The 132203-nt window shown below is 43.2% G+C and overlaps 5 protein-coding genes across 14 annotated transcripts; 2 read left to right on the top strand and 3 right to left on the bottom strand.

Moving 5' to 3' along the window:
- Window positions 1–6231: 6231 nt before the first annotated feature.
- Window positions 6232–15898, bottom strand: NDUFAB1 (NADH:ubiquinone oxidoreductase subunit AB1). The gene is made up of 5 exons (XM_053555828.1): window positions 15680–15898; window positions 10289–10411; window positions 9123–9210; window positions 7637–7736; window positions 6232–6389 (listed from the first exon to the last, which is right to left on the bottom strand). The coding sequence occupies exons 1-4, from the start codon at window positions 15845–15847 to the stop codon at window positions 7645–7647; spliced, it is 471 nt and encodes a 156-aa protein (XP_053411803.1). The 5' UTR covers window positions 15848–15898; the 3' UTR covers window positions 6232–6389; window positions 7637–7644.
- Window positions 15899–33426: 17528 nt separating this feature from the next.
- PALB2 (partner and localizer of BRCA2) lies at window positions 33427–67998 on the bottom strand. Of its 4 annotated transcripts, none has more exons than XM_053556920.1 (14): window positions 67856–67998; window positions 64811–64870; window positions 64592–64691; window positions 60963–62417; window positions 57227–58056; window positions 56796–56867; window positions 54373–54534; window positions 52644–52729; window positions 52212–52373; window positions 49882–49998; window positions 44358–44445; window positions 40815–40963; window positions 40656–40724; window positions 34203–34318 (listed from the first exon to the last, which is right to left on the bottom strand). In XM_053556920.1, exons 1-13 carry the CDS (start codon window positions 67901–67903, stop codon window positions 40721–40723), a joined length of 3333 nt encoding a protein of 1110 aa, XP_053412895.1. In that variant the 5' UTR covers window positions 67904–67998; the 3' UTR covers window positions 34203–34318; window positions 40656–40720. The 4 variants fall into 4 exon arrangements, with proteins under 4 accessions (XP_053412892.1, XP_053412894.1, XP_053412895.1 ...); XM_053556918.1 differs by lacking the exon at window positions 40656–40724 and adding an exon at window positions 34890–34998 and having other exon boundaries at window positions 34213–34318; window positions 40811–40963; XM_053556917.1 differs by lacking the exon at window positions 40656–40724 and having other exon boundaries at window positions 33427–34318.
- A 71-nt stretch (window positions 67999–68069) lies between these two features.
- DCTN5 (dynactin subunit 5) lies at window positions 68070–104681 on the top strand. 3 transcript variants are annotated; one of them, XM_053554489.1, is made up of 7 exons: window positions 68070–68261; window positions 71004–71072; window positions 80123–80241; window positions 85428–85539; window positions 92272–92374; window positions 101678–101828; window positions 103363–104681. In XM_053554489.1, exons 1-7 carry the CDS (start codon window positions 68214–68216, stop codon window positions 103400–103402), a joined length of 642 nt encoding a protein of 213 aa, XP_053410464.1. In that variant the 5' UTR covers window positions 68070–68213; the 3' UTR covers window positions 103403–104681. The 3 variants fall into 3 exon arrangements, with proteins under 3 accessions (XP_053410464.1, XP_053410465.1, XP_053410466.1); XM_053554490.1 differs by lacking the exons at window positions 101678–101828; window positions 103363–104681 and adding an exon at window positions 93968–94701; XM_053554491.1 differs by lacking the exon at window positions 101678–101828 and having other exon boundaries at window positions 68129–68261.
- Window positions 104682–104807: 126 nt separating this feature from the next.
- On the top strand, window positions 104808–116578 carry PLK1 (polo like kinase 1). The gene is made up of 10 exons (XM_053554487.1): window positions 104808–106596; window positions 107308–107476; window positions 108151–108295; window positions 109323–109416; window positions 110487–110706; window positions 113796–113951; window positions 115263–115340; window positions 115519–115673; window positions 115774–115956; window positions 116084–116578. Exons 1-10 carry the CDS (start codon window positions 106189–106191, stop codon window positions 116288–116290), a joined length of 1815 nt encoding a protein of 604 aa, XP_053410462.1. The 5' UTR covers window positions 104808–106188; the 3' UTR covers window positions 116291–116578.
- A 139-nt stretch (window positions 116579–116717) lies between these two features.
- Window positions 116718–131943, bottom strand: ERN2 (endoplasmic reticulum to nucleus signaling 2). 5 transcript variants are annotated; one of them, XM_053554482.1, is made up of 22 exons: window positions 131655–131943; window positions 129808–129913; window positions 129459–129492; window positions 129121–129193; window positions 127238–127310; window positions 126995–127102; window positions 126580–126681; window positions 126221–126485; window positions 124088–124166; window positions 123854–124001; window positions 123616–123737; window positions 122764–122919; window positions 122383–122557; window positions 120298–120382; window positions 119930–120119; window positions 119754–119853; window positions 119473–119672; window positions 118078–118225; window positions 117862–117989; window positions 117186–117309; window positions 117037–117104; window positions 116718–116953 (listed from the first exon to the last, which is right to left on the bottom strand). In XM_053554482.1, the coding sequence occupies exons 1-22, from the start codon at window positions 131724–131726 to the stop codon at window positions 116741–116743; spliced, it is 2769 nt and encodes a 922-aa protein (XP_053410457.1). In that variant the 5' UTR covers window positions 131727–131943; the 3' UTR covers window positions 116718–116740. The 5 variants fall into 5 exon arrangements, 4 of the variants coding, with proteins under 4 accessions (XP_053410457.1, XP_053410458.1, XP_053410460.1 ...); XM_053554483.1 differs by having other exon boundaries at window positions 120298–120379; XM_053554485.1 differs by having other exon boundaries at window positions 122383–122542.
- Between the last annotated feature and the right edge of the window lie 260 nt (window positions 131944–132203).

Raw genomic sequence — 132203 nt, 5'->3', positions numbered from 1 at the left:
CAGGCACCTGCCACAATGCCCGGTTATTTTTAGAGGTGGAGTCTTGCTCTGGCTCAAGCAATTCACCTGCCTCGGCCTCCGAGAGTGCTGGGATTATAGGAATGAGCCACTGTGCCAGCCTCTCTCTATATTTTTTCATTTCATTTCCCTTCCCTGCCCATTGTGAGTCTTGTAGCTCAACGTCATGGGTTTCCCATGGCAGAGGCATATGTGGTTCTAGAGGAGCTGTCAGGAAACTGCCTTCAGAGAGCAGAGTTATCTCATCCACTGAGAGAACCAGATTGATCACTCTTGGTTCCCCTCCCAAGCTAAATCCAAGACTTACAGACCCCACAGGGTCATGACTCAGGACTGTCTTGGTTTTTGGTGGCCATTAACATGGCTCACATAAAGGAATTTGGCTTACATAACTGGAAACTTCAGTGTCAGATCTGGCCCAGTGCAGGTGCTCAAGTCAGGCTGATGAGTGCTTGACTGTCAAGACTCCTGGCTCTTCTTTGTTCCCTGTTGACTTAGTCTCCCAAAATAGTAACACCATGGAAAAGAGAATTTTCCCCTGAAGAGTTCCATTAAAAGTACCAGATAAGCCTTCTGTAAGCATGTCACCCTACCTTCCACAAACATGAGCCTCTGATTTTAGAACCCAGATTTACCATTCACTATCTTAGATTCTGGCCTGATGTTTGAGAATTTAGGAAAGAACTCAGATACTTTGCTTTCAAGAATTTTTTCCTTGCTTTTGCTGTATGTTTTAAAAAATTTTTTAACATATTTCACACAAATATAATGTCCATATTATCGTTTCTATATATAATCCCTTAAGTTGCAAATGAGATTCTTTACTGCCTTCAGAATCCAGTTTTGTAGTTTACACTTAAAAAAGTCAGTTTAGACTTTAATTTCAAAATATTAAGGGGGTACAAATATTTTTGTTTCATGGATAACGTGATAATGCTCAAGATAGGGCTATGAGGCTTGGCGCTTGTAGCACAGTGATTACAGCATCAGCCACATACACTGACGCTGGAGGGTTCGAACCCAGCCTGGGCCAGCTAATCAGTAATGACAACTGCAACAGAAAAATAGCCAGGCATTGTGGCGGGCACCTGTAGTCCCAGCTACTTGGGAGGCTGAGGCAAGAGAATCACTTAAGCCCAAGAGTTAGAGGTTGCTATAGGCTGTGATACTACTCTACTGAGGGCAACATAGTGAGACTCTGTCTCAAAAGAAAAAAAAAAAGATAGGGCTATGAGTGCCAATCACCTGAATAGTGTTCAATGTACTGGTCAGCTGGCTTTTTGCCTCTCCCCCCTTTCTTAGACTGTATGTCTTAAGGGCACTAACTTGTGTTTGTAAGTTTCTTTTTTAAACTTTTAACTTTGGCATTTGTTTATTGGCTTAATTAACTTCATTAATAAAGTTGTTTTAATTAAATTTAATTAGCTTTATTCATTGGTTATCATTTAAAAAATTAAAACGGTAATAACACTCACTTGGTAAAGAAATTTTAAGTGATATGGGGCAGTCTCTCACTCAGTTCTCCTGGCTTCTCAACCTTAGCTCTGTCCCACCCTGTTAGGCTTAAGCGTATAAGGTCCATCCTGGAGCAGAGGATCACTCTGGTAAGTGTGAGGGAGCAGGGAGTCTTCAGGAGGAAGGAACCTGCCCTGGGAAACACCTCACACTGTCCCCACCGCCAGCTTGACTTTTTTCCTGAGTTGTGCCTTATCTGTCACCTGTTTGTTTTTCCCACAAATTCCTTGAGCTCAGCATGTCCCACAATGAAATTATATCCCCATTCAAATCTGACTCTCCTTTAGTCCCTGTTTTACATAGACAGCAACTCATTCAGTACCAGTAGCCCAAGCAATAAATTCAGGAGGTATCTTAGACTCATTTCCTTTTCCACCTGATCATTTTCTGCCAGTTTTATTCCCAGAATCTCTATTCTATCTCAACCTTCAAATGTGCATTTTTTTTTTTGAGACAGAGTCTCACTGTATTGCCCTTGGTAGAGTGCTGTGGCATCATAGCTTACAGCAACTTCAAACTCTTGAGCTCAAGTGATTCTCTTGTAGTTGGAACTACAGGCGCCCACCACAATGCCTGACTAGTTTTTGGTTGTAGTTGTTGTTTGGCAGACCTGGGCTGTATTTGAACCCGCCAGTTCCGTTGTAAGTGGCTGGCGCCCCAGCCACTGACCTATAGGTGCAAAGCCACAAATCTGCATTTGTTTTTTTTTTTTTTTGAGACAGTCTCACTATGTTGCCCCAGGTAGAGTGCCTTGGCATCACAGCTCACAGCAACCTCAAACGCTTGGGCTTAAGCAATTCTCTTGCCTCAGAGTCCCAAGTAGCTGGGACTACAGGCGCCTGCAACGATGCCTGACTATTTTTTGTTGTTGTTGCAGTTGTCATTATTGTTTTAGCTGGCCCCGGGCCAGGTTCGAACCTACCAGCCTCAATGTAAGTGGCCAGCACCCTACCCACTACAGGCACTGCCCCAAATCTACATTTTTCTCGTGGGCTTTTCCAGTAACTACAAGTTCATCCCTGTCAGGCCATCCTTTGTGTAGCTGCAGTGATTGATCTCAAGATATATCCGTCCCTTCCCTGCAGAGTCCTACTGGCAAGTTCCTTAGCCAGCCTGCAAGGTCCTACCTTATGGCCTGAGCCCAGTCACATCTTCAACTACAGGCAACCTTCCCTGACCTAGTTCACGATCTAGTAATGTCCTAAACTAAACTTTCCTACCTAACTCCTACACAGCTTTAGAGACCGCTAAGGCTTCACTGCCCATTATTGCCTTTCCCAGTGTCCTCAGCTTCTGCTGAACTAATGCCACAGTTTTCACATCTTTAAACATTACTTTTATTTTTCACTTATTACAAGATATTTTATAATTAGAAAATATTAGAATAAGTTGTGTATGTATATAACTACCATATCTTGGTAAAATTATTGTTTTGGGTTAATTTAAGGGTACAAAGAATTAAGTTACAATGTTTGCATTTGGGAGGTAGAGTCCCTCTTACAATTTTGTCCTGCTCCCAAGAAGTATGCTGTACATTCTAAAATGGGAATGCCCATCTTATGCCCATTAAGTGGGAACACCACCCATGCCCCTTTCTCCTCTGTCCCTTGAATTGAGTTTTTCTCTTATGTGGGCATTTATTAGATCGTCTACTGGCTTCATATTAGTATTGAGTACCATATAACATTGTTTCTATTCAACCAATCTCACATTCTTAGATATTCAATATTATGTCATCAATATAACTTCTTACACATATCACAGTGAATTCTATCCCAACATCAGGACAAATTTCAGATGGTTGAAATAGGGCAGTGAACACACATATACATTATCACCAGTTAATTTTTTGCTATGCTATTGTGTTTTTTCCTAAACCATTTGTAAGTCAACTGCAGACATATTTTATTCCTAAATATTATGTCTCCTGAGAATAAGTTTACTCCAAATACTGTATACAATACTATTATTGCACCTAAGAAATTTAACATTGTCTTATCACTTGGATGCATATAGTCCAATTCTCCCCAAAATTTCTTTCCCTCTCATCTTTTCTAGCTTCACATTTCCCATGAAGTTGTCACATCTCTTTGGTCTACCCTCTACATCTTATAAACTGGCCTACCTTCTGGATTTATATCCTCAATCAGATTCAGGTTAAACAATTTTATTTATTTTTTTGAGACAGAGGCTCACCCTGTTGCCCTGAGTAGAGTGCCGTGGTGTCCTAGCTTGCAGCAACCTCAAACTCTTGAGCTTAAGAGATCCCCTTGCTTCAGCCTCCCAAGGAGCTGGGACTACGGGTGCCTGCCACATCACCTGGCTGGTTTTTCTATTTTTAGTAGAGACAGTGTCCCACTCTTGTTCAGGCTGGTCTCGAACTCCTGAGCTTGGGCAGTCCACCTGCCTCTGTCTCCTAGAGTGCTAGGATTACAGGAATGAGTCCGTATATTAAACAGTTTTTGTAAGAATATCTCAGAGGTGACATGTCCTTCTTGGAGGCTGAATTGTTGCATTATTGGTAGTGCCAAGTTTCATACTGTCACCTGGATTGTAATCATCTCCCATATAAGACGGTGAGCAAGCTCCTTGAAATCGGAGACATGCTATTTTCTTCCTCACTCAGGCCTTGGAGGAGTGCTCAATGCACAGTAGGTAGTGGTAGTTCATTGTTTTGAGTGAATGAGTGTACTTGCTGTTGGGGAGACACAGTAAGAAGACTGAGAGGCTAAACTGGAAACAGGAGGGAGAATGGCAGAGACTGGGCTGGAACCAGGTAATGACGGCCTCACAAGCCACCATCTCCCTATAGAATAGCCTACAACAGAGGCACAGATCCTGAAAAGTGTTTTGGGGAGGGCATCAACCAGAGCTTAATGGCATTACCAAGGAATGATTTCTATATGCGTGATCCATGAAACTTTTTCCCTCATTTTGGCTCCTTTGGGTTTTACAGCAGCTATAGAATGATATGAACTGGCCATTTCACTGCAGGTACATGGTTAAGATATTAGTAAAACAGTTACTTTAGGGCGGCGCCTGTGGCTCAGTGAGCAGGGCACCGGCCCCATGTACCGAGGGTGGCGGGTTCAAACCCAGCCCCGGCCAAACTGCAACAAAAAAATAGCCAGGTATTGTGGCAGGTGCCTGTAGTCCCAGCTATTCGGGAGGCTGAGGCAGGAGAATCACCCAAGCCCAGGAGTTGGAGGTTGCTGTGAGCCGTGTGACGCCACGGCACTCTACCAAGGGCAATAAAGTGAAACTCTGTCTCTACAAAAAAAAAAAAAAAAAAAAACAATTACTTTAGAAGTAGCATGGCTAGACTTTGTAATCTTAGGCAGAAATAACCACAGATGGATTTTGTTTGTAAAATGTGTGCTGCCATAGGATTTAAATAGAACAACTTCAGAAGTGTTACCACTATTCCAATTAAAGAAACCACATGCAGCCTGTAAGTTCCCTGTTGGATCCCCAGTGCCTGAGAAGTACTCAAGCTACTTGGTAAGTAAATGCTGTTGTAGGCTGGGCACAGTGGCTTGCACCTGTAATCCTAGCAGTTTGGGGGGCGAAGGTGGGAGGATCACTCAGGCCAGGAATTCAGAGATCAGCCTGAGCAAGGGTAAGACCCATCTCTACAAAAAAACAGAAAAATCAGCTGGGCTGGATGGAGGGTGCCTGTAGTCCCTCCTGCCAGCTACCTATGAGGCTTATTAGAGCCCAGGAGTTTGCTGTGAGCCAAGGTGATGCAAATGCTCTCTATCTAGCTCAGGCAACAGACTAAAACCCTCTATTCAAAAAAAGAAAAAAAGGAAAGGAAAATGCACTTTTAAAAAAAGAATTAGGAATCTCCAATTTGGCAGCTTTCAAAGATGCCCTGTTAAATCAGAGAGGGTCCAGTGTAACAGTGTATGCTCTCAATTACTGAAAAGGAGGGAATATGTTTGCCTGCCATGCCTGGAATGACCCAGAGCGACACGAAAGGAACCAGCAACACTAGGTACCCAAAAGTGGGGAGGCAGATGGGAGTGTGGACCCAATCTCAGATCTCACTCCCACTCTTCTACCACCTCATCCCTCAGCTATGAGTGTCTCTGCAGTGGGGGGGCTCTTACCTCAGTCCCTCAGCCTAGATGATGTTGCTTACTTAGGACAGGGTTCTTGGTTCCCCCCTCTCCACAAACCGGAAATTTCAGTAAAAGGAGAGTAATAATTTTACATGACTCAAACTGAATATCATCAAGAGCTAGGCAAGATACACGTTACTACATCAACTCCAAAGAAAAAACACAGTGCTAAGAATAAAAGTGACAGAATCGATACTCAAGTGTGACAAAGGGACACAATGTCAAACTGACCTTGGAGGACGGACTCTTCCATCCTCCAAAACTATTAATTTAGAAAGGAATCCTTAGGGATGAAAAATTAGTCCCACATCTATTATCAGCTGATACATCTGATAATAAACTAATGGAAGCAAAATAAATTTTTATTGAAACACAAGTCTTTATGATGAATATATTCATTCCTTATACTGAAGGCAGAAGAGCAAAACTTTAGGTACACTGTGAAATCACTGTTTTTGATAGGCATGAATACCAATGACAAGTCAGATGAATCTTTAGAAATATTAAGCAATGGCAATATAAAAAGGCACTTCATAGGCATCACTGGAAAAATGAAGATTGAGAAAAATATTGATTTTACAGATTTATTTCTAAAGGACAAAACACTTACACAATTTAAATACAAGTCCAACAGAATTACTCTGTTAAAGTCAGCAATAATGGCAAAATGTGTTCTCACTTCCAGACACTTGCCAATATCATCTGAGTCTTCTCTCAGCGAAGCAGAAGGGTCTGGGAAAGACAAAACAAGTTCAGTGTTTCTGTTTGGTGTATTGTTACTGACTCTAAGTAGCATCTTTAAGGTGCTAAATTCAAGGTAACAGTTAAAGATGCCAATACAATTCCAAAAGGCTTACTTGATTTCTCCTACAGCCTAAATAATAAGACCTGATATTTACTGAGAGGCATCTTACATCTTTAAGGTGCTAAATTCAGGGTAACAGTTAAAGATGCCAATACAATTCCAAAAGGCTTACTGGATTTCTCCTACAGCCTAAATAACAAGACCTGATGTTTACTGAGAGGCTTCTTACATCAGGCCTTGTATTACGGATATACATACACTATACAGTTTTACCTTCACAAAAGCCCCAGGTAGATCATTATCCCCATTTTACATATCAGGAAATGGAGGCTTAAAGCTTAGCAGCCTGTGTAAGGCTTACAGAGTGACAGCTGAGAATAAACTTCAGTGTCTCTGACTCCATAGTCCATCCTCTTCAACATGAGGCCTCCATTACCTAGGCTGGATAACTGAAGACAACAGGTCTGTGTTTATGAGAAGGGCTAACAATCGTGGGAGTCCTGTCCAGGATTGACTGCTCTCAATCTCTCATGAGGATGATCATTGCTACAGGAGGGTCCCTTTGAGTAGCAAATTATTGAAAGGGGCTTGCATTTCATAACTAGTACAATCATTCCACAGACCCACTCACTTTTGTAAAAAAAAAAAAAAAATGATGAAACAGTGAAAATTTGTCAAGCATTTCCTGTTTTTCTTGAGTTTCCTTTCTTGAAGAACCACAAACACCTGTAATCCCAACCCTCTGGGACGCTGAGGTGGGCAGATTGCCTGAACTCACGAGTTCGAGGCCAGTCTGAGTAAGAGTGAGACCCCATCTCTAAAAATAACCAGGCATTGTGGTGGGCCCCTGTAATACCAGCTACTTGGGAGGCTGAGGCAAGAGAATCACTTGAGCCCAAAAGTCTGAGGTTGCTGTGAGTTACGATGCTACGGCACGGTACTAGGGGCAACAAAGTAGGACTCTGTGTCAAAAAAAAAAAAGAACCACAAACAGATTAATTCTATGGGAGACCAGTACAATACACACTATCTGGGGAAGAGGCATGCTTATAACCCTGACTCAAACTATACAAAAGAAATTCATGTAAGCAAAACATTTGTACCCTCGTAATATGTAATATTATGAAAAAGAAACCCTATGGGAGAATGCCATTTTATGAGTCAGATTATTTACCTGATTTTTTATTCATATACATCCTTCTTATCTGCAATGTAATCTACAATTTCTTGTGGACACATTAACTTTTCTGCATCTATATCAGGAATTTCAAACCCTAAAAGAAAAATTTACAACAATATGAGTGTAAAAGAAAATCCTTTACAACTGAAAGCACCCGATCCTACTGTAATGCCTACATTTGTATAAAAAACTTCCAGCAACCCTAAATTCCATTTACGTTATGAGCCAGGTATGGCATGTGTGTATCATGTTGGGTATACTAGTTTGGGGTTTTTAAAGACAGAATTCACATAATAAAAAATTCCTTCTTGTAAAGTATATAATTCAGTGGTTTTTCATATATTCAAAAGGTTGTACAACCATCACTATTATCTAACTCTAGAACATTTTCATCACCCCTAAAAGAAACCCAGTGCCCATTAGCAGTCCCTCTCCCTCATCCCCATTCCTGCGACCACAAACCTGTTTGTATGGATTTGTCTCCTTTTGGCATTTCATGTAAAAGGAATCATACAGTACAGTATGTGGTCTTTCATGTCTCGCTCCTTCCACTTAGCATGTTCTCAAGGTCCAATCATGTTGTAACATGTATCATATTTCATTCCTTTTTATGGAACTATTGGGTTTTGATAGTTACTGAGTTACGTTTACTGAGTGATTACTTTGGGTCACTGTGCTTACCATTTTATAAATAATCTCTACCTTTAATTCACACAACAATTCAAATCCTGAGATTCCTACTATTATCACCTTCATTTTCCAGCTGAAAAACAGGCTTTGAGAGCTACAATTAACTTATCCAGGCTTACGCATGGCTAAGTCCAATTCCAGACCTGGTATTCTTAACCACTATACAAACAATATGATCCCTCCAATCAGCATAACCTGTGAGGAATTTTAACTAAGTCCTGCCCATAGGATGACACAAGTCCCATGGCTTCCTATTCAAACAACTAACCCAGACATAAGACATGAAGCCTCATAAAAGTCCTATTTGTAAAACAAACTACCAAACAAAGACGATTTGGAGTGTACTTGTGAGGCATTATAGGCCACAGGGCTGTGGGTTTGTCTTGTCCCCTGCACACCTTGCTACTTCCACTTGGCTCTTGTTACTCTAATCATGAAGGGACTAAAGTGTCATGAGCATCTCCACAGGTGATACTTTCACCATTCATTTTGGAGCCCCTTCTTTCTGCTCCATACTCCTCTAGGCCTTTTCCAGTCATTCGCCTATCAGTACCACACTCACAGGTCACTATTAGGCGTGCATTAAGTGCTTACTGAATAAATGCATTGTCCCTAACATTTATTTCACCTAAGAGTGAGCAGGTAGGAGAGCAAAGGTGGGGGTAAGTGGATGCTACTGCTTCTACTAAGATTCTATTCCAATTCCATTCCCAGCATTTCAGTTTAATCACTTAAAACAAGAATCACAATGTACAGATAGAAGAAATACAAGACTAAGCCTGTGTTTTACCAAATTCATCTTCCATGGCCATGATAATCTCCACTTGGTCCAAACTGTCTAAGCCCAGGTCTTTCATAAAATGAGAATTTACTGAGAGCTGCAAGAAAGGAATACCAAACACAAAATTTAGTCTCTGAAAGCATTTGTTTATGATTGCACTTAATCATTATATGGAAGATACTTTTTTAAATGTAAAAAGGCCATAACCAGCATTACATATTTAACCTATACTAGCATACACATGATGTGCTTTACTTGATTCAACTTTGTTTTGAAGTGGTTAACATATGTGCAAACTTAATGAAGGACTTCACTACACATTTACTAAGATCTTTGATTATTGGTCTGAATAACATCTGAGAGACTTTGGTTTTTCTTGACTAAGACTCTGCACTTTAAAGTGGCATTTCTCTTACGAATAGCAGACTATTATAAACTGCAGGCCGCTTTCAATTACAAACTATTTATTATCACCCTGCCTTTAATTTACAACTCAAGATCACCAGAAAGAAGTCTTCAAAAACCCTTATCAAAAACATGTTACCCACACAACATATTCTATTATTAAAGAATGAATTTTTTTGTGTATCACTGTGAGAAAAAATTCAAGAGTTAAAAAAGCAAAAGGCAGAACAGTGTTTTAAAGTGTACTACCACTGGCTCGGTGGCCCTAGTTCAGTGGTTAGGGTGCACACCACACACACTGGGGCTGGCAGGTTCACACTCGACCTGGGCTTGCTAAACAACTACAACAAAAATAGCCGGGCTTTGTGGCGGGCACCTTTAATCCAAGCTACTTGGGAGGCTGAGGTAAGAGAATCACTTAAGCCCAAGAGTTAGAAGTTACTGTGAACTGTGATGCCATGGCACTCTACTGAGGGCAACACACTGAGACTGTCTTAAAAAAAAAAAAAAAAACTGTACTACCACTTGTGTTTTTTTAAAAAGGTGGGAGATATATATACATATAATATGCATAGATGTGTGTATACTTCCTTACATATGCACTGAATATGTCTGAAAAGGCACTCAAAAGGGTAGAAACATTGCATGTCTCCTAGAAAGGACTAGGTGGCTGGGAGCCAGGGAGACATTTTACTAAATATCCTTTTGGACCTAGTGCATTTTGTACTTTGTGATTAAATAGAAAAAAAATTTAAATCACCATCAGTTACCTTCTCTGGGTCAATCTTGTCGTAGAGTTTCAAGACATAAAGAACACGGTCCTTGATTCCCTCTAATGTCAAAGGGGGAGCGTCACTGTACTGGCAGCACAACTGAGTAACTTGACCTGGAACCTAGAACAAGGGCAGGAAGGAAACACTATCATTGAACCTAAAATGCCTCTACATCAATGCACAAGCTTACAGATAGCTTTTCACAAAGCTTCTTCGGGTTTAGTGAACATACATCATCTGATTCTAATTGTGGCCACGGGATACAGCAACTTGGGTGTGGTGGCACATGTCTATAATCCCAGCTACTAGGGAGCCTGAGGTGGAAGGATCACTTGAGCCCGAGAGTTCAAGTCCAGAGTTCTTAAGGCATTTCCCTATAGAAAGTAGATTTGCTTGTTGGGGCTTAGGTCAGTCTCACCACAAAGGTCTATGAAAAATTATAATTAAAACACTGCCCAGGGCAGGACATGGTGCCTCATGTCAGTAATCCTAGCATTCTGGGAGGCCAAGCGCAAGTGGATTGCCTGACCTCAGGAGTTCAAGACCAGCCTGAGCAAGAGAGAGACCCCATCTCTACTAAAAACAGAAAAACTAGCCAGGAGTGGTGTGTGCCCATAGTCTCAACTACTAGGGAGGCTGAGACAAGAGGATCATTTTAGCCCAACAGTTTGAGGTTTCTGTGAGTTGTGATACCATGGTACTTTACGCAGGGCATGAGAGTGAAGCTATGTCTCAATAAAACAGAAAAAGGTGGGGGGGAATGGTATATGGCTGGGTGTGGTGGCTCATGCCTGTGATCCCAGCACTTTTGGAGGCCAAGGCAGGAGGACAGCTTGAGGCAAGGAATTTAAGACCAGCGTGGGTAACATAGTGAGACCTTGTCCCTACAAAAAATAAAACACTAGCCAGGGGAGGTGAAGCATGCCTGTGGTCCCGGCTATTCAGGAGGTAAGGTGGGAGGATTGCTTGAGCCCAGAAGTTTGAGACTGTAGCCAGCTGTAACTGTGCAATTTCACTCCCACCTGGGCAGTAGCAAAGTGAGACCCTATCTGTAAAAGAAATGGTACAGATAGAATTCATGCTAAAGAGACAGAGAAAGAAAAGCTGGGGGCCTGAGGGAGTTTGTGTACCGCTATCCATGTGTCCTACCAGGCATAAGCATTGTCCCAGCAGCACTGTCAAGTACCTGTAGGGGCCAGGTGGGCACCATGTGATTAAGTCAAATGAAAGGGGTCTCTACGTGGATGCCACATGCCAATCTAAAGTGGGGTGCTGCAGGGAGGTCAGCACAAGGCAGTAAGATGTGATAGGCAAGAGTTCAGATTCTGGAACTAGAGTGCCTACATTTGCACCTCAGTACTGGCTCTCACTGTTCCACCTTGGCAAGTGTCCAAACCTGGGCCTGTTAGGAACCAGGCCACACAGCAGGGGAGCTGCTGGCCAAGAAGCTGCTGGCCACATGCTTCTTGTGTATTTCCCACTGCTCTTATCACCACCTGAGTTCCACCTCCTGTCAGATCAGTAGCAGCATTAAATTCTCACAGGAGGGCAAACCCTACTGTAATCTGCGCGTGAGGAATCTAGGTTGTGATTTTTTTTTTTTTTAAGACGGTCTCAAGCTGTCGCCCTGGGTAGAGTGCCATGATGTCACGGCTCATAGCAACCTCAAACTCTTGGGCTTAAGTGATACTCTTGACTCAGCCTCCCAAGTAGCTGGGACTATAGGCGCCCCACAAAGCCCAGCTACTTTTTGGTTATAGTCATTGTTTTTTGGCAGGCCCAGGCTGGGTTCGAATCTGCCAGCTCCAGTGTATGTGGCTGACGCCCTAGCCGCTTGAGCTACCAGCGCTGAGCTAGTTGTGTGCTCTTTATGAGAGTCTAATGCCTGATCATCTGAGATGGAGATGTAATGTGCTTGAATCATCCCCAAAACCACACCTGTCTCATCCATGGAAACATTGTCTTCCATGAAACTAGTCCCTGGTGATAAAAAAGGTTGGGGACTGCTCACTTAACCCTTCTGTGCCTCAGTTACCTTATTTGTAAAATGGGGATAAACAGCAGCACCACAATCACAGGATTGTTGTGAGGCATCAGTAAGATAAGAGATTAGCACACTGGTCCACACACATACATAGGGCAAATGCTACTTAGGGTTATCTAGAAGGATCCTGAGAACAATGACCTGCCAGTTTGACACCTTGGCTATAGTGTAGCCCCAAACACTTTATCCTATTCCTTCCCTCCCATATCCTCCCTTCTGGTCTTTTTATTGATTCCTTATCAGTAAATCAGGCTATGGTACTGCCCTAAGCACTTTAGCTCCTTTAGCTCTGGCAGCAATCCCAAGGGATGTATGGTACTATCACTCTCCCCTTTTGTACATTAGGAAACTGAGGCAGAGTAAGATTAGGTTACCCACCCCCAGGCTTCCCTGCATGGCCTCCTACAGGGTCTTACTGCTCCTTCTGGGTCTCAGCTGTTTAAAGAAAAAAAGGGGATTAAAAAAAAAAAAGAAAAAAAGGGGGGATATAGAATGGGCAAGCACTTCCCAAAAGCCACCATGGGTTGTTCCTGTATCTATACTTAATCATGTGCAACATAAACTGCCTACTCCAGACGTCAGAGAAGGTAACTTAAGCTGATTAGTTTCCATTGGACTCCTTGTACTCCACTCAGGACCACCTGTATCTGAGGGAAACTTAGAGGAAACTAAGGAAATGGCTTTAAAGGCCACTCTATGAGCTGCCTGCCAGACAGCTCTATTCAGGTAGCCCAGACATCTCAAACTCAGCTGTCTCCAAAACATCTGCTCACAAACCTCTATTCCCTCCCTGCCACCTGGGGCTCTAGCCAGAAATCTCAGTGCCAACTTCTACTTTTCCCATTTTCTCACAATCTCATTTGCTTGGTCACCTACTTTGGTTGATTGGGAGGAAAGGTCTGGGCACCATACCACACAGAACTGTTAGAAATTCTTTTTGTGCTCTGGCTGCTAGACAGTTTAGGTTTGGGGCCGCTGGATCAAGGCACTACCTTTGTTCTTTATTCTTCCTTTCTGTTTTATATCATCTGGCGGTTTTCTTTTTTTTCCTTTTTTTTTAAAAAATTAAATCATAAACACATAGATCATGTATACCTTAATGCATTTATGGGGTACAATGTGCTGATTTCATATACAATTTGGAATGCTTACATCACACTGGTTAATATATCCTTCACCTCACTTACTTGATTATTGTGTTAAGACATTTATACTTGGGCGGCGCCTGTGGCTCAGTGAGTAGGGCGTCAGCCCCATATACTGAGTGTGGCGGGTTCGAGCCCAGCCCCAACCAAACTGCAACAAAAAAATAGCCAGGCGTTGTGGCAGCCACCTGTAGTCCCAGTTACTTGGGAGGCTAAGGCAAGAGAATCCCCTAACCCCAAGAGCTGGATGTTGCTGTGAGCTGTGACACCACAGCACTCTACCAAGGGTGACAAAGTGAGACTCTGTCTCTAAAAAAAAAAAAAATTGGTGCTATAAAGTGAAAAATCTGTAGTCATGTACAATGGAATAAGACTCCAAAGAACAAATGACATTCTCTAATTTTCTATCTGTAAAAGTTTATGAAAATATAAAAAAATTATCAGAATGTATTTGTATAGTCAAATAAATTAGCCAGCATTTTTCTATGTCATGCTGTACTAGTACTTGAAAAATACATGACAGGAAGCAATATATTGTATTTCACAGTGAAAAGCTTTCTATTTTGTTTGTAGTTCTTGAACTAAAATCAACCTTTTCCATCTCAGACGTCACATAAATATTGTTCCATTTGCAATGAGAAATTTAAAAACCTATCACCTGACAAGTCCAGCAGTTTGGGGACGAGTGCAGCTCCCTGGGATCCAGGGAGGACTGCTCAGGTGGGAAAATTCCACAAACAAAACCTTCCTGATTGTTCAGATCAAAGAAATCCCGCCCCACCACCCTTTCAAAGTACACCTAATGGGTTCATTTTGTTCATTCTCATTAGGCTAGTAAAATTTAAACATTTTCCAATATATTGTTATTTAAATGCAACAATTTCTATTATGACAGATGTTGCTTTTAATGTTTCTGAAAAAAATTTATAAGGTGATACATAAACACACCTGGTGACTTTTAAAAATAGTCACCCAGGCCCCATTTCTAGATTCTGATTAATTCAGCCTGGGGATCCTTATTATTTTTTTTTTTTTAGAGACAGAGTCCCACTTTGTCTCCCTTGGTAGAGAGCCATGACGTCATAGCTCACAGCAACCTCCAGCTCTTGGGCTTAGGCGATTCTCTTGCCTCACCCTTCCGAGTAGCCGGGACTACAGGCGCCCGCCACAACGCCCGGCTATTTTTTTTGTTGCAGTTTGGCAGGGGCTGGGTTTGAACCCTCCACTCTCGGTTGGTATATGGGGCCGGCGCCCTACCCACTGAGCCACAGGCACTGCCCCCATCCTTTCTTTTTATTTTAACATACAGTCAAGGTTAAAATCACTATTACATGAAGTCCTTGAGTTTGAAAAGTGGTTTCATAACTTGACCTTAGGAGTCTATCCTAACTTAAGGCAGTAGTTCCTAATCTTGACTGCATTTCAGAGTCAACCTGGGAACTTAAAAAAAAAAAAAAAAGTCATGCCAGGATCTCATCATAGACAGTAAATCAGGGGAAAGGAAAGGGGAGCGAGGAATTTTTTCTAAGTTACCAGATGATTTGAATGTGCAGCTAAGATTGAAAATTACTGCCAACCCACCTCAGTGAGTTGCTGTCTTCACATATTTTTCATCAGATAAGAAAGCTACGTACAACTTGTTTCCTAGCTTTACTTACAATAGGCCCGGAAACAGGCAAAAGTGCCAGAGGAAAATTAAAACAGAATTGAGAACTACTCTGGAGAAGAGTACAGGCCAGTGTAGCTTCCTCCTTGCACCGTTACCACTAAAACTAACGGCAGTCAATATTTTGAAAGTCTAACCACTGAACTAAGTGCTCTATCCTTATTATGCCATCTAAAACCTCACTGCTGCACTACAAGGTACAGACTAGTATCCCAATTTTGCGGTTTGGTCTGAGGCTAGGTGAAGTTACAAGACTTGTCCAAAGTTTCGGAAAGGGGCAACCAGCATTTGAACTCAAGCATAGAAACGTCTGACTCAAGCATCCGTGCTCTTGCTCGTAATAGGTCACCTGGCTTCCTGGCAGGTGTAAACCAAACACCGTTAAACAGCAGGGCTGGGGAGCTAGCCAGCCGTCCTCCGGGTTGCCCCTACTTGCAGTAGGCGCGGCCCGGCTCCTCAATTTCCCACCCCCACTTCCGAGCGGGCCAGATCCCTGACCCCTGCCAAGCCCCAGCAAAGTCACCGCGAGTCACCTGCGCGAGCACCGAGGACGGCTGCGAAGCCCCGGGCCTTGTCCGGCTCCCCGCGAGGCACAGAACAGTGCTGAGCGGTCGGGCCGCGGCTAGCGTGGGGATCCGGGGCAGCGGCGCGAAGGCCGCGGGCAGGCGGCGAACACAGGAGTAAAGGACACGAGCCGCCATGGCTACGCTGACCCAGGATGCACTGCGCCGCAGCCTCCAGCCCAGGGTTCCTCTCTGGCCACGCGCAGGCGACGCACAGAGCGGCGCTTCCAGGAGCCGCTGGACGTGGCGGCTCCTGGCGGCTCCTGGTGGAATCGCATCATTCTGCCCGCTCTGTGCAGCTTTCCAGGATCGCAGGGTATAGGCTGCTTCTTGCCAGAACTAAAACTAACAGACGCCTCTTTCCCTAAACACATTAATCATTGATACAAGGAACGTATTTTTATTTCTTCTGTGAAAGTTCTGAAATATAAAGTTGTTTTTTTTTTTTTTTTGCAGTTTTTGGCCAGGGCTGGATTTGAACCTACCACCTCTGGCATATGGGGCCAGCACCCTATCCCTTTGAGCCACAGGCGCTGCCCTGAAATATAAAGTTTTTGATGCCACTAATCTTCTGTAGGTATTAATATTTAATAAGTCAAAAACTCAGTATAAAATAAGAATGTGGGGTGGCACCTGTGGCTCAGTGGGCGCCGGCCCCATATACCGAGGGAGTTTGAACCCTGCCCTGGCCAAACTGCAACGAAAAAATAGCCGGCGTTGTGGTGGGCGCCTGTAGTCCCAGCGCTACTAAGGAGGCTGAGGCAAGACAATCGCCTAAGCCCAAGAGCTGGAGGTTGCTGTGAGCTATGATGCAACAGCACTCTACCAAGGGCGACATAGTGAGACTCTGTCTCAAAAAAAAAAACAACAACAACAACAACGTATGTGAGAAAATAAAAATACATTTAAATATATAACTGGCTCCGCACCTGTAGCTCAGCGGCTAGGGCACCAGCCACATATACGGAGCTGGCTGGTTCATACCCAGCCTGCGCCTGCCAAACAGTTACAACTACACCAAAAAATATATATATACTACTACTAATAAATATATAACTAAGATTAACAAATGTGGGATTACAATAAAACAGTATGTTTTAAGACTTGACAATGTGTAAATAATATAGCCAACAAAAATCGGTAGGTGGGGGGAGGAATTTAAGTATGCTAATTTGCTCAGCTTTCTTTTTTTTTTATGTAGAGACAGAGTCTCACTTTACCGCCTTCGGTAGAGTGCCATGATGTCACAGGACTCACAGCAACCTCTAGCTCTTGGGCTTCCGTGATTCTCCTGCCTCAGCCTCCCAAGCAGCTGGGACTACAGGCGCCCGCTACAACGCCCGGCTATTTTTTGGTTGCAGTTCAGCCAGGGCTGGGTTTGAACCCTCCACCCTCGGTATATGGGGCCGGCGCCCTACTCACTGAGCCACAGGCGCCACCCCAATTTGCTCAGCTTTCTTAGCCTGGACACTAAGGATGTTGATTGACTGAAATAGAAAAACAAACCAGAGACTCCAAATTCTGAGTGCTGCCTGGCATGAACGATCCAATAACGGAGTCAGTTTTATTTCAACTTCTTTTACTTTCATCAAATCTAAGTAAAATGTAATGCCTTTATTTTTATTATTATATATATTTTTTTAGACAAAGTCTCACCCTGGGTTGAGTGCTGTGGCGTCATAGCTTACAAACTCCTGGGCTCAAGAGAGCCTCTTGCCTCAGCCTCCCAAGCAACTGGGACTACAACTGTAGTCCCGAAACATCTATTTTTTTTTTTTTTGTAGAGACAGAGTCTCACTTTATCGCCCTTGGTAGATTGCTGTGGCGTCACACAGCTCACAGCAACCTCCAACTCCTGGGCTTAGGCGATTCTCTTGCCTCAGCCTGCCGAGTAGTTGGGACTACAGGTACCCGCCACAACGCCCGGCTATTTTTTTTTGTTGTTGCAGTTTGGCCGGGGCGGGGTTTGAACCCGCCACCCTCGGCATATGGGGCCGGCGCCCTACCCGCTGAGCCACAGGCGCCGCCCACGTCTGACTATTTTTTAGAGACCGGGTCTCCCTCTTTCTTAGGCTGGTCTTGAACTCCTGAGTGATCCACCAGCCTTGGCCTCCCAGGGTGCTAGGATTATAGGCATGAGCCACCATGCCCAGCTGTAAAATTATTTATGCATTCATTTACAAAATTGAGTATCTGTTATGTAGTAGTTGTTAAGATAACAACAGTGTGCAAGCCAGATAGGCAGTCTATTCTGTAATGGATTTTACATTATAATGGGAAGAGACAACGAACACAGAAAAAATATGTAAACAAAACCAACAAACTCTAGGAAGTAATGATGAGTAGGATGAAGAACAATAAAACAAGAAAAGATAGGAAAGAAGTGCAGGAGGTATGTTATTTTAGATAGGGTGGTCCCTGAAGGCCACTCATAGTTGGTCATATTTGGCCAGAGAACTTAATGAATCAGTGGAGGGATTGGGAATCACCCAAGCGACCAAAGTCTCCACGGCAGTGCCAACAATCTGTGCCCAAATTCTCCTTCGTTGTGATTTCACCACACCTCCCTGTTTATTAAGCACGTGGAAGAGCAATAATAGTATCACTGTTTTGTAACAATCAGTGAGTAAATGGCAAAGCTCCATTTTAAGCAGTTGTCTTCCATTCCTACAGAAAACTGGCAACAAAAATCTGATTGGAATCTACACTCTGCTTAAGTTACTAATGACACACCAGGTTACTCAATCCTGGCTACACCCTGGGGCAGATCCATGATGGCATCCATGTAGCGTTAACACAAGAAATGTTAGGAAGAACCTAATAACCCACTAAATTCACACCTGGGACTAACTCTTCCCATGACCTATCTAGTATTTTTCAGTGTTACATTTAATCTTTTTGGTCAAACAAATCATCTCTTATTTAAATGCTATAACTTGAGAGAGCTACTCTTTCCTCTAGCAAACACATAAAGAGAAAATGTCAGACCAGGTGCAGTGGCTCACACCTATAATCCTAAGTAGTACTCTGGAAAGCTGAGGGGGGAGGGTCACCTGAGCAAGAGCAAGACTTGTCTCTACTAAAAACAGAAAGCATAGCCAGGTGTTGTGGCAGGCAGGCCTGTAGTACCAGCTATCTTGGGAGGCTGAGGCAAGAGGATCACTTGAGCTCAAGATTTTGAGATTGCTGTGAGCTATGATGACACTGACACAGCACTCTACCCAGGGTGACAGAGTGAGACTGTTAAAAGAGAGAGAGAGAGAGAGAGAGAGAGAGAGAAAAAATGTCAGCTTATATGATCTGAAGGGCAAAAGGTCTCATAAGATTGAGATCAAGTCCTTAACAGCTCACCAAGAGTAAAGAAGGAACATGGGTGATTTTCAGTAGCATTCCCACAAAAGATGGATAAACATAAACAAGGTCAGCTTCCTATACACCCCACCCCACCAACCCACCACTTACTGCTCCACTCTTCCAAACCACTTGCACCAAATAGGATCACCCCTTCTTCCCCCTGGGACCTTGTACCAACAGTTATCTCTTGTCCTCCTCTTTAACCTCTCTTTTTTCTGACCCTTTCCCCTGAGCCAATTAACACACTAAAGTTTATCTTAACTTAAAAACAAAGCCAGAGGTCCCCTCATTAACCCTTTATACATACAGTATATAACCCTCTATCCTTTCATAGCCAGGCTTTTTGAAAGGATAATCTATACTTTTTCTGTAACTCCTCACTTCCTATTCACTCTTTAATCCACTCAAAACTAGATTCTACTTGCACGCCATTGCCCCATTGAAACTTTTTTTTTTTTGTAGAGACAGAGTCTCACTTTATGGCCCTCAGTAGAGTGCCGTGGCCTCACACAGCTCAGAGCAACCTCCAACTCCTGGGCTTCAGCGATTCTCTTGCCTCAGCCTTCCAAGTAGCTGGGACTACAGGTGCCCGCCACAACGCCCGGCTATTTTTTGGTTGCAGTTTGGCCGGGGCCAGGTTCGAACCCGTCACCCTCGGTATATGGGGCCGGCGCCCTACCGACTGAGCCACAGGTGCCGCCCATCCCCATTGAAACTTTTCATGAAGTTCACCACTACCTCATAAATCACCAAAGCCAGTGCCACCTGTGTCTCAAAGAAGTAGGCTGCCAGCCCCATATACCGGAGGTGGCGGGTTCAAACCCAGCCCCGGCCAAAAACTGCAAATAAATAAATAAATAAATAAATAAAGCACAGGTGCCTATAAAAAATAAATAAGTAAATCACCAAAGCCAATAGATACAATCTCTTTGGCCATTTCTTTTCTGCTTTTTTCTTTCTTTTCCAAATGGGCGGCGCCTGTGGCTCAGTCGGTAAGGCGCTAGCCCCATATACTGAGGGTGGCGGGTTCAAACCCGGCCCCGGCCAAACTGCAACCAAAAAAATAGCCGGGCCTTGTGGCAGGTGCCTGTAGTCCCAGCTACTCGGGAGGCTGAGGCAAGAGAATCGCCTAAGCCCAGGAGCTGGAGGTTGCTGTGAGCTGTGTGAGGCCACAGCACTTTACCCGAGGGCCATAAAGTGAAACTCTGTCTCTACAAAAAAAAAAAAAAAAAAAAAAAAGAGTATGTCTATTATAGACATACCTCTTTGACTCTGAGGTTCAGTATGAAGTCATCAGTTAACTTCTTAATTTTTTTCCAACGTCTCAAAAAATAGACAACTAATATTTATAAATAAAAATACAACGTAATTTCAAAAAACAGATCAGAAAATAGTGACAAATTCTCACATAAATTGGATTTAATTTTGAGCAAACTACATTACTTAAATACAAATTTTTAATTCAACTTGTTAATATGTTGTTTAGGATATTGCATCCTCATTTATAAGTGAAATATGTTTATTTTTGCAATGTCCCCTTTATAATAACATATTTTTTCCAATATTAATATCTATATCCAGATAAATTAGAATGATTTTGAAGTATTTTTTCTTTTTCTATTGTCTATAGGATTTGGCATGATCTGGGTTTTTTTTTTTTCTTCTCTGCTTTTTTCATGGCTGTATCTCCTCCACTCAGCATTTAAATATAAGCCCCCAACATTCTGTCCTGATCCACTCTTGACTATAGACATACCACTTTTCCGAACTCATTCACTCCAGAGGCTTTAATTACCATCTGCATCCGATCCTGGCATTTCCCCTGAGCTTGACAGTGCTATATCCAATTGCCATTTCAACATGCCTACCCAATGATCTGTAAGCACTCACATTAGTTATCTTCCTCTCTGTGTGTTCTCTATCTCAGTTGCCAACAGAATCACCCACTAAGCCAAAAATTTGAGACTCCTTCATCTCCTAGCTAACCAGGCATCTATTTAGTCCTGCTCATTTCTTTTTCCTCATAAACTTCTCCCCAGTTCTGCTATTTTATTCCCACTGCCTCTGCCACAGGTCAGGTCCACATGGTCATTGCCCTGCCTCTGCTTTTGGCCTCTATAAATCTATCATTACTGTGCACCTAAAGTACTACCTTTTTGACCGCTAGTCAGACCTTTCATGTCTCTCACAAGGCCCCTGGCTACCATTCTGGCCTCCTAACTCCATTCCCCACAATGTAATTCATTCTCTTGTAATACTGAGTTATCTATAGTTCCTACCATACTGTCCTTTCTGCCTGGACTTCCCTTTGCTTCTGCTTTGACTTACTTATCCTTGGCAAGATTCAGCTAACTTATCCTCCATGAATCTTTGTTTGGAGCCCTGGGGTTGACCTAATCACCTAGCCTTTGAACTTCCATAGCTGCACACAAAATATACCCCTGTTTAATATATTAAACACAGTATTAATTGCTTTATGTCTCAGCATCTCTTGCTAGCTTGGGTACTTCTTTTTTTTTTAATTTATTATTATATCATAGCTGTGTACATTAATGCAATCATGGGGCACCATATGCTGGTTTTATAGACTGTTTGACGTATTTTCATCACACTGGTTAACATAGCCTTCCTGGCATTTTCTTAGCTATTGTGTTAAGACATTTATATTCTACATTTAGTAAGTTTCACATGTACTCTTGTAAGATGCACCACAGGTGTAATCCCACCAATCACCCTCCCTCCGCCCATCCTCTCCCTCCCCTCCCTTTCCCCCTTCCCCCATATTCTTAGGTTATAACTGGGTTATAGCTTTCATATGAAAGCCATAAACTAGTTTCATAGTAGGGCTGAGTACATTGGATACTTTTTCTTCCATTCTTGAGATACTTTACTAAGAAGAATATGTTCCAGCTCCATCCATGTAAACATGAAAAAGGTAAAGTCTCCATCTTTCTTTAAGGCTGCATAATATTCCATGGTATACATTTACCACAATTTATTAATCCGTTCGTGGATCGATGGGCACTTGGGCTTTTTCCATGAATTAGCAATTATGAGTTGGGTTGCAATAAACATTCGGGTACAAATATCTTTGTTATAATGTGATTTTTGGTCTTCTGGGTATATACCTAGTACAGGAATTGTAGGATTGAATGGCAGGTATTTTTAGATCTCTAAGTGTTCTCCAAACATCTTTCCAAAAGGAACGTATTAATTTGTATTCCCACCAGCAGTGTAGAAGTGTTCCCTTTTCTCCACATCTGCGCCAACATCTCTGGTCTTGGAATTTTGTGATATGGGCTAATCTTCTGGAGTTAGATGATATCTCAAAGTAGTTTTGATTTGCATTTTTCTGATGATTAAGGATGATGAGCAGTTTTTCGTATGTCTATAGGCCGTGTGCCTGTCTTCTTCAGAGAAGTTTCTCTTCAAGTCCCTTGCCCAGCCTGTGATGGGATCACTTGTTCTTTTCTTGCTTATACATTTGAGTTCTCTGTGGATTCTGGTTATTAAACCTTTGTCAGAGACATAACCTGCAATTATCTTCTCCCATTCTGTTTGCTTGCATTACTTACTGTGTTCTTGGCTGTGCAGAAGTTTTTAGTTTGATCAGGTCCCAGTAGTGTATTTTTGAAGCTGCTTCAATTGCCCAGGGGGTCCTCCTTATAAAATACTCACCCAGACCAATTTCTTTAAGAGTTTTCCCTGCGCTCTCTTCTAGTATTTTTATAGTTTCATGTCTTAAGTTTAAATCTTTAATCCAGTGAGAGTCTATCTTAGTTAATGGTGAAAGGTGTGGGTCCAGTTTCAGTCTTCTGCAGGTTGTCCGCCAGTTCACCCAGCGCCATTTGTTAAACAGGGAATCTTTTCCCCACTGAATGTTTTTAATTGGCTTGTCAAAGATCAAATAATGGTAAGTAGCTGGGTTCATCTCTTGGTTCTCTATTCTGCTCCATACATCTACCTCTCTGTTTTTGTGCCAGTACCATGCTGTTTTGATCACTATTGATTTATAGTATAGTCTGAGGTCTGGTAGCGTGATTCCTCCTGCTTTGTTTTTATTTCGGCGCAATGTCTTGGCTATTCGAGGTTTTTTTCTGATTCCATATAAAACGAAGCATGATGTTTTTCAAGATCTTTAAAGTATGACAGTGGAGCTTTAATAGGGATTGCATTAAAATTGTATATTGCTTTGGGTAGTATGGACTTTTTAACAATGTTGATTCTTCACAGCCATGAGCATGCTATGTTTTTCCATTTGTTAACATTTTCAGCTTTATCTTTTCTTAGAGTTTCATGGTTCTCTTTATAGAGATCTTTCACATCCTTTGTTACATAAACTCCCAAATATTTCATCTTCTTTGGCACTACTATGAACGGAATAGAGTCCTTGACTGTTTTTTCAGCTTGACTATTGTTGGTGTATATAAAGGCTACCAATTTATGGATGTTGATTTTGTAACCTGAGATGCTGCTGTATTCCTTGATCACTTCTGAGAGTTTTATAGTAGAATGCTGGGTGTTTTTCAGATATACAATCATATCATCTGCGAAGAGTGAAAATTTGATCTCTTTTGACCCTCTATGGATACCCTTGATTACCTTTTCTTCCCTAATTGCGATGGCTAAAACTTCCATTACAAAGTTAAAGAGCAGTGGAGACAGTGGGCAACCTTGCCCGGTGCCTGATCTGAGTGGAAATTATTTTAATTTAACTCCATTCAATACAATATTGGCTGTGGGTTTGCTGTAGATGGCCTCTATCAGTTTAAGAAATGTCCCTTCTATACTAATTTTCTCAAGTGTTATGATCATGAAGTGATGCTGGATATTATCAAGAGCTTTTTCTGCATCAATTGAGAGAATCATATGGTCTTTGTTTTTTAATTTGTTTATGTGCTGAATTATATTTATAGATTTACGTATATTGAACCAGCCTTGAGACCCTGAGATAAAACCCACTTGGTTATGGTGTATAATTTGTTTGATGTGTTGCTGGATTCTGTTTGTTAGGATCTTGTTGAATATTTTTGCATCCATATTCATTAGTGATATTGGTCTATAATTTTCTTTTGTTGAGTCTTTTCCTGGTTTGGGGATCAGGGTGATGTTTGCTTCACAGAACGTGTTGGGTAGTATTCCTTCCTTTTCTATATTTTGGAGCAGGTTGAGTAATATAGGTATTAGTTCCTCTTTAAAGGTTTGGTAGAATTATGACATGAAGCCATCTGGTACTGGGTTTTTCTTTTCAGGGAAATTTTGTATGGTTGATACTATTTCAGAACTTGATATAGGCCTGTTCAACATTTCCACTTGATTCTGGCTAAGTCTTGGAAGGTGATGTGCTTCCAAGTATTGGTCTATTTCCTTCAGATTTTCATATTTCTGAGAATAAAGTCTCTTGTAATATTCATTAAGGATTTTTTGAATTTCTGAGGAGTCTGTTGTTATTTCGTTTTTGTCATTTATGATTGATGAAATGAGACATTTTACTCTTTTTTTCCTGGTTAGGTTAGCCAAAGGTTTATCTATTTTATTGACCTTTTCAAAAAACCAACATTTTGATTTATTGATGTGTTGTATAATCCTTTTGTTCTCAATTTCATTTAATTCTGCTCTAATTTTGGTTATTTCTTTTCTTCTACTGGGTTTGGGTTGGAATGTTCTTCCTTTTCTAGTTGGTGGAGATGTCCCATTAAGTTTAACTTCCTCTCTTTCCATTCTTTTGAGGAAGGCTTGCAGTGCTATAAATTTCCCTCTTAGGACTGCCTTTGCGGTATCCCAGAGGTTCTGATAATTCTTGTCTTCATTGTCATTTTGTTCCAAATATTTGGCAATTTCCTTCTTAATCTTGTCTATGACCCAGCTATCATTCAGCACAAGGTGATTTAACTTCCATGTTTTTGCATGAGTATGCAGATTCCTGTTGTTACTGAGTTCAACTTTCATTCCATGGTGGTCTGAGAAGATGCAAGAAGTAATTTCTATTCCTTTAAATTTACTGAGGTTAGACTTGTGATCTAAGATGTGATCGATTTTGGAGTATGTGCCGTGGGCTGATGAGAAGTATGTGTATTCACTTTTGTTGGGATGAAATGTTCTGTAGATGTCTGTTAAATCCAAATGTTGGATGGTTAGGTTTAAATCTAAAATTTATTTGCTCAGCTTCTTATTCGAGGATCTATCCAATACTGCCAAAGGAGTCTTAAAATCTCTGACTATTATGGAGCTGGAGGAAATCAAGTTGCTCATGTCTGTTAGATTTTCTTTTATAAATTGAGGCATGTCCTGGTTGGGTGCATAAATATTAATAATTGAAATCTCATCATATTGAGTATTACCCTTAACAAATATGAAGTGACCCTTCTTATCCTTTCTTACTTTTGTTGGTTTAAAGCCTATTGTATCTGCAAATAAAATTGCAACACCTGCTTTTTTCTGATTTTCATTTGCCTGAATATGAACGACCATCCATTCACCCTGTGCCTGTATTTATCTTTTAAGGTCAGATGAGATTCTTCTATGCAGCAAATATCTGGCCTGAGTTTTTGTATCCAGTCAGCCAACGTATGCCTCTTTAGAGGAACATTTAAGCCATTGACATTAATGGAGAATATAGATAAGTCTGGTACAATTTTGGGTATCGAATTTTTCGAAAGTCCAGTGGACATTTTTATTCCTTTCACCACTGTGGAAGTTGGAGTTTGATCACAAGTTTCTGAGTGTGTTTTCTTTTGTGGTAGAGGATTGGAGTGGTCATTATGGAGGATAGGTCTGAGAATATCCTGAAGAGCTGGTTTGGTTATGGCAAATTTCTTCAACATATGAATGTCATTAAAGTATTTAATTTCTCCACCATAAATGAAACTCAGTTTAGCTGGATACAGGATCCTGGGTTGAAAGTTATTTTGTTTTAGGAGATTGAAAGTTGATGACCACCCTCTTCTTGCTTGAAAGGTTTCAGCACAGAGATCTGCAGTCATTCTAATATTCTTCTCCGTTGTTGGTTATGTATTTCTTACATCTGGCTGCTTTCAGAATTTCCTCCTTCATATTAACTTTAGTGAAGTTAATTTTGATGTTCCTGGGAGATGTCTTATTTGGGTTGAGTCGTACTGGGGTTCTGAAACTGCTATCTGAATTTCAGAATGTCTTGGCATGTCTGGAAAATTCTCTTTCATAATTTCATGGAGAAGAGCCTCTGTGTCTTGTGAAGCCACTTCATCCCTTCCGGGATTCCTATGAGGCGAATTTTAGATATGTTCTGATTATCCCAGAGTTCTCTGAGAGAATGATCCATTTTTGTTCTCCATTTCCCTTCCTGTTTGAGAGTTTGGGAGCATTCAAAAGCTATTTCTTCAATGTCAGAAATCCTTTCTTCTGCTTGCTCCACTCTGTTACTGAGGGATTCTATTGTATTTTTCAGATCTTTGAGGGCTACAAATTCTTGCATCGATGTGTCAGAATCTTTGGTTATTTTGTCTTAAATTCGTTGAATTTTTGAGACAACTTTTGAATTGCTCCTCAAATTTCTAATTCCAACTTTTATTCCATTCTATTAATCTTGTTTGCGATCCAAATTCTGAATTCTATTTCTGACATCTCGGCCAGCTGTTTATGAATGGGATCTTCAGTTGTGTTTGCCATATCTTTCCTTGGGGGCATTGATCTACTCTGGTTATTCATGTTACCGGAGTTGTTGTGCTGATTCCACCCCATGATTGTTTTACACCATTTGACTAGATGAGCAGATAAAGAGAAGTTGGGTTGGGAGCTCCAGAACTAGTGATTATCCAGCCCTTTGCCCAAAAGCTGGGACCTGGTGTCTGAGGTTTGCTAAGGACCCGTACAGTGGTAAGGCTTGAGAAACTGGGGACCTGCTTGGTGTGGTGGGGCCAAGTGGCTCTGTCTTTTTTTCAGCTGGTCTCTGTCCTACCCTAATGAATCAGTTACTGTGGGTTGATGTCTCAACTTTGGAGAAATAGCAGCAATTAATTCACCCCATGCACGATGGGCAACAATTGGGAAAGAAATATCAAACCTTCCCACAACTACATACCCAGGGTACCACTTGGATAGTCCTCGGGTGATTGGTCCAGTTCAAGAGGTCCAAATCAATTGTCTCAGTTCACACCTGTCTCAGGGGGGAGAGTTTAAAAGGTCTCTGGCAACTAGATCGCAGGGGTCTGCTGACAACTCAAATATGACTCGCTCCAGTGCTCCATGAGGTCAGGAAGACCCACCCAGGAAACAGATTAGTCTTGGAAGGCTGATGCCTCCTTCCTCACCTTGTACCTCTGTCGCACCCAGTCACTGATAACCCTGCAGGGTTGTGACCTAGTTGCCTCCAGTGAGCAGATACTCCAGGGGTTATCACCTGCCTGAATCACAGGGAGGTCTATGTCTCCTCAGCCAGGCCGCTGCTTCTGCCACTACCCTGCAGGGGGAGGTGAGGCCTGACAACCTTAGGTGCTTAATGGAGGCTGGGGCTGTCCACTCAGTTCCAGCCCCACCCCTGATTGATGTTACTGACAGAATAGAACAACTTCACAGAATTTGTTTCTGTCCCAGCTACCTTCCCCCTGCAGAAGAGAGGCTGTTAGAGTTCACAAATCCTGCGCCTCAGGCCCTGTTTGTGCCACTGCCTGGTCTTGGCTGCTGTTTGTATTCCAATGGCACATGGTTAGCTGTCAGTTCCAGCCTCTGCCTGCCCTCCTTTGTCTTGGCTAATGATCCCCTGAGGCCTGGGTGTGTCCCAGGCTCAGTATAGCAGTCCTCTGGGTCAGCCCCACCCTGGGAATCTGCTGGCTCTGTGTGTGGGTTTTCTAGTCCCCCCCTCTGCTCAGGCCGGTATTACCTCAGGCAAACCCTTTACTCCCGGGACCTGCGTTTCCGTCCTAGATCTGTTCCACCAGTGGCTGCCTCCAGAGAAGATGCATGGCCTCCTATGGTTGCCCAGAGAGACAGGGCGTGTGACTCCGGAATATCCAGGGGTGAGCCCTATTGTTGCCAAAAATGGCTGCTGCTCTGTGCCTCAGGGCACCACCGCTCCTATGTGGTTCCCTCCCAGCCGATCATATTCTCCTCACTCCTGTGCCACAGAATCAGCACTGAACAGCAGCAGTCCATGCCCTGTCCACACCTCTCGAGAAAATACCCAAGAATCTGGACTCCTAGGGGACAGGCTACCAGACCTCAGAGTGAGAGTAGAGGGGAGTGCTGGGAGCTCAGAATTGCAGATAGAATATATACAGTTTTATGCCTGGCAGAAGAGCACCATGGCACCCTAATAGGGGAAGTAGGTCGTTTTTAGAGGGTCACTCCCCTGGGATATAATGGGAGGACTTTGGAACTCTGCTCATTTGTTTATGGGGTAGTCCAAGCCATTCTCTTTGGGGAGGGGACTCCCCTCGGCTTGGCGATGGATTTTATACCTTTTCTTTGTATGCTTGGGGTTGTAGCTCCCCTCAGTAGGTTGATGTGCGTTCTTCAACCTTCTCTCTTGGCGCAGCTCTAATTCGCCAGGTTACTTCCTCAATTTCTGTCCTTTAACTCTCCTCTGGATGGGAGCCACTGTGGAAAGCTGGCTTCAGTCAGCCATCGCTTGTGTACTTCTTAAGGGCAACTGTTTTCATACCTACTATTTCAAGTGTGTGCTCAGCATTGTTCCACTGTTACTGAACTAGATTTATTGCTTATATTGCTTAGCTCAATTCAGTGTTCATAACTCTTAAATCAAGATAATGTTTCTTTTTCTTTTCTTTTTTTTTGTTTTGAGACAGAGTGTCACTATGTCGCCCTCGATAGAGTGCTGTGGCTTTACAGCTCACAGCAACCTCAAATTGTTGGCCTTAAGTGATTCTCTTGCCTCAGCTTCCCAAGTAGCGGAGACTACATGCGCCTGTCACAACATCTGACTATATTTTTGTTGCAGTTGTCATTGTTGTTTAGCTGGTCTGCACTGGGTTCGAACATGCCAGCTATGGTGTGTGGGGCGGGCGCCATAACCACTGTGCTACCGACAGTGAGCCAAGACAATGTTTCTAAAAAACCAAAAAAAAAAAAAGTTTTTTTCTTAGTGTTCTTGAATAAATTAAATCATTTTAAAGCTGCTACTAGTCCATTTGTGTTGGTATAAGGAAATACCTGGGGCTAGGTAATTTTTTTTTTTTTTTTTTTGTAGAGACAGAGTCTCACTTTATGGCCTTCAGTAGAGTGCCATGGCATCACACAGCTCACAGCAACCTTCAACTCCTGGGCTTAAGCGACTCTCCTGCCTCAGCCTCCCGAGTAGCTGGGACCACAGGCGCCCGCCACAATGCCCAGCCATTTCTTGGTTGCAGTTTGGCCGGGGCTGGGCCCGAACCCGCCACCCTCGGTATATGGGGCCGGTGCCCCACCAACTGAGCCAAAGGTGCCGCCCGGGGCTAGGTAATTTATGAGTAAAAGAGGTTTAATTTACTCATGGTTCTGCAATTATATGAAAAGCATGGCACCAGCATTAGTATCTGATAAGGGCTTAAGGAAGGTTCTAGTCAAGGTAGAAGGCAAAGGGGGAGCAGGACTGTTACATGATGAGAAGGGGAACAAGAGAGGATGGGAGCAAGAGAGAAAAGCAGGAGGGGTGCCATGCCTTAACCAACACCCTCCACATGAACTAATATGGAACTCACTGGCTTCCAGGACATTCATGAGGGATCCACCCTGATGACACAAGCCCCTCTCACCCGGGTCCACCACCAACATTGGGGATTAAATTTCAACATGAGATTTAGAGGTTGACAAATATCCAAATCCTTACTATATCATTTTTTATTACCTATGATGTGCTACCAAATAAAGTACCTCTATCCCTGTGGATATAGGATTAGTATAATAGAGTAAGTTTTTTATACAAATGGATCAAATGGTAATAATGAAGTTAGCAAAACCCATTAGTCTTTAAAAAGTAAACTCTCAGAATGTTAGGCTATGTAGCGAGAGGTAAAATTTCCAAAGATAACACTATATTAGTCCTTTAACAATTTCTGTATCTCAGATCACTTAGGCCAGTGGTTCTCAACCTTCCTAATGCCACAAGCTTTTAATACAGTTTCTGTGGGTCTCAACTCACTGGTTGAGTACTGCTGACTTAGGCAAAGGTGAAGGTGATGTATCTGGTAAAGCTGTGTCATTGATTCAAAAGTGACTCTAGTGACAGTGCAGGCACTAGTCTTAAGGATGTATGTGAGACTGAAAAATGAAACTATTTCTCAATTAGGATGTTTAATAAGCTTGTAGTATGTACGTGAAAATAAATTACTAATAGCATAAAAAGAATACTGTCTAGAGGCCTGTCCCCCAGGAGTCCAACAGATTCTTGGGTGATTTCTTGAGGGGTGTGGACAGGGCCTGGACTGCAGCTGGTCAGTGCTGATTCTGCAGCACAGGAGTGAGGAAAGGATGGTCGGCTGAGAAGGAACCACACTGGAGCTGCGGTGCCCCGAGGCGCAGAGCAGCAGCTGTTTTTGGCAACAATAGGGTTCACCCCATTTCTCTGGGCAACCAGAGAAGGCCAGGCATCTTCTCAGGTGGCAAGCACCGGCAGAGCAGATCTGGGACGGAAACGCAGGCCTCATGAGTAAAGCGTTTGCCTGAGGCGGTACCGGCATGCGTGGGGTGCGGGGACTAGAAAATGCTTGCACAGTGCTGGCTGATTCCCAGGGAGGGGCTGACCCAGAGAGCCACTTTACTGAGCCTAAGATGCACCTTGCCCCAAGGGGATCATCAGCCTAAACAAAGGAGGGCAGGCAGAGGCTCGAACTGACAGCTGAGACTTCAATCCAGACTAACTGTTTCACTAAGGTTGGACAGAGACCAGCCAAAACAAGACAGAGCCACTTAGCCCCACCACACCAAACAGGTCCCCAGTTCCTCACGCTATAGCACTATACGGGTCCTTGGCAAAGCCCCAGGGGAAAATTGAAACAGTGTAAAATAATCATAGGGTGGAATCAGCGGAAAAACTCTGGTAACATGAATAACCAGAGTAGATCAACCCCCCAACAAAAGATATGGCAGACGTAACGGAAGATCCCATTCATAAACAGCTGGCCGAGATGTCAGAAATAGAATTCAGAATTTGGATTGCAAACAAGATTAATAGAATGGAGGAAAATTTAGAATTAGAAATTCGAGGAGCAATTCAAAAGTTATCTCAAGAATTCAACGAATTTAAAGACAAAACCACCAAAGAATTTGACACACTGAAGCAAGAATTTGCAGTCCTCAAAGATCTGAAAAATATAGTAGAATCCCTCAGTAACAGAGTGGAGCAAGCAGAAGAAAGGATTTCTGACATTGAAGACAAAGCTTTTGAATGCTCCCAAACTCTCAAAGAGGAAGAGAAATGGAGAGCAAAAACAGATCATTTTCTCAGAGAGCTCTGGGATAATTTGAGAAGGCTAATATCCGCCTCATTGGAATCCCTGAAAGCGATGAAGTGGCTTTGCAAGGTACAGAGGCCCTTCTCCATGAAATTATGAAAGAGAATTTTCCAGACATGCCAAGAGATTCTGAAATTCAGATAGCAGACAGTTTCAGAACCCCAGTACGACTCAACCCGAATAAGACATTCCCCTAGGCACATCATAATTAACTTCACTAAAGTTAGTATGAAGGAGAAAATTCTGAAAGTAGCCAGACGTAAGAAAACCATTACCTACAAAGGGAGGAATATTAGAATGACTGCAGATCTCTGTGCTGAAACTTTTCAAGCCAGAAGAGGGTGGTCATCGACTTTTAATCTCCTAAAACAATAATTTTCAACCCAGGATCCTGTATCCAGCTAAACTGAGTTTCATTTATGAAGGGAGAAATTAAATACTTTAATGACATTCACGTGTTGAAGAAATTTGCCATAACTAAACCAGCTCTTCAGGATATTCTCAAACCTATCCTCCATAAATACCAGACCAATCCTCTACCACAAAAATACACTCACTGAGAAACTTTTGATCAAACTCCCTCCAACTTCCACAGTGGCGAAAGGATTAAAAATGTCCACTAGACTTTTGAAAAACTCGATACCGAAAATTTTACCAGAGTTATCTATATTCTCCATTAATGTGAACGGCTTAAACTGTCCTCTGAAGAGGCACAGGTTGGCTGAGTGGATACAAAAACTCTGGCCAGATATTTGCTACATACTTACCTTAAAAGACAAATATAGACTGAGGGCGAAAGGATGGTCGTCCATATTTCAGGCAAATGGTAATCAGAAAAAAGCAGGTGTTGCAATTCTATTGGCAAACAGAATAGGATTCAAACCAACAAAAGTAAGAAAGGATAAGAAGGGTCACTTCATATTTGTTAAGGGTAATACTCAATATGAGATTTCAATTATTAATATCTATGCACCCAACCAGAATGCACCTCAATTTAGAAGAGAAACTCTAACAGATATGAGCAACTTGATTTCCTCCAGCTCCATACTAGTCGGAGATTTCAACACTCCTTTGGCAGTGTTGGATAGATTCTAGAATAAGATGCTGAGCAAATAAATTTTAGATTTAAACCTAACCATCCAACATTTGGATTTAGCAGAAATCTACAGAACATTTCATCCCAACCAAAGTGAATACACATACTTCTCATCAGCCCACGGAACATACTCCAAAATCGATCACATCTTAGGTCACAAGTCTAACCTCAGTAAATTTAAAGGAATAGAATTATTCCTTGCATCTTCTTGGACCCCCATAGAATAAAAGTTGAACTCAGTAACAACAGGAATCTGCATATTCATACAAAAACATGGGAGTTAAATAACCTCATACTGAATGATAGCTGGGTCAGAGATGAGATTAAGAAGGAAATTGCCAAATATTTGGAACAAAATGACAATGAAGACAAGAATTATCAGAACCTCTGGGATACTGCAAAGGCAGTCCTAAGAGGGAAATTTATAGCACTGCAAGCCTTCCTCAAGAGAACAGAAAGAGAGGAAGTTAACAACTTAATGGGACATTTCAAGCAACTGGAAATTGCAGAACATTCCAACCCCAAACCCAGTAGAAGAAAAGAAATAACCAAAATTAGAGCAGAATTAAATGAAATTGAAAACAAAAGAATTATTCAGCCAGATCAATAAATCAAAATGTTGGTTTTTTGAAAAGGTCAATAAAATAGATAAACCTTTGGCTAACCTAACCAGGAAAAAAAAGAGTAAAATCTCTAATCTCATCAATCAGAAACGACAAAGACAAAATAACAACAGACTCCGCAGAAATTCAAAAAATCCTTAATAAATATTACAAGAAACTTTATTCTCAGAAATCTGAAAACCTACGGTGCATCTTGCAAGGGAAACTTAGTAAGTACATGGGAAACTTAGTAAATGTAGAATATAAATGTCTTAACACAGTAATTAAGAAAATGCCAGGAAGGCTATGTTAACCAGTGTGATGAAAATATCAAATGGTATATAAAACCAGTGTATGGTGTCCCATGATCACATTAGTGTACACAGCTATGATTTAAGAATAAAAAAAAAAAAGAATATTGTCTAGCTAAAGGTAAAAGACAAAAAAAGAAAAAACTAGGTTGTGAGATTCTAGTTAGAGATAAAAAGTATACCGCACATTAGTATACTAAGTTAGTTAAAATTTACTCTTTCTATGTAAACATTATCGATTAAATATCCTAGTGGGATAATGATTAATTCTTATTTCTGAAAGTGATCTTAATGGTAAAAAAAGAATATGCCAAGCAGAATGTATCAAAATAAATATTTATTGACATTTGAAGCTTTATGTACACCTTAAAAAGCAAATGTGGAAATGTGGGATGTATAGAAATCAACTTAAAATCCTTTTTGCCAAGTAAGTATAAATGAACATTCAAGATCAGTAGTGCCACCACCATCAGAATAAAAAAATAAGTCCATCTGGATGTATACAGTAATCATTATAAAGATCACTCTGATATTCTCCTTTATGCTTACAACTCCAAAAAGATAATAAGGCAAATATATCCAGAGAATTGTGTTTCTATCTTGCCCTAATTTATGAGTAGTGGTATATAAATATATTCCCATCTTTTTGTCCAGCCAGCAAATGAGAATCTGTAACTGACAATTTCACAAAAGACCAATTTTCGTCAGGAATTGGTGGAAGGAGGGCAGTGCAATGACCAAGAAGTAAGTCCCAAACAGCAATTGTTCCAGAAGTCAAGACTGCTGCTGCACAATGATCTTTCACATCACCTTCCAGGAACCTGTTAGCAAACAGAGAAGAAACAATTCAGACCACATATCCAAAGAATAATTTTTTTCTCTAGGAGACAATGTTCAAAGCTAATTTTGTTGTAAATTGGCCAAAACCATGTTCCCCTGAGGATTTTTTTTTCTTTTTTGAGACAGAGCCTCAAGCTGTGGTCCTGGGTAGAATGACATGGCATCATAGTTCACAGCAATCTCCAACTTCTGGGCTTAACTTAAGCGAGTCTCTTGCCTCAGCCTCCCAAGTAGCTAGGACTAGAGGCGCCCACCACAACACCTGGCTAATTTTTAGTTGCGATTGCCATTGTTGTTTGGCAGGCCTAGGCTGGATTCAAACCGCCAGGTGTATGTGGCTGGTGCTTTAGCCACTTGAGCCACAAGTGCTGAGTCATGTTCCCCTGAGGATTAACTATTAATGGCTACATTTGCAATCCTAGAAGACTACTGGGTAGTGTTGCAGTTCTGTACAGAATCCCTTGTCTAATCCCTGCCTTTCTGATATATTTTAAGGAGGGCTAGCTCATAGTGGCCTTCCTTCCATTCTTCATACTCCAAGATCACTCTCACCTCAGTGTCTTTGCTTTTCCTGACAGCCACTAGCCACAGATTTTAGCACAGGTGGGTTCTTTTCATTATTCAGGTCCATCATCTCCACAGAAAGGTCACATCTAATCTGCTGTCTGAAATAGCACACACATATAGTATATTCTGTTCCCTTCTCTAAGACATTATCTGTTTTATCTTCATAGCACTTTTTTTTTTTTTTTTTTGAGGTGTCTCACTATGTCATTCTTGGTAGAGTGTTAGAGTGCTGTGGCGTCACAGCTCACAGCAACCTGAAACTCTCGGGCTTAAGCGATTCTCTTACCTCAGCCTCCCAAGTAGCTGGGACTACAGGTGCCCACCACAAAAAAACATCCGCTATTTTTTTGTTGTAGTTGTCATTGTTCAGCAGGCCCAGGCCAGGTTTGAACCTGCCAGCCCTGGTATATGTGGCTGGCACCCTAACCACTGAGCTATGGGTGCCGAGCCTTCATAGGACTTTTCACTATGTGAAATTATCCTATTTCTGTATTTGTGGGTCTCTATGCCATAAAAATATAAGCATCACAAGGCAGAAACCTAGTTTTTAATTTTTATTTATTTTTACTTTATTTATTTAAGACAGATCTTCACTCTGTCACACTGGACAGAGTGCTGTGGTGTCATCGTTGCTCACAACAACTTCAAATTAATTGGCTCAAGCAATCCTCCTTTCTTAGCCTCCTGAGTATCTGAGATTCTTGTCCCCTACCACAACACATGGCTAGTTTTCTTCTATTTTTTTTTTTTAGTAGAGACAGTGTCTTGCTCTTGCTCAGGCTGGTCTCAAACTCCTAAACTCAAGCAATCCACCTACCTTGGCTTCTCAGAGTGCTAGGATTTTACAGGCATAAACCACCTCGCCTGGCCCTAGTTGTCTTTTTAAGACAGTGGCTCTGCAGTCAGGTACCTGGGTTTAAATTTTAACTCTACAACTTAAGAGCAGATTTGCCCTGGGCCAGTTATTTAACTTCATCACTAAACAGGGAGGATGATGAGAGCACCTATATCATAGGACTGTAGTGAGGCTAAATGAAATAGCTCATTCAAAAAAAGCTTGGCAGGGCAACACCTGTGGCTCAGTGGGTAGGGCGTCGGCCCCATATACTGAGGGTGTCAGGTTCAAACCTGTCCTGGGCCAAACTGCAATAAAAAAAATAGCTGGTTGTTGTGGCGGGTGCCTGTAGTCCCAGCTCCTCAGGAGGCTGAGGCAAGAGAATCACCTAAGCCCAGGAGGTGGAGGTTGCTGTGAGCTGTGATGCGATAGCACTCTACCGAGGGTGATAAACTGAGACTCTGTCTCTTAAAAAAAAAAAAGCTTGGCCCCTGTAGCTCAGTGGTTAAGGCTGACCACATACACCAGGCTGGCAAGTTCAAACCTGGCCTGGGCCTGCTAAAAAATGACAACTGCAACAAAAAAATAGCTAGGTGTTATGGTGGGCAACTATAGTCCTAGCTACTTGGGAGGCTGAGGCAACAGAATCGCTTAAGCCCAAGAGTTGGAGGTTGCTGTGAGCTGTGACACCACAGTACTTTACTTACTGAGGGCAACATAGTGAAACTGTCTCAAAAAAAAAAAAAAGAAAAAAGAAAAGAAAAAAGCTTGCTTGGTATGGTATCTGGCTCACAGAAAGTGCTCAAAATAAATTAACTATTATTATTACTCTCTGCTGTGTCACTGGCACTTTGCAGAGTGCCTGGTATACATGTACCTTTCAAAGAATGTTATCTGAATTGAAATGAACAGTATTTTTATCCCTGGCTCCCTAATGTTGTGCACCTAAGCCCTAACTCATCTTTGGAAGCTCCATGAAGTTTTGAGTTTCTCCTCAACCTTTCACTGTTAATTAAAGAGCCCCTCCATTCTTGTGTTCTTTTTCTGAGACAGAGTCTACCTTTATCACCCAGGCTAGAGTGCTGTGGCATCATAAGTCACAGCAACCTCATACTCATGGGCTCAAGATATCCTCCTGCCTGAGCCTCCAAACTAGCTAGGCTACAGTCATCTGCCATGACACCCTGTTAATTTTTCTATTTTTAGTAGAAATAAGAGAAATTTTAGTAGAAATATACCCGCCAACCCCGGTGTACGTGGTCGGTACCCTAACCACTGAGCAACAGGTGCCAAGCATTGCCAAGCTTTTTTTGAATGAGCTATTTCATTAGCCTCACTACAGTCTTGCTCAGGTTGGTCTTGAAGCCTGAGCTCAAGCAATCTGCCTGCCTCGGCCTCCTAGAGTGCTAGGATTACAGATGTGAGCTACCATGCCTGGCCCATTCTTATGTTCTTAAACAGTATAAGCCTCATGCATGGCAGCTTGTGTACTGCCAAATAGTCATTAGTTTTCTTTTATAACTTCCATGTAATTAGAAATGGTAGTGCTGAATGTTAATATCCCCCTCAAAATTCGTCTGCTAAAACCTTATCACCAATGTAATGTGATGGTACTACCCTATTTCCCTGAAAATAAGACAGTGTCTTATTTTAAGGTATGCTCCCAAAGACGCGCTAGGTCTTATTTTCAGGGGACGTCTTATCTTTCCTGTACGTAGGTCTTATTTTCGGAGGATGTCTTATTTTCGGGGAAACAGGGTAGGAGTTGGGGTCTTTGGGAGATAATGAGATCACAAGGACTGAATCCTCATGAATGAGATTAATGCTTTTATAAACAAGAGGCCCCAGAGAGCTGCCTTGCTCCTTGTTTTTTTTTTTTTTTTTTGAGACAGAGTCTCACTATGTTGCCCTTGGTAGAGTTTCGTGGTGTCACAGCTCACAGCAACCTCCAACTCTTGGGCTTAAGCGATTCTCTTGCCTCAGCCTCTCAAGTAGGTGGAAATACAGGCACCTGCCACAATGCCAACGCCTGGATATTTTGTTGTTGTCGTCTTTGGTTAGCACGCCCGGGCCGGGTTTGAACCCACCAGCTCCAGTGCATGTGGCTGGCACCCTAACTGTGAAGCTACAGGCACCAAGCCAAGAGAGCTGCCTTGCTCTTTCTACCCTGTGAGGGCACAGCTAGAAGTTTCATTTATGAACCAGAAAATGAGCCCCTCACCAGACACCAAATCTGCCAGTGCCTTAACATTAAGACTTTCTGGCTCAGTGCCTGTGGCTCAAGTGGCTAAGGCGCCAGGCACATACACCTGAGCTGGCGGGTTCGAAATCAGCCCGGGCCCACCAAACAACAATGACAGCTGCAACCAAAAAAACAGCTGAGTGTTGTGGCAGGCACCTGTAGTCCCAGCTACTTGGGAGGCAGAGGCAGGAGAATTGCTTGAGCCCAGGAGTTGGAGGTTCTGTGAGCTGTGATGTCCTAGCACTCTACCCAGGGTGACAGCTTGAGGCTCTGTCTCAAAAAAAAAAAAAAAAAAAATTAAGCCTTCCTGGTGTGGAAAACTGTAAGAAATAAATTTCTGTTGTTTATAAACTATTCAGGCTACAGTATTTCACATCAGCCTGAATGGACTGAGGTATCTTCCCCCAAGAATGTCACCAAAGAGCCTTGCAAGGTTTACTGAATAAATGCATTTGAAAAGTGAGAAAAGAAATGCTTGGCCAAGTATTTATCTTTATCTTCAATTTCTAGGCCAATGGCTACAGTTCTCTCTCCATACCTAAGAAAGCAAGTTCTATGTGCAAGAATATTTTGCAGATAATAGTTGTGAGGTTGTTAAGAACATCTGCAGAAGCTGGCTAAGTACACAGAGATAGAGAATGTCTTTCTGAACATGTATTAATAAAGTAAGCTTTGCATAAGGCCCAAGAAACATGCATGGTAGCTATGAAGATTCCTTACCCTTGTGAGTTATTACAGCTAGACTTTGTGATCTTGATTTCTAAGTATCTTTCCAATCTTTGCTTCTCATTTGTTTTTTTTTTTTTTTTTTGAGACAGAGTCTCACGCTGTCACCCTGAGTAGAGTGCCATGGTGTCATATCTCAAAGCAACCTCAAACTCTTGGGTTTGAGCAATCTTCTTGCCTTAGCCTCCCAAGTAGCTGCGACTACAGGCGCCTACCATGTTTTTCTGTTTTTAATAGAGACAAAGTCTTGCTCTTGCTCAGGCTGATCTCAAACTCCTAAACTTGGGCAAATCCACCCTCCTTGGCCTCCCAGAGTGCTAGGATTACAGGGATGAGCCACCATGCCCAGCCCTAATTTCAAACACTAATAAAGGCAGTCTTGACTGGGTGCAGAGGCTCAAACTTGTAATCCTAGCACTCTGGGCTGTAGTCCTAGCTACTCAGGAGACTGAGGTAAGAGGACCTCTTGAGGCTCGGCACCTGTGGCTCAAGCAGCTAAGGTGCCAACCACATACACCTGACCTGGCAGGTTTGAATCTAGCCTGGGCCCGCCAAAACAACGACAGCTGCAACCAAAAACTAGCTGGGTGTTGTGCAGGTATCTGTAGTCCCAGCTACTTGGGAGATGGAGGCAGGAGAATCGCTTGAGCCCAGGAGTTGGAGGTTGCTGTGATGCCATGGCACTATACCTAGGGTGATAGCTTAAAAAAAGAGGATCACTTGAGCCCAAGAGTTTGAGGTTGCTGTGAGCTAGGACAACACCAGGGTACTCTACCCAGGGCGACTGAGTGAGACTCTGAAAAAAAAAAAAGCAAAGTAGAAAAAATAAGTTGGGCATTGTATATGGCTATAGTCTCAGCTACTCAGGAGGCTGACATAGCACGATGGTTTGAACCTAGGAGTTTGAGGTTATTGCAAGCTATGATGATACCACTGCACTCTAACCAGGTGACAGGGTAAGGCTGTGTCTCAAAGAAGAAAAAAAGAAGGTAATCTTTAGGAATTATATTTTCAGATACTGTTGGTTGACCTAACAGTAGTAGCACTATTTCAAAGCTCTACACAGGGCGGTGCCTGTGGCTCAAAGGGGTAGGGCACCAGTCCCATATGCCGGAGGTGGCGGGTTCAAACCCAGCCCAGGCCAGAAACTGCAAAAAAAAAAAAAAACAACACCAAAACAAAACAAAACAAAAAAAAAATCAAAGCTCGACACAACTCAGAAAACTCTTGTGATGCCAAAAACTGTCAGTGGCATCAATCAATAGATAAATATTTATGAATAAATACATAACAACTGCTTGCATGATGGAGGCACAGTCAGATTTAAAATGAAGAATTGTTTGTAAAGTACATTCAAAACTTCTGGAGTTTAGCTTTTATGGAAAGAATGTAACTTAGGAGATTTTTGAGGAGAACATTCATTACTGTTTTCATTTAAAATGTTTTCCTAATGGGAAAATACAGGGCTTGAATACATATTAAAAAACCTATTCCTGTACATGTGCACCATGGAATACTATTCAGCCATAAAAAAAGATGGTGACTTCACATTTTGTGTAATATCCTGGATGGAGTTGAAAAACATTCTTCTTAGTGAAGTATCACTAGAAAGGAAGCAATTAGCCAATGTACTCAGTACTAATATGAAGCCAGCAGATATCAGATGCCATGTGCACACAGGAGAAAACCTCATTTCAATTCAAGTTGGAGGAGTGGTAATAATGGAGGCAGAGGGGATGGGGGTGCTCTTACTGAATGGGCATGGGGTGGAATGTCTGCCACACTTTTTGTGTGGGAGAAAGAACCACCAGAGGAACTCTACCTAACAAAAATCAAACATTTTGACCTGGTTCTTTGTACACTCACATTAACCTGAAATAAAATTACTTAAAAAAAAAAATAAAATCCTATCCCCATCAGGATGTAGGGAATCTGGGGTTTGACTCACGTCCATTAAACTTCATTCTACTTCTTAACATTTTCTTTTGCTCTGTAGTATTTCCTCTTTTCCATTCATCTAAGTGACACAAAAATATCTAGTTTTTGTATTTGCACAGTGCCTTTTAAAATGTTGCACCCACTGAATAGTATTTACCCACACACTTGCCTTCCAGCCTGCCCTTGAGGAAGACAGTACACCATCACACTCATATTCAGGGTTGTCTTTGGGTTAATCACAATCAGCTGAAACACAGGACTTCCCAATGACTCACTCTCTTTGGCACAAGGATGACTCAGAATAACAAACAGGAGCCCCTAATTAGGAGAAAAATTAATAATCAAATAGTCAAGAGTACATTGGAGAAAAGAGTTGGCAGAAATGAAACTAAAGAATCACATTGGCTGCAATGTTTAGTTTTCTTTCAGGCAGGAACTAACTGTTGAGAATATAAGCAGCTGGATTTCTGGATTCTCTAACATAAAGGTCCCAATGCTTTTCTCAGCCAATCTTGCCAGGTATGAATCTAGTTGACTAATCACTTGTCTTCACTACATTTCATTACATTCATTTGAGGAAAATTTGGTATAGAGAAAGAGGATATATAAACCCGTACAGGGAGTCTTCTAATTAGAAATATTCATTTGTGGCTCGGCACCCGTAGCACAGTGGTTACAAGATACATGCACCGAGGGTGGTGGGTTCGAACCTGGCCCAGGTCAGCTAAACAACAATGGCAACTGCAACAAAAAAATAGCTGGGCGTTGTGGTGGGCACCTGTCATCCCAGCTACTTGGGAGGCTGAGGCAAGAGAATCACTTAAGCCCAGGAGTTTCAGGTTGCTGTGAGCTGTGACCACACAGCACTCTACCAAGGGTGACATAGTAAGACTCTGTCTCAAAAAAAAAAAAAAGGAAATATTCATTTCTAAGCTGGTTTTGGAAAATTCAGAACAGTTTTTCCCATAAAAACAATCTTTTAAGTGGTGACCAGATTCTCAGGCTACTCACAAATGGCCTATTTAAAACCTAGACACTGCTACTCTCTGCTAAGAGTAAAGGTGACAAAAACAGAGACCATCATCTATGGCTGTCTCTGGGGGAAAATATGTTAAAGATTTTGCTCAGCTTTGGGCGGCACCTGTGGCTCAAAGGTGTGGGGCGCCAGCCCCATATACTGGAGATGGTGGGTTCAAACCTGGCCCTGGATCTGCAAAAAAAAAGATATTGCTCAGCTTTAAAATTACAGGTTCTCGCTCAGCACCTGTAGCTCAGCAGCTAGGGCACTGGCCACATACACTGGGGCTGGGGGATGGAACTTATGGAAAGAATTTTGTTTGGGCCGCCAAACAACAATAACAACTACAACAAAAAAATAGCTGGACATTGTGGTGGGCGCTGTAGTCCCAGCTACTTGGGAGGCTGAGGCAAGAGAATTGCTTAAGCCTAAGAGTTTGAGGTTGCTGTGAGGTGTGATGCCATAGCACTCTACTGAGGGCGACATTATGATTCTCTGCTTCAAAACCCAAAACAAAAAATTACGGGTTCTGTTAATAACATGTGTGCATGCATATATATGTAGATGTATGTTAGTTCTCTTTGGATATAAGATGTGGAAAATAAAACTATATGAACATCTTATAATTAGTAGCATTCATTTTCTACTTCATACATTTCTTTTCTTTTTTTTTTTTTTTTGAGACAGAGCCTCAAGCTGTTGCCCTGGGTAGAGTGCCATGGCATCACAGATCACAGCAACCTCCAACTCCTGGGCTCAAGTGATTCTCCTGCCTTTGCCTCCCAAGTAGCTGGGACTACAGGCTCCTGCCACAGTGCCCGGCTATTTTTTGGTTGCAGCCGTCATTGTTGTTTGGCGGCCTGGGTTGGATTCGAACCTGCCAGCTCAGGTGTGTGGCTGGTGCCTTAGCTGCTTGAGCCATAGGCGCCGAGTCTACTTCATACATTTCTAAAATGACTGAATGAATTACTTTTATTGTTTAGAAAACAACTATTCAAAAATGTTACATTTTATACACTTAACAAGGGGTTGAAAAACTGTGGCCAGTAAGGCAAATTGAGTCCAATGCTTATTTTGTATGGTCCATGAGCTGAGAATTCTGTTTTGTTGTTTTCTTTTTTAGATAGAGTCTCTGTCACCCTAGATAGATAGAGTGCCATGACATCATAGCTCACAGCAACCTCAAACTCTTGGGCTCAAGTGATCCTCTTGCCTCTGCCTTCTCAGTACTTGGGACTAAAGGCATCAACCACAATGCCTGGCTAGTTCTACCTTTTTTTTTTTAGTAGAGACTCCTGAGCTCAGACAATCAGCTCACTTTGGCCTCCCAGTATGCTAGCATTTCAGGCGTGAGCCACAGCCAAGAATGTTTTTTCTCATTTTGAAATGGTTGAAAAGAAATGAGAATAACATTTTGTGACATGTGAAGATTATACAAAATTCAAGTTTCAGTATCCATAAAGTTCTATTAAAACACAGCTCTATGCATCATTTACATATTGTCTACGACTTATTTTGCAAAAAAAAAAAAAAAAAAAAATGGCTGAGTAATAAGAGTATTTGCAATAGAAACCATATGGACAGCAGAGCTCAAATATTTGCTGTCTGGTCCTTTATGGAAAAAGTTTACGGAAACATAGTGCAAGTAAATAACAAACTATTATTTTTGAAGGTTGACTTTATGAGGACTTTTACTTACTATTTTATACACTTCTGGGTTAAACATTTTTTTTCCTTTTGTTGTTTGTTTCTTTTTTTCTTTGGGTTAAATATTTTAATATCAATACTATTAATGTAGTATAAAAGATATAAAATTATTTAAATGCATTAATAAATTCTAGAAAGAAATTGAATCCTCTTATTTATTTATTTATTTTTTTGCAGTTTTTGGCCGGGGCGGGGATTGAACCCACCACCTCTGGTATATGGGGCCGGTGCCCTACTCCTTTGAGCCACAGGCGCTGCCCCCAAATCCTCTTATTTAAAGGATGAAAAAAGTTAGGCTCAAGATATATGACCAATTGTCTGAGGCCACACAGTTTTTGAATTCAATTCCATAATTGCTGCTAGGCTAGGGAAAGATACACTTTTTGCAGAGTGTCTGGGTGCTGATACTCTAAGATTACCACTGATAGTAGGCAAGTCATTCTCTACACGAGGGCTGAGCCTGGTGCCACTGCCTCTGCTTGTGGCTTCAATGGTGGATACGCGAGTAGTTATTCCTCAGTCCTAGACAACTTCTATCAATCTGTTCAGATGTCAAAACCAGACTGTAAGCCAAGACTATTATCACAATGGTTAAACATCTGTTTTGTTTCTACATGGGACCACTAAAGCTTAAAAGGAAAACATGTTTAGGACCATTTAATCATCCTGTCTAGGGTACTCATTCACATCACAAATCACATATGGCAATATGGCTAGGAGTCAAGTCTGATAATAGGCATAATATTTCCCAGTACAAATTCACAGGTAGAAATAAATATTTGCTTTTGAGTCATACAGCCAGGAAATTTGTCAAGCAATTACATTGTACCAACACTTGTTTTCATCCATAAATCTCAAGAAAGAACACTGCTATCCAATTTTGAAAAAACAGGCAATAGGAAAGGTCTTTTAATTACTGTTTACACTTAATAAGAGCAATTAACACCCAAAGTAAATACCAAGTGGTCTCAGCCAATCATTACTTACCATTTCTGAATAGGCTTTGTGACATACTGAAACTTGGTAAGAATCATCAATGTGCATCTTTTTCAGAAGTTGACCAGTTTTTAAATTCCTTAGATACCAAAAATAAATAAACCAATCACATTCTTTAAGCAAATTGATTTTCACATAATATTCTCTTATCCATCACTGCATCCTTCAGGTGACCAAGGGAACACTAAGGGACACAGTACCTTAGCTTTGTTTAGTTACAGGTTTAGCTAAAAGTAGCTCTGATAGATCAACTTTGCTGATAGTTTAATTCGACAGATTAGCCTTAAGTTGAATCTGCTATACCATTAGTGATAAATCTCTCTGAATTCCATGAGTTGTCCATTATTTCATTTAACTTGGTCTTGAAAGTTAGGCATATAATATAGCACTACCATGATTTTGTGACACTTGTCATGTCTAATTTTTCCATGGAAGATAATGACAAGGAAATCAAATCTGGTTGGGTAAGAGACTACACCTAAAAAAGTTATATGTCTCTATTACATGCATTTGTACTAGAGCTAGACCAAGATAATGGATAATGAAGAGATGACTGAGATAAAAAAAGGAAAAAGAAAGAACAAGGTGAATATGAAGAAGAAAAAAGACAAAGTTTGTTGGAATCACTCTCTAGCTTATTGATTTGTGTTATTAATAATTATCATGTTACTCTACTGATGAAAAACGTTCAGTTGGCTACCATTATTTCTAAGATAAGTCTGTGTTCCTTTTCAGGGTATTTATAACCCTCATGAATCCAGCACTGCATTATTACATCATTACTCACTGCTCCTATCGCTGAAAGCTTTCTGTCTGTGGAATGTACTATGTACATCTAGATCTTTGCTCAAGCTAGCTGCTCCAACACCCTCCCCATTATTGACCAATTCCCACCCATTCCTTAAGGCCTGGATTATGGCCCACTCCCCTCCCAGCTGCACGAACTCAATTTAGACTCTCACTTCTCCTTGTCTACACCAGTGCAAAGTCATCTCTCCTTTTGTTCGTATGCCTCATTTTATGTTTAATATATACTGAAATAGAAATAATGCCTTCATTCAACAAATACTGAATTTTCTGTAGGCCAGGTACTGAAGAGGCTGGGCATGGTGGGTTATATCACAGCACTTTAGCAGACCAAGATGGGAGGACTGCTTGAGGATAAGAGTTTAAGACTAGCCAGAGCAAGAGACCCTGTCTCCATGAAAAAAAGAAAAATTAGCTGGACATGGTGTCATGTGCCTGTAGTCCCAGCTACTTAGGAGGTTGAAGAAGGAAGACTTGGGCTTGAGCCTAGGAGTTTGAGGCTGCAGTGAGCTATGATGACACAACTGTACTCTAACCCAGACAACATAAGACCTTGTCTTAAAACAAAACAAAACCAGAACAACAACAACAAAAAAACACTTGTAGAAGGAAAATTAAATTTGCATGTGCATATACAGGGTTTTCCTCCCATCAGGACCGCCAAAAAAGGTGTATCCCTTACTGAGTTTAGTACATACTCTGTATTTAGTAATTGCTCATTCCAAATCCCAAGTCACTTTGTCCAAATCTCTAATCACTCTGATATTGTGTAAACTACAAAGGCATTGTAAATGACTTTTATATTCCCAGTAGGTTTTAGGGGGCTTGGGACCAAGATTCACATCTGATTCATCTCTATCTCAGAGAATAGTGCACAGAGATCCAAATATCTGTTGAATGTTTAAAAAAATGTTGAATATGGCTCAGCGCCTGAAGCACAGTGGTTATGGTGCCAGCCACATACACCAAGTATGGTGGGTTAGAACCTGGCCCAGGCCAGCTAAACAACTGCAACAAAAAAATAGCTAGGCATCATGGCAGGCGCCTATGGGTCCCAGCTACTCAGGAGGCTGAGGCAAGAGAATCACTTAAGTTCCCCAGGAGTTTGGGGTTGCTGTGAGCCTCAGCCTCCCAAGTAGCTGAGACTACAGGCATCTGGCTATTTTTTTTTGTTGTTGTTGTTGCAGTTTGTCTGGGGCTGGGTTCGAACCCACCACCCTTGGTATATAGGGTCAGCACCCTACTCACTGAGCTACAGGTGCTGCCCTATTCCTTTTTTTAATTTTATTATTTTTATTTTATTATTAAATCATAGCTGTGTACATTAATGCGATCATGGGGCACCATAAACTGGTTTTACAGACCATTTAACATATTTTCATCACACTGGTTAACATAGCCTTCCTGGCATTTTCTTAGTTATTGTGTTAAGACATTTATATTCTACATTTACTAAGTTTCACATGTACCCTTGTAAGATGCACCGTAGGTGTAATCCCACCAATCACCCTCCCTCTGCCCATCCTCCCCCCTCCCTCCCCTCCCTCTCCCCCTTCCCCATATTCTTAGGTTATAACTACACTGCCCTATTCCTAAATTTCTTATTAAACTTTCCAACAGTGGAAGTCAAATCAGGGACATGTTAGTCCAAATTTATGGACATAATGCCATGAAGAAAATGCCAATGTACAAATGAATTAAACATTTTTTTTTTTTTTTGAGGGAAAGGAAAGTATCACTGATGAAGAGAGGTCAGGGCGGCCAGTAGGCCAGTAACAAGCAGAACTGACAAAAACATTGCAAAACGTAGTGGAATTATGCATCAAAATCATCGGCTGACAGTAAGAAGCACAGCAGACCAAGTTAACATCAATAGAAAAACAGGAAAATCTTAACTGAAAATCTTGATTTTATTGGGAGCAGGGACAGGGTTGACATGAGAAAGGTGTGGCTCTTGCATCACAACAATGCACCAGCTCACTCAATGCTGTCTGTGAGGGAATTTTTAGCCAGTAAACAAATAACTGTATTAGAACACCTTCCCATCTTACCTGATCTGGCCCCCATGACTTTTTTCTTTATCCAAAGATAAAGAAAATATTGAAAGAAGACATTTTGATGATGTTTAGGACATTAAGGATAATATGATGACAGCTTTCATGGCCACTCCAGAAAAACAGTTCCAAAACTGCTATGAAGGGTGGACTAGATGCTGGCAATGGTGCATAGTGTCCCAAGGGGAGTACTTTGAAACTGACCACAGTGACATTCAGCAATGAGGTATGCAGCACTTTTTCTACGATAAGTTCCTGAACTTAATTGTCAGACCTCACTTGTACTGTTAGAGAAAGGACAGAATGGGCTCAGCGCCAGTAGCACAGTGGTTATAGCACTGGCCACATACACCAAGGCTGGCAGGTTTAAACCTAGCTGGGCCAGCTAAACAACAATGACAACTGCAACAAAAAAAATAGCTTGGCGGTGTAGCAGGTGCCTGTAGTCCCAACTATGTGGGAGGCTGAGGCAAGAGAATTGCTTAAGCCCAAGAGTTTGAGGTTGCTGTGAGCTGTGGTGCCATGGCACTCTACCGAGGGTGACATAAAAAGACTCTTTCTCAAAAAGAAAAGAAAAGAAAAAAGGAAAAAATTGTAGAACCAAGGGATTGGGGGAAGGGAGGTCAAGAGTATGGCAAAGCTGGAGAGAATTTTGTAATAGAGCATTAGGTAAATGCAGGCTGAAGAAAAGCAAATGTAGGGAGTGAAGGTTTTATTGGGGGTTGGGGGAAGGGTTGGCACACCAAGTGTTTACAAAGTAATAGAATAAAAAAATGATCTGGAGGTTGAACACTGATAAATGGCAAAGAGATTGATTACTAGATTATATCAATAGTCTGGGAGCCAAATAATGAAGTTTGGAATAACAGAATTAATAGAAAAGATAATTTTTTGAAGGATTAGTGTGCTCAAATAAAACCTCTATGCAAAAATACTGGGGAAAGTTCCCAAAGTGGACAACTGTTGGCCTAGACATCAGGATATCCAAAACAGGGTATCTTGGCAGATTAGAACACAGACAAATTTCAGAGGCTCCCCAGTAGGAAGAAAACAAAGTTTCTCTCAGAGGTCATGATTTTCCAGTTTATTCCTAGAGTTAGGGATGGATGATACAGAACAGCCAGGGTAGTAACAGTGACAACTATTATCATAAAGTTCTTCTTACCAAGACCCATTCTGGCCCCAAGGAAGCAGCCAGTGGACAAAGTTTCTGAGAAAAAAATCCAATATATTCTTCTTATACAAATTAAACTTGTAAGTGCCAATGGCTGTGTGTAGTTTTCTCTGCAGTCAGAAAAGTGACTGGGGACTCCTCAACTTGGTTTCCCTCTTATGAATTTGTTAATTTGGTTCCTATTATCATACCTTTCTTTCTTTCCTTTTTTTTTTTTGAGACAGACTCTCACTCTGTCATCCTAGGTAGAGTGCCGTGGCATTATAGTTCACAGTAATCTCAAATTCCTGGGATCAAGTGATCCTCTTGCCTTCTGAGTAGCTGGGACTATAAGGTGCCCACTACGCCTGGCTAGTTTTTCTAATTTTAGTAGAGATGGGATGGAGCTCAGGCTGGTTTCAAACTCCTGAGCTCAAGTGATCCACCCTTTTCAGCCTCCCAGTGTGCTAGGATTACAGGTGTGAGCCACCATGCCCAGTCCACTTTTTTTTCTTGTATATATAGTAACTTTGGACTGTATCTTAGATACAGTGATATACTGCAAAAACAGTATATCTGTTAGGTTCCTCTGAAGAATATTCATTTTGTTCGTTTTTCTAGTGAACAGTTAAACTTGGCTAAATAAACTCAAACTCCAAATCCTAAAAATTCAGTTTAGTTCTTTCAGTCTTACCTGAGTTGCTTGGAGTCTGCCCTTGCATATATAGTTTAAAGAGTCAGCCGGATCCATGTATTTAGACAAAGAATACCCAGAATTTAGGTTTCTGTCTTTGGCTTTCTCCTTTTTAGGACTTTTCTCTCTCCTTTCTAGTTGCTGTGGTTACCATGAATTCTGTCCTTTGGTTCCCTAAGCCAATAGGACAGTTTGTCTATTAGGCTTTTAGTCACCCAAGTGGGCAGACTGGTGCCTGCCTTCTGACTTAAAGTCAGAAGAATGGAAACTTGCCTAGGAAAGGAAGCTTATTTCTTTTAAATGTAGAAACCCCTTCAGCACCTTTCTTCTTTTTTTTGCTGTCTTGTGCCTCCAGATAGCTGTTTTTTGTGTTTTGCCCAAAGTTGATAGTTATTTGAGGGAATAGAGTTGGTACAACAGAAGCTACCCAGCCACTAACCAGAAGCAGAAACAACTGGACCATTTTGACAATATTCCATTTATTTTAAAATACTCTACTGTGACTGATCTTTTTTTTTTTTTGCAGTTTTGGCCGAGGCCGGGCTTGAACCTGCCATTCTGGTATGTGGGGCCAGTGCCCTACTCCTTGAGCCACAGGAGCCGCCCTGTGACTGATCTTTTTCACAATGACTAAATTAATACAATGCTCTTGGCAAGATAAGCAAGCATATAGCATCTGATAATAAAAAGCAAGACGACCATATTTATATATACTCTCTTATCTAATCTTCACAACAACATTGTAAAATCAGAGGCATAACCTCATACATGCTACAGAGGAGGAAACTAAGGACAGGGAAAGCTTACCAAATAATGATGTTGTTCATGATAGTGGTACCAAGCAGAGCTTCCTGCATCCCTTGGACTTCAGCAAAAGTTAGTACAGTCTCCTCAGGGGGCATCAAAAACTGTTTTTCTTTGCTTCTACATTTAAAACAGTATTAAAAACCAGTATTTTGCACCAAAGCAGTTTCTAAGTAGCCCTTCTACACATTATTGAATTATGCGTAACAAAAACTAGCCTAATACCAGCAAAAAAATTAAACCAGAAAATGTGTGTATTGTAAACCTTCATAATGAACATATGTTACTTTCTGAGGGAGTTAGAAAAAGACAAAAGCCATGGAGGAGTCCAGGAGACAGATGGAGTAGAATATGAAAGGAATAAAGAGCTGGAGACCACTGGGCGCAGTGGCTCATGCCTGTAATCCCAGCACTCTTGAGCTCAGGAATTGGAGATGAGCCTAAGCAAGAGCAAGACCCTAACTCTACTAAAAAAAGGTAGAAAAATTAGCTGGGAATTGTGGCAGGCATCTATAGTCCTGGCCACTCAGGAGGCTGAGGTAAAGAGGATCACTTACACCCAAGAGTTTGAGGTTCCTGACATCACTGCACTGTAACCTAGGTAACAGAGTGACAGACTCAGTCTCAAAAAAAAAAAAAAGTTAACTTTCTTTTCTTTTCGAGACAAAGTCTCACTTTGATGCCCTTGGTAGAGTGCCATGGTATCATAGCTCATAGCAACCTCAAACTCTCTGGCTCAAGCGATCCTTTTCCCTCAGCCTCTCAAGTAGCTGGGACTACAGGTGCTGCCACAATGCCTGGCTATTTTTTTAGAGACGAGGTCTCGGTCTTGCTCAGGCTGGTCTTGAACCCATGAGCTCAAGCAATCTGCCTGCCTCAGCCTCCCAGAGTGCTAGGATTATAGGTGTGAATCACCATGCCTAGCTCTAAAAAGTTACTTTATTTTTTTCCTTTTTTTGGCAGTTTTTGGCTGGGGCTGGGTTTGAACCCGCCACCTCCAGCATATGGGGCCAGCGCCCTACTCCTTTGAGCCATAGGCGTTGCCCAAGTTACTTTCTTATTATCTACTCGGATATATTATCCTTGTCTCCTTCCTCTCAATCTTCTCAACCAAGTCCTAGTGATTTTGTCATCTCTTCTCTCACAACTGTCTTCTTGTCATCTACCCTAACATATTTCTTTTTTTTTTGTTAGATCGTAACTGTGTACATTACTGCATTTATGGGGTACAGTGTGCTGATTTTATATACAATTTGGAATGCTTACATCGAACTGGTTAACATAAACTTCATCTCACTTACATATTTTTAATTTAAACAATTATCTGTCTCTTGCCTAGATTACAATAGGTCATGAATAAATAAGACAAACAATGTCCCTGTCCTCTGCATTAGAAAAGATAAATAATAATGAAGTATAATGAATATATGATAAAACGCTATCAGTTCAGTTTTCAACAGGTTGAATTTGAGGTGACTGCAAGATGTCTAATAAATAGGCATTCAAGGCTAGAGTTCAAGAAAGAGCTCACAGGCTCGGCGCCCATAGTACAGTGGTTACGGTGCCAGCTACATACACCAAGGCTGGCAGGTTTGCGCCTGGCCTGGGCCAGCTAAACAATGACAACTGCAGGCTCTGCATCTGCAGCTCAGTAAGTAGGGCGCCAGCCATATGCACCAAAGGTGGCAGGTTCAAGCCTGGCCCTGGCCAGCTTAACAACAATGACAACTGCAGCCAAAAAATAGTCAGGTGTTGTGGTGGGTGCCTGTAGTCCCAGCTACTTAGGAAGCTGAGGCAAGAGAATCACTTAAGCCAGTGGTTCTCAACCTTCCTAATGCCACAGCCCTTTAATACAGTTTCTGTGGGTCGGCACCCACAGGTTGAGAACCACTGGCTTAAGCCCAAGAGTTGGAGGTTGCTGTGAGCTGTGACGCCATAGCACTCTACCAAGGGCGACATAGTGAGACTCTGTCTCAAACAAAAAAGAAAGAGCTCACAACTAGAAATGTATGCCATAGCCAGCATCTAGATGGCCACTGAAGCAATGGACTCCAAATATGTGGAATGAAGACAGATCTATGAACTTGAGGTACTTCTAATGTTTAAGGGGCACCCAGAGATTTCAAAGAAGACCAAAGAAAGAACAAATTACATCTGCTGAGGCTTCCACTCCATTGACTTCTTCCCTGCTAAATCTGGCTTACATCCCTCTATGGAGGTCATGTCTGTTCTATTACATTTATAGCACAACAAAACAACATTCTACTTTCTCTGAAAACTGTGATAAAATCCTACTTTATCTAACAGTTAATATCAACCAATGCTTTTCTTACCCTCCGTCTTCTGCGAATGTCATGATTTCCACCTGCTGATCACAAAGGGTCCCACTGCTACTAACTAGCCTCCTCTTTGTCAGGCCAAGCACAGCTTTAATATTTCCAGATTTCAAGAGTATTTGCTTTTCACTTTCATCATCAGAGAAACAAAATAATGCCCTAAGTCAAACATAAGGAAAAATTAGGAGAAGTCAGGAATAAAGCCTTTACTATTAAAGGACTAGATTAGATTTTAAATGGAAAGTTGTCAGGGAAGTCACTGTATTGATTTCAAACAAAACAAAACAAAACAAATCTCTCTTTAGACCCAAATCCAGATTCTTCCACCTGCACTCAAAACAAGTTGATGGAAAAAAAAAACAAAAAAACAAACAAGTTGATGGAGACAAAGCTAAAGGGGGAAAAAATCCTTCCTTGGGAATTACATACCTGATTTCTCTGATTTCCAAATTTCCCAAAGCTACACAAACAAGATTACAAACATCAGGCACTGGAACTATTTGTAATACTGGAACCTAAATAAAACAAAAGCAGCCAAAAATTACACTTGGTTTTTACATTTTTAATTGATTTTAAATTAAATGTTCTAAAATTTATCTTTTTTTTTTTTTTGTATTTTTACTGTACCAGGATAGTTTCCAACCTTTTTTTTTTTTTGTTTGTTTTTTGTGACAGAGTCCCACTCTGTCATCTTGGGTAGCATGCCATAGCATTAGCCTAGGTCACAGCAACTTCAAACTCCTGGGCTTAAGCGATCATCTTGCCTCAGCCTCCCAAATAGCCAGGACTACAGGCACCTGCCACAACGCCCTGCTAGTTTTTCTATGTTTAGTACAGGTGGGGTTTCCCTTTTGCTCAGGTTGATCTTGAACTCCTGAGCTCAAGCATCTACCTGCCTCAGCCTCCCACCTCCCAGAGTGCTATGATTATAGATAGGAATGAGCCACTGTGCCCAGCTTAGTTTCTAGCATTTGGGCAAATGTGAAAAGGCTCAGAAAACACTCCTTTTTTTCACACAGAGTCTCTCTTTGTTGCCCAGGCTACAGTACTGTGGAGTCAGCCTAACCCACAGCAATCTCAAACTCTTGGGTTCAAGCAATCTTCTTGCCTTAGCCTCCCAAGTAGCTGTAACTATAGGCAGATACCACAATATCTGGCTAATTTTTCTAGTTTTTAGTAGAGATGGGGATCTCCCTCATGCTTGGGCTGGTCTTGAACTCCTCAGCTCAAGTGATCATTCTGCCTCAGCCTCCCAGAGTGCTAGGATTACAAGCATAAGCCACTGTGCCTGGCCTGAAAATACTTTTTTAATAAGCTGTAAATTCAAATAAGCTATATGCATAATAGTGTTTTAATACTTAGCATTTATTTAATGTACTCTATTATTCTAACAATAGGGGAATTCACGAGTAAATTCTAGCATGTGAATGAAGAAAACATGCAGCCATTCAAAATTATGTTTCTTTGCTGAGCTGGCAAAGCACAGAACTAGAACTTGTGGATATAATGAAGAACAAGAATGAAGCACAGACAAGTATAAAGACTATGTAGAAACAAGGAAAAATGTTTTTATGGTAAGCTGAGAAAAGACAGATCTAAAACTTTGAAGCATACTAGGATTGTAGCCACGTAAGGTATACATGAAGGTGGACAAAGACTACAAGGAAATACATATTGAAAAGAAGTAGAAATAATATTTGGACGAAGGGCAAGTTGAAGTCAGAATAGACATAAAATTCCAAGCTTCTCCAAAAGGTCTAGTGTAAAACTGTTTCTAGATAAATCTGTAACGAACAAAAAGTACAACGTTAATGGCAGAGTCTAGATGGTAGATATATGAATGCTCACTGTATAACCTTTTCAGTATGTGTGAAAATTTTAATAATAAAATGTGGGAAGAAAACCTCATTTCCAGTCTGCCTTGCATGCCATAGAATCCAATTGCAATGAGCTGCCATCCATACCCTGTTTCCCCGAAAATAAGACATCCTCTGAAAATAAGACCTACTTACAGGAAAGATAAGACATCCCCTGAAAATAAGACCTAGCACATCTTTGGGAGCACACCTTAAAATAAGACAATGTCTTATTTTAAAGACAGGGTATTATCATGCAATTGAGCACAAAGATCTCTTTGGGCTCTAAGATTCCCACTTACCTCTGTGAAATGCCAGGTATAAATGTTTTTCCACTCCCAAGCATCCAGAGGTTTCCAAAGAGAAACTACATATTCACAAGCAGTTATGATACATGGCTCTTTAAAACCAGCTATTTCCCACCACATGGCACTCACATCCACCGAACAGGAACCTGAAGGATTCTGACACAAAATGGCAACAAGAAAAAAGTTGAGGTCTCAGGAAAAAAAAAAAAAAAAAAAAGAATTAGATAAAATACTAAGTAAAATTTTTCCCTTTCCCCCCCCCTTATTTCATATTTTCTATTTAATTCTATTTTTATTCCTTGCTTCCATTTCCTGGTGACGAGATAGCCATAAAAGTAAAGTTTTAAAGTTTTATGCAGGTCAAAAGAAAGAGGTTCTTTTTTTATTTTTGGTTTTGGGTTTTTTTTTTTTTTTGAGACAGGGTCTTACTCTGTGGCCAGAGCTCTCAAACAGCTAGGATTACAAGCCTGAGCCACTATGGTCAGCCCAGAAGAAAGAGCTTTGTGGTTCTTATGAAACTAAAAAATTTGCCTATAATACTTACATTATCATATATTAAAAAACATATAGCATCAGAATCAGAGTAAGTTCTGATTTAATCACAGAAAGATAGCTCATAAAAACTTATCTGAAAATAAAAGACCATGATAAAGCACTCATGGGTTGAACAGGGAATAGCATTGACAATATACATTAATCTCCAACTATGACAAGGAGAACACTATGTAACCCAACCCACAGAGCATGGCCAAAGCTGTACTTCCAAGAAAATCATAATCACAAAGGCAATTATCAGAAAACAAGAAAAAAATTAAAATAAAGCAAGTAAACAGCACAGAAAGTAAGTAAAAGAACAAAGAACAATCAAAAACAGGAATGATTATAATTATTACAAATACAAAAATAAATTAGCTAGGAAACAAAGAAAAACCCCAATTAATAACCAATACAACCAAAACTAGTTTGTTTTTCTTTTAAAGACTAACAGAATGAACAACTCTCTTAAGTCTGATGTTGGAAAAGCACCTGTAGAAATGTGGGAATGGGGAAAGAAAGGCTTAACTGCATATACACAGATAAAAAATCTATAATAATAAATAATTTTTTTTTTTTGAGACAGAGTCTCAAGCTGATGCCCTGAGTAGAGTGCTGTGGCATCACAGCTCACAGCAATCTCCAACTCTTGGGCTTAAGGGATTCTCTTGCCTCAGTCTCCCAAGTAACTAGGACTACAGGTATCTGCCAAAACACCCAGCTTTTTTTTGTTGTTGTTGCAGTTGTTATTGTTGTTTAGTTGGCCTGGGCCAGGTTCAAACCAGCCAGCCTCAGAGTATGTGACTGTCGCCCTACCCACAGAGCTACAGGCACCGCCCAATAATAAATAACTTTTAACGTACAAATTTGAAAATATAAATGAAATGGTTGGTTTCTAAAGAAACTAAGTTATCAAAATTGACTCAAAAGAGTTTTGAAACATAGCAAAGGTATTGCTATGTATCTTTTACAGAAAAGTAATCTGGGGCTCAGAGGTTACATAATTTGCCCCAGGTGATACAGCCAGTAATTGGCAGAAGTATTTCATATGGATTTGAAGCTCCTTCCTCCCCACCAGTACTTTTCCATGTGGAGAACTTTTGTACCCTTATTCTCACTACCTCCCCTAGGACATTTAGTCATGTCTTAGACCATTTTCAGTTGTCACACAGCACAGAAAAGATTAACTATTCACGATATCAAAATCTAGATCTGCTACCTCCTTTTTTTTGAGACAGAGTCTCACTTTGTCACCCTTGATAGAATGCCATAGCATCATAGCTCACCGCACCCTCAAACTCCTGGGCTTAAGTGATTTTCTTGCCTCAACCTCCCAAATAGCTGGGACTAGAGGCGCCCCCCACAACACCCAGCTATTTTTAGAGACGAGGTCTTGCTCTGGCTCAGGCTGACCTTGAACCTGTGAACTTAGGCAATCCACTTGCCTCAGCCCCCCAAGTGCTGGGATTACAGGTGTGAGCCACTGCACCCAGCCTTTGCTATCCATTTTCTTAAAAAATAAAGTAAAAGCACCATAACTGATTTTTCTAGAAATATCACAGTCTTTCGGTAGAAGAGACATGAATGATTGGGTTTCACTTTTTCTGTCAAAATGCCTGACTTAAGTTTAGATACTAAGTTGAATTATTTAGCCTAAGTTGTTCTTGGCAATAGTTTGACATATAAATAAACTTCAGAAGAGCTCAGAATATAAATAGAGATAAATATTGTGAAAAATAATTCAAATTTGTTTACCAATTTACTTAATAGCATTAAATAAAGAATAAAGTTCTATGATTGAATTCCTTTCAATTTTCTTATTAATTCAGTAAATGTTTCACATGTAAGACACAAGACACATTACATGGGTATAGTCTTCTGACCTTTAACTTTGAAACCAACTGTAGGCTGCCTGGGTTTAAGCTATCACAAGCAGGAACATCTGCTATTTCAGTCTGTGGAAACAAAAGTCATACCATTAATCTATACGTCATGAATGTCTGTCTGCATTACTCACTCATCAAATGTTTACTTTATGTTTTTATTTCCTCTGATAAGAGCAGCAAAGCTCCAAATGCAATTGCTTCACTGATGACAGAGAACAGGAGCCCCAATATTTAAAAGAAATATATTTTAATTACTCTTAATTTCCCCAGAATGAGTTTGATATTTACAATGAAGTCATATCAAAGAAACATATTAAAACATACTTAAGTACCGAGGAGGTCAATGTGTAAGAAAGTCATGCTGTCCATATTCACTACTAAGACATTTCATTCCTTCAGAGAAAATTTCACAAAGAAAACAATTGTACCTGTTCTATGGAATGTTTATGTAACTCCTGGGATGTATTTCCACAGAGCTGATTGTCTTTGAAAGCGAATGACTCAACAGAGAGAGGTGTTGCTTGCGGGCCAGAGTTGGAGTCACAGGCAGGTTGTCCTTGCCTACCCGACGCATGCAGGCTGGTATTCAGTTTTGGTGGGCTAGCTGAACTACTGAATTGTTTACTATTATTAGCAAGACTTACTGTGTCTTTCAAGTGAGAAAGTTGGGGTGTAGAGCAAGTTTGTCCAATACCCACTGTAGATACTTTTTCATAACATGCTTGGGAGCCAAATTCTGGAGTGATACCTAAGATGGGGAAAGCAGGTGAACATACATTTGCGGTAAGTCTGTCATTCTCATCAGGTGCAACAGTGTTCAAGGGAGTGAAAAGTAACATAGATGAAGAAAGGTCCTTCTTTGTAGGCTTGTTTTTTAGGTCTGACAGTTTAGAATCTGATTTTCCTGGCAAAATAATAAGTTCCTCTTCCACGTCCTCCGTTTCTGTATCTACTTGTTTAGGAATCTGTTCCTCTGGAACAATAATACAATTTTCCCCCTTAAGATGCCTCTCTTTATAAATATTTGATTCCGACGGTTTAATTGGGTTTTTTGAGCAAGACTTCAGTTTTTCAAGCTTAAGAGGCCCAAAGTCTTCATCAGGTAACTGAAAGTCTATGATACTGAGGAAAGATGACAGTTGCTTTAAACTCAGAATTTTGTTTTTATGAAAAGGAGTATTGAAAGCATCATCATCCAAAGCTAAATAAGCATTATCACTGGAAGACAAGTTCTTTTTTTGATGATAACCTTCTTTCCCTAAAATAGAAAATAAGCAACAACAAATAGTTAAAAAAAACCAGAAACAACAACAAAAGAGACATTAGAGACATTAATACCCAATAAAGAATGAGTTTCTAAACTCAAATATAGTGGAAAATATTAATTACTTTTCCCAGGCAGTTCTTTGAAACCTGAGTAAAGAGTCCGAAATGGTCACATGCATGGTTAACGCTATCATTCAGTACTACCCAAAATAGTGTATTGCTGACAGCATTAACTGGGAGAAGGAAGAGTAGGGTCAAGTCCCAGCTTAACCACTGATTTGCTGTATAACCTTGGGCAAGTTAATTCAGTCCATTTTCCCTCCTCTCACTGTCCCTCTTAAGGGAAATAGACTAAAAATCTCTAAATTTCCGCCTACCTCTAGAATTATGATTCTACCAAAATAGTCTACAAAATGCTGGCTGTTCTCATTAAAGAAAACTTAATCTCCTTTTCGACCAAAGAGTAATTTAAAGCTCTTAATGTGAATGGAATCCTGTATCATTCAAAATGTAGTTAAATCCAACTGATGACTAGATAAACAAACCATGGTACATACACACGATGGAATGACGGAATATTATTCAGCCATAAAAAGGAATGGAATACTGATACACACTATGACATGGACATTATCTTGAAAACATTATGCTAAGTGAAAGCAGCCAGACACAAAGGACACGTATTGTACAATCTCATTTATATGAAATATCCCAGAATAGGTAACTTGTAAATCCACAGAGATAAAACGTAGATTGGTGGTTGCCTGCAGCGAGGTGGAGTAGGGAGAGGAAATCAGAAAGCAATTACTTAACAGGTATGAGGTTTTGGGGTAATAAAAATGTTTTAAAACGAGATAGAAGTGGTAGTTGCACATTGTAGATGTACTAAATGCCACTGAATTGTCCACTTAACTAAATATGGCAATTTTGTTATGGGAATGTCACCTCAAGAAAACTAAATGTAGCTTCTGTTTACTAAAAGGGAAGCAGACTATTTCAAAGCACTGTATGAATAAATAGTTTCTAAATTATTACTGGATTGCCTACTTTGTGATTCTTTTTTTTTTTTTTTTTTAAGAGACAGAGTCTCATTTTATCGCTCTCGGTAGAGCACGGTGGCGTCACAGCTAACAGCAACCTGGGCTTAGGTGATTTCTCTTGTCTCAGCCTCCTGAGTAGCTGGGACTACAGGCACTCGCCACAACACCTGGCTATTTTTTGTTGCAGCTTGGCCGGGGCCAGCGCCCTACCCACTGAGCCACAGGCGCCGCCCTATGATTCTTTTGTATTCCTGTTAACTTAGAAGAGTATGAAATAAGTCATAATTATTATTTTGGAATTAATTAATCATAGCTCACAGACCAAAGTATTTGTTTAGTGCAGTGGTTCTCAATGTCCATAATGCTACGGCCCTTTAATACAGTTCCTATGGGTCATGACCCACAGATTGAGAACCGCTGGTTTAGTGGTACACTGCTACCTGTTTTTGTACATAAAGTTCTTCTAAAACATGTCACATGTACACATTGTCTTTGGCTGCACAGTTCCTTCTTTGTCTTTTTTTTTTTTTTTTTTTTTTTTGAGACAGTATCTCATTCTGTTACATAGGCTAGAGTGCAGAAGCACAATCATAGCTCACTGCAGGCTTGAGTTTCCAGGCTCAAGTGATCCTATTGCCTCAGCCTGATCTTCCCACCTTGGCCTCCCAAGTAGTTGACATTAAAGGTGTGCACCATTGTGCCTGGCTGATTCTTACTTTTTAATTATTTTTTTTGTAGGAAAGAAAGCTTGTCTGAAACTACTGGCCTCAAACAATCCTCCCACCTTGGCCTCCCAAAGTGTTGGCAATATAGATGCGTGCCTGGAAACACCAAAGTTGAGTAGTTGAGACAAAGAACACATATACTCCATCCCTACAGTGAATTACCCAGTTCTTGTGCTCAGTTTATCAGATATAATTAACTCCCAAGCAAATGAATTCAATGTTTAAATTATGACACAGCCTTCCTTGCCAATCTTCAAAATTTTGTGTCCCACGAACCTTAGAGACAACATTAGCTATTTTATCCAAAAAACTTGTTCAGGACTTTTTATTACATGATCGCTCTAAGAAAGTCAGTTAGTGTATTTTTACTCTAACACACATTCAGAAACATGTCCTATATTGCTACCTGTGGATAAAAATTGTGCTGTACCTGAATAAATATTAATAACAGGTAAACACCCAATATATTTTCCTTTTCAGTATCCATTTCTCAACCACATCAGTGAACTTTGATACCACACTGCCAAGTGTGATTCCTGGCTGTCATTTTTTTTTTTTTTTTGGAGACAGCGTCTCAAGCTGTCACCCTGCTTAGAGTGCCGTGGCATCACAGCTCACAGCAACCTCTTGGGCTTAAACGATTCTTTTGCGTGACCTGGCTGTCATTTTAATTAAATTAATTAAAGTCACTTTAATCTCCCTGTGCCTTAGTTTCCTCATCTGTGAAGTAAGGATTCTGCCTCATGTAGGATTGCTATGATGATTCATGTTAGTATCTGTACAGCATTTAGAAAGTACCACAAGGGCGGCGCCTGTGGCTCAGTCGGTAAGGCGCCGGCCCCATATACTGAGGGCGGCGGGTTCAAACCCGGCCCTGGCTGAACTGCAACCAAAAAATGGCTGGGCATTGTAGTGGGCGCCTGTAGTCCCAGCTACTCGGGAGGCTGAGGCAAGAGAATCGCTTAAGCCCAGGAGTTGGAGTTTGCTGTGAGCTGTATGATGCCATAGTACTCTACTGAGGACCATAAAGTGAGACTCTGTCTCTACAAAAAAAAAAAAAAATAGAAAGTACCACACAGTAATTGTTAGTTATCATCATCAAACATTTTGATTTACCAGGAACTTTTTCTTACCGTAAATAATCCCTGTTTTATTCTGATATTTGTGCAAGATGAATTCATTCTGAGAACTGTTAATACCCAACATGCTGGAAGCTGGCAAAGGTAGTTCATGATGATCTGATGCTGGGATACAGATTGTTTTTCCTCTTTGTCTTCTACCAAATGGCTGGGTAACTGCGTTCCCAGAAGTGTCATTATCTTCAGTGGATCCAGTGGGAGAGCTGACTTCAGTTTCTGAGAGAAGTTTCTGATTCCTTGAACTTGGCTGTTCTGTGCATGTGTCAGACATCCTAATTTTACTTTGGTCAGTTTTCTCATCAGAAAGGTTTAAGTTTTTACTTGCTTTCTTACTTTTAGATCCTTTTTTCCTGATGCCCAAATGACTTTGAATTACAGCCTCCAGGGCTAGTTTTCTCTGGCAATTTGACATATGTCGCGTTGTTCTAATATAATATTCTGCAGGAAACAGAAGGCCATCAAGCATTGTGCAAGAATGCATTTGATTTTCTGTAGAAGCAGGAGAGATTGCTTCTAGGACAAGACTCTTAGACTGACTCAGAGCCTCATTTTCTTGGTAAGATTCATTTCTATCCTTAAGAGCATCACCGGGAGAATGTAAAGATTTCTCTATGTGATTATTTTCTTTTAAGTTTTGGTCTTTGTTTCCTGGTAAGTTATTGTGAGTGACTTCATTTATAGAACATGAATTATCTGCCTCTGAATTAAGACTTCTAGATACCTGGCCACTTGCACTTATAGCTTTATTTACTACTAGGTTATCTGTAAATACAGTCATTTTTTTGCCTTGTGCCTTCAGGTTTACAGATGAAGCAAGGTTAATGTTTTTTAAGCCCCCAGTAATAAGTTCGCAGTTACTACTTTTAGGAGGCGTATGTTCCAGGTACTGACTATTACTGCTATATGATGAAGTATGCAGAGAAACTGTAGTCTCCCTGGGGAAATTCGTTCCCTTTACAAGTGTATCAACACTTCTTTCTGGTGGGGCAGTGGGTGGAATTAATTCACCCTTTCCATCACTTTCTCTCACTTGTGCTGGACAATTTGGAAGTTCAGACTTGGGAGGACTTGAGAGATGAGTGCTTAGTTTAGTTACTGGGGGGTTAGGATTTTCGCTACTGATTTCTCTCTTTAGTCTTTTTTCAGAGAGTATGAGTGAATCAGTGTCAAAGACACATTCTCTCTCCTGTGAAATAAATGTTTTCTTCTGCTTTTTTCTCCTCCCTGGCATTTTACTTTGACTTTGCTTATTATCAGGGCCACTGACCCTTTGTGAAAAATGTTCTTGGGTATCATCTGTTCTTTGTATAAGTAATCCTTCTGGGCCATCTCCAGCGTTAGAAGACCCAGGGTCAACATCATGTGTAACAGATGTCTTTTTTCTGGTTTCCTCATCAAGATGGGTGTTGAATTGTAACTTGCCATAAAGAGATACTTTGCTTTTAGGTTCTAAGGAGGAAAAAAACATATGTAACTAATATTCTCCTTTAAAAATGAAACAAAAAATTAATCCATGTTTATTTTTAAAGAGCATATATAAATACTACCAAATATTTATTTAAGAAAGAATCAATGGCATTTCATTAAGGCAGATCCAAGTTCAAGTTTTTAAAATACTAACACACTATGGAATTTTAGGTAAAGATAAACAATATAAACAAATAGAATTGTTCTTAATAAAGTATTTTTAGGCAGGGCGTGGTGGCTTTACACCTGTAATCCTAGCACTCTAAGAGGCCAAGGTGGGAGGATAGCTTGAGCTCAGGAGTTTGAGATCAGCTTGACTAAGAGTGAGGTCCCTACTAAAAATAGAAAAAGCCAGGTGTGTGTGTATAGTCCCAGCTACTCAGGAGGCTGAGGCAGGAGAATCGCTTGAGCCCAAGGGTTTGAGGTTGCTGTGAGTTGTGATGATACCACTGCACTCTAGCTTGGGCAACAGAGAGAGACTCTGTCTCCTAAAAAGTATTTTTTAAAACAAAATATTATCTATTTTTTATCACAATCATTTTTTAGCTTTTTTTTTTTTGAGACAAAGCCTCAAGCTATTGTCCTGGGTAGAGTGCTGTGGCGTCACAGCTCACAGCAATCTCCACCTACCTCCTGGGTTTAAGTGATTCTCTTGCTTCAGCCTCCCGAGTAGCTGGGACTTGCCCGCCACAACTCCCAGCTATTTTTTGTCATTGTTTGGCAGGCCCAGGCTGGATTCAAACTTGCCAGCTCAGATGTATGTGGCTGGCGCCCTAGCCGCTTGAGCCACAGGCGCCACTCCATTTTTTAACTTACCAAATTTTTGACCTCATATTATTTTTTGTTTTCTGGCTCAAGTAATTTAATAACACTCCCATCTCAAATGGCCCCCAATTTTATAGTTATAAATTACTTGAATTTAAACACCAGAAATTTTTTGAGATAGGGTCTTACTTTGTTGCCAGGGCCTCTTAGAGTTGCAGGGGTGTCATCATAGTTCAATGCGACCCCAAATTCTTGGGTGCTAGTGATCCTCCTGCCTTGGCCTCCTGAGTAGCTGGGATTATAGGTGTTCACCACTATGCCCAACTGCCTTTTTTTTTTTTTTTTTTTTTAAGAGAGACGAAGTCTTCCTATGTTGTCCAACCTGGTCTCAAAGTCTTGGCCTCAAGTGATCCTCCTGCCTTGCCCTCCCAAAGTGCTAGCATTATAGCCATTAAGTCACAACACCCGGCCATTGTTTTTTAGGAGTATTTCCATCCACATTCTTCACTCTGTTCATACATAAATACTTAAATTTTCTTTTTCTTTCTTGGTTTGTAAAGTTTATTTAATTATTTTTTTAGATAGAGGGTCTTGCTCTGTCATCCAGGCTGAAGTACAGCAGCACAATCATAGCTCACTACAACCTCAAACATCTGGGCATGCAATCCTCCTGCCTCAGCCTCTCGAACAGCTCAGACTATAAGCACGCACCAGCATGCCAGGTTAATTTTTTAAATTTTTTGGTAGATATGGGGTATTGCTGTGTTGCCCAGGCTGGTCTTGAACTCCCAGCCTTAAGCAAATCTCCTGCCTTGGCCTCCCAAAGTATTGGGATTACAGGCATGAGTCACTGTGCCTGGCCAACTTTTTTTTTTTTTTTTGTAGAGACAGAGTCTCACTTTATGGCCCTCGGTAGAGTGCCGTGGCCTCACACAGCTCACAGCAACCTCCAACTCCTGGGCTTAAGCGATTCTCTTGCCTCAGCCTCCCGAGTAGCTGGGACTACAGGCGCCCGCCACAATGCCCGGCTATTTTTTGGTTGCAGTTTGGCCGGGGCTGGGTTTGAACCCGCCACCCTCGGCATATGGGGCCGGCGCCTTACTGAGCCACAGGTGCCGCCCTGGCCAACTTTTTTTTAATATAATCTTTCCAATATTTAAATAGTAACTATAATTTCTAAAAGTCAGAGGGGGAAAAAAGCAACCAAATAAAATATTCCATTGAAAACATAGCTTATTGAGTGGATCTCATGTCATATGGATTTTATGTTAAGTAAAAAGAGTCTATTACTAGTCCTTGTCTTCAGTCTGTGAGAAAAAGAACAGCTAAATATATCTGGAAAATGAATTATTATTACAATGTCTAAGCATAAATGAATGGGCTAGCTTTACCTGAGTGGTTTATCTGTGGTGAGATTTCCTGCTGGGGCAAGCAATCTTGTTCTACTGTTTTCTTAATAGTATTCTTAACCTTTTCAGCTCTTTGGGCACGCTAAAGAAAACAAAAGAAGCTCAAGAAATAAACAGTTTTAAAAGCTTCATTACTGTCAAGAATTGTTTTTATATAGTTTGTACTACATGTATAACATCTTAAGAGTACAATTCACTTACCTGAAGGCGGGCTAGTGTCTTGCTGTATTCCCTTTTCAAGAATGCTAATTTTTCCTTCAACTGGAAGAAGAAAAACACCAACAATACTGAGCAGCTGGAAAGGCAGAGTCAAAGGGAAGTGACCACCAGACATGAACATGTAGTGCTCAGAGGGTCCCTCAGCAAGACGCAGTGGTGGGAGTGGCACTGGCTCATCCTGACTTACTTTCAAGTGTCAAAAAGCACCAAGCTCTTTATTATTTCAGGAGCTTTGCACAAACAGTTCTTATCACCTGGGGCATTTCCTCTCCTGGCTAATTCCTACTGATTCCTCAAGCCTTCGCTTAGATTTTTATTTTGGGGGGTAGCAGACCTTTAGGTCTGTCTCCAAATCTAGGTCAAACACTCCACCCCCTCCTCTGTGCTTCCCTTATTACAGTATTTACCACACCATGTTGCTTATTTATTCCTCTGTTTTACCCCATCACCTTGAGATCCTCAAAGATAGCAGGCAGAAGCTGCTATCTTCAGTCATTGAACAATGGAATCTTTTACTTGTCAGTTAATGGTCTAGGTATCTCTACCATCTGAAACAATAGCTGACACATAGTAGTATGCTAGAGACAGAGTAGTCAGGGCAATCTACGTACAGTGAGAGATACAGATAATAAAACAGAGAAGATGATTTTACAAGGTTATAAAAACTTAGATAAGCAGGGTGATATGAGAGAACTATTAGCTTATTGATGGGATTACTTTAGCTAGAGTGGTCAGGAAAGCATGTCTGAGAACTGCCATTTGAGCCTAGACCTGAAGGAGGAGGAAGCCAGCTTTGCCAGGAATAGAGGGAGGTATCCTAGGCAGGGAGAACCACAATGTATAAGCTCCATGGTGGAATGGATTAAGCATATCTGAGGAACACAAAGAAGGCCAGTGAAGTTGGTGCTTTCACTGCTGAATTCCCAGCCAGGCACACAGAAGGCATTCAATAAAGATGTATTAAATAAATAAATGAACAGGGCTGAGTCAAATTACTCTTCTCTGAAAGTTTAGATTCCCTTTGTCACCTGTGGGTCAAAGGATTCTCTTAACAGCAAAGCCATCCTGTTTTTCTGCTTTCTAGGAACCTATTAGGGGCACTTATCCTAATAAAACATCACCAAGATTTCTATCCTCAGAATCTGTCTTTTAAAAAAAAAAAAAAAAACCTACTACCTGCAAAACTTGCTAATAGACAGGTTGCCAACTGTGTGAATTTTTAACTGAGTTTTCTTTCTCGCATTCTGTTTATCACAGCGCTTCTGGTACTAAAGGAGTCCCTCTGTCCCTACTCATTCTCTCTCTCTCTTTTTTTTTTCTGAGACAGAACCTTAGTCACCCTGGGATTGAGTGCCCCTACTTCATAGCTCACAGCAACCTCAAACTCCTGGGCTCAAGCGATCCTCTTGCCTCAAGCGAGCCTCCAGAGTAGCTGGGACTACAGGTGCCTACCACAACAGGAAGGTTAGTTTTTGTTTTCTGTTTTTAGTAGAGACGGGTATTGCTCTTGCTCTACTCAGATGATCCACTTGCCTAGGCCTCCCAAAGTGCTGGGACTACAGTTGTGACCCCCCACCCACGGCCCCTACTCATTCTCAAATACACAATAATAAAAATAGCTGACGCTTTTATTATGTGTTTCAGTTAGCGCTATGGACTTTTCTTTTTTTTTTTTTTTGTGGAGACAGAGTGTCACTGTACCGCCCTCGGTAGAGTGCCGTGGCGTCACACGGCTCACAGCAACCTCCAACTCCTGGGCTTAGGCGATTCTGTTGCCTCAGCCTCCCGAGTAGCTGGGACTACAGGCGCCCGCCACAACGCCCGGCCATTTTTCTGTTGCAGTTTGGCCGGGGCTGGGTCCGAACCTGCCACCCTTGGCATATGGGGCTGGCGCCCTACTCACTGAGCCACAGGCGCCGCCCAGGCGCTATGGACTTTTCTAAGTGATGTCTATATATTGACTCCTTTAACACTCACAATAACCCTACTAAGTAGATTTTGTTATCATCCTCATTTTATATAAAAGCAATTGAAACAGATTAAAAAATTTGTCTAGAATCATGCAGTTTATAACCGATTTTATAAACCCAAGTAGCAAGATTTTAGACTATGTACCCTTAACCCTTATGCTAGCCTGCTTCCCACCAACTTTACCAATATCTGAGAATTATCTTCTTTACTTGTAAATGATCTTTCTCACCCCCACCAGAAGGTAAGCCAAGGCAAAACTAATGATTTAATGTGAATGAGTTTGGCACAATTTAGCACAGCAAACACAAGATACATTCAAGTTATTAACATCAGCACATGCTGGAAACAACCTAACGGTCTATCAGTAGAGTAATATGAAAAGAAACGAGGGTATTTTTTTTTGTTGTTGCAGTTTTTGGCCGGAGCTGGGTTTGAACCCACCAACTCTGGCCTATGGGGCCGGCGCCCTACTCCTTTGAGCCACAGGCGCCGCCCAAAACGAAGGTACTTTCAAACTATAACATACTTAATGGAACTTTTTTCAAAAGTAGGGTGAATGTGTCCCAGCACGAATGCTAAACATGAAGAAAAATGGAAGCTGCAGAAGCATCCTGATCATACCATTTATGAACATTCTACTCTCCAAAATAAAATAACAGTATTACTTGGTGGCTAGCGATACACTCCTCCCCCTCCACAGACACAAACATTAGAAGGAAAAGATCTCGAAGTACCAAACTGTTAAAAGGTTTACGTGAAGAGTGAAAGAGGTGAAGATTGAGTGTGGGTGAAGAGTGTCAAAGAGCACTTTATCTATAGTTTTACACTTTGTATTTATGCATTGCTACTGTAATGAGAATTTCTTTCGCAAATGCCACCACGTGAGCACAGCGCCAGCTTTCTACACTTTCACTTCCGTGCCCCCTCAGCCCGGAAAGAAGCGCAGGTGGGAGGATAACGCTGTCCTCAAACTGCAAAGGAAACAAAGCCAGGTCTAAAAATCCTGGGAAAGCGGGGTCAGAGTCCTGCGTCCGCCCTTCCCGCACCCCCAGGCACCTTTTCCTTCTCTTCATAGCTGAGGGGCTTTCCGAGAGGGTCGTCCATCGGGCAGGAGGCCCTAGGTCTGCTGAGTCAGGACCCAGACGGCTCTGGACCCGGAAGGGTCTCCCAAAAGAAACCGGGGGCCGGGAATCTCCTCAGCGCGCCAACAGCTAAACCCTGGCCAATTAAATCCACCGCTCGGCCTGCGCACGCGCAGCCGGAGACTGCCGAGCAATCGAGCGGGGCCGCCTAGAGGAAAGCCGAGCGGCGACGAGACCGGAAGTGGGGGAGCAGCCGGAAGCCGCCGGCGTCTCAGACAGACAAACTGACAGTCTGTGACAGGATCCCTAGCTGCGGAAAGGAGGCGGTGGCCATGGAGTTGGGCGAGCTGCTGTACAACAAGTCCGAGTACATCGAGACGGTGCGTGAGTGCAGACATCTATCCTCCCCTTTGCAAGCCTCGGTCCCTGTGGGGCCCGGCCGGCGGCCGCGTTCTGACCCTGCCCCAACCACCCCGGGGCCCTGCGGCAGTTAGTCCGGGATTCCCTGGTGGAGCTTCGGGGAGGGCCCGGCCTTCCTGTTTGGTACGTGCATGGGGCCACTTTGGGCTTTTTGCATTTATTTCTAATTTTCTGGTGGCGACAGAGTGCCCTCAGAAGGACAGGACAAGTCTCAACCATTCTAATTTTTCTTTCTTTCTTTCTTGTTTTTCCTTTGTTTTTTTTCAGTTTTTGGCCAGGGCTGGGTTTGAACCCGCCACCTCCGGCATATGGGGCTGGCGCCCCACTCATTTGAGCCACAGGTGCCGCTTTTTTTTTTTTTTTTTTAAGAGACAGAGTCACGTTCTGTCTTCGGGCTAGAGTGCAGTGGCCCGATCGCTGTAACCTCTAACTCATGGGCTCAAGTGATCCTCCTCAGCCTCTCAGGTAGCTGGAACTCTAGGCATGCCACCACACTCAGCTAATTTATTATTATTTTTTTGAGACAGAGTCTCACATTGTCACCCTCAGTAGAGTGCTGTGATGTCACAGCTCACAGCAACCTTCAACTCTTGGTCTTAAGCTATTCTCTTGCCTCAGCCTCCCAAGTAGCTGGGACTATAGGCGTAAACTCAGCTAATTTTTAAAAATGTTTTTGTGGTGATGGTGTTTCACTTTGTTGTGCAAGGTGGTCTCGAGCTACTGCTTCGGTCTCCCAAAGTGCTGGCATTACAGGTGTGAGCCACCGTGTCTCAGCCCATCCTAATATTAATACAGCCACAAGCTTTGGGCAATTTTCAATTATTTTTTTAAAACAAACCTTTTGTAGTCTATTAACATGTGCTTTAGGTTATTTACATTCAATACACAATTGTCAATATGTGATATGTATGTAAAATTCTAGAAACAGGCAAGTGCTTGAAGTTGTTTTGTTTTTCCTTGTATTCTTACAATTCTGCGGTATTGGTAAAATCATTAATCATCATTTCATGGTTATAAAACCAAGGCGTGGAATGGGAACTTGAATCCACTTCTCTGTCATTAATGTCTGTCATGATGTCACTAAGATATACTCACTCAAATTCTGGATCCATTTCAATGTGGAATGGGAACTTGAATCCACTTCTCTGTCATTAATGTCTGTCATGATGTCACTAAGTGACTGTCATAATGTCACTAAGATATACTCACCCAAATTCTGGATCCATTTCAACTGGGTCCATTTCAATTTCAATGGATCCAGAATTTGGGTGAGTATACCCAAACCATTCATCCAATCTAGGGATCCTAATGGATCCCTTGCTTTTTTTTTTTTATTGTTAAATCATAGCTGTGTAGCTTATCCATCCTTGCTTTTTTTTTTATTGTTAAATCATAGCTGTGTACATTAGTGCAATCAAGGGGTACAATGTGCGGGTTTCATATAAAATCTGAAATATTCTCATCAAACTGTTTAGTGTAGCCTTCATGGCATTTTCTTAGTTACTGTATGTAGGCATTTGTATTCTGCATTTGGTAAGTTTCGCCTGTACCCATTCTAAGATGCACCGTACATGTGGCCCCACCCATTACCCTCCCTCCACCAAAACCTCCCTGTCCTTTTTGATATCCTGGACTCATTCCATTGTGGACAGCAGCCTATTTGACATTATTTATTTATTTATTTATTTATTTTTTATTGTTGGGGATTCATTGAAGTTACAAGAAAATAGGTTATACTGATTGCATTTGTTAGGTAAAGTCCCTCTTACAATCCTGTCTTGTCCCCCAAAGGGGTGGCACACACCAAGGCCCCACCCCCCCTTCTTCCCTCTCTCTGTTCTTGTTTCCCCATCCCTCCCTCCTTTCTCTCTCTGCTCTCTCCTTCCCCCACCCCCACTATGTCCTTAATTGTCATTAATTGTCCTCATATCAAAATTGAGCACATAGGATTCATGCTTCTCCATTCTTGTGATATTTGACGTTTTTTACTGTTCAATATGAACTTTTTTTTTTTTTGAGACAGAGTTTCACTATGTCGCCTTCAGTAGAGTGCTGTGATATCATAGCTTACAGCAACCTCAAACTCTTGGGCTCAAGCGATTCTCTTGCCTCAGTCTCCCAAGTAGCTGGGACTGCAGGCGCCTGCCACAACGCCTAGCTATTTTTTTGTTGTAGTTGTCATTGTTTAGCTGGCCTAGGCCAGGTTTGAACCTGCCAACCTCGGTGCATGTGGCCGGTGTCGTAACCATGGGCATCGAGCCCAATCTCAAACTCTTGAGCTCAAGCAATCTGCTTGCCTTAGCCTCCTGAATAGCTGAGATTACAGGCACCTGTCACAACACCTGCTATTTTTTTGTTGCAGTTGTCATTGTTGTTTAGCTGGCACTGACCGGGTTTGAACCCGCCATCCTGGGTATATGTGGACTGGCGCCCTACCCTCTGAGCTATGGGCACTGCCCAATATGAACTTTCTTTCTTTCTTTCTTTTTTAATAGCATTGGAATAGCCAGCTAGCAACTTTATTTATTTATTTTGCAGTTTTTGGCTGGGGCTGGGTTTGAACCTGCCACCTCCGGCATATGGGGCCAGCGCCCTACTCCTTTGAGCCACAGGCACCGCCCTCCAATATGAACTTTCTTGATGGAAACCTGTACCCTGGAAACTCTGTTTTCTCACCCCAGTTTTCTGTTGTTTCCTTTTAGGCATCTGGGAACAAAGTTAGTCGCCAGTCAGTGTTGTGTGGAAGCCAGAACATCGTTCTTAATGGCAAGGTAAGGACAAAGCCAGCTCCAGGTTGCAAAACTTTGCTCACTTTCAACTAATTATCACATTAGCAGGGCAGAGAAAATGTTACATGACTCATTTCTTTTTGTACATCTTCCAATTCTGTTTTTCTTTCTTTTAGTATCGAAATTGGATTTATTGAATACAAAAAAGAGTTCAATAAAAGGCGATGACAGAAAGCCTTTTTTTCCTTTTTTTTTTTTTTTTTTTGGCCAGGGCTGGGTTTGAACCTGCCACCTCCGGCATATGGGACCGGCGCCCTACTCCTTGAGCCACAGGCGCCGCCCGCCTTTTTTTCCTTTTATACCAGGAACACTAACCATGGCACCCAGAACTAAAATTATTCTGCTGTATTGTAGTGTGCCTTAAACTACTGGACGTGAAGCATAAATAGCCAATAAAATATTTTAAGGTAGAAACTAGTACAAAACTATCTGTTTAATAAAAATTAATCGCTATTAACTGAAACTCTTAAAGTGAATATGAGATTTGGGAGAGGTATTAAAATATTAGACAAACATGAAAAACAGAAAGTCCGAAAGTCTCAGAATCTTACAGCATGAATAAATTTGAATAGCAAAGAGATGAGTATAAACTTGGAAAGTATCACAAAGTATATTTGAGCTTGACAACAAATGAAGTCCACAGTTTTTACCTGCTATCTGTAACACACTCAATGTTGAAATTTATTTTTCTTTCAAAGTTACATCTCTTACTTCCAGAAGAAAATAGTTTCCCTATAACCAAGAGATCACAAATACTTTCAGTACATACACTATTAGCCTCCATTAAGCCCATCATACCATGAAACGTAATGGAAAAGAAATAAGAGTTCTGTAATGCTGCTCAGATACAGTGTTTACATAGAAATAGAAAATTCCCTTAACTCCATCTGACTTATTAGCAAATGTGTAGAGATTTTTGGAAATCCCTTGGCAAATTCTGAGATACTTCTGTGACTTTGTAGGGAAGATTTTTTTTTCTTGTAATATATAACAGAATTTGCCATTTTAACAATTTATTAGTATTAATTACATTCACAGTGTTGTGCAACCATGACCACTGTCTATTTCTAAAACTTTTTCATTACCCCAGACAGAAACTCTGTACCCATTAAGGAATAACTCCCCATTCTTTTCCTCTCCCCAGTCCCTGGTATTCTCAGTCTACTTTCTATGTCTATGAATTTGCTTATTCTACATATTTCATAAAAGTGGAATCATATATTTATTCTTTTTGTCTGGCTTGTTTCATTTAGTATAATGTTTTCAGAGTTCATGTTGTAGCACATCAGAACTTTATTCCTTTTTTTTTTTGTAGAGACAGAGTCTCTTACTTTATGGCCCTCGGTAGAGTGCCGTGGCGTCACACAGCTCACAGCAACCTCCAACTCCTGGGCTTAGGTGATTCTCCTGCCTCAGCCTCCGGAGTAGCTGGGACTACAGGCACCCGATGCAACGCCTGGCTATTTTTTTGTTGCAGTTTGGCCAGGGCCGGGCTTGAACCTGCCACCCTCGGTATATGGGGCCGGCGCCCTGCTCACTGAGCCACAGGCGCCGCCCTATTCCTTTTTTTTTTTTAGAGACAGAGTCTTACTTTGTCGCCCTGGTAGAGTGCTGTGGCATCACACTCACAGCAACCTCTAGCTCTTGGGCTTAGGCAAATCTCTTGCCTCAGCCTCTGGAGTAGTTGGGACTACAGGTGCCCGCCACAATGCCCGACTATTTTTTTGTTGCAGTTTGGCCAGGGCCGGGTTTGAACCTGCCACCCTCCGTATGTGGCGCCAGCGCCCTACTCACTGAGCCACAGGTGCCGCCTATTCTTTTTCATAACTGAATCATATTCCATTGTATGTACATACAAATTTTGTTTATATGTTCATCAGTTGATGGACAAAGGATTATTTCCACCTTTGGGCTATTGTAAATAATGTTGCAATGAACCCTAACTTGAAAGTATCTGTTTGAGGTCCTATCTTCAGTTCTCTTGAGTATATCTGGGTCTGACAATTAAGTTCGTGAACTCATTCTAGGAAAAGTGCTATATATCTCATTGCTGAATATTACCACTGTCACCTTCAAAATATTCCCTTTGGGAAACTTTGCACTGACACCAGCACCTAGTCCACCCTTCAAAGCAATTGTGGAACTTTTTCTGCAACAACCATCAGAGCTATCATTGTACAGCATACAAAAGCACACACGAACAATAAGGAATGCCACTTGGCAGGACGCCTCCATGTGTCAACACGAACACAGCTATGAAACAACGATATGTAAAGGTTATGACACCTTACTGAGGTATTTGTACAGTGCTGTCAATACAAGCACTAGGTGGCAAGTTCATGAACTTAATTGTCAGACCATGTAAGAGAACAGCTCTGATGGTCATCCCTGGGTAGAGTGCTATAGCTCACAACAACCTCAAACTCAGGCTCAAATGATCCTATGCCTCAGCCTTCCAAGTAGCTGGTATTACAGGCACCTGCCACAATGCCTGACTAGCTTTTTTATTTTTAGTAGAGGCAGGCTCTTGCTCTTGTTCTTGCTCAGGCTGGTCTCGAACTCCTGAAGCTGGAGCAATCCACCTACTTTGGCCTCCCAGAGTGCTGGGATTACAGGCATGAGCCACTGTGCCCCATTTATCTTCTTTAGAGAAATGTCAATTTGGGGGCAGTGCCTGTGGCTCAATGGGTTGGGCACTGGTCCCATATACTGAGGATGGCGGATTCAAACCCAGGCCTGGTCAAACTGCAACAAAAAAATAGCCGGGCATTGTGGCGAGCACCTGTAGTCCCAGCTGCTTGGGAGGCTGAGGCAAGAGAATCACCTAAGTCCAGGAGTTGGAGGTTGCTGTGAACTGTGTGACGCCACGGCACTCTGCTGAGGGTGATAAAGTGAGACTCTGTCTCTACAAAAAAAAAAAAAAGAGAGAGAAATGTCTATTTAGTCCTTTCCCATTTTAAAATTGTGTTTTTATAATTGTAAGAGTTTTTAAATATATTCTGAATATTAAACCCTTATCAGATACGTGATATGCAAATATTTTCTCTCCTTCTGTAGACTTTTTACTTCTTGATAATGTCCTTTGATGCCTAATTTTTTAATTTTGATGAAGTCCAGTTCATCTGTATTTTCTTTTGTTGCTCATGTTTTGACTGTCATATTTAAGAATCCATTGCCAAACCTAAGGTCATGAAGATTTGTTGCCATGTTTTCTTTTTCTTTCTTTCTTTCTTTCTTTTTTTTTTGAGACAGAGTCTCACTTTGTCACCCTGGGTAGAGTGCTGTGACATCATAGTTCACAGCAATCTCAAATTCCTGGGATCAAGTGATCCTCTTGCCTTCTAATTAGCTGGGGCTATAAGGCGCCCACCACAATGCCTGGCTAGTTTTGTGGTTTTGATTTTGCTTTGTGGTTTAGATTGCTTTGTCTTTTTGATAATAGCCATCCTAATAGCCTCATTCTGGTTTAGATTTTCTTTTTTCTTTTTTTTTTTTTTGATGATAAGTGATGTTTAGCGAATGTTTTTTCCATATTTTTTGTCATGCGTATGTCTTTTGAGAAATTTCTGTTCAGTTCATTTGGCCAGTTCTTTTTTTTTTTTGCTGTTAAGATGTTTGAGTTTCTTGTATATTTTGGATATTAATCTCTTGTCAGATGGATAGCTTATAAATATTTTCCCCCATTCAGTAGGTTTTATCAATAGTTCATAAATAATTTTATCTTTTTTATTGACATATAATAGATATACATACTATATTTGGGGGGTACCTGTGATAATTTAATACAGTCATGTAATTTCTAAGGATCAAATCAGTGTAATTGGAATATCCATCATCTTAATTTTTTGTCTTTATGCTAGCAACATTCAAAGTGTTTTTAAACACTTTATACAATAGACTATTGTATATTTGAAAACTGTTGTCACCCTACTGATCTGTCAAGCACTAGATCTTATTTCTTTTATCAAATGGTATATTTATACCCATTAATTAACCTGTCTTAATCTCTCCCATTCCTCCCACCCTTCTTGGCCTCTTGTAACTACCAGTCTGCTCTCTATCTTCTTTTTGTTTTTTTTTTAGTAAGCCATCATTTACTGTATTGTAAATACTAAATACTGTCATTCTAAATGTGACCCATTCTATAAAAGTAACAAAAGGTCTTAAGCTTTAAAGTCATGGCTTTTTTTTTTTTTAAAGACAGAGTCTCACTTTATCGCCCTTGGTGGAGTGTGGTAGTATCACAGCTCATAGCAACCTCCAACTCCTGGGCTTAGGCGATTCTCTTGCCTCAGCCTTTTGAGTAGCTGGGATGACAGGTGCCTGCCACAATGCCTGGCTACGTTTTTTTTGGGGGGTTATTGCAGTTTGGCTGGGGCCGGGTTTGAACCTGCCACCATGGGTATAATGGGGCCAGTGCTCTACTCACTGAGCCACAGGCGCTGCCCAGTCATGGCACTTTTTTTTTTTTTGCAGAGACAGAGTTTCACTTTACCACCCTCGGTAGAGTGCCATGACATCACAGGACTCACAGCAACCTCCAGCTCTTGGGCTTAGGCAATTCTCCTGCTTCAGCCTCCTGAGCAGCTGGGACTACAGGTGCCTGCCACAACGCCTGGCTATTTTTTTGATGCAGTTCTGCCGGGGCTGGGTTTGAACCCACCACCCTTGGTATATGGGGCCGGCGCCCTACTCACTGAGCCACAGGCGCCACCCATGGCACTTTTTTTTAGAGAAAGAGTCTCACTTTGTTGCCCTTGGGACTGCAGGCACCCTCCACAACACCTGGCTATTTTTTTGTTCTTGTTACAGTTTGGCCAGGGCCGGATTTGAACCTGCCATGCTCGGTATATGGGGCTGGCGCCCTACTCACTGGGCCACAGGCGCCGCCCTCGTGGCATTTTTTATCTGAGTACTCAGACATGTAAATCTTGATAATGCAGTTACAAGGGATACATTATAATAGCCTAGAAGGTAATCCAAGATTCACAGATTAAAAGTGGAATGCAGATTAATTTTCCTAAATTTCTACTTCCGTTATGGTTTTAAGACTAAATACACGCCCCAAATGCAAGAGCCATTTAATATTGCTGAGTCATGTGATTTACAACTATTAATCCCAAATAATGTGAAAGATCAGCTAATGTTCCAAGTAAAGTAAAACATACAAATAAAATTAAACAAAAAACACATTCGATGACATAAGTTTTGTAAGTAGCTCAAAAAATTAAATTGTTCTTTTTTTTTTTTTGAGACAGAGTGTCACTTTGTCACCCTCAGTAGAGTATTGTAGTGTCATGGCTTACAGTAATCTCCAATTCTTGGGCTCAAGCAATTCTCTTGCCTCAGCCTCCCAAGTAGCTGGGACTATAGGCGCCCGCCACAATGCCTGGCTATTTTTTGTTGTTGTTTATCAGGCCCAGGCTGGGTTAGAACCCACCAGCCCTGGTGCACCTGACTGGTGCCCCAGCTACTGAGCTATGGGTGCGTATGGTGAGAACGTGCCATATTTGTCTTTCTGTGCTTGGCTTATTACTCTTAACATAATGACATCCAGTTCCAGCCACGTTGCTAAAAATAATAGGAATTCATTCTTTTGTATGACTGAATAATAATTCCAGTGTGTATATATCACATTTTCTTATTTTTTTTAACCCATTCATCATTTGGTGGGCACTTAGTTTAGACTCTTTCTTTTTTTTTTTTTGAGACAGAGTCTCAAGCTGTTGCTATGGGTAGAGTGCTGTGGTGTCACAGCTCACAGCAACCTCAAACTCTTGGGCTTAAGTGATTCTCACCTTCCTAAGTAGCTGGGACTACAGGCTTCCGCCACAACACCCGGCTATCTTTTGGTTGTAGTTGTCATTGTTGTTTGGTAGGCCGGGGCTGAATTCGAACCCGCCAGCTCCAGTGTATGTGGCTAGTGTCCTACCCACTGAGCTACAGGCACCAAGTCATAGACTCATATACTCTTCCATGTCAAGCTTCTTTTACTTAACATAATATTTTTGAGACTTATATATCTTGTTGCATATATTAAGAGATCATTAGTTTATTCCTTTTTATGACTGAATAGCATTATTATGAAACTTTAAGATGTGTACAAAAAGCAGAGAATGTATGGTGAATTCCCATGAATTCATTCATCAGCTTTTACAATTAGCAATATTGTGACTTTTTATTTTAATTAAGACAGAGTCTCACTTTGTTGTCCTCTGTAGAGAGCTGTGCTATCACAGCTCATAGCAACCCCAAAGTCTTGGGCTCAAGCAATTCTCTTGCCTCAGCCTTCCTAGTAACTGTGACTACAGGTGTCCGCCACAACACTCGGCTATTTTTTGTTGTTGTTTAGCAGGCCCAGGCTGGGTTCAAACCCACCAGTCCTGGTGCATGTGGTTGACGCCCCGACTACTAAGCTATGGTTGCCCAGCCAATACTGTGACATTTTTGCTTCATTTCTAAACTCACTCCCCCAAATATAGGCCTAGTTTGACTAGGATGGGATAGGAGAGAAGCTGGAATATTTAATTAATTAATTATTTATTTTAGGATATAAAAGTATAAATTCATTTTATATTGGAGAAAGGGAAAAGATTTGGGGAAAGATATGAGAAATAAGAGAGCAGAGATCGGGGAGTGAGAGAGAGGAACATGAGGAGGCAGAGGAAAGGAGTGAGAGAATGGTATGGCATCCTAAAGAAAGCAAGGAAGAATGCCAGCCCGAGGCTAGAATTTTTTTTTTTTTTTTTTTTGAGACAGAGTCTCACTGTGTCACTCTCTGTAGAGTATAATGGCGTCATAGCTCACAGCAACCTCAAACTCTTGGGCTCAAGCCATCCTCTTGACTCAACCTCTCAACTAGCTGGGACTATAGGCGCCTGCCACAATGCCCGGATACTTTTTTGTTGTTGTCATTGTTGTTTAGCAGGCTTGGGCCAGGGGTCGATCCCACCAACCCCCGTGTATGTGGCTAGCACCCTAACCTCTAAGCCAGGCGTCCTCAAACTTTTTAAACAGGAGGCCAATTCACTGTCCCTCAGACTGTTGGAGGGCCGGACTATAGTTCAAAAAAAGAACTATGAACAAATTCCTATGCACACTGCACGTATCTTATTTTGAAGTAAAAAACAAAATGGGAACAAATACAATTCACACTGCCTCATGTGGCCCGTGGGCCGTAGTTTGAGGACCCCTGCTCTAAGCTATGGGCGCCGAGCCGAGGCTAGAATATTTTAAAGCAAATTGCAAACTTCATATTATTTCACTCATAAATACTTCAGTGTGTCTCACTGATATTTAAATACTTAAGAAATGAGTAAGGCTCATTTTGGATTTCTGTATCTCAGCGGTTAGGGTGCTGGCTACATGCGTTGGTGGGTTTGAACATGGCCCGGGCCTGCTAAACAAAACAAATGAACAAAAATAGCCGAGCATTGTGGTGGGCACCTGTAGTCCCAGCTACTAGGGAGGCTTGGGCAAGAGAATCACTTGAGCCTAAGAGTTTAAGGTTGCTGTGAGCTATGTATGATGCCATGACACTCTACTAAGGGTGACCAAGTGAGACTCTGTCTCAATAAAAAAAAAAAAAAAGAAAAGAAATGAGTACCATTATTGTAATGTTTTACAAAAAGCCAGTATTGTCTTAATATCATCTAACCCCTCAGTTCATGTTCAGTCTTTTCAGTATCTCAAAATGTCTTTTTATAGTTGATTTGTTCAAATCAGAATTCAAACAATATCCTGTACATGTTGTATTTGGTTGATATATTCTTCAAGTCTCTTTTAATTTGTGTCAGTTCTCTTCTTCCACCCGTTTTTCACCCTATACCATTTCTATGTTGCATTGATCAACTGGATCATTGTCCAATTGAATTCTCAGATTTCTGAATTTGTCTATAGGAAGTTGTTTAATATGGCCTTTATTCATCTCAACTGGCAGTTTGAGGCTTGACCAGATTCATTTGTTTATTTATTGTGCTTTCTTTTTTTTTTTTGGTAGAGCCAGGGTTTCACTCTGGCTCACTCTGGCTCATGCTGGTCTCAAACCTCCGAGCTCAGGAAATCCACCCACCTCGGCCTCTCACGTGAGCCACCATGCCCGGCCTATTTATTGTGCTTTCTACATGCATAGCTATTGTCTTAGATAAGGCATATTATCTACTGCCTTGATCCACTGCAGTCATCTAAAGGGTCATTTTTTTCTCCAGTCTCATCTGTATTCTCCATTCAGACATCAAGTTGTTTCCTGAATAGTATTTCTAAAATGAAAATTGGTATTAATCTTTTGTTTAAAATATTTCATTGATTCTTTAGGTCCCTCTATGGACCTAAGCTTCTATGCTTAGCAGGTATAATAATTCTTTATCATCTATTTATATGTCCCTTGCTTACTTTTCCAAGTGCAGCTCTAGCCATATGCACTTTTTTACCCCATTCATTTATTCAGCAGAGATTTCAAGGATGCCTAACTTTTTACCAAGTATAAAGCATTAATATCCCAGATTTTTGGGTTGTGTTACTCAGTCCATCTGGGCAGTCTCTAGGAAAGTCAGATGTTACATCATCTTGCAGTGTAGAGCTTATTCTGAGTGTAAAGGTTGTGATATGAATCAAAACTTCAATGGATCCAACTCTAGAAGCATGAAGGTAGTCAGTGGTATGAAGAAGTAAGGCAAAGGTAAGAGCATCCAGGATTGTCAATGAGCAAGGAACCAAGGCTTAAGGGAGCAAATAGACTTGAGTGAATTTAAAGAGATACGTAAATTGGATCTACTATAGTTGTTTTCAATAACTGATCATTCAGAGAGTTCTAGTCATGTGGTATTAAGGGAAAGGCTTATAATGTACTGGAAACATCTCTAACTGTAATCATTGTCATGAGGGCAGTTCTCTTTTTACCTAATAAGTTATCTTTTTGACAGAACATTTGATATAGTGGATTATATAACTTTTAATTGGTTGATATCTTCTCTTTTTTATTGTTATGTTTTAGGCTATGTTGGTAATTTTTAAATATTTGCTTTGTTTTGTAGACCATTGTGATGAATGACTGTATTATCCGAGGAGATCTGGCAAACGTTAGAGTTGGACGCCACTGTGTTGTGAAGAGTCGTAGTGTCATAAGGCCACCATTCAAGAAATTCAGCAAAGGGTATGTTACCTTGTTCAAGTTTTGAGCAAGATGCTGCTTCTAGTGGTGGTTATGTATTGAATTGTGGCATAATGAGTAGGTCTATCCTCTTGTTTGGAGCACTGAATAAGAGTTTGCCCTAATGAACACAATTCTGGTGTTGATAATCTTAGTTTGGTTGATGATTGGTTGCCAGAAACAGAATTCACTATGCCAGCAAAAGCAAAGGGTATTCTGATTAAACAGATATAGGCATATCTATTTTTCTATGCTTAGAAATAACCTAAGAGTAGAAAAAGGAACCAGATCTCACAAGGGACTGGAATCTAGAATTGGACAACTAGCCAGAGTCAAGACAGCTATTCTATTTACCCTTCTCTGTGTCTGAGATTATACTGTTTCTTCTACACCGTCCTTCTCTCTGCATCTGTTTTACTCTTCTCTCCCTTAGGTTGGCTATATCTGCCCCCTTTGTTCACGGAGCCCACCTTACATTCAGCCCTTATTTATATCACTCTCCATTTAGGCTTCCAACAGATACCAACCAGAGATTTTATTTTATGTATTATTTCCAAATTCTTAGGAGAGAGAATCTGATTGGCTCAGTGTGAGTTAAATATGAACTCCTGGTCTAAGCAACTATGACCCAGAGGGCAGGGTAAGTCAGGCCCACTGATTTCTCAATGGGAATAAGTCTAGCCAAGAACAAACATGGACAGAACCGGAAAATTGGTCACCATGCCTGCTGAGGTATTTGCCTCTCTTCTCCTTGGCTAGCCTTCCTTGTTCCTTCCTGTGTTACCGTGTGTATCTCATCCAATAAGTTACCAGGAATTTATTGAGTAACTCCCTTATCCCTGCCACTGTATTAAAACCTGGGCATATGTAAAGATAGACAAAATAGAGTTTTTGCCTCAAGGTCCTCAAAATCTAGTGGTAAAAACAATTACAGATAGCTACTACATAATATGATTCTGTAATGTGATAACCTTTATCTGTGCATAATGAGACATACGTATCTGTTGCAGGGGTATGAACATGGTTAGGGAAGAACAGAAGGTAGCAACTAATTATGTCATGCAGGAATAGTCTCATACTTCCTATAATGATGTTTCAGGCTTTGTGTTATATGTAAGAATTGGATCAGGCAGTCATGATAAATCATTCACATGAAAATATTTACTCATTAGCTCCAAAGGCTATTGAGGGAAACCATAAAACCTTGTGGTACCCTTTTATGGTTTCATATATTTGGTTGTTTCTTTATTTTTGAGACAGAGTCTCACTCTGTTGCCCTTCGTAGAGTGCTATGGAGTCATAGCTCATAGCAACCTCAAACTCTAGGGCTTGAGCAATCTTCTTGCCTCAGCCTCCCGAGTAGCATGCCTATAGGCGTCGGCCACTATGCCCAGGTAGTTTTTCAATTTTTTTATCCAGTAGAGACGGTCTTATTCTTGTTAAGGCTAGTCTTGTACTCCTCCTCAGTTTTAGCAATTCACCTGCCTTGGCCTCCCAAAGTGCTAGGATTTCAGGGATGAGCCACTGTGTCTGGCCAATATATAAATGTTTTTTTTTTTTGCAGTTTTTGGCTGGGGCTGGGTTTGAACCCGCCATTTCCAGCATATGGGGCTGGGACCCTACCCCTTTGAGCCACAGGCACTGCCCAATATATAATTTTTTTTTTTTTTTTTTTTTTTGAGACAGTGTCTCACTGTTGCCTGGATTACAGTGGCATCATCACAGGTCACTGCAACTTCACACTCTTGGGCTTAGGTAATCCTTTTGCCTCATCCTCCCAAGCAGCTGGAATTATACGCATGTACCACCATGCCTAGCTAATTTTTCTACATTTTGTAGAAATGGGGTCTTACATGTTGCTTAGGCTGGTCTTGAGCTCCTCGTCTGAAGTGATCCTCCCGCTTCAGCCTCCCAATGTGCTAGGATTACAGGTGTGAGCCACTGTCCTGGCCCCTTGGAATTTTAAATTTAAAATTAAATATAATTAAAGAACTATCAGTACTGCTATAGACTATGATGAGGTCAAAGAATGGCACAAGAGGTATAGACTAAAAATACTAATGATTAAGGAAGATTTAAATAAATTATAAGTTCATAGAGGGTAGGTATCATCTTTGACAAAATATTCCTGATAGAACAGAACTGGAAAGAGCTAGGGAGCATCTAGGTGAGTGATTTTTTTTTTTTTTTTTTCTGTAGAGACAAGAGTCTCACTTATCACCCTTAGTAAGAGTGCTGTGGCATCACACAACTCACAGCAACCTCCAACTCCTGGGCCTAGGCTGTTCTCTTGCCTCAGCCTCTTGAATATCTGGGACTACAGGCACCTGCCACAAGGCCCGGCTATTTGTTTTGTTGTTACAGTTTGGCCAGGGCTGGGTTTAAACCCACCACCCTTGGTATATGAGGCCGGCGCCCCACCCACTGAGTTACAGGCACCGCCCATGAGTGATTTTTTTTTTTTTAAACAGTCTCACTTTGTCATCCTTAGTAGAGTGCTGTGACGTCATAGTTCACGGCAGTCTCAAACTCTTGAGCTCAAGCAATTCTCTTGCCTCAGCCTCCCATGTAGCTGGGACTACAGGTGCTGCCACAACACCTGGCTGTTTTTAGAAATGAGGTCTTGCTCTGGTTCAGGCTGGTCTCAAACTCAAGCCCTTAGGCGATCCACCCACCTCGGCCTCCCAGAGTGCTAGGATTACAGGAGTGAGCTTGGGGATTTTCTTTCTTTTTTTTTTTTTTTTTGTAGAGACAGAGTCTCAGTTTATGGCCCTCGGTAGAGTGCCGAGGCCTCACACAGCTCACAGCAACCTCCAACTCCTGGGCTTAAGCCATTCTCTTGCCTCATCCTCCCGAGTAGCTGGGACTACAGAAATCTTGGTGATTTTCAACTGGTGTGCAGCAAGAGGATCTTAGATGTACTTGAAAATTTTTTTTTTTTTTTTTTTTTTTTTTTGTAGAGACAGAGTCTCACTTTATCCCTCGGTAGAGTGCCATGGCATCACACAGCTCACAGCAACCTCCAACTCCCGGGCTGAAGCGATTCTCTTGCCTCAGCCTCCCGAGTAGCTGGGACTACAGGCGCCCGCCACAACGCCCAGCTATTTTTTGGTTGCAGTTCACCCGGGGCCGGGTTTGAACCCGCCACCCTCAGTATATGGGGCCGGCGCCTTACCGACTGAGCCACAGGCGCCACCCGTACTTGAAAATTTTTAATGATCATTAATTAAATTATTTTCAAAAGAAGATCAAAGAACTATAAATAAATTCTTTTTTTTATTATGACTTTTTTGATTAATATAATTTAAATGTCCGCGGAAGTTTAACTATAGGTTCAGGTGTGCCTTGAGATAACAAAGGTTGAAAAACATTGATCTAGGTACTTTATATCAGCTCCAAACCAAATTATTAATTCCAAGGTACTGGAATTACTTATAAATGTAGTCACAGATCCACTGTCAGTGACAGTTGACGAATCCAGGAGAATGAGAATGATGTTAGAAGTCTGTAGAAAGCCTGCTAAGTCCTACTCATCCTTTAATTCTTTGCTTAAATGTCACTTTTACCCACACCGCTGGACTGGGTAAATTCTCTTTGTTATATACTCTCATAATTTGATATTCTATCTCTGTAGCCCTTGTCACAGTTGTAACTACTTATTTTCATAATTATTTCATCTCATTTATTCTCTTAATTGTAGGGTCCTCAAGGGTAGGATTGTGGCTCTTTTGCTCACTATTCTATCTCTAATCCCTAGCAGAGGGTCTAGTACATTGTTAGGCACTCAGTAAAATTAGTGAATAAATAAGGTTTCAGAATGTTGAGTGCTAGAACTTATAGCCCATGAACCTTATGTCAATCTCCTGAAACATTATAGGCCATATTACTAAAAATGTGATTCGTGGCTCAGTGCCCGTAGCTCAGTAGTTACGGTGCCAGCCACGTACACCGAGGCTGGTGAGTTTGAACCCAGCTCAGGCCAGCTAAACAACAATGACAAATGCAACAAAACAATGGCTGGGTGTTGAGGTAGACACCTGTAGTCCCAGCTACCTGGGAGGCTGAGGAAAGAGAATCGCTTAAGTCCAAGAGTTGGAGGTTGCTGTGAGCTGTTATGCTATGGCACTCTACCAAGGGCCACATAAAGTGAGACTGTCCCCCCGTCTCCAAAAATGTGATTCGTGAGCATTTTCAAAAGAAGTAGGAATGAGCAAACATTAAGTTTTATTTGGTGCCTGCTCTTTTAGCTTTGAAAATCTTTCCCTTTCTTCTTTGCATTTTCATCGCATATTTTTTTCTTTTTTTTTTTTTTGAGATAGTGTCTCACAATGTCACTCTTGGTAGATCGCTCTGGCATCACAGCTCACAGCAACCTCAAACTCTTGGATTTAAGCGATTTCTCTTGCCTCAGGCTCCCAAGTAGCTGGGACTATAGGCGCCCGCTACAATGCCTGGCCATATTTTTTGTTGCAGTTTTCATTATTTGTTAGCTGGCCTGCGTTTGAACCTGCCAGCCTTGGTGTATGTGGCTGGTGGTATAACCACTGTGCTATGGGTGCTGAGCTTGCATATTTTTTTCTTCTACTATTTCTGACCTTTTTTTGAGACAGAGTCTCACTTTGTCACCACTGGCAGAGTGTTGTGGTGTCATAGCTCACAGCAACCTCAAACTCTTGGGCTCAAGTGGTTCTCTTGCCTCAGCCTCCCAAGTAGCTGGGACTACAGGTGCCCTCTACAGCACCTGGCTATTTTTTTTGTTTGTTTTTTGGCAGTTTTTGGCCAGTGCTGGGTTTGAACCCGCCACCTCTGGCATATGGGGCCGGCGCCCCACTTCTTTGAGCCACCGGCACCGCCCAGCACCTGGTTATTTTTAGAGACTGGGTCTCACTCTTGCTCAGGCTGGTCTCAAACCCATGAGCCCAGGCAATCTATCTGCCTTAGCCTCCCAGAGTGCTAGGATTACAGGCATGAGGCACTGCATCCAGCCTCTATTTCTGATTTTTGAGGTATAAATTGCATTTATCTTCTTTAACACAGAATTCTTCTAGCCTAAGGATTCTTTCCTTGCTGGAAAAAGTCTTATTAAGACAAGATGATGAAGTTGAGATTGTGGTATGTAGTTCTATAATCCTAGGCACAAAACTACATTACCTTGACCTTTCTTTTTTCATCTTCTTTTCCTTCTCTAGTGTTGCATTCTTTCCATTACATATTGGGGACCACGTCTTTATTGAGGAAGATTGTGTGGTCAACGCAGCTCAGATTGGTTCCTACGTTCATGTTGGCAAGAACTGTGTGATTGTGAGTATGGTGCCTTGGCTGGCAAAGCAAACTCATTTCCCCTCTAGCTCTCATCCCTTTCATCAGTGGGACTCTGCTTCTGTGAGCAAGCAGGATAGGAGTATTTTCCAATCTTTCCAAGGTTGAGTCTTTCTTGTCAGAGTTGAAGTTTTTCCTACATGTTAATAATAGGCTTTTATTGAACCTCTTCCATATGATAAACTCTTCCCTTTGATTATTTAATTTAATACTCACAGCTATCCAAGGGTATTAGGTACTGTCATTATCTATATTTGCAGATGAGAAGACTGAGGACCTTAAATATTAAGGGATTTGACAAGGCTAGTAAGTGGTAGAGCTTGAATTTAAAACCAGGCAATGTGATTAGCTATGCTGGTATGTGGCCTACTTGTTGCCTTACTTCATGAAACTTAATGGTATAATGGGGGTCAGGGGATCTGAAGGGTGAGTTAAAAGTGGCCTATAAGGAGGATGAGTATTACAACAAAGGGATTGGCATGTGTAAGGGTCAGAGTCACCAAAGGGCTTAATTTTAGAGTAACTGCAAATAGTTCAGGGTGTAAGTGGGCCCTTTGCTCAGCAGAATCTGTGGGACCCTGGTCCATAGGAGCCAAGGCATCAGTTTAACACAGTGAAGGCTTAACAAAGTTGGATTTCTGTGTCTTAGATGAAGTGCTTGATTTCAGTTGTAATTTAGTAGAAAATCCTAGGTGAGAATGTTAATGACCAGAGACAAACTCCTTCATGTTTAGTGGAAAAGTTCCCTACATTTCATATTTGTACCTTAGATTAGATTCTAGGAAAAGACAAGACTCTTTATGTTTCTTTAATGGCCATATTCATTAACACAGAGTCAGCTCTCTGCCCTTGTCAGATTTGAAGTTTTTCCCACATGTTAATAATAGGCTAACTTTTATTGAACCTCTTCCATATGATGTTAAACTCTTTCCTTTGATTATTGCTCTAGATAAGACTCAGACCCTAAAATATCAAAAAGCTTGTAGAAACAATGCAGTTTACATTCCAGGAGCCATGAGGGCACAGCAAATGATGCAGGAAAACCACATTGCTCCACAAACCTTTCCAGTCTGACTTGCTACTCAAGAATTAAGGGAAATTGGCTCCACGCCTGTAGCTCAAGTGGCTAAGGCACCAGCCACATACACCAGAGTTGGCAGGTTCAAATCCAGCCCAGGCCCGCCAAACAACAATGACGGCTGCAACCAAAACAAACAAAAAAAAAGCTGAGCATTGTGGCGGGTTCCTGTAGTCCCAGCTATTTGGAAGCCTGAGGCAAGAGAATTGCTTAAGCCCAGGAGTTGGAGGTTGCTATGAGCTGTGATGCCACGGCACTCTACCCAGGGTGATAGCTTGAGGCTCTGTCTCAGAAAAAAAAAAAAAAGAATTAAGGGAAATGGTTCTGCCAGATATTTTCACAGCAGAGGAATTCCTTCCTTAGTATTAGAGACAGAAAATCTTTTTTTTTTTATTAAATCATAACTGTGTACATTAATGTGATCATGGGGCACCATACACTAGTTTCATAGACCGTTTGACACATTTTCATCAGACTGGTTAACATGGCCTTTCCGGCATTTTCTTATTTATTGTGCTAAGACATTTACATTCCACATTTACTAAGTTTCACACATACCCTTGTAAGATGCACTGCAGGTGTAATCCCACCAATCCTCCTCCCTCTGCCTGACAGAAAGTCTTTGGCTCAGTCTGATGTTGAAGAAAGGGGAAAGACAGTAAATTCTGCCCTCTCCCTTTATCCTGTTTGATGGATTCTAGTCTTCCAAGCCATAGTTGGGTTTTTCTGATGGTTTTCTTGGCAAAATGAAGATATCACAAGAGTAGTCTAGTTCTATAACTCTGTCTTTTATCCCCAGAGCAAAAGTCTGAATGGTCCAGATTCTGGTCCCAATGCTTAGAGAATTCTACTTCTATTGTCAGATGTTCTGCTTTTGTACTACTTTTTGATACATCCATTCATGACATAGTCATTGTTTAGTATTGATGATACTTGCTGAGCCTTGACAAATTCTCAAGTAATCCAGGGAGAAAGATTCGTTTAGAATTTTCAAATCTCAGAGCTAGCAAAACCTCTGTTAAACATAGTCCACTTGTCCCCATGACACACAGATCCTTCCTATAGCATCCCATTTGATAGTCTAATTTCTGTTTAGATATATGAAGGTGTAGGTGTTTATTAGCATTTCTCAAATGCCTGAAGGGAAAGCTTAACAAGCAATACTAATAGACACTGTTAATTGTGTTATGAATTTTATGTTTATCTTTTTTTTTTTTTTGAGACAGTCTCACTTTGTCGCCCTTGGTAGAGTGCTGTGGTATCACAGCTCATAGCAACCTCAAACTCTTAGGCTTAAGCTATTCACTTGTTTCAGTTTCCCAAGTAACTGGGACTACAGGCGCCTGTCACAATGCCCGGCTATTTTTTGGTTATAGTTGTCATTGTTGTTTGGCAGGCCTGGACTGGATTCGGACCCACCAGTTCCAGTGTATGTGGCTGGTGCCCTAGCCACTGAGCTATAGGCGCTGAGCCGACATTTATCATTTCTAATCTTGACAATATCTCTGCAGGTTTGGTTTTTTGTCCTCTTTCACAGATGAGGAATCCAAGATGCTGACCAACTTGCATGAGAATATATAGGTAGCTGTAATACTAGCAACATAGCTACAATTCTTGACTCATCCTTGAAAACTTCTTAGGGAAGAATAAAGAAGTGTTTTCAGCTTTTTACCTCCACACTATTACCAATCCTTTTATGCCTGCATTTTTGCAGCAGCATCATGATAGCTCACTGTGTATTTTGCTGCTGTTTGATCAGCTTACCAGAAATGCTTCTGAAACCCAGTTAAGCATCATTTCTCTAAGTGGGCAGAGTAGCCAACTAGTGGACAAAGCAGGTACCTACAGGCTGAGTGGTATCCGGTGGTACACAGTGAAAAGATTCCTTTCTACTGTTCGTTTCCAGGCCCTTTGTCTGGGGATCAGACATGTCATGGAATATGCTATGCCTTCTGCAGCATGTTCTGTTTCCTTTTACTCTGTGTCTCATGTGCTTAGTCTGATTATTAGGAGCTTACACATGGCAGGAATTCTTTGAGTTAATATTAATTTCCAATTCACCAAGGGAAATAGGTAGTTGCTATATTTCTGAAATTAATACTAGCAGGTAATTTATGGAAAAGAACTTATCAAGGAGGAATGAAGAACTATAGTCATAATTTGCTTTTGAGCTAAAGATGTTGACAAGTATTGTCAATACTATTATCTACCCAGCTGGAAACATCTGAGCCACTTCAGAAATTCAGACTATAAGCTTTTTAAGAAATTGATTGGCAATCTACTTTCTCCTGGAAATACATATGATTTGTTTATTTAATAATGGAGGAACCAAATTGAAGTGTCTTTCATGTTCTCTGATAAAATCTGAGGTCTGGACAAAATAGCATTTTTTCTTTCTTTCTTTTTTTGAGGTAAAGTCTTAAGTTGTTGCCCTGGGTAGAGTGCTGTAGCATCACAGCTCACAGCAACCTCAAACTCCTGGGCTTAAGCGATTCTCTTGCCTCAGCCTCCCAAGTAGCTAGGACAGTGCCGGGCTATTTTTTGGTTGTAGTTGTCATTGTTTGGCAGGCTCAGGCTGGATTCAAACCCACCAGCTCTGGTGTATGTTGCTGGCACCCTAGCGCCTGAGCTACAAGCGCCGAGCCTTTTTTTTTTTGAGACAGACTCTCAAGCTGTTGCCTTGGGTAGAGTGCCCTGTTGTCACAGCTCACAGCAACCTCCAACTCCTGGGCTTAAGCAATTCTCGTACCTCAACTTCCCAGTAACTGGGACTATAGGCACCTGCCACAGTGTCCAGCTATTTTTTTGTTGTTGTTGCAGTCATTGTTGTTTTAGCTGGCCTGGGCCAGGTTCAAACCTGCCAGCCTTGGTGTATGTGGCCAGCATTCTTTCTACCCACCGAGCTATGGGTGTAGCCAATTTTTTAAAAAAAATTTTTATTTTTTTTTTCTTTGAGTCAGGGTTTCACTGTGTTGCCCAGGCTAGACTAGTGCAGTAGCATCATGATAACTAATTGCAACCTTAAACTCCTGTGCTCCAGTGACCCTCTTGCCTCAGCTTCCTAAGTAGCTGAGACTACATGCATGTGCCACTACACCTGGCTAATTTTTCTATTTTCTGAGAGACCGGATCTTGCTCTTGGTCAGGGTAATCTTGAACTCCTGACTCAAGCAATCATCCCACTTTGACCTCCCAGATGCTAGGATTACAGGTGTGAGCCACTGTGCCTGGCCCATTGTCTTGGTATTTGTTAACGTTTCCACATTCTAAGTCAGATATGTTTTAATCAGATTTTCTGACCAGAGTACAAGTGAACTTACAAGCACTGGTGATATAAATGCAATCCATAAAGAGTGTAACTTTTGGGCAGCGCCTGTGGCTCAGTGAGTAGGGCGCCGGCCCCATATGCCGAGGGTGGCGGGTTCAAACCCAGCCCCGGCCAAACTGCAACAAAAAAATAGCCGGGCGTTGTGGCAGGTGCCTGTAGTCCCAGCTGCTCGGGAGGCTGAGGCAGGAGAATCGCGTAAGCCCAAGAGTTAGAGGTTGCTGTGAGCCGTGTGACGCCAGGGCACTCTACCCAAGGGCGGTACAGTGAGACTCTGTCTCTAAAAAAAAAAAAAAAAAAAAAGAGTGTAACTTTTGTTTACACAGCAAGTAGTCTGAGGCGCAACTTTAAACTATACAACAGAAGCCTCTTTTTCCCCCTTAACCCATGAAACAGACAACTCTTCCAGGCCTTCTTTCTTCCCCTCAAAATAATGTGGATCTTGCCTTTCGGCCAGAGACGTCATCTTCCAGTAATTCACTAAAATGACAAACACAAAGGGAAAGAGGAGAGGCACCCGATACATGTTCTCTAGGCCTTTTAGAAAACATGGAGTTGTTCCTTTGGCCACATATATGCGAATCTACAAGAAAGGTGATATTGTAGTCATCAAGGGAATGGGTGCTGTTCAAAAAGGCATGCCACACAAATGTTACCATGGCAAAAATGGAAGAGACTACAGTGTTACCCAGCATGCTGTTGGCATTGTTGTAAACAAAACAAGTTAAGGGCAGGATCCTTGCCAAGAGGATTAATGTTCGTATTGAGCATCTTAAGCACTCTTAAGAGCTGAGATAGCTTCCTGAAATGTGTGAAGGAAAATGATCAGAAAAAGAAAGAAGCCAAAGAGAAAGGTACCTGGGTTCAACTGAAGCGCCAGCCTGCTCCACCCAGAGAAGCCCACTTTGTGAGAACTAACAGAAAGGAGCCTGAGCTCCTGGAACCCATTCCCTATGAATTCATATAATAAGCATATAACATAGCACACAGGAGTACTAGTGGACCCATGTTTTTAGGTGCAAGAACCTATTTATTCCCCATGAGCTCATGGCATAATAGGTGTACAGCATAGCACACAGGATGACCAATAGATCCCGTGTAACAGTGATATAAGGTGCTGGAACCTATTCCCCATGAATTCAAAAGTTAATCAACACTTTATCACATTCAATGGCAAGGTGCCTCCCTGAGATTCTGGAACTTCTTCCCTATGAATTCATGGCATGGTAGATAAAATTAATAGCGTAAAAATGTTTCTTGTTCATTCACTACAAGTGTGATATTTTTTTCCCTAGAGAAGTATTAAAGCAAATTTTAATGTGTCCTAAAAAAAATAATAATGTGGATCTCAGCAGAATTGAAAAGTGGTAATAATGGATAAAGTCAAGCATGAGGTTTAGCTCAGACATTCAAATAACTACCACTCACCTGTGGAAGACAAATGAACTAATAATTTTATATCCAAATGAATTTGTCAGGACTTTTCCAGTTGGAATTGACAGAAGAGCAAACAAACAAACAAACCTTAAACCGATAGGTGCAAAGCAGAATGGGTTAGGTAATATAAATCAAGAGTACAGAAATAGATTCTAATGTTGTAGCGAGATGGCTCCAGGGCTTCAGTCAACATCATGAGTGTTAGTCTCCATCCCTTTGCTGCTTTCCTCTGGGTGGTTCATTCTCAGGCAGGTTCTTCCACCATGGAAATAAGATGGAAGTTCCAGACTTCCATCCTATTTTCTGGAAACCCCAGTGGAAAGTATTTCTTTTCCTAATAGTCAAGAAGCTCTGAGGTTAAGGTTCATCAGACTAATTTGGGTCATATGGTGATTTCCTACACCAGTTGCTGTGGTCAGGCTTGGGTTTGTTGTATGAGCTGGGAGTAAAGCACATGGACCGAGGTGGGAATTGGGTGGTTCCCAAGGAAAATATAGGTTGTGTTATCAGAAGAAAGGGGAACAAATGCTGAGCAAGCAAAATAAAGATGTCCTCTAAATCAAAGGGAAAATTAAACATCTCTTAGAAGACTGAAATTTGTATAATCTATAATGCCTAAGATAACTTATGCTGTTCCTAGCGCACCTCTTCCCATTAAATGTACACAAACATATACTCTCACAATCCTCCCTCCTCTTCCACATTAGGTACAACCAGAAGTGTAGGGCATTGCAACCAACCCCTTATCACTGTCCCCGAATATTACACAATATCATGAATGGGGAAAAAATAAAATAGACTTCCATATAGCAGCTAGACAACTTATTACTCTCATTTCCTGATCGATTTCCTATTAACAAGATTTTAATTTTAGGGGCGCCGGTGTGTGTTAAAAGACTGCTGCAAAATTCTTGACAACACAGTATTACCTCCAGAAACTGTGGTCCCACCATTCACTGTCTTTTCAGGATGCCCAGGTAACGTTGGGTATTGATTATTTTTATTTTAACTTTCTTAAAATTCATTTTTATTTTCCATTACAAAAGTAATGAATGCAATATCTATCTCTGACAATATGTTGAGAGAGCTAACCTAAAAATTCACCCGTTACATAGTATGTAGAACTACTATCTCAAATATAATGAACATGTTTTTAAATGCAAAGTTGTGTTCATGAGAAAATAAGGACATTATCAAGGGTCAAACACAAAGAGGAAAGAAACCCCCCACTGTAAGATCCCATGGGTTAATGCTAATCTATATAATAGAGTGCCTTACAGTGTGATACTCATGTGGGCATGGGAAAGCCTTGGATCCACACATGGCAGAAGGATCCTCAAATACTCTTGAAGAGTTATCTCTTAGGAAAAGGTTGATGTTAAACAAATCTGCCACCAGTATTGGGACAATACAAAGCATTTCTCTCCTGGCCTGGGCTCTTGGTAGAAAAAGGAAAAGTCTATGTAAGAGAATTATAACTATAGTGTTACCCTCATAGTTACAAACCCACCCTCATTTTGGTTAGGGGTTTAATTTATACTTCTCATGTGGCCCAGGAAATCCCCAAACTGAAAAGTTGGCATAAACCATGGTCTAAGACCAGTGATACCTCTGGGACATGTGAGAGGAGCAAATGTATTGCCTTTAGACCTTGGCTAATAGAAAGCCTACAGGTAAAGCCTTTTGGGAGTGCAGAGTTCCAAATTACAAAACATATGAGGGGTGCCGCCTGTGGCTCAGTGGGTAGGGCGCTGGCCCCATATACCGAGGATGGCGGGTTTGAACTTGGCTCCAGCCAAACTACAATGAAAAAATAGTCAGGCATTCTGGCGGGCGCCTGTAGTCCCAGCTGCTTGGGAGGCTGAGACAAGAGAATCGCTTAAGCCCAGGAGTTGGAGGTTGCTGTGAGCTGAGCTGTGATGCCACGGCCCTCTACTGAGGGCCATAAAGGGAGACTCTGTCTCTAAAAAAAAAAAAAAAAAAATGAAGAAAGGAAAATTATATATACTCGTATCAGAAAACTTGGAAAACACTGACAAGCAGAAGGAAGAAGAAAACCTCATACTTCCTCATCTTTACCCTAAGACAATCTTCTCCATATTGTTTTACAAGGTTGAAATCATGTAGTGTGTATAGAGGTACATCACAAATTCACAGATGGAAGATGATATGAAGAGAGAGATTTGACAGTGTATGATACCTTCCACTGGGTGTTTTAATTGTTTTTCTACCATTTCTGAGTCTCATCACTCAGATCATGAATATAAGTTTCAAAGATGTGCAAAATCATTCATTCTTTTGGGGAGGCAGTGACCATTCTCCTATGTCATGAGTCTCTGCTTTTGTAGAGAAGGAAGACAAGATTTTGTTCAGTAACTTCCCTATTTGGGGGTTCCACTGAGAAAGTTGCACTGTTTTTACCACATGCTGGGCCAGAACAGCCCCAGCAATTATTTTAAGTGCTTGTCAGACATGCATCTGATCTGAGGTGAGAAGAATATTGCCAGAGAAATATCTTAACCTCTTTTAACTTATTCAAGCTCCTTAGAAACAGATCTTTCTTTTCCCAGGACTCTTCTCAGGGGAGCTCCCGGAATGTACTCAGGAGCTGATGATTGATGTCACCAAGAGCTACTACCAGAAGTTTTTGCCCCTGACACAAGTCTAGTGTCTTTGTCTCAAGTCTTGGATTTGCTTGAGCTCTAAGATGAACTTGGGGACAAAGTGAGCCAGTCAGAATCTACAAAGAGCTCTTGTGTCTTTGATGTGTTCCACCCTTCTTCTTATAAAAACTTTCTTGAGAATTGCTCAATCCTTCAAGGCTTTAAGTTCTTAAGAATTTAATAACAGGACAGCTGGAGGAGTTGTCTTCAGATGCTATGCTTACACCTTATGTATCAACAGTCACTTTGTACTATTATCTGCGGAACTCAGAGTCATCTGTTTCCAAAACTCCAAGCCCTTGATCCTGTGGATGGCCAGATCCTGTCTGAAACAGGCCTATAGAGCAGCAGTGGCACTCTCCTAGCCTGGAGGTTATGTAGCTACTGTGCTGTTCGTGGTTATACACTACCCATGCTGAGCCCCACTCACACAGATAATGTTCAGCATTCCTTAGGCTAACACATTTGGCTGGTTGCTACAGTTGCTCATAATCCTGGGGAAAAAGTGTTTGTGACTTTTCAGTGCTTAGATTCCTGTTGGCTATTAAAACTTGAAGCAAAGGGTAGTTAATGTTTTTCTTCTTCTCAAAATGATCTTAGCTGTGCCAGAGGGGTTAATAAAAGACTTTCTAACATTCTGATCCAGGGCTTTTAGCTTTCACTAAAAAGGGGGACCTCAGCACCCCAGATTTTACTTGTGTGAAGTTCTTTGTTAGAGTCTCCCATGTGGATTTCGTTGAAGATATAGCAGTTGTAAACACTCGCTTCCTGGCTTAAAACCATTCAACACATCCTGCACTTGCCATAAACCTCGCAGTTCAGACCAAAATATCTGTACTTTGAGCCCAATCACATATATTCATGAGGAGCTTTTAAAATGGTCTGTGGGCACAGACCCCTAAGAAGTAGATAAAGTTGCCAAAGCCATTCTTACCATCTCCTCTGGCCAATAGCACAACCCTTCCTAGTTTTGCTCTGACTTCTTGGTTTCAAAGAAAGTTTAAGAAATGAGGGGCTGCGAAGATTGGCCTTGCTTAATGAATGCTCCAATCTGCTGTGAGTGAATAGGGCATAACAGCCTTGAAGGTTAGAATTTAGCAGGAACTATCTTTACTTAATATCCAGTTGTGGAATTTGCAAAAACAGCCATATGTAATCCTCTCCACTAGTTCAATTTAAGACTCCTTTCTGGTTTGTCACTTTTTTATGTTTATACATTAGAAGATTGACACATGACACAAGTCATTTGAAGATGATCACTCTCCACCTCTAGAGACAGTTGCCACCACTCTTCAGGTACTTCGTTAGCATGCCTGGTGCAGTGCTGTGGGCTTCACATTCACTAGTTTATTTCCTATACCAACTCAGGTGGATGTTTCCACTTCACAGATGAGGGGAAACTCCAAGACATTAGATAACTTAGTCCACCCTAGGGCAGCACTTGTGGCTCAAAGGGGTAGGGCGCCAGCCCCATAAGGTGGAGGTTGTGGGTTCAAACCCAGCCCCAGCCAAAAACTGCAAAAACAAACAAACAAAAAAACCCAAAATCTTAGTCCACGCTGTACAGTGAGGAGGCGAATCACACCTTGCCTGTATGGTCCCACAGTCTATGCTCTTTAGCTCTGCCCTAGAAAGAGGAGACAAGCTCACCCTTGGAACCCATGTGCTGTGTGTCCTATCTCATACCAGCAGTCTATAATAGTTGTAAATTTTTTTTTTTTGTCATGTCCTGGCATCTTTCCCAGGTCCTTTCTCTTTTGTATCACCAAAAAGGTGAATTTTGGAATTGGCAGCATTTAGGCTTTCTCCAGGGTAACCTCTTGGAAGCTTCTAGAGCGTATGTAACAGATTTATCCAGCCTATGTTAGCTTGCCACTTCCTGCAACTGACTGTCCATTTCCTTGATGAACAATTGAAGTTAAGAAAAAGTGAGGGTTTTTTTTTTGAGCTTTTTAAAACAAACATTATTTAAAAATCTTAAAGTAATTCAAGCGTATGATTTCAAAAGTCCAGTCCAATATGGGAGGGAGACAACTGTTTCCTGAATAGTTTTTATTCATTTCTACAGGAAATAGTCTGTGTGCACATGCAGATATAGGCGTACACTCTAACCTCTTTTTATTCATACAAATGAGAGCATTCTCTATGTGTTCTTCTACACTTTTTTTCTTTTGCTTAATATATCTTAGAGATTATTCCATGTTGGCACTTATGGGTGATAAAAAATACCAAGTGTGAACAATTTATAGAGCATTTACCATGTACCAGATACTCCTCTGAGTTGTGTACATTTGTTAATTCCTTTAATTCTTACACTTTACTATGAAGTAGATATAGTTATTATTCCCAAGAAATAGTGGTTAAATAAATTGCCAAGTAAAGTAAATTTATATATCTTAAAATGAGAGTGAATCCGGGCATATGGCTCTAGAGTCCATACTTTTAACCACTAAGCTGGAATTTCTCCATGTCGTAATACTTTTTATTGCCCAAAATTGTATCATCTGGCCAGCCTTTGCTGTACAGAAAGCTAAGAAAGTTGAGTATTTTGCTTTTTCAGCCAGGCAAGGATAAAAGGGGCTTGGGAGTGGATATTGGGTGAACCATCCAACAATGTCTGCCATAGGCAGAAAGCCTAGTGTCCCCTCTGAGAACATGTCTTCTCTCAGTGTGCCCTGTAGTTTTGTGCTACAATTGTGCTGCAATTGTGGTCTGGCCAGTTAAATGGAAACAGATTTTTAGGTAAGACAAGAATCTAGTTAGAACACTTTGTTGCAAATGACAGTAATTCAGCTTGAACCAGTTTAGGCTAAAAAAGGGTTTTATTGGCTTATACAACACATCATGCAAAAGACTAGCTTGAGTAGCAATGTAATGTGAACCTTGGGCAAGTTTTTTAATCTCTCTGTTCCTTGGTATCTTAAGCTGCACAGTGGGAATAATAAGAGAGTTGGTGGATTAAATGAGGTGCTGGGGACAGTTCTTGGCACTTAGAAAGTTCTCTGTAAGTAATAATTTATTGTCATTGCAGGAACTATGTCCTAAGATTTAAACCCCCTTAGGGCTTTTTGTTTTTTATATGTTTTTCACCTTTGTGTTAATAAAGACTGGGATGCTATAGCAGAGAGACCACCAAAATACAGTGGCTCCAACAAGACGTGTTTATTTCTCTCTCCCATAATAGCGCAGGGATAGATAGGCAGGTGGTTCCGGGCAGGTAAGTGCAGTGGCTCCACAATGTCGTTAGGTACCCAGGTGCCTGCTGTCTTATGATGTGGCCATATTTACTGATAAGGGAGGCTGTAAATTTAGTCCTTAGTTGGGTAGCCAAAACTGTGAGGAAGGAGGTTCTAATAGTAAGAAGGGGAGGGGAAGAAAAGACCTTGGGAGATAGCAGGCAAACCTGGTCAGGTCTCTGTGTTGGCTTGCTTCCCTTTTGCTGCCAGTGGGCCTTCTCTGTGCATTTGAGGACATGACAGCTCAAAGCTCCAAACTTGTATTCTCCCAGCTAGGTGACCCTGAGTGAAGTGTTTTCTCCCTTCTAGTTCTAATTTGGAAAATCTCAAAGTTCTCAGTGGTTTGGTGTGAGTCCCATGTACTTTGGGATCAATCACTGTGGCCAAGGGTGTTCAGCCATATGATTAACCCACTCTGCATCATGGGTTTCCTTTGTATGCCCATGGTGGGGAATAGCAGAGTCCATTACAAAACAAGGTGTGCTGGGAAGACGAAAACAATAGCTACTACAAACAGTGAATGAGTCTATAATTATGTGCTGAAATTGTTAGGAAGTGTGTTGACAGTCAGTGTGTATCCTAGAAAAGGCCAGCTGGACTCTGTCTCCATGGTGGCCCTCACCCCAGGGACAGTATGTCACCAGTTACTTTTTAGCCCTAGAGAAAAAGTCCTTTTGTCCTCAGAATACCCCCAGAAGAGTGGGCAGAAAGAAAGTCTCCAGTTGCCTTCCAGAGGGGGGATTTATCGGCTTATGTAGCTGAAAAGGCCAGGGCTCCATTGGACTTCCCAGGACTCAAAACAGTGACATCAGTGACCTGTCTCTCTCTGCATTTGAATCTACTTTCCTTTGAGTTGGCTTTATTCTCAGGCTTCATAGAGTGAACCCACAGCTCCAATTATTGGTGGAAAGTGTCCCCTTTGCTGACAGACCCCTACATTTTGTTCTCATTGGTCCAGACCAGGAAGGTACCCAGCCTCAAGTAATCACTGTGACAGAAAGGTGGACTACAGTGAGTGGCTAGGCCCGCCATGTATCCACCTGAACTGGTGCCTGGTGGATATGGTGGGGGTGATATATCCAGAAGGGGATGAAAGGTGCTGCGCAGGAACAATCGTCAGGTGTCTAGTTCAGGCCTCTTCCCTTTCCCTGAGGTCTTTTCTTTTCCTCCCTCTCCTCGTTGACTCTTACCAGTCTCTAAGTACTCTTGGCCTTGAGAGTACCTTCTGAGGGTATCACTGAAGGGATATCTAGGCCAGGATTAGGAGACAGAGGAAGGATGTTGCTTGGTCAAAGTGGGTGTTTAATAAAGAGCTATATGGAGGGTAGTCTTCTGTCTGGAATTGCTTATTTCCCTAGGTCCCCAAAGTACCTTATGGGAGGGTCTCTGGGTAGAGTTCTAGTTATATATCTGTGTTCCTGTCTGAGCCCCCACTACCTGTAAGCCCCTGAGGAGTCAGGCATGTGCCTGTGGGTTATTCAGCACATAGTTAATGAATGGATTGCCTGGATATGAGCCCTTCTCCCCCAGCCTCCCCAGGCTTCAGACCCCACTCCAGCTCTAGATAAGCCTCATGTTTCAGGATCCCTGGTTCGGGAACAGGGTTGAATGATTGATTTGTAAGCCTCCTAGTGTCTGATTTAGTTTTGCTTGGCTGCACCGAGACACCTTGTGGTTGGCTGGGGTTTGTAATGGCCTCTGAATTAGTCACTTCTGCATGAACAAGTTCACTTAGGGCCTGAGGTCTCAGTTCCTTTCTTAGTCACTGACCTATCTGTTTGATGGCAGACTTGAAATTTATCAGATAATATAACTCCTATTCAACACGTCCTTAGAAGTTTATCAGTTATATAGGGGTCTTGGTGGCTAGGGAGGCCTTTCTCAGTATCCTGTTCTGGCTGGTGAGAACCCCAGAGGGTGTTCCCCAGCCATGTTCTGGCTGGTCTCAGTCATGCTGCAGGACAAACTGGAATCTAACAAACCTAGATGGTCACTATGGGTAATCAGATCCAGCTGGATGATCCCATGGTGGTAGCTTCTATGAAGTTGCACAGCTCCTGAAATGGTACTGGCAGTGTTGAGACAATGTGTCCCAAGGACTGGTTCTAAAAGAACTAGGTCTCTTAACTGGCTGTTGCTCAGTGGTTAGCACGACAGCCCCATACACCAGGGATGGCAAGTTTGTGCCTCACCTGGGACTGATAAACAAACAAACAACAAAAAAAACAACAACAAATTTTCAAATAAAAGATCCAGGTCTCAGCAAAATATCCTGCAAGCTTAGACCAAATGCCACAAGTCTATGATCACTAAAACACTTCTGAAGCTCCTGTCAATGGGGTTGTGTATTTTCTGGAACATGTGCTTGCTGTAGGAAGGTAGGGCCCAGGTTACATGCCCTACCTCGTGCATAGAGAAAACAGATATACCACCACTCACTTATTTATTTAACAAATACTTATCATGCCCCTACTGAGAGCCTGGGGAAGCAGTCAGGCCAGCACTTTGAACAGCACTTCAAACCTTACCAGACACATGGTTATGATAGTTAATGTTATTACTATCACTGAATGAAAAAGTCTCTGGTAGACTTTCTCAGTTCCTGGGCCTCTTGTATTTTCTATTCTCCCCATTATCTCCATTTTATAGACAGGGAAGTTGAGGCACAGAGAGGTTAAATAACTTGCCCAAGGTCACACAGCTGGTAAGGGAAAGAGCTGGCATTTGAATCTAGGGTTCTTTAGTCCATGAGTTTAACTAATAGATCATATTGCCTTTTGGTAGGGAGGGAGTGAGCAAGTAAGTGAACACATGAGTCTAGGATTGAGGGCTTGCAAAACAAGCAGGGAAGGCCCAAGGGGCAGCATGTAGGTGGGTATATGTTGGTGTCAGCAGGGTTGGGTTGGAATTCAAGCTTTACCACCTCCTGGCTACATAACCATAAGTAAGTAATCCAAGGTTAATGAGATCAGATTAGCCTTAGCCCTGTGCCTGGCACATAGTAAATGTTCAGTAAGGGTTCACTGTTAGTGATATTATTACAGATACCATGTAGATAAATTGGATTAACATACCACAGTTGCAGCTATGTAAAACAGAAACTCTGTGTTGACAAGGACTAGAAAGGAGAATTAAAAAAATGAAAACAGCTGCTAAAAGATAAGAGCGAATTAGGGACATTTTCTTTAGTGCTTCCTCATGTTTTAATAAGTGTTTCTAGAAGAAATAAGTAAAACATACACACAGTGGGTGCTCAACAGACCTTTGAATGTATGAATGAAAAGTATTTTTATTGGTTTATCTCATTGCTTAAAAACCATACCTGATGGTATGGCTACCATTAGGGGAATTGTTACTAGAAAGCAGCCTGTGCAAAAAAGAGCTAATATCACAGGCTTGTATGGTAACCCTGTAAATGTTGAATTTACTGCTAGAGGTTTGAATAAATTTGCAATGGGAAGAAAGGGAAATCTTTTTGAAATGGCTTTGCATTTTCTGTCTGTTACATCTCAATATTTGGTAAAATTGATTTAAAATGTTATATGCTTGCAATTTTGTAAATGCTAGAGGGATTATCCAAATCAAAGAAAGCTACACAAAAATAAAATAAGAAAGGAAATATAGCTTGCTTGCTTTTTGCCACCATGGGTGGGTTGGAATTTAAAATCTTTGGTTATTGGAACTATGACGAGTCTCTGTAACTGATGATTTTTGCTATGATTTGTGCCTACTGGAGCCTCTGGGCAGAGGGAGGCAACATGCAAAGAGAGCAACTCTATGGACCTACACATTTGGAATTTAAAAATGTAGTTAAAGTTGCTAATGAGCCCTTGTTTAAATCAAATATCAGACCCTTAGAGGCTGATGTGCACATTTTTGAGTGGGTCAGTCTGGACTCTAAGACTGACAAGACAGGTTTTCTCAATTCCTATATGTCACTTGCACTTGGACCACAGCTGTCTAGCACGGCAGCATACCTTTGGTGTCACTGAAGAAAAGCAACTGGCTTGTTTAGAATCTGAATACATCCTGATTACCTGAACCTGACTCCAACTTGGAACGTACTCCTCCACTTCGGAACTTTGTCAGCAGGAACTTTGCTGCACTGAAAACAGACAGAAGCTCGGTGAACAGACTCAGACTCTTGGGCTGTTGGAGAATCCCTTCTGTGGAGCTCTAAACTATGAAAATATCCTGGAACCTGGCTGGACCATTTGGGTCACACAAATGTCCACAGGAAAGGGTTCCTTCTCTAATTAGACCATCTAAACTGCTGATGGGCGCTTTTGTCTCTCTTGTGGAGGCTAATTGTTTTGTAATTCTTGCCTAAAGCTTCAGGGTGAAAAAGGGCACATCACAGGTCCCCTCCTATTTTTGACAGATCCGACTCTGGACCATCACTGGGGCTTATTAACATTGCTGCTATTGACTCTTTGTGTTCAGCTTTCTGGATTAGTTGCAGTTTGCAACAATGGACTGAGAGCCTTCTTCTACTTCCTTCACTTTCCTCCCAGTACACACACCTTCGTAAGGTAGGTTGATAATTAAAATGTAGCTGTCTCCCAAAAAGGATTTGTTTTCTAGGCTGCTCACTAAGTAATCAGGGATAGAAAGTTGTATCAACCCATTTTGAAATTCTTGAGAATTCAGGATTTTTATCCTTTATTAGTTTTCTAAGGCTACCGTAACAAAGTACCACAAACTGAATGGCTTAACCAATAATAGACATTTATTTTCTTACAGTTCTGGAGGAACTCAAGAGCAAGGTGGCAGGTTTAGTTTCTCCTGAGGCCTCTCTCCCTGGGTTGCAGATGGCTGACTTCTTGCTGTGTCCTTGCGTGGTTTCTTTGTCAGTGTGTCTGTGTCCTAATTTCTTCTCTCTCTCTTTTTTTTTGGCTTTTTTATGAGGGCGCAAGTCATATTGGATTAGGGCTTGCCTTTAAAAAAACTAAACAAAACCAGGCAGCACCTGTGGCTCAAAGGAGTAGGGTGCTGATCCCATATGCTGGAGGTGGCAGGTTCAAACTCAGCCCCAGCCAAAAACTGCCCAAAAAACCCCAACAAAAACCATTTTAATTTAATCACCTCTTTTAAAGGGTCACATTCTGAGGTACTTTTGGTTAGTGCTTCAACATACGAATTTGGAGGGGACACAATTCAGCCTATAATATATCATTACCAATTCCTGAATGTATCTTTCTGGTTAAGTTGTATGAAAATGTTTATCTGTAAAAATGCTTTTGTGCCTCTTGCATACAACTCTTCCAGATGAAAGCCCTGGATAAGAGTAAGAGATGATTGAGTGCCCATGCAATTGTTCACGCCTGTAATCCTAGCACTCTGGGAGGCTGAGGCAGGTGGATTGCTTGAGCTCTGGAGTTGGAGACCAGCCTGAACAAGAGCGAGACCCCGTCCCTACTAAAAATAGAAAAACTAGCCAAGTGTTGTGGCAGGCACCTGTAGTCCCAGCTACTTGGGAGGCTGAGGCAGGAGTTTGAGCCCACAGTCTGAGGTTGCTATGAACTATGATATCACACTAGCCTGGGCAATAGTGAGAATCTGTCTCAAAAAAAAAAAGATAATTGAAAAAAATGAAAAATTAAGACTGTAGAATGAGGCACACTGATTTTGGAATATTGGAGAAAAAATTAAAACCTGGTATCTTGGGAGGTTTGATCTTTGTTCTTCACAGCTATTCCTGGGAGGGTCTGCTTCCTGAAGGTGAGAGAATTTCCAGTGCTGCCTTCCCAGGCTCTGAGTGCTTTGAGTTCAGATTGACAACAAAGGGAGGCCCAGCTCCATCATTTTTTAAGAAGAGCTTCATATGTCATCCACACTTGTGAAATGGCTAAATTTGTATCATTAACAAGCAGAACTGTTAGGAACTTAACTGCCTTTAGACAGTCCCTCAGAAGGCAAGGATTCCAGGGAGTTTTCAAATGGGATTGAAACATCAGGGCAGGAGGCCTTCTGGTTGGAGGCCACATTAGGATCTTGTTAACCTATACTGCCTGACGAATGCTTGTCCTGCTTGGGGTGCTCTAACATTGCATATTCTTTTTTCAGGGGTACCACCTATTCCCTAGGACTACACTTTTATATGTGATCTTACCTATCATGACACTGCCTCAGCCCTGCTTCAGCTTATTGGCCAGAGTTGTGCTATCTCTGAATTGATGCCTCAGAGTCAGGTAAAAAATGTCCATACAGAAACTTAAGGAGAAAGCCACCTGGTTTTCTAAGATAGACTTTTATGGTTAATGGGATTTATTTTAACTGGATTAATCCAAGACCTCCAATAGGTAGAACAGAATAATCCAAGACCTCCAATAGGAGAACCTCCATACTGCAAGTTGGTCTTACATTTTTGCATGGGGTCCTACTGGCAATAATTTTGCTGTAAAGAAACTTTGGCAAGGAGGTAGACGGTGCAGAAAAGAGACAATACAGCAGGCTTATGACTACTCTCCTTAGAAAAACCTGTTTCCAAGGATAGCCCGTAACTAGCATCTAGGAGCATGGATTTCAGGAGGGTTCTCACCATCCCCTAAAATTTAGGAGTGTCCAAAGTGCAGCCTCTGGGTCGCATGAAAATTATTTGAGGACTGTTTTACTTATCTGTGGTGTCGAATATTGTAAAAAGTATGCATAGACCTTTTCTTTTTTTCATCAGCTTTCATTAGTGTTTGTGTATTTAATGTGTACCCAAGTCAACTTTTATTTTTCCAATGTATGGCAGAAAAAGAAAAAAGGTTGGACACCCATGCCTGCCTAAATGATGAGGGTGGCTTACTGGGCCCTAACTGTTCATGCAAACAATGCAGTTTATGCTAGACACTGGCATAAACTCCTAAACTCCTTCTGGGAGTCTGGGATTTTGGTATGCATTAGAGGATGATATGACCAATGCCAATAAAAACCTTGGGCTCTGAGTCTCTATCAAGCTTCTGTGGTACACATTTCACATGAGCTGTTATAACTCATTGCTGGGGGAATTAAGTGTGTCCTGTGTGACTCCACTGGGAGGAGGACTCTAAGAGGCTTCTGCTTGTTTTTTTCTGGTTTGGCCCTCATGCCTTTTTCCTTTGCTGATTTTGCTTCATAGCCTTTCACTGTAATAAAATATAGCTACGAGTATGACTATATGCTAGGTTTTGAGTCTCTTAGTGGATCTTCATATTGGGAGGTGGCATTGGGTACCCCCAACATGGCAGGCACAAAGGAGACTTACGGGGTGTTGGTAGTGTTCTCTTTCTCAGTCTGGGTGCTGTTTACAATGAGAGAATTCGGTTTGTGAAAATTCATTGAACAGTACAATTATGTATGATATGTATATTTTTTGTGTAAATATATCAAATTTCAATAAAAAGTTAAAATAGCATTTATACCATGTGAATAGAAAATAACTTATTAAAATTTGCCTTTCAGCAAACATTTTAGTAATACCTCCTTTTACTAAGCATTACACTAGAAGCTTGGGACATGGGTGGAAAGGACAGCATCATTGACAAATTGTCAGTTTAATTGGGAGGCAGATGAAGGATGCTTACAATATGGCTGATTTTTGCTGGGCTCCATCAAGGACCTCATAGGGTACTAAGGAGGCACAGAGAAAGAGCTTCTGATTTGGGTATTTGGTCATTCCAGGGTTGCCACTCAAGTACCTACAGAGAAGTCAGACAGGTAAATGGGCAACGAAGGGTAGTTAGGAACTGTGGCAAACAAAGTTGCTGCCAGAGCTTCTGGTTTTTTTCTAGGACAAGCCACAAACCTGAAGTTTTATGTGCGCCCTCTTTTTAAGTCATATAAATGAATTCCAATTTTAAAAAGTGGGAGCCCAAACAAAACACTCCCACAGGACAAGTTTGTTGTCCAGCAGGACACATGACTTGTCAGTTTGTTAGGCATTCTTCCACTTAACCCTGCCTCTTACCAAAAACTTTATTTTAAAATAGTCAGTGGGAAATATAATACAGCAGCGGCAGGCCAGACAGCTTTGTTGTATCATGGGAGACTTTGGTACAGTGTTTCTCAAAGTTCAGTATGTGTAGGAATCACCTGAACAGGCTCGTTGAAAGGCAGATTCTGACTAGGGGTTGTGGAGGGGGGCCTGAACATTTGCCCATGCCTTTCTTTCTTGGACGAGGCTGGGTTTGAACCCGCCACCTCCAGCATATAGGGCTGGCGACCTACTCCTTTGTGCCACAGGCGCCGCCTGCCTATTCCTTTCTAACAAGCTCCCAGGTGATCGTGATGCTGCGGAGCCCTATAATACAAAAGGGAACGGGGACTTGCCGTGAAACTGCGTTTGTCTGGCAAGGATCCTGTTTTTACTTAGATTTTAGTTTGCTTAGGGTGGCGTGGCAGAGAGCTGATGGCCTTTACCATCAAGGCGAGTGCTAAGGCTCTCCTAAGTTTCTTGTTGGCTCTGCCAGGTCGTTACTCTTAAGAGTTTATATTCTAGAAGGTGGGGCGGGGATAGGAGGAGGTACTAGGAAAAGCTTCCTGGAGTAGGTGCCTGTGAACTGCTGGAGCTTCGCCGGCTGGCCTAGAGAGGGAGAAACCCTGAACGAATTCGCCCTCTCCTGGGGCTGGGGCTCGGCATCCCTACGCCAGGCATGGTTTCCCAGGATATCCCACGTGTCTGCGGTCGGCGCGCCCCTGTCAATCAAATTTTTCCCCCGGCTGGCTCTGAGTTTAAAGGCGGCTGCGGGGTAGAGCGCTCCCATGGTGCCGCGCGGCGGGCGGGTTTGGATTTTAAATCCCCGCGGCCAATCAGTGGCGCGCAGGCTTCTGTAACGTTCCCAGCACCGCGTTTGAATTCGGGGAGGAGAGGAACTGTGCGACGCTTCTGCTCCCACCCTGCCAGGTCTGCCGAGCAACTCCGGGAGCATGAGTGCAGCGGCGACTGCAGGGAAGCTGGCACGGGCACCGGCCGACCCTGGGAAAGCCGGGGTCCCTGGCGCTGCAGCTCCTGGGGCGCCGGCGGCAGCTCCTCCAGTGAAAGAGATCCCGGAGGTCCTAGTGGACCAACGCAGCCGGCGGCGCTATGTGCGGGGCCGCTTTTTGGGCAAGGGCGGCTTCGCCAAGTGTTTTGAAATCTCGGATGCTGACACCAAGGAGGTATTCGCAGGCAAGATCGTGCCTAAGTCTCTGCTGCTGAAGCCGCACCAGAAGGAGAAGATGTCCATGGAGATTTCCATTCACCGCAGCCTCGCCCATCAGCACGTTGTAGGCTTTCACGGCTTTTTCGAGGACAACGACTTCGTGTTCGTGGTGTTGGAGCTCTGTCGCAGGAGGGTGAGTGCTGCTGCAGGAGGACTGGAGCTGCTTGGGGAGCCGGAGTTGAGGCACCTGGACCCGGAGGTGCTGGGAAAAACTGCTTGGGAAAGGGGTACTTGGAGTTGGAGCTGCCAGAGCTGGAAACCTCCAGCTGGGGATGGAAAAGGTCTCTGCTAAGGGGTGCTTGAAATTTATAGGGGAAGAGATTCCAGTTAAGTGGAATCTGAGTCATGTTGCTACCAGGGACGTCGGCTCCTACACGTAAGGTGTTGGTGGCGGATACTGGCAGTCCAGGAGTGCAGAGCCAGAAGAGTCCCAGGATAGGGGGGACTCCGAACTTCGGAGTGGGTTTGGGAGGAGTGCTTGGAGCCTGCCTTCGTCTTCCCGGGGAGAGAGGAGTCAGGAAAGGGATCTGCTGCTGGGTGGAATCCGTGGAGGGGATCCTGGGGACTCTTGAATCCTAGGCAAGGGAGAGACATTTAGGAGAGGCAGTGGGGGGAATGGCTGTGGCCAGTGTTAGGGCAGGCTCTAGATCCTAGTTGTCCTGGAAAATGAATTGGAGGCAGGAGGTCAGGGAAGAAGAGAAACCTGACAGAACCCCTTCTTCAACCCCTCTGGGGGCCCAGGGTCCAGCCCTGGGGTTGCCTTTAGTTAGTAACTCTCCTTCTTCCCCAATGGGCCTCAGTACTGCCTCCCCATTGCTCCTGCTCTCTCCTCTTCACCCCCTAGTCTCTCCTGGAGCTGCACAAGAGGAGGAAAGCCCTGACTGAGCCTGAGGCCAGATACTACCTGAGGCAAATCGTCCTTGGCTGCCAATACTTGCACCGAAACCGAGTTATTCACCGGGACCTTAAGCTGGGCAACCTCTTCCTGAATGAAGACCTTGAAGTGAAAATAGGTGAGGCTGGGCCTGCAGAGGTGCTTAACCCCACAAGAGTAGGAACTTGGAGGAAGCTGGGAGAAAGGAAATAGGAAGGCGACAAGGAGAAGAAAGAGGATGATGGAAGTCTGGGCTGTCGGTTACCTCTAGAATTCTCATTAGTCCAAAAACCTAAAACAACCCACAAGCCAGTATCTTGCCTGCAGATGCATTATTTTTGTGCCCCAACTGCAGTGTTTTAAAAAAAGAATTTGAATTTTTTCCCATTTTTTTAAATTGGGAGGCTTGACATGAAAATTTGGATTTGGAACTCCTTTTAAACATTTGGAAGCTCCAGCAATACAGGAAGCCACAGTCGCCCATCCTTCCCTATTACAATGTCTTCACAGACCTGCCAAGTAGCGGTATTGGAGGTTACTTGGTTGATCTTTGAGGCCATTTGAGTTTTGTCATTCCTGTCAATTTCCTTTTAGGAGCAAAGCCCTCCCTCCTTTCTAAGGGGAGGGATGAGAAGGGTCACTGGAGGCACCTCCCTGGGGCAGTGTGGTGGGAGAATTCCTGGGCAAGCCATGCTGCATACCAGGAGCAGAGGCTTGTAGGATCAAATGATGGTCAAACCTGAACCAGCTGTCTGCATTGACAGATGGCAGAGACTGGCATCTGAGTACCCACTGTTCCTCCCTCTGTCCCAGGGGATTTTGGACTGGCAACCAAAGTCGAATATGATGGGGAGCGGAAGAAGACCCTGTGTGGGACTCCTAATTACATAGCTCCTGAGGTGCTGAGCAAGAAAGGGCACAGTTTCGAGGTGGATGTGTGGTCCATTGGGTGCATCATGTAAGTTGGGAGTTGACTTAGGACCTGCTCAGCCTCAGCAGGGCCCTTTGGGACATCTTATCTGGCTGACCTTTCTGCCTTACAGAAAGGCTGCTCCAGAGGATAGGTTGCCCCCAAACACAGCCTAAGTTCCATATCTTTCCTTGTCACTCTGGTATATCCTGTCATGTTCCTGCAGCATCAGCTATGGGGCCAGAGAAGGGAAAGGAAAGAGCTCTACGACCTTGCTTTAGCCCCCTTGCTAGAGTTGTCTACAGACCAGTGTCATCTACCTGGGAACCTGTTAGAAGTACAAAATCTCAAAACCCAGACCAATTATTGGATTAGAATCTGGATTTTTAATAAGATCCCTGGGTGATTCCCATATGTAGTAGAGTTTTAGAAACATTCACCTGTATTGCGTGTGAGGAATTAGGCAGGAGGTATGGCTGGCAGCCTGAGGTGCCTGTGATCAGTGTGGATCGAGACCATCAGAAGGGGTTGGTGGTAGTCAGAGGCTTTGGCCCTTTCAGATATTTTTTTGTTTTTGGCCTAGGTAGTGGGGAGTTAGAAGTGAGTTGTACCAATGGCTTTCACGGGTTTTTCTAATGGAGCTTTCTTCAAATGAAATTTTAAGCCTTACATACAGAAGTGTTAAACATGGAGCTGCTTCGATAGAACAGGAAGCCCACCCACTTTACCCTGGTGTGTATGGCCAACAGCCTGTGAGGCCCTTGCACAGAGTGCCTGATTACTACCTGCTGTAGTTGAAAATCACTGGTCTTTAAGAATCCTGGTCTTTAAAAAGAAAGAAAGAATCCTGTTTGTTTTTTTTTTTTTTTTTTTTTTTTCACTTTACTGAGGGCTTATTCCAAGCAGTATCCTGGCTCCTGTGGCTGCTAAGTGGACTTGGGGGTTATTTTCAGGGGCCCCAGAGTCAGAGTGGATATCCATCGATGCCTGGCCTTGGTTCTGGCTGTGCCATGATTCCTCCTGTGTCTGGATTTTGGCTGGGATCCTTGAGCCAAACCCCACCTTGTGCTTACAGGTATACCTTGTTAGTGGGCAAACCACCTTTTGAGACTTCTTGCCTAAAAGAGACCTACCTCCGGATCAAGAAGAATGAATACAGTATTCCCAAGGTGACTAACAGCACTTTAAGTTTTAATCGGTTTTCCTCCCAAAAGCTATTTACTGAGCCCAGCTATATCCTGGGGATAGAGATAGATCAATCCCACCCTGGGGTAACCACAGAACTTTAGAGGACCTGTGTCCGAAATTGCATACAGGACTTGACATATGTGTGCACACAGCATTTTTTCTAAGGGGAGAGTTTGCAGATTATGAGAGATTGGATAGATAGATAACTCCAAATTTGTAAAAAAGAAAAGAGCAGAGGAGGGAGTAGGAGGCAAGCAGAAGTGCTTCAGCTTTCGAAATGGACTGTCTTAATTCAAGTGGGCTCTGCCAGTTAGCAGCCAGATCACGTTGGACAAATGGCCCAAATCTTCTGAACCATTTTCCCATCTATAATGGTGTTCCTGCTTCAGAGCACCTCACAGAGTGTCTTGCATACAATAAGCACTCAAAGAATCATGAACACTGTGAATTCAAGGCCTTACCAATATGAGAGTGGTAGGCATTTTCACAAGTACTGGCATAAATGCATTTAAAAGAATAGCTGGTTCCTACAGGAGCCTAACTAATACAGGGCCACTTGGCAGCGTAATGTGCTGGCTAAAGCCTATCATCATAAGGACAGATGTAGTAATTCTGTTACAAAGGGGTTAGTTCTCTGTCAGAGAGACAGAGCATGGAATGGCTCAAGCTGAGTAGACAAGGCATTCACTCTATGCCTCAGTTTCCTCATCTGCCAAAAAAGTGATGAAAATAGAGATCTCTATCCTTAGATATTTTAATGAGTTAAGTGAGTTAAACACAGGAAATGCTTAAAAGGCTTATTTTTTGCATGTTGTAAGTGCAGAGTTAATGCTGGGCTGTTATCATGCATCTGACCTGTGCTAGACCGTAGCCCACTGACTCTTCTCAGCAACACTGAGTAAAGCCAATAGTGAAGAACTTGCCATAGAACCAAGTTCTGAATCACGGAACCTGTGGCACATTTGAGACCAGAGGGCTGCATGTGGACTGATGGCTGGCAGTCCCATCCTCAGGGTCCCCCTCATGTCCTGCTTATGGCTCTTTGCCCTAGCACATCAATCCTGTGGCCGCCTCCCTTATCCAGAAGATGCTTCAGACAGATCCCACTGCCCGCCCAACCATTAATGAGCTGCTTAACGATGAGTTCTTTACTTCTGGCTACATCCCTGCCCGTCTTCCCATCACCTGTCTCACCATTCCACCGAGGTTTTCCATTGCTCCCAGCACCCTGGACCCCAGCAGCCGGAAACCTCTCACAGTCCTCAATAAAGGTAAGACAAGGGGCAAGACAGTAGAGCCCAAGAAAGCCCAGGCTTTAGGAGTGTGCAGCTTCCTCTCCGGCCCTCAGAGCTCAGGTGTGGAGGAAGATAGGCCTCTCCTTAAATCCATTGTTCCCATGCTCTTCTGTAGCTCAGCTCTGTCAGGAAACAGACTTTAGCATGGCTGGATAAACCCACTGGGCCCAAGAAGAAAATGGACTGAATGCCAAAGCCTGAAATTAAAAATTCCTGATATCATTCTTACATAGTTCATTGAAAAAAATAACATTTTCAAATAGACACATGAACATAATGCAATATACACCCTCTCATTCCCACCAGATTCGATAATTATCAAGATTTTTATCACATTGCTTCATTTATCATTTTTTTATTGCTTTAAAGTATTAAAAATTACTCCCAGGTGGCTTGCCATTTTAGCCCTATAAGTTTCAGAGTGTATCTCTTAAAAAAGACATTTTCTTATAAAACTATAAAACCACATGTCATCACTTAGTTGCCATTGCTTTTAGATCTCTTTAGAGGACAGAATTAGGAAATAACATGTTTGGAGGTTAGGGTAAAACCTTGCATTTATGATATTTCTTTTTTTTTTTTTTTTCTTCGAGACAGAGTCTTACTATGTGAGCTCTTGGTAGAGTGCTGTGGCATCACAGCTCACAGCAACTTCAAACTCTTGGGCTTAAACAATTCTCTTGTCTCAGTTTCCCAAGTAGCTGGGACTACAGGCTCCTGCCCCAACACCCGACTATTTTTGTTGTGGTGTTGGTTGTCATTGTTTGGCAGGCCCAGGTTGGTTCAAACCTGCCAGCCCTTGTATGTGCCCGGTGCCCTAGCCGCTGAGCTACAGGTACCAAGCCTGATATTTCTGAATCACTTTTTTAAAAATGTTTATCAGTCTCTCTATATATTTTTCTGAAACTTTTGAGAGTAAGTTGTATGCATTCTGTCCTTTACTCTTAATACTTTTGTGTATATTTTCTAAAACAAAGATGCTTTTACATAACTACAGTACATGACACAATTATCAAGTTTAGGAGCTTTAATGTTGATACAGTTTGTTTTATAGCAATCTTCTTTTCCACTGTAGAGTTACTGCTTTTCTTTGGTAGTTTTTAGTGTCTGATTCAGACATATTAACAGATTTTTACTTCTTTGGTTTTCTAATGCTTTTATTTCTTTTTCCTTAAACCGAAAATCTTGTTTCCTTACATTAGTATACCTGAATTTTTCACTATTTCCCTTTTTCTGTGCCAGGATCTCATTTAGGACCCCAAGTGGCATTTAGGTATCAAGTATCCTTAGTTACCTCTACCTATGATAGTGCTGCCTTTCATGACCTTGACGTTTTTGGAGAGCACTGGGAAGTCAATTTCTGGAATGTCTTTTGGTATTTCCTCATGATTACAGTGAAGTTCTGCATTTTCGACAAGAATAATACAGAAGTGTGCCCATCTTGGTGCATCACATCAGGGTACATGTTTTTTCTTTTTATTGGTGATATTAATCTCAATCACTTGTTTAAGGTGATATATGCTAGATTTCTCCTCTGCAGAATTGTTATTTTTCTGTCTGTAAATAGTAAATATCTTGTGGGGAACTACTTTGATGCTATCTTAATTTCTTCTCAAACTGTTGCCCACTAATTTCAGCATCTCTGGGTGGGCCTTGTAGCAGTTATTACAGTGGTGTTCTACTGGCAGATTTTCTCTTTTCCTTACTCTTTTGCATTTACTAATTGGAATTCTTCTGTAAGGAAGAGTTGTCCTTTCTGTCCCATTTATTTATTTATGTCAGTAATGGATTCATGGATATTTTATTCTTTGAGCTATCATGTAATACTATTATTTTAAGGATCACTTTGTTTTCTTTTGGTTTTAATCTTTGAATATACAGTATTTTAAAAACTTATGGGGGTGGCGCCTGTGGCTCAGTGATTAGGGTGCCGGCTCCATATACCAAGGGTGGCAGGTTCGAACCCGGCCCCAGCCAAACTGCAACAAAAAAATAGCCGGGTGCCTGTAGTCCCAGCTACTCGGGAGGCTGAGGCAAGAGAATCGCCTAAGCCTAGGAATTGGAGGTTGCTGTGAGCTGTGATGCCACAGCACTCTACTGGGGGTGATAAAGTGAGACTCTGTCTCTAAAAAAAAAAACAACTTATTATGGTAATTTTCAAACGTGCCCCACAATAGAACTGTATGATGAATCCATATATATTCGTCCATTTTCAATAATTATCGGCATTTGGTGAGACATATTTTATCTATTTCAATTTTCCCTACTTCTGCTAGAGTTTTTAAAGCAAATTCTTAATTCCTTATTATTTCACATAGTTTTTTTTGAACTGAAAACTTATTTTAAGACATACTTCATATTATATAAGGGGAAATATGGGCGGCACCTGTGGCTCAAGGAGTAGGGCGCTGGTTCCATATGCCGGAGGTGGCGGGTTCAAACCAGCCCCTGCCCAAAACCACACACACACACACAAAAAAAGGGGAATTAACACATGTTGGTAGGGGGAAAAGGATTAAACATTTAACCATCAGAACAATAAAGGTATCTATTCATCTACTGCCCAAAGGCAACCAATGTTAGAATTTTATCATATCTTTTCAGACTCACTTTGGTTATATGTAAGCCTGTAAAGCATATTTTAGGGAAGAAAAATCTCTCTCAGGTTTTCATTTAAATGCCTACTAAATTCATCCCGCTGATGATCTATGATTACTCTTTCCTCTCCATTTTCTTGATGCTGAAGATTTTTTTAATTCTTTGCTTAAAGCTGGGCATCTCTGAGCTGCTAGTGGCTTCAAGCTTTTTCCCTGAGTGGCCAGTTGTATTCTGTAGGGCCAGGACCTTAGGTCAGAGGCTTAAGTGTATGAAGCTCTGTGGCCTCACAGTCTGTACCATGCACCTGTCACATGAGCATGGCAGCTGCTGCTCTGATAACTCTGCACTGACTCAGTTTCCCAAAAAGAGAAGTCTCAGTGGTAGCTGAGTTTTTCTCTGACAAGGAGTGCTGTGCCCTTCTCTAGCCCTGTTTTTGTGCTTAGCTAAAGATACTGTCACCTTCCTAGGCATGGAGAACCCCCTGCCTGAGCGACCCCGGGAGAAAGAGGAACCAGTGGTTCGAGAGACAGGTGAGGTGGTCGACTGCCACCTCAGTGACTTGCTACAGCAGCTACACAGTGTCAATGCTTCTAAACCCTCTGAGCGAGGGCTGGTGAGGCAAGGTAGGTGCTGTCAGGGCCTAGGCAGGGGAGGTTTGCCTGGGGCATCTGGACAAGGCAGAGAAGTCTCAGCCCACAGAGTGTTAATGACTTGTCTAGGCTCTGACTCCATAATACCTTTGGTTCCCCCATTTCCTGTAAATCAAAATCCATATGAGTTAGTCTGACATCCAAGGCTTGGCTCCTGCCTTATTTTTCTGATCTGTCTCTTTTTACTTTACTCTAGCACCTCAATGTGCCACCTTCATACATTTGTAGATGCTGCTGCTTCTGCTCAGTAAATTCATATTGGTCCTTCAAGACTCTTGAAACAGCAGACCCAAATGTGCTCCAGCTTCAGGACTTTTGCCCCTTCTGCTTCCTCCCCTGGAATGCACTTCCTCTAGACCTCTGTGGGGCTCACACTCTCGCCTCCTTCAAATGTCTGCTCCTATGTAACCTCTAGGAGCATCTTGCTGGCCCCTCTGTTAGCACTTCTTATCCCCCTCACCTGCTCCGTAGTTACCATAACACTTCTCACCCAGCATTGCCCGGTATCTCCTTTGCTTATTGTATGTAAAATAAGAGGTTTGTTGTATGCCCTGAACATAACAATTTTAGTGTATTTGGAATTGGCTATCTTCTTACAGTTTCTTTTTTTTAAGAGACAGAGTCTCACTTCGTCACCTTTGATAGAGTGCTGTGGCATCACAGCTCACAGCAACCTCCAGCTCTTGGGCTTAGGCAATTCTCTTGCCTCAGCCTCCTTCCTCAGTAACTGGGACTACAGGCGCCCGCCACAATACTCAGCTATTTTTTTTGTTGCAGTTTGGCTGTGGCCGGCACCCCACTCACTGAGCCACAGGTGCCGCCCTTCTTACATTTTCTTAATCACTCCAACCTGGAAAACTAGATAATACCAGCTGCTGACTCTTACCATGACAGCAGTGACTTTCATATCTCGTCTATACTTATTTTGATAAGTCTTTGTCCCCAAACTTCAGTATAAGCTTTGTGAAGGCTGAGATTTTTGTCTCTCATTCCCTGTACCTTCAACAATGCTGGGCACACGGTAGGCCTTTAATAAATGGGTCAGCTGAATGAAAGAGTGAGTGGAATTTGGTGCACAGTGCTATAAATTTCTGCTTAAATGTCTGTGCTGCTGCTTCTCTGAGCCTGTCAGCAGAGACCTTGCTTTGCTCTTTTCTGGAGTCTTGGACCTCTTAGCTGAGCCTAAGGTAGGATGCCCAGTAGGCGCCCCTGGTGTGGGCCATATGAGTGGGCCAGAGGGGAGGAGGCTGGACCTGATGACTTGTCTGTCTGTTTCTGTCTCAGAGGAGGCTGAGGATCCTGCCTGCATCCCCATCTTCTGGGTCAGCAAGTGGGTGGACTATTCCGACAAGTATGGCCTCGGTAGGTTTCTTCCAGAGAGGGTGGGTGGCCTGGGTGTGGCCAAGTGCCTCTTCAGTTGTTACAGGCTTGCCTTTTTTGGCTCCCAGGTTGTCACTTCTCGGCACTCTCCTGTCTCCATCCCAGTGCTTCTCCCACTTCCTCCTCCCCCTGTCTGAAGTCTCCCTCCACCCATCCCTAGGGTACCAGCTGTGTGACAACAGTGTGGGGGTGCTCTTCAATGACTCGACACGCCTCATCCTCTACAATGATGGTGACAGCTTGCAGTACATAGAGCGTGATGGTGCTGAGTCTTACCTCACTGTGAGTTCCCATCCCAACTCTTTGTTGAAGAAGGTAAGTCCTAGCTGCTCCATAGGGCAAGGTGTTGCTGGGTGTAGGGATTATGCCATGGGTCAGACTCTAATTCTAAAATACCTTCCTCACTTTCAACCAGATCACCCTCCTTAAGTATTTCCGGAATTATATGAGTGAACACTTGCTAAAGGCGGGTGCCAACATCACGCCACGGGAAGGCGATGAGCTAGCCCGGCTGCCCTATCTGCGTACCTGGTTCCGCACCCGCAGCGCCATCATCCTGCACCTCAGTAACGGCAGTGTACAGATCAACTTCTTCCAGGTGAGCTGGAGGTGACCAGGGGGCAGGAGAGAGTTGGGGTGGGAGGTATGGGTACCTGTCTGCAGCAGCAGGCAGTAGGAAGGGCTGGAATTGGAGGACTTCATTCCCCTCCCTCCATCCCTTACAGGACCATACGAAACTCATCCTGTGCCCACTGATGGCAGCTGTGACATACATTGATGAAAAGCGTGATTTCCGCACATATCGCCTGAGCCTCCTTGAGGAGTATGGCTGCTGCAAGGAGCTGGCCAGCCGGCTTCGCTATGCCCGCACCATGGTGGACAAGCTGCTGAGCTCACGCTCAGCCAACAACCGCCTCAAGGCCTCTTCATAGGCACCCTGAACTCGTGCCCCTCTCCACTCCTCTCAGCACTGGGGCCTGCACTGGTCAGTGCCCGCAGTGCTGTTTTTGTAATGTGTCCCCCAGCCCTGGGGGCTGGGCAAAGAGCTGCATCATCCTTGCAGGTGGGGGTTGCTGTGTATAAGTTATTTTTGTACATGTTCGGGTGTGGGTTCTTTCCCTTCCCCCTCAACCCCACCATATGAATTGTACAGAATATTTCTATTGAATTTGGGATTGTCCTTCCTTTGCTTTATATACATTAAACATATGTGAATCTTCTCTTTCCTCTTGTATTCTCTGAGGGGGTCATCCTGGGGCCTGGGCTCTAGGCATGTCTCTGTTCTAGTAGCCCAGCTGCCAGGCCTCTTCTAGTCTTTTCTGTTGCTAAAGCCAGCCTCAGCCCCACTCCTTGGCTGGCCCGCCTCTGGCCGCTGGCCCACCTCAGCTCCCAGCGGTCCCTGGGCAAGACTTGCTGGCCTCAGAGGCTGGCGGATAGTAGGGCAGGAAGAGGCTCTCCGAGGCGCAGCTCCTCATAGCGTGGTGCGTGTGGAGCAACAGCCGTGGGAAGCGGGTTGTGAAATACTGGACAAAGCTGTCAGGGACTTGGCCCAGCACCTCCTGCACATCAGCCGGGAGCTCCCTGTAGTGGTGCTTCTGGGTGGTGGGGGAAGAGCGGAGAGCCTGGCTCAGCTGTGGCCTTGTCAAGATCCAGACCCCACCCAGGCCCCAGAACATACCTTGTTTCTCATAGCACGGAGCAGGTCTCGCACTGATGTCCCCTTATATGACCGGAACCGCCTCAGTTCTGTGGGCAGAAAATCAGTGGTGAAGCTGTCCCCACTGGGCTCCCCACAGCCTCCCAGGCCCACCTAAGTATGGCCTTTACCTGTCTGCAGTGGAACGGAGATGTGCTTGTGCCAGTTGTTCTGGACTACCGCATAGCCTCCCGCCTCCAGTGCCCTCACTAGGGGCGCCTGCTCAGACTCCTTTTCCAGCCAGTCACTGACGTCCTAGGACCCCACAGAGCTCCTGAGCCTTGTGACCAATACTGGAGCCATAAGGCCAGGAGTGTGATGTGGCTTTGGGGAGTGGTTTAGGATGATAAGGCTCTTCACCTTTTGGGGAGTGGGGCTTCTTGGTGCCATGCCTCTATGTTACAGGTATTTACCACCAACCTCCATGTTATAGATAATTTATCACCAACTTCTGGTGAGTCAGGTATTGCTGTCCCAATTCTACAGATGAAAAAACAGGCTCAGAGGCACAAAGTTACTTGCTCAAGGTCACACAATGGAATGGGCTATCAGCATGGGCACAGCATGAGTGACAACTCAGGAAGAAGGGAATGAGTATATTCTTATACAAGGGACAGGGAAGGGAAGGCTGGCAAAGCTGGTAACAGTGGACCAGGGAGTGCCAGGATGGCAGAGTTTAGGACCAGGAACCTTCCTGGTTTAGATAAGGAACCAGGCTCCCTGGACCAGGCAATCTGACATCCCCTTGTTGCCCAGTACCTAAACTTGGGACTTCTGGAGGCCAGTCCTCTAAGATTTTCCTCTGACCTGGAAAAACTGGAGTTGCTTGGCTCTGCTCCAAAAGAAGGGGTGGGCCAGCATCTGCTGGACAGAGGGCCGAGCCTGTGGCCGTGGGCTCAGCATGGCTTCAACCAGGTCCCGGGCAATGACCTTGTCTGGAGAGTGCGAGAGGAGGGCTGGCTTCAGGCCGACCCAGCCTCACACCCTCATTCCTCCCTTCTTTGCTGGGCCAGATCTCCTCACCATGGGCCTCTTCCTCCAGGTGAACCAGACAGGGAGCCCCTGCGAGGATGTTTGCCTGGCGGTAAAGACTCTCTCCAAAGGGGTGGCTGCCATTGGAAAGCACGTAGTAGAACACGCAGCCTGCAGAGAAGATGTCCACTGCACTGGTCTGGGAGAGAGGCAGATGTGAGAAGGAAATCTGTCTCTAGGAAGCTGAGCTGGCTAAATCGTCTTGTGGGCTGACACGGCAGCCGGGGTTTGGCTTAAGATGCTTCCTTGGCTGCATCTCCTTACAGTAGATCCCCACCCCTATGCACCATTAAAGGGGACCAAGGGTTTCACCCCAGACCTTTGCCCTGGCTGAGCTTCTAGCTTGGGTTTCCAAGCTTCATTTTTGTGGGGTGTAGGCAGGTAACAAACACAACTGGGTAAAGTTGCCAGGAGGTGCAAGGAGGTTATGGTGAGGTTTGTGGTGACTTGGCATGGCCCCTATCTTCAGGGCAGCTGGTCCTTAGCTCCAGCTGGTTCTCACTAGAGGACGCTGCAGTGGGGGCAGAGCTGATTTTTAAAGAGAATCCAGAAATCCAGATTTTCATGTGGAATGTCCCAAATGATAAAATATTGGCCACTAATTAAAAAAAAAAAAAAACCATGTATGCTCATGACATTAGCATTTAGTCCTTAGGCCCCAAGTCACAGCTTCTACCTTTCTGCTTTAGGAGTGGGGGTAGCTTTGCCTAGAGACTGTCCTTTTGTGTTACTGTCAAATTTTTCCATAATTTCCGCTTTAACCCACACACTGTGACTCAAACATCTATAATCCTGGGATCTCAGACTCAAATGTCCTTGTGGGTCTCACTGATCTGTGCTTCAACTATTGTAGTTTATCTGATGCTCCCCAGACCCTTGAGATCAGTAGTTGTTGAACATGATTCCACATTAAAATCACCTGGCTAATTAAGTGAGAACCACTGGGTGTGGGGTCTCTTTCCCAGGGAGTGTGAAGCATAGTGAGGACTGAAGACCATTTTCTAGCTCTTGGTTTGCCAACCTCTGCACTACTGACGTTTTATGAATTGTCGGGGCCTGTCCTGTGCACTGTGAGGCGTTTAGCAGCACCCTGACCACCAACCACCAGATGTCAATAGCACTTTCCTCCCAAGTCAGAGCAACCAAAAACATCAGATGTTGTCTAATGTCTTGTGAGTGGCAAAGTAGATCCTGTCTACTCATTGTTCTAGGTAAGAAAGGACAGATTATTTGTCCCTATTTACAGATGAAAAAACAAGCTCAGAGCAGTAGTCAGGGTCACAGAATGAGTGACAGGGAGCCTCAGCAGAAGGAGAACTGGGGCAGGGAGGGATCCCTGTAGCCCCGGGCAGTGGTGTGGCTGGTCATCTTGATGAGAAGACTCACGGGGCTGTCTGATGGCAGGAGCTTCAGGAGCTCAGGCGCCATCCAGCCCTCTGTGCCTGGGATGCCGGAGTGGAGGCTGAAGCTGCAGTGGCCGGCAGGCAGCTTCTTGCAGAGGCCAAAGTCTGAGAGGACCACCCTGCTTTGGCCCCAGCTGTCAGGCCCAGCAATGAGGATGTTGCCTGGCTTCAGATCCCGGTGTACTGTGGGAGGGGAGCAGAGAGGGAGCTGGTTGCTTGGTGTGGGGATGGTAGAGGTTGAGGGTGTGTGTGGGAGGCCCTTACCTATGTGTAAGGAGTGCAGGTGGGCCAGGCCCGACGTCAGCTGCTGCAGCACCATCTTGGGTTCCAGGCCCCCACGGTCCACATCAGGGTTTTCCACATACTGAGCAGTAGCAAGGGGCATAGCATCACTCTCCAGCCCAGGACCTCCCCAGGACACCCCTGAACCCCTAACTCACCTCCCGCAGGGAGGCCTGGCAGAGCTCCAGGGCTATGTAGTGGAACTGGGGGCCCCGCTCGGTGCAGAAGTAGCGGAGCACATTGGGGTGCCGGTCAGACTCCTGCAGCAACTGGACCTCCCGCTGGACCAGGCCAAAGCATTCTCGGAGGAGCCGCTTGACAGCCACTGCCCGCCCCTCAAACTGTCCCCTGAGAGGCAGGGGAGATGGGGCAGTCAGAGAGCAGAAAAAAGAAAGAGCAGGAACTGGGGAGCAGGCATCAATCCGGATCCACCTCAGGGAGTCTGTGAAAGAAAGGCTTTCCCCGGGATAGTGGCCACGAGGGCTGTGAGGGCCACATCCCAACCCGGCTCCTGGTTACCACTCACCGGAAAACAAAAGTCCCGCCTGCCCCACGGCCCAGCACATCCTTGGGGTTGAAGGAAATCTTCCCCACCACAGTGAGTGGCTCTGCTGGTGGAGAGGAGGGTGGTGTCTCGGGCAGTCTCTGCCCCCATTTGCCACCCATGCTGTTCTCCCAACTTCCACCCTTCCATGTTCCAACAGGTGAGAGCAAGGTCCTCCTTAGTCCCAGACTGCCTGGGTTCAACGCCTGGTGCTGCCATTTTATGTATACATAGACAAGTTACTTAACCGCTGTGCCCTTGGCTTTGTCATCTGTAAAGCACCACTCAGGTCAATACTCCTGCACATGTTACTGTGAGGATTCAATGGATGCCTGGAAAGAAGGGGCGTGGGGATGTTTGCTACATTATCCTCTTGGATCTCTCCCCCTTTCAGCATCTTCTGCCCAGGCTTCTCTCCTTTGCGTCCTCTGTAATTCTTCCTACCTCTGCATTTTGCTGCTTTTACATAGGTTGGGGAACACTTTAAGTCAGTCACATTCTTTCACAGGTATTTGCCAGCATTCATACAGGACAACATCCCACGGGGATTAAGAGCATACCCTGAAGCCAGCCACCTGCCTTTGAAGCTCTCAGCTGCTACTTACTAGCTTTGTGAACCCGGGCTGGCTGTGGAGGTCTCACTAAACCTTCCTGCCTTTCTTTCCTCTACGAGAAAAGAGGCATTCAAACAGTATCCACCTCGTGGGAAAGTTGTATCACGCGTTAACACATGCAGAGCATTCAGAACAGTGCCTGGTACACAGTAAGCACTATATAAATGTTAGCTCAGATTGAGGCTGGATTGCATGCAACTGCTGACGGTGTGTGACACAGTGAGCAGTCCTGAAGGATGCCCAGCCAAGTGTGTGCAGACAAATTCACCTAAGTTAAATGAGAACAGGATGTGACTCCACTGTAGATTTTGTGAACCATAAAAAAGTCCATGAGGTCTGGGAGGCTGAGGCAGATGGATTGCTTGTGCTCAGGAGTTCAAGACCAGCCTGAGCAAAAGTGAGACCCTGTCTCTACTAAAAAACAAAAAAAGTACACAAGGGACTTTGACAAGAACCAACTGGGAAAGGAGTCTAGGTAACCTGGTTCAAGACAAGTCAGACTCAGCTCTAGAGTCAGAAGGTCCAGGAGATGAGATTTTGGGGTACAGTGGGGTGAGTGTTACTTGGACCCCCCTGAGCCAGTAAAATGACAAGAAATGCAAACACCTCAGGGCTCACGCAACTCTGCCCAAGGAAGGGGGCCATTCCCCGCTTGGCTGTGGTACAATGAACACAAAGGTAATCACTGGGACAGCACTGGAGCCAAGCGTGAGGTGAACTTTCGCCTGAGTAATGTGACAGCAGGGTGGGGCCAAGGCATGAGGAAGTGGTCTGAGTAGTGACTAGGAGGTGCCAGGTCACAAAGTGGACAGATGGCAGGAACCCAGCCCAGAGCCAGAGAAGCAGCAGAAACAGCCTGGGCTGATCAATGCATGCATGTGCAAAGCCCCTGGGGCATCCCGCAGATCTCAGAGGAAGCTTGAAAGGGCTTTTTTATGGGACTACATGAGAGAAGATGAGAGAAATGTTTAAAAAGTAAAAAGCCCTAAATGGGAAAAATTGTACCTAGGTTGTTACCATATTACTGTTACCAAATGTGATAGTATTTCAACACAAATATTAATAACATTACCTATGTATGATTTAATAATGTGATAGTAACCTCTCATGATGAGATGAAGAAGTGTTATTATTCCCATATGACAACCGAAGCTCATATTCCCATGTGAGAAAACTGAAGCTCAGAGGAGTTAAGCAAACACATCTAAGTTAACAATGGAGAGTTTGCTCTATATCTGATTCTGTCTACATTCAGTCTTCGAAAATAAGAAATAGTGACAGCGGACCCTTGTAGAGTGCTCAGCTATGTAGCAGCACTATTGGAAATACTCTTCTTAGTGCTTTTAGGTCTAACACCCACTGTAGTGGTTTCTAACACAGTGACTTTGAGGTTAAATCTTCCCTCCCTTTTCAATGTCCCTGACTCTGTCCTGTCCTGTTCACTCATGCTTACCTTCAGGGTCGTTGAGTGGCTGAGCTTGCTCCGAGGGACTTGGAAGCCTCGTCTGGCCTCTCAGAGTGGCCCCCAAAGGCTGGGATGGAGTGTCCTGGGAGATGAGAGGAGGGTCTGCTGGTGCCAGGGGCATCTGCTGCTGCTTCTCCACCTGCTGCTGCTGAAACACCAGGGCCTAAGGGAGCTCATCTTGGCATCTGTGCCTGAGATGGCTTCACACAGGACGTAAACTTACAGAGCACGACAGCAGAAGCTTGGGAGCTGCCAAGCAGAAGGCAGGGGTCAGAGCTGGGGGAGGAGAGAGTTGCTGAGAGGTCTTAGAAGGGAGCAGCAGAATGCCCCCGGGAAGACCCCAAGGTGGGCCTGAGGCCAGGGCCCTACCTGCCTCATGAGGAAGAGAATCCACCCTCCCAGGAGGACAGCAGTGAGGCTCGCTGCCAGCAGGTCTTGGGATCCCAGCCTTGGATAAGATTCTGGCGTTTCCTCTTCTGGACTCAGCTCCAGGTCCCAGGGTTTCTCACGGCTCAGACCCAAGAGCTGGGGACAAAGCGGCTCTCACTCTTGGTACCCCTCCCATCATGGAGCCACCAGCCTTTCTTCCTCACCCAATACAGGGCTGGCTTCACTGAAGGGACAGTGAGTGGTCTGTGTGTAGTGGAGAACAGCAATGTGCCCAGAGAGTGGTTTCCCAGCCTACCAGAGGACCAGCATCTCATGGGGTATCAGTAACAAAATACAGATACTTAGAGTGTCATTATAAAATTAGCTATCCCCTTCCAGAGTTTTTGAATTTGGTGGGTCTGGAGTGGATTCCAAGGTGATTCTGATGAGCAAACAGATTTGAGAATTCCTGCTCTAGACCATGGCTGTTCCTTCTAACCTTGAACTACTTACTAGTGATGCTTGTTCAACCCTCTCCCAGGACAGCATGGTTTTATAGTTTTTTCATTTTCAAATTTTCACTTGATGAATACTTTGTAATTTTTACAGTGAAGAAGAATAAAAGTAGTGCCCCACGTTTCATGATTTAGGTATCCAGTATCATTTTGACACTTGTAACACGTTTCTGGCAGTAATAATGACAAAAGAATGTTTGTCTTATGAGAAATTGTGTGAGGCCAGTTGACTCCCCCCCACCCCCAGTGTTATTCCCAGCAGTCTGAGGAAGAAGTCCAAGGGCTGTCCACCCATAATGCCGGGCTCCCCCCTACTCTCTGTCTTCCCAGCACTGACCTCCAAGAAGAGGGCTGGGGCCTGGGTACTCTCTGATGGTCTTGTCTCAGCAGACCCACTCCCTGGGGTGGGATGGACCCTCAGCATGGTGGTGTGCAGGACTGGGGGTAGCTCATGGTGTCCTAAGGGGCAGGAAAAAAGGCAGTGGGCTGAACATGACCTCAGCTTTGCAGCTCAGAAGCTCTGCTCACAGATTCTTTATCTTCATCTACTCTAAAGTTGAGACAGGTGGCCTCACCGATGAGCAGCCACTGGCTTGGGAGGGCCACGCTGCCTGAGGGGTATCTGACAGCAGTGCTGGGTGAGCCTTCTCGCTCCCCTGAGACCTGGAGAGTCACCTCTTCTGTGGTAGGGCCATCTGTGGGAGCCAGGGTCAGTCCACGAGGCTGCCAAAGAAGATGGAGAACCAGGTCTGGGGAGGCTCTTCTCCTGTGTCATCCCCTCTCCAGCCCACTCAGAGATCCCCTCTCACCACTAAGGCCACCCCTGTGTGGACCAGGGCTTTAGAGACATAGAAGCCGGCTTCTTCCTTCCCCACATACAATGTCATCCTAGTGCAGAGAGAAGAAAAAAGCAGAGAAGGGTGAACCCTGGTGGGGGGTGGGGGGAAGTTTCGGTTACCACCGTACCTTTGCCCTCTAGAGGCCCCTCTCACATTGACTCTGGACTTAGCCATGAGACTTGCTTTAACCAATTAGACAGTAGCTAATATGACACAAGTAGAAGCTGGAAAAGTGCTTGTGTATGGGGGCTTACCCTTTTGTGTTGTTTTCTGGGACCCTGGGACCAGGATGGGAGGAAACCCAGGCTAGCCTACTGGGGCCTGAGAGACCTTCCAGAGTAGAGATTAACCATTCGATTCGATGCCCCCAGGCCAGATAGTCTGCCAACTATGAGCTAGGCGAGTGAGGCCACCCTAGATTGTCCAGGCTCAACCAAAGTCACCAGCTGACTGCGGAGACCAGAGAAACCACGCAGCTGACCCACAGAATCTGCAAAAGTGATTAATGTTTGTTGTGTTTAAGCTCTAAGTTTGGGAGTGGTTTGTTATGCACCAAAAATTAATACAAACTCCAGTCGCGATTTCCATCTGAATCTATGTGTAACCCAGACCTCTTTCAAAGTCCAGTTTTCTAAGTATGATCTCATGTCCTCATGTGCCACCTCCTTCTTCTGTTCCTCCCCCTCCTCCTCTAGTTCTCCCTACCTCTGAAAATGACAGCACCCGCATGCTTCTAGAAACCTGAGCATGACCCTTGACCTCTCACAATCACTAAACTCCCTAATCACCAAATTATTTTTTTTGAGACAGACTCTCACTTTGTCACCTTAGTAGAGTGCCCTGGCATCATAGCTCACAGCAACCTCAAACTCTTGGGCTCAAGCTATTCTCTGACCTCAGCCTCCCTGGTAGCTGGGACTATAGGCGCCTGCCACGACACTTGGCTATTTTTTTAGAGACAGGGTCTTGCTCTTGCTCAGGCTGGTCTCGAACTCCTGAGCTCAAGCAAATCACCAGCCTCAGCCTCCCAGAGTGCTGGGATTACAGGTATGAGCCACCACGCCCAGCCTCTGATCACCAAATTCTTACTGGTTTTTCCTTTTAATATCTCTTACCCTCCACTTATTTTCGACTCTGGGGTTTTTACTCTAGTACAAAGTATCACATTTCTTGCCTGTTACCATTCTGAGATATCCTTCACACTGCAGCCAGAGTTGTCTTTTCTGAAATGAAAACATGATCAAATCACTTCCTTTCCTAAAACCCTCCAGCGGCTTCTCCTTACCCTTAGTAGAAAATGCCCAAACCCTTTGATGAATCTAAAAGATTCCTGTTTAACTAACAGCCTCAGACCTTACTCCTTGCCCAGGTAGATCTGTGTCTTCATTTCTTTCTCTTCCTTGGATTCCATGCTCTCTCTTCTCTATTGTTTCCCATTCATACTTTAGGTTTCAAGTTAGATACCCCTTCTTCCAGGAGGCTTTTCCAGGACTGCTTCCTGCCCCGGGTCTCAATTCAGGGACCCCGCTATACATGCCCATGGCACCTTGTACTTCTCTTATCTCATCCTGCATCTCACCGTGCTATAATCGCCTCTTTACACATCCAGCTCTCCTACTAGACTCAGATGCCTGTAGGCGGGAACAATAGTTCGGTTATTTGCTGTTGCATTCCTGGACCCCAGCAAGAGACTGGCACATAGTGCTCAGTTAATGTTTGTGGAATGCATTGAATGAATAAATGGTCTGGCTACTGGTTCCTAAAGATGGGGACGCTAAGACGTTAGGTGTATAGGGTGGTATTCAGCAATAATTAAGGCAGAGCAATCAGATAGGCTGAGCCCTGGATTTCCATCTCCCAAACAGATTTTACCTATCAGTCGCTGAACGGTAGGGCTCTTCAGGGGTTCCTGGGAACGCTTATGGGACGGGGCAGGGCACTGGTTATTTACCATCCAGTTTGGTAAGTAACCAGATTGATGTATTTTGACACCTGCTTTGGCTGTACTGTTGTGTCATGGCTGAATACTGTGCCTGGCCACTGGGCCCAGGCTGCAGCACCCCCGGAAGTTTCCCTCCCCAAGCCCCAGGCAGGAACACCTACAGCAGCTGGGTGTCCAAGGAAGAGAAGACAGTGGCTGCGTCCTGGGGACCTGAGGCAGGCAGGCGGATGTGACCCCAGCGGAGGGCAAGGAAATGCAGGGTGTCTCGAGCCAGTGTGAGATGGGGTAGCTGGCGCAGACTACTCTGGTGCCAGGTGTAGACCGCCACCACGGGCATGCCCAAGTCCTGTGTCCATAGCACTGTCCCACTTCCTGAGTCCACAGTTAGCAGCAGGCCCATCCCACAGGATGCCAGGTGGCTCACATCTGCCAAGAAAGGTGGCTGGGGAGATGTGCCATTCAGGGTTCCCGGAATTGGGGCCCTTGCTCCAAGGTGGGTCTGGAGAAAGGTGGCACTCACATTTCCCAGGTGGGATGTCCATGGCGGGTGCTGAGTAGCGGTGGTAGGTGGTGTTCCAGCGCAGGGCCGGGGCCCTTGGGTCGTGCATGGTGACCGTATACTCTGGGGGCCCCAGAAGCAAGATTATCAGCAACACCCACATTATTCTCCATCCTCTACCCCAGGGACCATTCATCTGGTGGAGGTGGGAGTTCCTGAGCACACAGCCTAGAGGCCCGGAAGTCTATGAGCATCTCAGTGGCCGAGACCAGGGCTGTCTTGTTTACTGCTATATCCCTAGCTTCTTGTTCAGTGCTCAGTAGAATGTTTGTTGATGACTGACAGATTGACTGGCCTGGATTCAACCTGGATAGCAATGGCCAGGCCTGAGCAGAGCAAAAGGGGTGGCTTCCCAAAGCAGTTGGTTCTGACTCACGTGTTCGGCCAATGTAGAGGCGAGGGGTAGAGGGACCTTCTGTGGTCAGTGTCATCTGGGTCTCTCCTGACTCAGGGTCCACCACAAACCAGGCATCCTGCTTCTGGCCTGTGGAGGTGGACTGTTCACTTTCAAGACAGCATGGGAGGGAGTTATGGGTCCTGTGTCCAGCTGGCCCTTCATGACCTAGGTCCCTGTCCCTGATGACTGGATCTGCACCCCACAGCCTGGTGAGACTCTCACCTGTGTAGAAGACTCCATCAGAGCTGCGGCAGGGAGAGGCGTGAACCAGCTCAGGGATGGTGAATGGAAGTTTCTAGGAGAGAGAAAAGTTCCAGGAAGGAGTAAACTCAGTAACACATACAGAGCACTTACAGCGCCAGGTGAACCCATTTCCATAGAAACCAATGAACTAGGTATTATTATCAATTCCACTTTCCAGGTGAGGAAATGGAGGATCAAAGAGGCCAAGTAACTTGGCCAATGTCACACAGCTAGGAAATAGCAGAGCCAGGCCTTGAACTCATCCACTAGGCTTATAGCCAGCACACTTAGCCACTTTGCTACAAAGCCTCTTGAACTGAAGAAAATCCCACACCCAGTGCTAAGATGCCACACAATCCACTTGATCCTGGCCTGACAACCTCCTCAAAAACTCACATGGAGGCTCTGAAACTGTCAACAGCATACACAACTCAGGCTGAGGAGCCATTCCAGCATGAAGGAGTCCCAGTTCAGGCTGAGTGGAGACCCACCCTCCACCCTTCTTTACCCTGCTCTCTCCTGGAGTAAGACTCATCTGGACTGTGAGTGCCCTGTGCTCTCTCTGGCTTCCTGTTGGGTTTGGATAATGGGGACAGAGTGAGATCAGGGAGTCTATGGTGTGGTTTCTCTCCATGGAGTCATGATGGATTTATTACATCCATCACATTGTGTCTCTCCACCAAAGGCTTCAGGTCCCGTCAGGTCGTTCTTAGTGTAGCTCCCTCCATCTGTAGGCTGTGGTAGCTATTTTCTCCTCTACCCTCAGGGTCAGAGCTGACAGCAGTACCCCACTATTATGATTTATAGAACACGTATCCCTTATGGCTTCCTACACTCTGCCCACACCTTGTAAGCAATCCTTGTAATGAAATATCCTCAAACTATCCTATTGGAGTGGGCCATGTGTTTGCAGCTGGGACCATGCCTGATTAACACACTAAAATTTCAGCTTCCTAAATCACATACTTAAAACCTTTCTGGCAGGCTTCCTCTGGCATGGTCAAAATTCTGACAAAACACATTTCACCTTACGTCCTGTAATAAATCCAGAGTCATGTCCAATAGCCTTCATCACTCTCGATGGGGCAAAAATAGCCACAGTTTCCTCCTCTCCTTGTATGTTGTGCTTTTGCAAGGTGACTTTTCAGCTCCTCTCATAAAGAGGTGGAGTCTTTTCTTCACAACTGGACTCTGGGCTTGCCTGTGTGACCTGCTTGGCTGACAAGCAAATGTGATACAAGCAGGAGCTTGAGAAGAGTTTGTGTGTTGGGCTTGCCTGCTCTTGGTGCTTTGGGGTCCCTTGTTGACGCCATGTGAAAAAGCTGAGATTTGGCATCCAGGGGATGAGAGACACACGGTCCAGTAGTCACTGTCAAAAGCCAGCCAGCTAACAGACTAACTTCCAGAAACAGAGCCATGCAGCTGACCAGCTGTTGAACACAGATGCACGAGCAAGCTGAATCAAGATCAGCAGAAAAATCACCCAGCTGACCCTAGCCTATATTGTCATCCCACCAAATTTTGAATAAATTGTTTGGATGTTCAGTCCTTGAGTTTTGGGGCAATTTGTTATTAGTAAAAGCTAATCGATACAAACATTTCTCCTTTAAATCCTCAGAGTCCTGGAAAAGCTCCTGTGATACCTTCACAAAGGCCTGCATCTTGCTCTGCAGACACAACCAGAGCTTCTCCCACGCTCCCTCTAGACAGCCTTTTCATATTGTACTCAGAGACCTGATTTATAGCCTCTGCAGAACACCAGATTCAGACCACACTGTCTCTCCATCCCCCTCAAATCCCCTATGGTCCAGGTGATGGGAGCCTTGGCTCTCACTTATCCCCAAGCACTGTAGGAAACACACCATTAATCCCTGTTGTTTCTGGGTCCCCAAGATGTACAGGCTGCCATCAGCTGGGTCTGAGAGAAAGGCTGTTCTGTGGAGCAGAGAGGAACAGAGAGAAAGTTGGGTGCATATCCTCTCTTCAGGAAGACCCCCATTCCCTCCAACCTCTCAGCTAGTACAAGCCTGTCCTTGTAAGAGACACTTTGAAGCTCTAAGATCCTCCCCCATATCACACCCAGAGCCAATTCTCTCTCCTTACTTCCAACATACCTCCCCAACAAATAAAAACTCTCTAGACAACTGTGGCTCCCCCGTTTCCCAGCCACCCTTCCTTAAAAGGCTCCAGGTTCACTTACTCGGTGACATACATTGGTCCTTGGATGATGGGATCTGCAGGGACAGAGACAGCATGAGCAGCCCACCCCCACCCCAGACTTCATCGAAAAGCTTAGCTCATATTCACTTGGTCATATGAATGTAATGCCATCTTCCCAAGAACTCTGCAAGGTAGGGTCGTCATTCTTTATAGATCAAGCATGGAGGCTCAGAGAGATTAAGTGACTTTCTTAAGGCTGCACAGCTGACAGATGGTGCGGTGACACTGGCTTACTAGATTCCAGTCCCCATGTTCTTCTCTATGCCATGGTGACTCCCCTATCCAACCACACTAGGGGCCCAAGGAGGGAGGAGTGACTGCTTGCTCACCATCCTTCAGTGTCCACTGCAAGTCCCCTGTCTGCTTGCTTAGGGCATGGAGACTTCCATCCAACGTGGACACCAGCAAGAGGCTTTCTGGCCTGAGGGTCTGGACCTATGGGGGGAAATAAATCCAGATTTCTGAGAGGTCTGGGACCACCCTTTGCCTCTGCCCTAGGCAAGGCTGTGACTCCCCTTCCCCCAGACGGGGACAGAGAAGGGGAAGAAGGATGTTGGAGGACCTGTTGGCTTTACTCATCATCTCCTTGGCCGGAGAGAGGGGATATAGTGGGAGCTGAGGAGGGTGAGGCTCTGGAGGGAGGCTTTGGCTTTCCCTGTGTCCAAATCCCACTTCTTTCCCTCTTCTCTTGACTAATTCTGACTTTCCAAAGAAGACTCGGGGGCTTTACAAAACTACTTCATTGACCCTCAAAGCCTCCCTAGGAAATTGGTATGATTAGTTACTCCATTGTGTAGGTGAGGGAAGCCGAGGCTCAGGAAGGTTAGGCAATTAGCTTAAAGCCACACAGGTAATAAATGACAAAACTGGGACTTGACCTGCCATCTTCTCTGATTACAGTGCTTGGCCTCTCTCTCCTATGCCACAATTTCTGTCCCCTCTGGGACATCCAATTTTGCCTCCCCCAAACTGGCTCAGTGGCTGCTGGTGCCAGGCTCTAGCAGGCCCCTGAACTAAGGCTGAGGGGAGGCTACAGGAGGTCCTGGAGCCACCCTTGCATCTGGCCCTGCCAGGCTAATTCACCTGCTTCAGCCCCTCCTTAAACAAACAGGGTGAGGCTGAGCTCCCAGCAGGAACCCTAACATCCGGGTGGCCCAGCCGCACCCCTGCAGAGGCCACATCCTGCTCCAGGACCCTCAGGTCCAGGGCTGAGCCACTGGTGTCTGGTGAAGGGTCAGGAAACTGCCTTCAAGCCCCTCTTTTCTGAGCCTCAATTTTGTCATCTGCAGTGTGGAGGGGGGGCTTAAGGGGAGAATGGTTTACGGAAGAAGTGGGAAACTGGTTGCCCACAATTGAGTTTTGTTTGACCATTATAGTGTTTCAAAATTTTGTTTTTAATCAGCTGCCAATATTTAAAATATCGGAAGATTTCACTTTTTAAAAAATCCCGATTTCTAATTTTTCTTATTCCTATTTTTTCTGGAGACATCTGCTCTGGCTATACTGGGCTCACATTCTGTCTTTGCAACCATGGAATGGACCCAGAACTGGAAGCGGGGCGCGGTGGGTGGTGGTGGGTGCCTAACTCTTCCAGGGCCCTTCGGGCTGGACACGTGGATTCTAGACTGGACGACTTTTATCTTTCAGCTACATTTCTGTAAGTTTGTTCTCTCTTCTGATTCCAGCTGGGTTGGACCAGACTCCCACCCCACATTTATTCCAGAGGTTCTGAATCTGGGATCCAGTCGTGAGCAAGGAGGAACCCTGTTATGAAGCATCTGAAATGGTAAAACTGGGCGCGCAGGCGCATTTCTCAGCAGAGGGCCCTTAAGCTGATGGCATTTTCAAAGGAAGCCCGGATCCTCAGAAGTTTCAAGAGTCCTGGCCTGGGCTGTCCCCTTTTCCCAGACCATGCCCTCCATGCAGAAGAAGCGGGGTGCTCGGTCTCCCTTCGCCTCTCCACGCAGGCCGGTCTCCCTGGCTTAGCGTTTGTAGGGGCAACTGGCAACTCCCCCAGCCTAGGAGGTTTTCACTCGTTAGCGGCGACTTGGGGCGCCCCCCGCCCGAGGGAGTGACAGGTGCCCCGCTGTCACCTGTCAGCGTCCGGCTGCGCCCTGTCTCCCATTGAGCCCCGGGGCAGCGACTTTGGAGATTCCGCGCCAGTCCCGGCTCTCACCTGTCGTCCAAGCGTCCGGAGCAGCACTGCGAGCTGGAGCAAGAACCCCGACCCCCGCACCACGCTGGTCATAGCGCCTGGGGCAGCCGCACGGCTGGGCTGGCAGGTCCCTCAGTCATCCAGGGACGGCAGGGCCCCCGCCCTACCGGGAGGAGGCTCCGCCCCGCGGCCCGGTGGAGACGCAGGGGCTTGGGCGCAACCTCAGCCTGGAGTCCTCCGGCCCGACCCTCCCCGCATCCTCCCCCGAGTCGCCCAGCAGGGAATGGCGCGGCGCTCTCCTGGGACGAGGATTTTCCTTACGGAGCACTTGCTGCGTGCCAGTGCGGTGTCAACTCTCAGCAGCTCAATTAGTCCCCACAGTACCGGCCCTGTAAACGCCGAGGCTCAGACTGGAATCGAAATTCAGATCTGTTTGACTTCAAAACTTGTGCTCTTCATCACTACACGGTGGGCTCTGCTGAGCTACTAGGAAATATAGATAAATGGATGGGTCCAGCCATTCAATCAACATCAGCTAGGACCTGTTTCACATCACCTGGTGAACAAGAG

Source organism: Nycticebus coucang, chromosome 12 (genome assembly GCF_027406575.1).
Source record: "Nycticebus coucang isolate mNycCou1 chromosome 12, mNycCou1.pri, whole genome shotgun sequence".
Taxonomy (NCBI): Eukaryota; Metazoa; Chordata; class Mammalia; order Primates; family Lorisidae; genus Nycticebus; species Nycticebus coucang.
This window is presented reverse-complemented; position numbering and strand designations above follow the sequence as displayed.

Coding starts and splice junctions, on each gene's coding strand:
- PALB2 (XM_053556917.1), bottom strand. CDS start 67,903: ATGGACGACCCTCTCGGAAAGCCCCTCAGCTATGAAGAGAAGGAAAAG. Junction 52,730..54,372: donor ATACCTGGCATTTCACAGAG/GTAAGTGGGAAT, acceptor TGTTTTATTTAG/GTTCCAGTATTACAAATAGT. Junction 52,374..52,643: donor TTGGAAATCAGAGAAATCAG/GTATGTAATTCC, acceptor TGTTTGACTTAG/GGCATTATTTTGTTTCTCTG.
- DCTN5 (XM_053554489.1), top strand. CDS start 68,214: ATGGAGTTGGGCGAGCTGCTGTACAACAAGTCCGAGTACATCGAGACG. Junction 80,242..85,427: donor TTCAAGAAATTCAGCAAAGG/GTATGTTACCTT, acceptor TTCCTTCTCTAG/TGTTGCATTCTTTCCATTAC. Junction 101,829..103,362: donor AGTACACACACCTTCGTAAG/GTAGGTTGATAA, acceptor TTCTTTTTTCAG/GGGTACCACCTATTCCCTAG.
- ERN2 (XM_053554482.1), bottom strand. CDS start 131,726: ATGACCAGCGTGGTGCGGGGGTCGGGGTTCTTGCTCCAGCTCGCAGTG. Junction 120,383..122,382: donor GCCACTCAACGACCCTGAAG/GTAAGCATGAGT, acceptor CCTCTCCACCAG/CAGAGCCACTCACTGTGGTG. Junction 117,990..118,077: donor CCTGGAGGAAGAGGCCCATG/GTGAGGAGATCT, acceptor CGCACTCTCCAG/ACAAGGTCATTGCCCGGGAC.
- PLK1 (XM_053554487.1), top strand. CDS start 106,189: ATGAGTGCAGCGGCGACTGCAGGGAAGCTGGCACGGGCACCGGCCGAC. Junction 107,477..108,150: donor AGACCTTGAAGTGAAAATAG/GTGAGGCTGGGC, acceptor CCTCTGTCCCAG/GGGATTTTGGACTGGCAACC. Junction 113,952..115,262: donor GCGAGGGCTGGTGAGGCAAG/GTAGGTGCTGTC, acceptor TTTCTGTCTCAG/AGGAGGCTGAGGATCCTGCC.
- NDUFAB1 (XM_053555828.1), bottom strand. CDS start 15,847: ATGGCGGCTCGTGTCCTTTACTCCTGTGTTCGCCGCCTGCCCGCGGCC. Junction 10,412..15,679: donor CGTCCTCGGTGCTCGCGCAG/GTGACTCGCGGT, acceptor CCCTTGTTCTAG/GTTCCAGGTCAAGTTACTCA. Junction 9,211..10,288: donor ACAAGATTGACCCAGAGAAG/GTAACTGATGGT, acceptor CCTTTCTTGCAG/CTCTCAGTAAATTCTCATTT.